Genomic DNA, 131,512 nt, shown 5'->3' with positions numbered 1-131,512 from the left:
ATAACTTCAAAACCTTATTAGGATGGTACCTTTTTTAAATCTCTCTTTATTTATACATTTTTCAACAATAAAGGTAATAAAAAACTTAAAAAGACTGTTATGATCATTTGAATGAAGTTATTTGTAGAACATCAGTAATTCCTAAATGCTAAATAAGGCATCCATTACAGATGGTATCTTGATATGTGCAGAACTAGGCACAATACTGTCTTTTTTGTACTCATCCCATTTTGCCCAAGTGTCGTTATGGGTATCTAGTGTGTCATCTAACCAAGCTGAAAGGTAAGACATATTTTGTATGTAGTTAAGTCTTTGATGCAGTTTTATAAGGGAAACAGCGGGGGCAAGCCAATGGAGAGCAATCACCCATCTAGAGAGAGTTACAATTTTGTGGCATCTTCTTATGAGGTAGGAAAAAGAGAGCTGATTCGAGGTTAAGTTTCACATGAGTATTAAAGGACAATGAAAGGTTAATATAAATAAAAAGTAAGTCTAAAGGCATTCTTTTTAAGTACTTACTGCATATCTAAATTCCCAGATCCCTGCTTGCTTCTCTGAGATATGGTGCTGGCAGCCTACAGCAGTGTGAAGACTACAGTGACATCACTGAAATCTCTCTCCCCTTCCTGTAGGTGCCAGCGGCAGCCTTCCTATTCTCTGAGCATGTGTGTAACTTGATCCTGTCTCCTGTTCTGAGCTACACATGCCCACCAGCCAATCAGAAGCCGATCTGCCAGAGGGGAGGGGGGGGAGGGAATGAAACACATGTGCAGTATGAAGCAAGGAGGGAAAGGAAGGGAGAATACCTTTTTAGAGATGGCTGCCTGTTCTAGAAAATGTGAAGTAAGTGTGACTGAGTAAATATTTGATTAGGTGAGCCAAAAGTGTGGTGTTTTTACTAAACAATAGGAGGACTATTGGGCAGTACGCTTTTTACATTTTGACTTGCATTCTCCTTTAAAGATATTTGTGGCTAATTGGAATACTTGAGACCAGAAGTTTTCCACGACGGGGCATTACCACCATGTATGTAAGTTCCTAAATTTCCACATCCTCTGAAGCATAAAGGAGAATCGGTTGAGGTAATAGCATGTTTGGGTTAAGGTGTAATATACCATCTGTACAGTACTTTGTAAACTGTCACTTTAATGCTGACATTATTATTATTAACATTTATTTATAAAGCGCCAACATATTCTGCAGCGCTGACATTAGGAGACAGTTTGCGTATAGCTGCCCAGACCTTGGGCCACATTTCTTGCTTATCAAGTTGTAGGTCTGTGGACCATTGAGTCATATATGAGCATTCAGATTTAGGTGGTTGTTCTATCAGTTGATTACAAATCCATGAAATGGAGCCAGACATATGTAGAGGATGTTGGAATGCCCATTCCATTGGTGGGTTCTCAAGTGTAGCCACTATAGGAGCTTGTGAATAGAAAACATGTGAGATTTGGTTACAGTGCAATCTTTCAGTTTCCAGAATCTGTGCCTCATCTCGTAGGTCCTGAAAAGATTTGAGCTGTGATGAGTTAAGAGTTTATTGAGGGTATGGTAGCCATTTGCTGTCAACCAAGAAAATTGAGATGCGGTGAGTCTGGGAATGAAGTCTGGGTTGCCCGCAATGCCTTGAATATTACTATTTGGTTTCTGTTGAAGCAATTTGGATTTTAATGCATACCAAAACCGCAGGTGAAATGAATTATTGAATTATATATTTTATTCTTTTGTAAATGTCTTTTTGGAGGCCTACATTAAAGCTAAGGTATGAAGGGGACTTATAGATGCAAAATCTATTGGGTGGTTGGTGCCACCATATCATTTGAGCAAGTCTGGGTGCGCCATTGTGGCACTTTGAGGCCTCCTTGGTTATAGGTACGATATATTGTGGCCTTACTAATATTATGCAGTTTATTGTGCCAGATAAAATGATGTCGTTTGTAGTATGTCTATGTCTTTTTTTTGTATTGCAATAGGTAAGGTGTGGCACAAATACAATACTTTGGGAAGTACTACCATACTTATAGCTGCAATACGGCAATATCAGAAGTTTGTCCCAGTCTGTAAGGAGACGGAACAACTGTTGATATTTTAATTTGTAATTCTGTCTATATAAAGTAGTGTTATAAGATTTAGAAAGCTTGATTCAGGGATAATCAACTGTCTCCTCTCTCCACTGAAAGGGAAATTCAGTTTAGCAGATTCCTGTGTGGTTGCGGGAGGTTTAAAGGAAGAGCTTCAGATTTATTTAAATTTACCTTCAGGCCCGAGATTCTGTGAAATTTATCTAGTATCTGAAACAAATTAGGGAGGCTCATGAAGGGGTTTGTGATGGTAAGGCAAAGGTCATCTGCTTATCAGACGATCTTATGTTCTTGATTTGCTTTTTTTATAGCCTGATACATCTGGGAAATTTGTTATCAAGTAAGCAAGTGATTCTCTCGCTAACACAAATAATAATGGGGAGAGTGGACACCCCTGATGAGTTCCCCTGTGATCTCGATACCCTAGGAAAGCATACTAGTCAGTGTAATATAGGCCATAGGGTTAGAATATAAAGTTCTTAATGCATCAAGGAATGCACCATCTATATTGTCTCTAGGTAATACATAATATAGGTATTTCCAGGACACCGTGTCAAATGCCTTTTGAATATCTAACATTAATGCCAGCAATGGAGACCTGAAGGTGTTTGCACCAGAGATAATATTGATAATTCTGCATATACAGTCAGTGGTTTGCCGGCTCAGAATAAAGCCGCATTGGTCAGGTTGTACCAAATGGCTGATGTTTTGACAAGCGGGTAGCTAAGATCTTGGAGAATAGTTTAATGTCCACATTAAGAACTGAAATTGTCCAGTAGTTTTGTACATTAGAGTGATCTTTGTTGGGTTTGGGAATTAGTGATAAATTTTTTAATAACATCTCAGGTGGAAGTGTCTGTCCTTGGAGTATATTGTTAAACATTACTACTAAATGGGGCAACAGGATGTCTTTATTTTTTTTTTAAATATGAAGGGGGTAACCAATCTGGGCTGGGAGCTGTATTGTTTATTGTTTGATAGCTAGCTTGATTGTTAGCCACTTCAACTTCCACAACTTCCGTAAACTGGGAGAGTTCAAAGAGGCTATGGGGCCGATTCACTAAAGTGCGATAAAACGTGCGCTATTTATAGCGTGCGGTAAAAATTTTGCGTCTAAATTTTCGCGACTTTTCGCACGATTCACTATAAGCATACTTGCACTATTTTACGCAAGGTATTTCATGCAATATTTTTGTTGCGATAAATAGCGTCCATGGTATTTTTCGCATGCACGCTATTTATCGCAAGCGCTAATTGTCGCAACATTGCGCACGCGACAATCGGCAACATAAAACTGGCGACATTTTGCCCTGGGAGAGCACAGAGTGCTAGAGAGGTGCTGTATAAACGTTTATTTGCAAAAAAAAACCCAAAAAAAGAAGTGCTAGAGATAATAAAATGGGGGGGGGGGCATTTAAGAATATTTAGCCAAATACTTAGGGGTCCGTTTGCTAAAGTGGCTTAAATTAAGTGGGAGATTTTAGACACAGAATAAATGGCAAATATTTTATGGGCACTTTATTAAACGGGGACAAATATAATATTGCAATTATTCTGGCAACAAAACATTGGATTGGCAGTTATCACACTCGCCAGAAAATACGCACTAATTAACGCAAGTTTTACTATTCAGCAAAATGGGCTAAAAATTGTTGGCAGAATATTTGCAAACATTTAACCCATATAGCATATTGATGCTGTTACTGATAAATGTAAGAGTGTAGGAGAAACTACATGAAAGTATAGAATACCACATCAAGGAAGGCAAAATAATTAGACATTACTCAGTTCAAAAGTAGAAAAATAAAAACTTTTATTTGAACAATTAAAGGGGAAGAAAATAGGGAAAGTAAAACTTAGGGCTTGCTGCCCTTGAGTTCTCTGATGTCCCTTCTTATTTCGTCCATTTCCCCCCGGAGCTGGGCCAGCTCGGCCTTGATGTTGGCCAGGTCCTCCTGCACTGATGGTCCCTCATGTGCAGGAGAACCTGGTGCCCAGCGCTTGGCCTGGGGGGAGTCCGGGGGGGGGGAAACTGGGGGAGGAATGAAGGGGGGGAGTGTCCGGGGCCTCTGGGGCTTCTGCTGGTGGGGCCTCTGGGGCCTGGGCGGGTGCTGCTGCCTGGCTGGGTGCTGGGGCCTCGGGGGCCACTTGAGCCTGGTGGGCCTCAGGGGCCACAGGAGCTACAAAATTGCTACAAAATGTCCGCGAGATTACAAATTCGCGACAAAGAAATCGCCAAAATACACCTAGTAATGTATTTTGTGCGACTAAATATTTACCGCTACAGTACTGTATATTATCGCGACTAAAGATTTACCCCTATAGTACTGTATATTATCGCGACTAAAGATTTACCCCTATAGTACTGTATATTATCGCGACTAAAGATTTACCCCTATAGTACTGTATATTATCGCGACTAAAGATTTACCCCTATAGTACTGTATATTATCGCGACTAAAGATTTACCGCTATAGTACTGTATATTATCACGACTAAAGATTTACCGCTACAGTACTGTATATTATGGCGACTAAAGATTTACCACTATAGTAGCGAAATTCCATACATGCCAAGACTTTAGTAAAATTGAGTAAAAAGACACATACTTGAATAAATAACACTGTAAGTCTATATTTTATTGCCAAAAACTCATTTACTGTACTTTTCTATAATTTTTCGCCTGCCTGTAGTAGGTGTTAATTTTCGCATAGACCAATGCGATTTTTAGCACGCCTAAGTGTTTGTGAATCATGCGATCCTATTATCTCCAGCGCAGAAATTAACGCATGCGGTAAAACTAGCGCATGCGGTTGCGTGAAAAATGCCGCATGCGATATGGCGACTTAACGCATGCGATAATACTATGGCGAATCGCGCGCTAATTATCGCGACTAATTGAACGCAAAAAAGCGTGCAATAAATTTTATCGCACTTTAGTGAATTAGGCCCAATATCTGAGGATTTTATTCTAGGTAATAAGGTAGAATCTACTAGTTGTTGTCTGGCAGTGGAGGAGGATAGGTTTTGTGAGGCATATGAGGTGGAGTATACATTTTTGAATTCTGTGAGTATATCTAGGGGATTGGAAAAAGTATTCCCTGGCTTAGATCTAATGGATGTAATAGGGCGATAGCTTGTGTCTTGGGCAAGCAAACAGTCTGGTTTGCCCTTTAATTTAAAGAGTCTTGCCTTAGACCATCCAAGAGCCTTATCTGTTTTTGTGGTCATGTTATGCTTCCATTAACCAAGAGGGTGTATTTGAGGTAGGTATGTAAATGTAATGCTTCCAGGTTTTTAATTTCTGTATCTAAAGGTTTCCCAGTGTCCAAAAATGCCTTCTTTTTGTGTGTAGCTAATTGAATCATTTCCCGCATATGGTGACCTTATACGCGGCTCATATTATTGCCATGGGAACCGGAGAGTCTAAGTTATGTACCCAATATTTCTCTGTATCAGCAGCTATACTGGTAGATATGGAGGGGGGAAATCTAGGCCTGCAGGGTGTAACTGTCACCAAATATCAATTCAAGTTATCATTGTATCATTAAATAGCTGTTTCACTAGTTTTGGGGTGGTATTAGTGATCAAAGTAGGTTGACCTTTATGGTCTAGGATAGAGTTTAGGAACATATTAAAGTCCCCCATAACTACAAATATGCCTTGGGCATGTTGATGTAGTAGTGGACATACTTTTGTAAAAAAACTGTCCGTGGTTGGTATGTGGCCCATAAATATTTAAAAAGGTATACGGTTTACCTTGTAGTTGATGTACTAAAAGGATATTATGGCTTCCTGGGTCCCTAAGGATTCGTTGCAGGTAGAACTGTGCGTGCGAGTGAAAAGCAATAGCTACTCCAAGCTTTTTTGTTGAATATGATGTGTCATATATCTGTGCATAGGATCTATGTAGATATGGGGGGGGGGGGGGGGCAGTAGGTTTCCTGTAATGCTCTGATATCTGCTCCACTTTCAAATAATATAAAGCTGCCAACTTACGTTTAATGGAGCTATTAAGGCCCTTTACATTAGGGGGCTGATTTACTTACCCACGAACGGGTCGAATGGAGTCCGATTGCGTTTTTTTCGTAATGATCGGTATTTTGCGATTTTTTCGTATGTTTTGCGATTTTTTCGGATTCTTTACGAATTTTTCGTTACCAATACGATTTTTGCGTAAAAACGCGAGTTTTCGTATCCATTACGAAAGTTGCGTAAAAAGTTGCGCATTTTTCGTAGCGTTAAAACTTATGCGAAAAGTTGCGCTACGAACAATAACGCTACGAACAATGCGCAACTTTTCGCGTAAGTTTTAACGCTACGAAAAATGCGCAACTTTTTACGCAACTTTCGTAATGGATACGAAAACTCGCGTTTTTACGCAAAAATCGTATTGGTAACGAAAAATTCGTAAAGAATCCGAAAAAATCGCAAAACATACGAAAAAATCGCAAAATACCGTAATGGATACGAAAAACTCGCGTTTTTACGCAAAAATCGTATTGGTAACGAAAAATTCGTAAAGAATCCGAAAAAATCGCAAAACATACGAAAAAGTCGCAAAATGTTCGTTTTCAAGTCGGAACTTTTCCAATTCGGGTCGGATTCGTGGGTTAGTAAATCAGCCCCTAGGTGTCACTATAATAACTGCCAACTGCAATAATGAGTATGGTTGTTGCTGATGTACTATATATCAAATATTTAAAGCATTTAGCAAGGTTAATGGAACCATCTGTATAAGTGTTTGTTGCTATCATCAAAACATTCAAATTCATAATCATAACAACTTATCATATAAACCATCATAAATAGAGAAGAAAAAAAAAAAACATGAGAACGGGTAAATATCACCAGTTCAAAGGAAAACGTTAGCAGTGCCTGAGGGAAAATCAGTCTCAGGCTGAAGTTGCAGGTAATGGCAACAGGCAGTGTTGGACCTGTGGTCGGGCAGGGAAGGCTCAGGTGTGAGTAAAGGGCATCCTCAGTGGTGCACAGGTAGAATGTATAATCAGTGGATTAAAAAAAAGATATTGCAAATGTGAGTGGGTAATTGTGTAGGTTTACCTCTTGATGATGTAATAAAGCAAGTGTCTGATGAGAAAGATGGTTTTGATGATGGTTTACACTTGTTGGCTTTCTTTTCCCACAGGGGCTGTAGTGGTGGTTCTTTATTGCGAGGCGGTTTCAGAGGATGAGTGTCGTCGTCAATGCCCAGATGAGAGAGGAGAGATTGGCCCTCCATCGGATCTGTAATTGTGTAAGACTCTTAGTTTAAAGGGGTAACCCCAGCGATATTTAAGTCCCACTTGTTGTAAGTGTTGGGTGAATGGGTGCAAGTCTCTGAGTTGATTGGGGTTGTATGGGGTTTTTATCTAATTCCTCCGCTTCATGGGTTCTGGGGCAGCGTAACAGGTCTTATTTAGTTTCGTAATAATGCAGTCGTGCTATTATGTCCCGTGGGGGGGTTCACCTGGTTTTGAGCTCGGAAAAAAAAAGTTCCAATAGCTTGGTGAGATTTATATATGATTCCAGAACATTCTGTATCCAGACATTATTCCTACGGAATCTGTTTTCCAAGTTTTCTGTATGCAGCACGAGAGCACAGGCCATTCTCTGTAATGTTTCAACCTGGTGCTGTCATTTGTTCTGGGTGTTAAGCATGTCATTGTATTTCATCTCTAGGGTGTCTGTGCGGGTCCCTAGTGCAGTCATATCTTTAGATAGGTCTGTTATTGCAGCTTTTATATCTGCTTGAAATGAGCCAATTAGTTTATGAAATAAATCATCAAGGCTTGCATCTAAGTCGCCTTTAGTAAGGCATGTTGTGTGTTCCGCAGCTTTCGCTCCAGGGTCCCTAGATGGAGCATTGGCTCCATTTTGGGATTTGCTGTTATCTTGCTGTGTACATTCAAAGTAGAAGGAAAGATAAAAACTACCGTATATACCGTATATACTCGAGTATAAGCCGATCCGAATATAAGCCGAGGTACCTAATTTTACCTAAGAAAACTGGAAAAACCTATTGACTCGAGTATAAGCCTAGGGTGGGAAATGCAGCCGCTACTGCTAAGTTTCAATAATCAAAATAAATACCAATAAAATTACATTAATTGAGGCATCAGTAGGGTATATGGTTTTCAATATTTATTTCAAAGAAAAACAGTAAACTAGCTCTGTAAGTGGAGAAGAGGGTCAACAAAAAAAACAGGCACTGGAGGGTCTGGTTGCGGGGGGCCTTTGCACAGAGGGACAGAGGGTGCTAGTCTGGAGGGACCCATGGCACCCAACTCGAGTATTAGCCGAGGGTGACTTTTTCAGTGCATTTTGAGTGCTGAAAAACTAGGCTTATACTCGAGTATATACAGTACTCGAGTATTAGCCGATTTTTTCAGCACCAAAAATGTGCTCGCACACCAGGATCTGCCATTTCTCCAGTCTGATTTCTATCCATCAACCTGGATAGGTTGCTTGTGTCCATTTGGGAGATTTAGATCAAGGTGAATATTAGGTGAATCGGGTAAAGATTAGGCCATGTAGTATTGAAGCTGACCTATGGACAGGGAGTACATGTGTGTATATTGAGCTTTGGCCATTTTATTCATCAAAAGTTTTATGGGGCCCTGGAGATTATATGAGAGACTGATTTAACATCCCATTCTCCATAAATAATCTTTGATTTTAGATGTCTGCCCCAAAGTTGTAGAACCTGGAATTTGCCTACATAAGACATTGAGAAGACAAAACATGTGGTGGTGAAGGCAGAAGCACCAGCCATATACGTTGAATTAATTCCTGGTTTTTTATAGCAGTGCGCTATAGGATGGGCCATGTAAGTGACATGTAAATGAGTATTTTCTGCATTTATTGCCTCTCATATTTCATATATTTTGACTTTATTTCTTTATACGATAATCTCATGTACAGAGCATGAGGTGTAAAGATATCTGCCTTGTGCTCCAGAGTGGCCTGGTATAGGCTTTATATATTGTCTTGAGACTTCATAGTGTATATGAACATGCTTAGTGATGTCATCATTTATAATTGGTGCTTAGTGATGTAATATCTATCACATGACTGACTGAAACCTGTGTATTATAATAAATAATGTAACCCCCTGTTTTGAGGGGGATATTAGAAATCACCTTGGAGTACCATGAGCTGTTTAAAAGCACTCGGCCTTCAGCCATGTGCTTTTATATGGTCATGGAATGCCTCAGTGACTAATAATATCCTTATGTACGTTGAAAAAAGGACATAAGGTGATCAAGTTCTATTTTTACTGACCTTCTGTATGCTGCCTGGGTACTAGAGCTCATTCAGTTGGGTTCCATTTATAATGAATGACCCCAGTTACAAATTTGTGCCCTGGCTCCTTTGAGAACCAAGCAATACCCCATCATTTACTTCTGACAATTATTTGAAGATTATTAATTTGAAGATTATTTGAAGGAAAATGATTTGAAGCCTTATACCAGTGATCCCCAAATAGTGGCTCGCGAACAACATGTTGCTCCACAATTCCTTGGATGTTGCTCCCAGTGGAGCAATTCCTGGCTTGGAGGCAAGTTTTGGTTGCATAAGAACCAGATATACTGCCAAACAGAGTCTCCTGTAGGCTGCCAGTCCACATAGGGGCTACCAAATAGCCAATCACAGCCCCTATTTGGTACCCTCAGGGTACATTTTTTATGCTTGTCTTGTTCCCCAACTCTTTTTACATTTGAATGTGGCTCATAAGTAAGAAATGTTTGGGGACCCCTGCCTTACACAAGCCTCCATAGTTTGTTATTATGGGGACTAGATTAGCATTTTCCTGAGTCCTATTTACTTTAGGTTTACAAATTTAAAATGCAAAGAGGGCCAACAAAAAGGAGTCTGTATATTTATCTACAGTGTAAAAATCAATCACTTTTACAGCCTCAATGAAGGAACCCACAACGGCAAACTGATAAATTATTGAAGGAGTGAGGGTAATTAGACGGAAAAGTAAAAAACGATGATGCTTTTAAACAGGCATTAGAGGTTATATTGATCAGGGCCTCGCATCTCCCTATGGGGTACTTTAAGTTTGGAAAGTGACATGATATTGATGGCAATATATATTAAAATGTTATCAATATTTAAAATTAAATTGGTTAACCAATGAAGAAAAGTGTTTCATGTGTGTGTGACACTGTAACCTACTGGCTGCTGTATTGTCATTCTTTGTTTTTAGTATTTAGCTGGTGACAGTTCTTGCTCCTCTTCCGACCTGCAGCCCACAGCATTCTCATACCTGAGCACAGAGCTAAAACATCCGGTTAGGGTCCCTGTTCAGGACTGCATACATACATACATACATACACACATACATACATACATACATACATACATACATACATACACACATACATACATACATACATACATACATACACACATACATACATACATACACACATACATACATACACACATACATACATACATACATACATACATACATACATACACACATACATACATACATACATACATACATACACACATACATACACACATACATACATACATACATACATACATACACACATACATACATACATACATACATACATACATACATACACACATACATACACACATACATACATACATACATACATACACACATACATACATACATACATACATACACACATACATACATACATACATACATACATACATACACACATACATACACACATGCATACATACACACATACATACATACACACATACATACATACATACACACATACATACATACATACATACATACATACATACACACATACATACATACATACATACACACATACATACACACATACATACATACACACATACATACACACATACATACACACATACATACATACATACATACATACATACACACATACATACATACATACACACATACATACACACATACATACATACATACACACATACATACATACATACATACATACATACATGCATACATACACGCATACATACACACATACATACATACACACATACATACATACATACACACATACATACATACATGCATACATACACACATACATACATACACACATACACACATACATGCATACATACACACATACATACATACATACACACATACATACATACATACATACATACACACATACATACATACACACATACATACATACATACATACATACATACACACATACATACATACATACATACATACATACATACATACACACATACATACATACATACATACATACATAGATGCATACATACATACATGCCTATTACAGATGGTAAGGGGCAGTGGGTGCAAATGCACATGTCTCAGTAATGGGCATGAGTGCAGTTGTGGGCAGGGAGTGCTTGCAGGACCTGACTGGCTGCCATGACACTGCTCTGGTATGAGGACTATGCAAGCTAGGGACACTTTTCAATTTCTGTATGAAAACTCTGATCAACTGGGAGAAGGTTACAAGAAAACACCCATATAGTCTTTGTGCTTTCCTTGTCCAATCTCTGTGTTATTCTTTTTTTTTTTAATTATTTGTATCCATTGCTCATTTGAATCCAAAGCCATCATACTAGCCTTGCCAATGGAGCCAAGACCTAACAGGCTGAACCTCTATGTAAAAAAATACCTCCAACATATCAGGTTTTCTGTACCACCCCCAAGCTCTATGTGCTTTGTAGGGAAATAGTCAGCCATTGAATTCATTCTTACTAGATTCACTCCAACAAGACCCAACTTTTTTATAAGTGAGCCACACAAGCATGAAAAAGGTTCTTAGGGGATGCCAAATAAGGGCTGTGATTGGCTATTTGGTAGCCCCATGTAGACTGCTAGTCTGCTGGAGGTTCTGCTCGGAGTAAGACTGTGTATCTGGGCACCTACTTTGAGGCCACTGGGAGCAACATCAAAGGGGGTTATGAGCATGATGTTGCCCCTGAGCCACTGGTTGGGGATCAGTAGGTTACATACTGTAAATGAATTGGAATGTATCCATTGTATCTAAAATGTATCTAAAACTCAAAGGATTCATGTATTAACTAATAACATGATATAATTGGTCATTTGGTCCATCAAACATCCGGTGGGATCTTGACTGCACAAGAAGCCTTTGATGCATGCATATCTGTATTACTATTGTGTTATTAGTTTCTTTTTAAAGGGTAAAAGCTGTAAATTCCTTTGGTCAACATTGTCTAATCAGCGGGTATTACACCAGAGCCGGGGGAAACGGAGTGAGAAACCATTAAAGTAATCGGACACCTTGCTTTATATGGAGCAGGATATGGTGAAGAGAGCAAAACTCAAGCTGAGTAGTTGTAAGTTTCAAAAAGCCCAGAGAAAAGAGAGGGAAGAGTCACTTGCAAGCATTGGGCCAGCAGCCTCGGAGAGCTGAGGAACGTTTTATTGAGCAGTTTTAGTTTAGAATTAGTAGAAAATGTTTTTAAAGGGCTTATGTAATAAAAGGTGCAGTAACCTATAGTGACAAATCTATAGGTAGAATTTACTGGTCACCTGATTAAAAGCATCATCATCATCATCATCATCAATACTCATCTTAATGGTTGCTATGGGTTACTGCTACTGGGCAAGCTTAGCTTTATAAATGGTTACTTTATAAAGCCGTGGCCTATTTCTGAGAACAGCATTGGGCATTAGATTTCTATTATGGGAATGTCCAAAGCTTTGTGTTGGCTTTATTCCAGCGCGTATGATCTTCACTAATCATATGTATGCCAAGCTTTCCCACTAAGGACATAAAAGTGAGTATTGATATCTAATTTGCTAATTAACAGCAACAGAACTGGTTCTGGGCTTATCATCTCAAGCATTCAATTAATCTAAACTGTCAAAGCAAGATAATAGCAGTTTGCAAAATACCTTGACTCAAAAAGCAGCTTGAGAACGGAACGGCCATGTGAACCGTCAGATTGCCCTTAATACTTCCGTAATGCTTTCATCTCTATCATGTGTCTTTACACAGTGACGGGGCTGCATCATGGGTAAGTCACAGCTCTGGGGTTAACCATGTAACAGCACCTGAAATGCAATAAACCCTCTCAACTACCTTGTCATGTAGCATAGAAACTGGGATATTTGGTTAAAGGAAAGGACAAAATAAGTAAGAAAACAAATACACACATTTTCATATTTATGATTCAATGAATGTGATATTGTTTTTTTTTAATAAATCCATCTTGCCTGTATTAGCATTAGGGATGCACCAAATTCAAAATTCGGTTTAGGATTTGGGCTTTTTCCACGAGATTCGGATTCAGCCAAATCCAAGTGCCTGGCTGAATCGAATCTGAATCCCTAAAATGACATGACTTTTCATCACACAAACAAGAAGACAAAAATGTTTTGCTGCACATGTAGCACATGGTTCTCTTTTGGCCTCCCTTGCATTAATTAAGGGGTTGGATTTAGTATAGTATACAACAGAAAGAGTCAGAAAGAAGTGAGACTTGGGATACATAGGAAAGATGTCCCGGTGCTACGCAGGTAAAATCTATGGACCATATGGGCCGGAGCACTGGGGGTGCCAAGCATATTGGTACTCCCAATGTATTACTCTTTTCTTGTTCTTTAAAACCAGATAAAGAAAATAGGAAGGAAGGATAAACTAAAATCAACTCAATGAGAGAAAGGGGAAATAGAAGAGAAAGGAAAGGGCCAGAAGCCCCCAACATATTATGGGCAATTTTTTTCATGGATTGGTGCTTCTGTCGGAAAAATACAACTATCTAGGGATCCTTCTCTCCCCGTCCCCTATCTTAGTTTCTCCTAAGGTTCCCTTGAGGCTTTCTATGCTTGAGCATGCACAGTACAGTAAAATCAGAACAAGAGTCAGAAAGAAGCTCCAAGGGAGCCTTGGGATATATAGAGAAGGTAGGTCTATGAAGAGGAGCACTGGTCTGGGAAAATTATAGGTTTAACACACTGGGGGTGCCAATAGGTTAGGTACCCCCCAGTGTATCACTCTTTCCTTGTTCATTAAAATCAGATCAAGAAGATAGGAAGAAAAATGAACAAAGGAGACGGAAAAGGGAAACAGAAGAGAAAGGAGAGGGGCCAAAAGCAATTTCTTAGAGAACTAGAGGAAGAAAAGTAATTCTGATGCAGAGAAGAGGGAGAAGAAACAAAAATAAAATAAGGGAAGCAGAAGGCAGAAGGATAGAGGTACGGGGGTACAAAGGACAATGGAAGATGGAATGTGGAATAAATTAAGTCTCCATGATCCCCAGAATACAGTGAACTTTTCTCATGCAATAGAAATTAGCCATTTGCAGGGTATACAGTATATTACAATTTTTTTGGGTACAAAAGCTTGTTCTTACTAGTTCTGACTATATTTGGGTGAGAAGAGAATCACTAGAACACTGGAAGGAAGAAGAATACATAAAATGACAAGAATGATGACTTATTAAGGAAATATTTTTTGGTAAATGGACACATAAGGGCACATTTACTTATGCGCGAACGCTCTGAGCGTTCGTTCGGTCCAATCATATTTTCCGAAACTCTTTCGTACCTTGCGCGACTTTTTTGGCGCTTTGGCGACTTTTTCAACATGTGCGAATTTTTCGTATTTCTAGCACGAAAAAATCGGATCGGTTTTGCCGCTGTTTACAATCATTTGGTACGAAAATTTCGAGACTTTCGGATCGCCAGTACGATATTATCGTGACTAATACAATTTTTTCGTAAGCATTTTTGTGATATTTGTGATCTTCAGGAATTTTCGAGTTTTGATAAATCTTGCCCCCTGGTCTCATTGTGGCCCCTAGCATTGAGTCTGACACTCCCAATAATCAGCCATAAAGCCTGGGTCAGACTGACATTAGGCCCATGGTGGGATGATTTCAGTCTGTTTGAGTGTTGAGGAAAAAGCACAAATTCCCAGTAGATGCAGGCACAGACACAGCCAGCTATTGGACCTTTGGTGCATCACATCCCAATGACAAACAAATGTGGGAAAGACCTGCTATGAAACATGAGCTTTGGGCATATGGCACTGTATTCTGCAAAAGTATTTATCAAATAAATGCATCCCTGCTATCAAATCCTTCATGGCAGCTCTGTGGGATTATGTCCATACGCCTGTATCTGCTGTCATAGTCTGTGTGAGTGTAAAAACATGATCAGGTTAAGTGAGCAGCGAGCGGAGGCTCTAATGGCTAGGAATGTAATACCCCTTATCATGCTGCAAGAAACACCAGCTCTGCAAGACTTCTTGCTTAAAAGCAGAAATGCGATTTACTAAAGGGAACATACATTTTCTTAAATATGACATTATTTTGCATGCCTGTAGCCATTCCAACCATAATTATAGATATAAGAATATTCTCCAATCAGAATAATGTCAACTGTTGCTATGTAATCAAGCACATTGATATTACTGCAGCTATATCCTTACTTTACTAATTATTCATTGAGCCTTTCTCATAGTACATACTGAGATGTGAAAGGCACTAAGGCACTATGCCTAAATGTGTCCATACCTTCCAAAATGTCATATCAGGGCTCTGTTTCAACCATATTTCCCGTGTCCTATCAAATTGCAGGTGATCTGTTCAGAATTGCATCTGTTTGTGCACCATAGCTGGTATCTCCTCTTCACTTGTTGGTCTGAATTCATTGAACAGTAGAATATGGCCATTAATGTGTACAAGGATTCATATTTAATACATTTGTTCAGCATGTAGTCTGATTTGTTGCATATTGTGGAAGATCGGTCAGTATAATGGCACCTTAAGCCAGTCCTTTAGTTGATCAATCCCAGTGGATCTTAGACCCTTGGGAATTCTTCCATTTATGCCATTGCTTCTCTTTCCAAATGACCTATATGCAGTTTTTACCTTAAAGCAACAGATAAAAGTTAGAATGCTTCATTGCTTACATGTGCCAATGCCACTAAAGTTTTGTTTATAGATCTTTGCAGATACCTCTAAGGCTGATGCCACACGTGGCGTTTTTATGCTGTGTTTTTTCTCAGCCTAAAAACGCCGCACAAGCCACACAGCCCCTGACTATGGCGTTTTTCAGCCTAGTACTGGTGACGTAGCAAATCCCGTTTCCATGGTGCTAATAGAGCGAAATAGTAAAAAACGCTGCGTATTTCCGCTAGGTGTGGCAGCTGCCTTTGTTTATACATAGGAATAGATTGCTGTATTTCAGCCAACGCTTGAAAAATCCATGCTAAGGCGTTTTCTAGCGTATTCACGTGTGGCATCAAGCCTAAGGCAGTGATCCCCAACCAGTGGCTTGGATGTTGCTCCCAGTGGCCTCAAAGCAGATGCTTATTTTTGAATTTCTTAGAGGCAAATTTTGGATACATAAAAACCAGTTGTACTACCAAACAGAGCCTTCTGTAGCCTGCCAGTCCACACAGGGGCTACCAAATAACCTATCACAGCCCCTATTAGGTACCCCCAGGTACATTTTTAATGTGTTGCAACGCTTTTTACATTTGAATGTGGCTCATGGGTAAAAAAAGTTTGAGGATCCCCCACTTTAAGACATTCCTTGGTTGCCATTATTAGGGTTCTTCAGGTATAATATACACTATACGGGCAAAATTCTTGTCTGTCCAATATATATTCCCTCTCTTTGCTTCATTGGAATCAAAGGGCCATACCATTAATCCTTTCTCCCCCAAGTGTTCTTGTGGCGTCTGTCAAACCCAGACTTTTCCTTCAGACTACCAGATGGAGCAATGACATTCATGACTGCGTTCCCATTGATCCATAGTTCAATGGTAGTAACCTTTACACGACTTCAGCTGATGCTTGGCCTTGTACTGGAGATAGTAATGTATAGATCACCTCTAAAGCCCCATGATTCCTACAAATATTTTCTGTGCTGACATTGTTTCTGGAGACAGTTTGAAATTCATCAGTGTTCAATATGTGCAAGTGCCAAACTATGGAAAAGTCTTCACTGAATCATGTTGGAGTAAGTAATTATCTGACCAGGAAACTGCACCTGATTTCAGATATGTTTTTTCTTGCAACAGTGATAAAGTCCAGAAGCATTTCTTCTGTTTTGTTATATTTATCACAACCCTTTTCTTGTTCAGAAGGTTCTTACACAGATGCAGCCAGAAACGTTTCATATGTTGTCTCACCATGTCCAGACACCATGTGGAGAGTGTGTCCTACCTCTAGATGGGGCCATAGTGTGTTGCCTGAAATGCTCTCTTGTGATGGACTTAAGGTGGCCATACACGGGGAGATGTAAGCTCACGATCTGAGTCAGAAAAACAGGTAGATATCGATTTTTTTAAGGCACAGTCCTTAGGGGATGAGTTAGTAAAGGATTAGTTCAGTGAAACTGGGTAAAATGATAGCCTGTGTACAATAAAAATGTTTCCAATATAGTTGATTAAGCAAAAATGTAACACAGGGTTGGGACCTGTTATCCAGAATGCTCAGGATAAGGAGTATTGTATGTATGTATGTATCTTTATTTATAAAGTGATACTTATGTACGCAGCGCTGTACAGTAGAACAATAAATTAATACAACAGAGGGTTATTTAAGTATAACAATTAATACATATATACAAGGCGGCTATTTTCCTTCTCACACATCTTCAGCAACATTTACATCTGCAAACAACACATGTGCACTGTAAGGTTCATCCAATAAGGAATGCAGGCTTACACAGGCAGAACTTACTTTGATAAGGAAAGGAGGTCAGAAGAAAAAACACGTTTCTCCAGCAGAATTCACAGCTAGAGCAAGGTTTCTATGGAAACCAACAGTGCCATATCTTCATTGGCTGCTAGACTGGAGGGCATGTTTTAACCTCAGTTGAGAAGAACTGAGCATGCTCCAATTCCAAGTGGGTTAGAGGAGAAAAAAATCTATGTGATTAAAGGAACAGTAACACTAAAAAATGAAAGAGCTTTAAAGTAATAAAAATATAATGTACTGTTGCCCTGCACTGGTAAAACTGGTGTGTTTGCTACAGTAACACTACTATAATTTATATAATAAGCTGCTGTGTAGCCCTGGGGGCAGCCATTCAAGCTAGAAAAAAGGAGAAAAGGCACAGGTTACATAGCAGATAACAGATAAGTTCTGTAGAATACAATAGTGTTTTATCTGTTATCTGCTTTGTGCCTGTGCCTTTTCTCCTTTGAATGGCTGCCCCCATGGCTACACAGCAGCTAATTTATATAAATTATAGTAGACTTTCTGAAGTAAACACACAACTTTTACCAGTGCAGGGCAGCAGCACATTATATTTTAGTTACTTTTATACACTTTCTTTTTTTTGTGTTACTGTTCCTTTAAGGGGATGCTGCAGCCTTACAATTAACATTTGAACAACCAGCATGGCAGGTATTTAAAGATTTCAAAGAGGTTGTTAACTGATTACATTTTTGCGGGGGGTTTACGCGTCCTTTAAAATGGACATATTATGTAAAAAAAACATATTGTGCCAATGAATTGTACTCATCAAATAGAGAAGGAATGCGTGTTTAAACCTGGTTTATTGAATTTTTTTTCCAAAAACCCCACTGGTCCTACCCATCTGCTCCATTTCCTGCTGCCTCCTTTCCCAGGCTGTGCAAAGTGAAACCAGCACCAGATATTATTCACAATTGCCTACAAGAGGAGAGGTTATTTGTTTATCCTATATGTCTCCTTTAAAGGACAAGGAAAGTCCCCAAACCCTCTCTTGCAAGCCACAAATCATGCAGCTTCATATATTCTTCACTGATCACCACTTGGATCTGGTGACATAATCCGTAGGACTGCCGAATATCTTTTGCATACAGATACAGCCAGCAAGTTTTCACATTTTGCCTCATCATGTCAAGACACCATTTTTTGAATGTTGAATCCTGCCTCTAGATGGGGCTAGAGTGCAAAGATTTGCCAGCAAAACACAACAAATAATGCCATAGACCATGTGTCACCTGGTAGTGCATTGTGGTATTCTTTTTCCCCCTTATTAACTGGAAGGGACATAATGTGACACATGGTAAGGGAACATAGCTGTATCTGTATATGCACCTAGCTGCTACCAGGAACCATGATCACTATTCTAAACAGCCAACAAATAAACTAACTTTCCCTTTACATATGGTCTACTATAGTTTTTTGGGGGGAGGAGACTGGGTTAAGGGGTGTGTGTGACATATTCAGCCAGGGTCGAACTGGTAAAAAACCCAGAGGGCCCAGATCTTGGGCCCTGACACCTGCCTGCATCCCACTCCTCCCCCAGCTGTTCCTGCTATGCTTATTAATTGTCGTGCAAAAATAAAGATGTGGATTCCAACATGGTGGCTTGGAGTGGAGCAGGGAATGGCGGTGGACCCTTGGGCCAGGTACTCAGTCGGCACTGGGTACCCCAGTCTGACTCTGTATCCAGCATGTTTTGGGATATTATGAGGGGTAGTTGCTCCTCTATCCAACACGACTATACCTTTTCAAATTTTTTTGCACAACCTCTATGAAAATATGTTAGTCGATACAAGGGGATTGAGTGGTTAACCAATTCAACCCATTGTCTTTTTAGGAGCGACTGAGCAGTCTTTCACTTGAATGCTATTAACTTTTTGGCTGAATAAAGAGGAAGCATAGTCTTATAATAATTCCCTCGCATCAAGATAGAAATTCTACAGGATGAAGGTGACGAGTCAGGCAATTATGTGTAGCTCTACTTGTAAATAGTTTATTGTCCTTAAACAAACATGTATAGACAATAACAAAATCAGTATTCTGTATTCAAGTTATTGATTCTTGCTGACAAACTCCAGAGGGAACCTAATGGCTTTAAAATAGATTGGTTCATTGATCTATGTCTTTTTAACTGTAATAACACTCTAAGCTTTTAATATGAAACCTAATACTAATGGCAAGCAAATGTCTATATTTCCCCAAAAGGTCAACAGTAACCAATCGGACATGCAGTATTTGTTCAGTAGATCTGAATGGCACACAACAGGCACTTGACAAACAATCTATTCCAACACTTTTGCATGAATGTCACTGCTCAGTACTAAAAGCAATACCTGGTAACAGAAGCAATCATTATCCATGACTGATCTGGTCCTTTTCTTAAGTTAATTTAGGCTCTTCCAGGCTTTAACCTTCTTAATTCACTTGCAAGCAGTGCAGTCGTTATTTAAAAACTTATTGTTTCATTGAACCTGTAACAAGACTCAGGGAAGCTTTGGGACTTTAGTCTCATCTTAGACCTGAGCAGGAACTCAGCAAAGTGACTGTTAGATGTTTTATGAAACTGAAATGGCCTGATGCTCTTAAAGGAGAAGAAAAGGATAATAAAGAGTTAATCTCAAGCTGCAGGCATACCTTCAGTTGTCTCAATAGTGCCCTTAAGTCTCCCCATATTTCTCCCTTTCAGATGATCAGAAGCCTCATAGGAAAAATAAAACACTGAGCTCTGTAAAGAAAGTTCCCATAATGCCTCACTCCTGCACCAAGATCCCCTGTACATGAGCAGTTAGTAAGACTATGAGGAAGCTTCCTGCTGATTGGCTCAGATCCACATTCCTAAGGGGGGAGGGAGTTCTTAACATTCTTGAGGAAGGGGGGAGCAGGAGAGGGGGGAGAGGAGAGAGCTGCCTGTCTCTGCCAGAGGAAAACAAAGAGTCAACAACACCTGTTTCTTTTGATAGAGAAGTCAGTGCAGCGTTTCTCGGAGTGCTTATGGCTGTATTTACACAGACCTTTCTGATAAAGCTTACTTAGTTTTTACCTTTCCTTCTCCTTTAAAGGGAAACTGTCACCCTAAGAAATAATTCCAAATTGTCTTCTATTGTGTTTGTCAAGCAAAATAAACTTCACTTACATTGTATAAATTATTTTGATCTTATTTTCTTCAGCCTTGGAATTTACAATTGCAGCAAGCAGGCAGGCACCATTTTGTGGACACTGTTATTAAGGCAAGGTTTGTATCATGCCAAAATCTTGTTTCTGTGCCAGTATGGGGGACCTGAGGCCCATGTCCATGCACTGGCTACATAATTAGATGGTAAGGAGGGAGGGGAAATGTGAGAAGCAGAAAGTAACTGCCTAAGCCCTAAGGCATAGAGGCGAGGCAGGCAATATATGATTGACAGCTGGGATATTTAAATGCTTTTTTAATGGGTTTGGATGTGTTAATATAAAAATGAGCTTGGATTTCATGTTTAATTTGAAAAGGCTTTTATTATACAGCTTTTTATGTGTGGGTAACAGGTCCCCTTTAAAAGTACCTACCATGGAATCCCAAGCTAAGGGCCCATTAGCTGCTGTTTAACTATAAAGCTGGCATCTATGGAGAGCTTGTGCAATTTAGTGCCAGGGGTGATCTGAAAACTATTTAATTCATCGTAAACTCAAAGCAATGTACAGAAATGTATCATTAGGGAACAGAAGTCACATCACAACCATATTAGGGAGCCCGTACAGAACATAACTGAATACAGATGGATCCCAAGCAGGAGGCTTTGAAACAGGTTCTCTCATGAGAATCTCTTCTTCTCCATCGTCAGGCTTTATGTTGTCTCCTTCATCTAGAAAGTGCCAAACATAAAATGAATAAAAATTAGAACTACATGATGTATGGTTTTAAGGACAAGGAAAGGCTCCCACAGTAAATTCAATCAATACATGTTTTCCTTGTGTGAGTGATACTTTTGGGAAAAAAGTGGACTGGCCCAAGCACAAAAGTAGCCAAGCACCATATTACTTAGGTTATAATGTGACTGAAATCCAACACAGCATAGCTTGGGGTCCTGATGGAATAAGTTGGCCGCATTGCTACCAAACACCCTTCAGCTGATTGCTCAGCTCTGCATTTGAAGACCCACAGGGGAGTATTTATCAACACTGGAGACAAACATCACCAGTGGTGTTGCCCATAGCAACCAATCAGATGGTTATTTGATTTTCTAACTTGTAGGTGACTGTTCATATCTAATTACTGTTTGGTTGCTATGGGCAAAAGTTAATAAATATGCCCCACAATGTACTCTAATAAGCAGATGAGCTAATTTACTCTTGCATGTTCTTATATTGCATCTTTAATTCCCATATTAACATCTTTGTGTTGATTTTTCTCTTTTACATTTATCACATAAAGGACTTCAGTTGCTCCTTGCACTTGCTGAACATATTTTGTTTGGAAACCTTATTCTGTTTTTTTCCCAAAACCTCTAGGCTTCATTACAAAAGCAGGGCTATCTCATCCAAAAGCTTTGATTTCCTAAGTCTGACCTATTCTGCATTCTTCTATACAGCCAACCCAGCTATCTCTAAGCAGCAGTTCCCCTTAAGACCTAATATTGGTCTGTTTTATTATAAAAAACTTCCTATAAGGTAACGTAAAAAATAAGGTTTCTTTTTAAACTTACAAATAAATAAGGTTGAGGAGACTGCCTCATACAGACAACAGCAAACAAAAGGAATTCTGGAAATTAATTCCAAACTCTTAAAAAAATCCCATTTACATGGGTTTATCCTATGGACTAATGCTTACCCACTGGGTTTAAAGCAGAAGCCAGGATAATAGCTGATCAGATTCCCAACTACAGACCGGTTTCGCCTTTCTTGAGGCTCATCAGTGTAGTGCAGGGTTTTCTGATCAGCTTAGGTAGAGTCAAGATAGGGTCCTTCATGTCCTTCAAGGATCAAAGAGAACAAGATTGTTTACAAAAACATGTTCTGAAAATGATCTGCTCCTAAATGTTCAATGGCTGAAGTCAATAACAAGATCCCTTTAATGCACTTCATTGCTCTTGAACAGGTTTCAATGTGTCAAGCTGGCTTTACAAGCATTAGCCCTAAATGCCGTTTTTCTGGTATTACTTGTTACACTATAATCTATTCCCAAACTGGTGGCAATGACCCCTCTAGGGGTGTGGTGTCCATATCCACTCAATACGATACAGATGGAGGCCGGTGTCCATATAGTTCATAAACTCAACCTTTTCACAGTATTTTCACATTTGCGTACTTTGAAACAAGAGGAATAACGATATCTACTACTTTATTGCTGTATTATACCATGCTCCTTAGCACCATGTCACATATGATATTTATGAATGCTTAGTCATCTAGTTAATGTGTTAAATATTTAATAATTTCAAACAAACTTCACATCAAAAGAGTCTTTTACTTAAGAGTATTTTACTGAACATGGGTGCAAGAGCAAGAGTACTTAGGGGTGCAAAAGCTCATGTACAAACCACGTGCATCCTGGCTCTAGAGTCCTGCGCAGAACCAATTCTTTGAGACCCAAAGCCAACCCGGACCTATGGCCCGCAACCCATATTTTTACTTTACTCGATCAGCAACTGCTTTATTTGCAACCTGATCTGCAACCTGCTGACCACCTTTAACAGGAAATGCTGTTGCTGCAAACTGGAAGTGATATCAACAGAAGTGGGCAGGGGTAGAAAAAAAAATTAAACTTTAACTTTATATAATATAAGAAATATGGATAAGACACGTGACCATAACCCGCATCTGAAAATCGTAAAAGCAACCTGCAGGGTACACGGGGCACCCGCTTTTCCTGTGGGTAAACAGTGGGTACCTGACCCGCTGCAGGACTATGCTTTACATTTGGAAGAACAGAGACCTACAGTGATTCTTCCAAGTGCATGGCATATTGGGCCCATTTCTTGCTCTTTGCACTTAGCAAATGTCCCCCACCATATTTAAGGACCAAAGGAAAGGTTAAGTAATTGTACTGAACATACCATCAAACTGTAAAGAATAATATACATACTACGGCCAAATCAAACAATATAATGGCCATAAGTCCAACAGACTACACATTTCCAGTTTTTATATATAATAAATAACAACCCTTTTGCCAATAAGAGCTGTATGTGTATGGGAGCTGTTTATAGGGAAGCAGAATAAATTGACATGTGTAGATTATAATTGTATCCTATTCTATATTCTAGGTTATAACCTACTGTTTATCTATAACTATCTCAAATAGGTGAAAAAGATCAGGCAAAGCAAAACAAAAAAAAAGTCTCAATTTTCTGTAATTTAAGCTCTGTACCAATTTAGGGGAAACCATTGCTAAAAGCACTTGTGTGAAACCCAGAGCAACAGCAAGCAGGTTCCAAATCTATAGCCGCGGGCAACCCGACACAGCTCTGAGTTATGTATCTTTAACAGATACAGCGCTTACATTTATATTCTACACCAAATCCCCTTAAAACAAGGACAGAATAAAGTGAGAAGGCAGGTTTAATATAACAGAGCTCTTTATAAAAATCAATCTGGTTAATTATTTTAATTATTAAATGGATGTTTATATTCTATTGATTAAATCTGTGTTTTCTTTCTGTAAAATAATAAGGTTTTTGTTGTACCATGAAACAATACAGACACATGCTAGAGGATCAATAAACAATGTGCATTTTACAAAAGCACTTCCTTTGTCATTTTACATTTATAGCAGCTATTGTATATTCCACATTGGCAAGTCCCTCAGACACATTTGTATGTGGAAGATTTGGGTATCTTCATATAGATCCATAATCCATTGGCCCTCACCTTCAGAATGCTGGGTAACAGGAAATGTACCAACCCCAATAATAATAATAATAATACCAATCCCTGACTAAACTCCATATCCCACTGACTAGGGACACAAGATACAGAAATTCAATATAGATTAAAAGAAGTATTTATTATATTTCTATTCCAGTTGCTACTAGGGTTGCTACCTTTAGGCTCTCTTCTTTCTGGCCAGGGCGGGTCCACGGGGAGGGGGGGGTTAGAGTTGTGACATAAATAGGGGCAGAGCATGACATTGTTGGGCCACATTCAAGGGGAAATAGTGAGTGGGCTAGAAAGGGAACTGGGAGTGTAGTTAGGAAGTGGGCAGGGGGCGGATCAGTGGTCAGCCGGGGGCGGAGAACAAGTAGTTACATATTTGCCGGTAAATTTGTAATACCGACTGGTATTTTACCAACTAGGCTGGTGAAATACTGGCCAGGTGGCAACCCTAGTTGCTGCCCAATACAGGAACTCTGCATGGCGTACTGTCTGAACAGATTTATCCAGAACGGACAAACATTTTTGACCTTTTTCACTTTTTCTTTGGGGGTATTTACTATTACTGGTAACTATTCCTATGTACGAACATTGCCATTGATGCTTTTGACTTTTTGACTTAACATGCAACAATTCTGAACATAGGTTAAAATGGTTCTCACAACCTCAAAGCTGCACAAGACTTCTAAGTCAATGAAAATTCTTTAGTAAATAGCACAATCATAAAAAAAACGTTGTTGCATGCAAAGTGATGCAACAAAAATATTAATAGTCATTAAAAAAAATGTGCATTTAGGGGAAATATGCCATTTCTACTTTGATCTGACTAGGATATAATGCCTCCTCTAACTACCTGTAGGTTGTGTGGGTGCAGGGTTGGACTGGGGCTGCAACCACATAGGCCCCCACACCCCCACAGAGGCCCCCAGCATTTTTTTCAAGAGCTGCACATACAGTAGCTGCTGTTGTGTTAATTGCATGCTGTGGGTTAGTATATCTTTAGGGTATAATTATTTATTTTGTTGCTTCAGTATTGGATATTATTTTACCCCTTCCATTATTAACCAAATTAAGTGGATGAAAAATATCACTAAGAATACAATCTTACCATTCAAAAGATTACTGTTCCATTGAAGCCTTCGTAGGCTGTGTACTGACTGTCCAGTTGTCTTCCCAGTGGCTAACAAATCTATTTGTTGAAAAAACATCCAGTCACTAAAGAATTATCATCATTATTTATATATCAGTATATAGCGCTAAGAAGTTACTCAGCACTTAACATTAACCACTGCGCCCTGAGACAGCACTGAGTATATAACTACCGATACCTGGGCTCCCCAACCCACCCTGCCACCAACACCCATTGCATGGAATGTTGTTTCATCGGTGGATCAGGTCTTGCTCTGGTTGGGTCTCCCTGGTTCCCATGGGGGATCATAAGGTCTGCTGCCCCTATTGTTAAGCCAGTGGCGTTGATGATTGGCATAGTCGGTGGGGCTAAGTCCAGACAGAATGGGGTACCGTTTAAATTTGTCCTGAGCCTATCAGGATTTAGCTTTGCATGCCACACCCACCATCAATTCCCGACACAACCAGGACAGGAACTCCAAATTTACTTTAGTAACTGGAGCTGTGTGTAGGCAGAAGGGAAGCTTGCAAAGTTACTTTAGCTCAGGATAAGGCATAGTGACAATTTCCTGCTAAATGTGGAAAGTGCTACTATACCTATAAGTGAAAGCTGATTCAGCCTTGAATGTACAGCCAATATAAATGATTTTACATTGATGAAACGTGAGTAAATCCGGACTTACTTTCAGCTAAACAGTCGAGCCTTTTAGCATTCTTTTCCAGAGTTGTATGCCACTGGTTTAGCATTACGGAGCGTATGCCTGTAGCACTTAGAAGCAGCGCTGTTTCCACAGGCCTTTCCAAAGTCAGGGAGGTTGCACTGAAATGGAAAATTGCATAGAAGCATTGTATTAAGTTAATACTTAATGGGTCTTTCCTTACTGGTTGTTTGTTTAATACTTGCCAGTCATGTGCAGACATACCCAGTTGGATAAGTTTACAACTTTTGGAAGATTTGGTTTTTAGCTAAGATTTTAGGTGAATCCATGCCAGTTTCAGCTGATGGGGGTGCTGGGAGTTATAGTTAAAAGCTTTTGGGCTGCTGTAGTCTGATAAACAGATTATTGGTTGTGAGTACAAAATATAGAGTGCATAGGTGGGGGAGAGTAAGAGCATACACAGAAGATGCTGATTACCATTGGCTAAAGAGAGTGACTGGCAGCACAAACACACAAAATCACAAACAAATCACCTGTGTTTAAAATATTGGCAAAGAGAAGTAAGGAACTCTGAGACTATGGGGCACATTTACTAATCCACAAATACGAATCCCGAATGGGAAAAATCGGATTGGAAACTTTTTCGTATTTTTTGCGATTTTTTTCGGGGCAAACCTTTTCGACTGCATGATTTTGGAAGCCTCCCATAGGACTCAATGGCACTCTATAGCTCCAACCTGGCCCAAGGAAAGTCACTGAAGCTTGAATGATACTGAAGCTTGAATGAATCCATAACTTTCGTACTCAGCGCGACAGTACGATTTTTTCGTGACGGCTGCGAAAAGTTCGCGACAATTCGCGAAAAAGTCGTGACGGCGGCGAAAAAGTTGCGATAATTCGCGAAAAAGTCACGACGGCGACTAAAAAAACGTGAAAATACCGATCATTACGGAAAAAGCGCATTCGGCCGCTTTTCGGACGTTCGTGGATTAGTAAATGTACCCCTATATGTTGACTATGAAACATTTAAGATGCTAGATATATTTTATTGTGCTCCACATTTTCCAGTCTGAATCAATACACAGAAATACAAGGAAATGGTGGAAATATAGACAATTATCTATTGGTCCAGTGATAAACATGACCTGAAAACAGGATAGAAGCAAATTTAAATGACACGCCATTTCCAGTGTTTTAGCCATGGCCGAAACACAATAGGAATTATGTGTCATTTAATGTGTTTCTAATAAAACATTGTTTACTATAATAAGTCTCAAAACATTGAAAGTGATATTTTTAATGAAAACATTCCTGTAACGGAGTGTAGAAACAGATGGGGAATTATGTGTCATTTAAATATTTTTGAAAGGATTTCAAAATAATAATATTTTATGTAAGGATTTGTATTTGCATTTATTATGGGCATTGCCTTGATATGTCCTTGGTTCTCCAATAAGAACCCATATAGATGTGACTTGAAGCTGATCTAGGTGTCTTACCGTTTCTGTACATCAACCTTGGATTGCCTTGCAAAACTCTCACTTGTACGGACCAAGTCTAGAAGAATCATTAGCTGACACTCTGCAGATATTAAAAGTGATAGTTGATGAACAGCATGGCATTGTACAACGGTAAAATTCCAAATTGAGCATAGTGATTTTCCAAGTTCAATTGGTAACAATTTTACATTTAGAGATATTAAAGTTCATGTACTTCATAGTCCAAGATGTGGCCAATTCCATTAAGTAGAGCCATAGTGAGAAGATGGACAATTTAATAAGAAGTTCTGCCCACATACTCCATGACAAGCAGTTCAGCCAAATGAACAGGTTTAACAAAATAAAATTATAATCATGCGTACTGATGCCTTTATGGGCATTTTCCTTTGGACTTTGTCTAACATGAACGTTTAGAATGATGGCACGCGCTTTAGTTTGGCAAAGTGGTCTGAAGTTGGCAAAGTTTATGCACCGTGTATGTTTTCCCACTGGTGATTTACATTTTTGCCATCGGAAAACATTTTTAGGAGATTAGTCCTGTCCTAGTCCTGTATTAACAGTAACACTTTATTTCATATGGGTGATTTAATGCTATATGTTACAGGATATACAGGGTTAAATTATAATGTAACTTAGATAGTAATCTTGTTGTAACCAATTCTGCCTGCTGAATCAAACACCGTTCAATATAGGAGCTCCACCCCCTACTGTGTTTCCTGCCCATAAATTGTCTGTTGCTTCCCCCTAGAGTCCAGAATGGGGGTTACAACAATGGGATAAAATACTATTCTTTTTCAGAGGTCAGGGCCTGAAAATACCTAGGATAAGTTAGGGAGTATGTATAGGTATGGAATCCATTATCCAGGAAGCTCCGAATTATGGGAAGTCCATCTCCTATAGACTCCATTTTAATCTAATAATTCCAATTTTAAAAAATGATTTTATTTTTCTCTGTAATAATAAAACAGTACCTGTACTTGATCCCAACTAAGATAGAATTACCCCTTATTGGGGCAGAACAGCCCTATTGGGTTTATTTAATGGTTAAATGATTCCCTTTTCTCTGTAATAATAAAACAGTACCTGTACTTGATCCTAACTAAGATATAATTACCCCTTATTGGGGGCAGAACAGCCCTATTGGGTTTATTTAATGGTTAAATGATTCCCTTTTCTCTGTAATAATAAAACAGTACCTGTACTTGATCCTAACTAAGATATAATTCATCCTTTTTGGAACCAGAAACAATCATTTTGGGTTTTTTAGTAAATTTATATATAAATATATAATATATATATTTATGTATAAGTATAGAGATTCAAATTACAGAAGGATCCCTTATCCGGAAAACCCCAGGTCCCGAGCATTGTGGATAACAGGTCCTATACCTGTAATAGGAAGCACTGGGACACAACTAGGGCAATAGCTCCTTATCCACATTATTGGAATTGGAGACCACCCTACGAAATAGTAACAGTCTTTCACTAGGAGAGGCCCAGAGACCAATATTCCTCCTAGCAGTGAAATTCGGACTCTTATGGAACCATCAGCCCCACTGGATCTGTGCAACCTGGAGGAGCAATAACATTAAGGAGTATACCAGCCTGTCTGTGGCTGGGCTACACATGGATTAGTTGGTGGCACTGTTATAAACTTATGTCTTAAAATGGCACCAATATATAGTGCTAATTACTAATTAAAATTACAAGAATACCATATCCTTGACGTTTACGTACTCTTGCCTGATAAATAGACCATGTTATGGTTTATGTGTCAAAAAGGCCTGTTGCTGTAAGGTATGTATATGTTACTATATTTAGGGAAAATTAGACATGAGGAGGGATTTAGGCTAGCGCCATATGGACAATTATCTATGTAATCTAAATCTAATACAAGCTTTGCATTACCTTCTGCATCAATCTCCATACATGGGACACACAAACACTCACATATATGAACGATACCGATACCTATACTAACTGTGGATTCTAATATCACTATGGCGTATTGTTGTTAACATATTTTAATCAATTTTACAAATCAAACTAACGTTAAATAATAATATCAAAATCAGTGTAGCTGCTGCCACCTTTGAATGTTTGCTTTGCTGGTATAAGGCCTTGTGGTACAAGGTAAATTGGTGCTGGTTTATTTGGTTTTCCCCCTTAGCCTTACCTTTCAAATTTAAAGCCAAAAATTTGTCAGAAAGAATATGAGCCAAGAACCGTTCCATCCCATAAAAAAGGAACGCACTGCAGTCGGTTGTTAATTTTTCCCATTCAGCATGGCTGGAATAAAGATAATTGTTTTCACATTAACATATTTTGTAAGCAATAATAAATACGCAGAAAAGCTAGTCACTTTATCATCTTAAAGGATGGCTAAGGCTAAACAAAGATATGGATTAGAAAAGCTACACAGGACTGCAAGCCCAACTGTATTCGTGCACATTTCCCTGCAGTCAGTTGTGTTTCAAATCCCATTCATCCAAGGCACTTTGTCTGAATGCGCTCTTTGTACTTCTGTATATAAGCACTAAGCATTGCCCATTTCTTCCTGTCTCTCCATTTCCCCCATTTGCACATATATGTACATTTAGTACAATTCCTTCTCTGGAGACTCATTATACAGAAAGCTCCGATTTACAGGAAGGCATCTCCTCAAGAGTCCATTTTTAACAATGATTCTAATGATTTCTTTTTAATTTGTACTAATAATACAGTACCTGGCAAAACAATCCTATTGGGTTTTATTTTTTAAAGCAGACAATATGTGGAGATCCACAAAAAATCCCTAGATTTCAAGCATTCCAGATAAAAATCCTATTCCTGTATATAAAATAGCACATTTCTAGCTATGCTGTATTTAAGGTTTAAATGGGTTATTCACCTATGAGTTAACTTTTAGTATGATGTAGAATATACTATTCTAAGACAATTTGCAACTGGTCTTGAATTGTTTTTATTTGTGTTTTAGCTTTTTGTTCAGCAGCTCTCCAGTATGGAATTTCATCAGCTATCTGGTTGCTAGGGTTCAAATAACCTTAGCAACTAGGTAGTGATTTGAGTGAGAGACAGAAATATGAAAAGGAGAGGGTCTGAATAGAAAAATAAGTTGTAAAAAGTAACATAAAGCAATAGTAAGAGTTAAAAAAAACTAAAACAAATGAAGTCCAATTGAAAAGTTGCTTAGAACTGACCATATTATAACATTATGACATCACCCCTTTAAGGAAATACTTAAAGAAATCTTTAAGCTTTAAGAGAACACCTTAAGAGTTTTGATTTTGAAAAGAAAAATCCCAGTTTCTGAAATATGACTTCCTAATGCAGAGGCAGATATTGGCTGCAGCCCAATTAGAATGCCATTATAACAATAAATAATATTGACCTGGTTTTATTGACATAAACATGTAATTGCAGAATTCAGAAATGGGAACACACCTTGGGATATGTGAGCTGCCTATTATTCCTTCCCAGTGAGGAGTAAATTGACCATATTTTGCAAAAATCTCATTCATTTTGAAGCTTGGGCTAAAAGCCTCTGAAAGAAAGGAAATAAAGCAACAAATTATATTTCTGAGACCTCAAAGATTATGAAATTAATTTTGTCTGATTCCGTCAAACATAACATACACGCTATGTTCAATAGACCATTTATTTGTTTTGTGTTAATTGTTGAAATAAACATATTTCTGTAAAGTAATTATCATAATAACAACAAAACCTAGGTAAATATCAGCTTTATTAAGTAGCGGAGAACCATTTTTCTGAAAGATGGCATTCACATTATGTCCCAGACAGTACTAACAGGGTCGGACTGGGGGGTAGAGGGCCACATGGGGCTTCTACCTCGGGGGCCCCGGTACCCTCCAATGGCCCCCACCGCAGTCTTTCAACCCCCCCAATGCCCACACAGCACCTAAATTATCATCGGGGGAGGTGGGAGGGAGACTAGCGGGTCGGCATATCGTTCTGCGGGAATCGGATCTGGGCCCAGTCAGACCTTGAGAACTAATCTCCCCATTACAGGACCCCCACCCTGGAAGGATAAAGAACAGCTTGTTGACTTACCTGGTTCTTGTGCTTCATTGTAAGGGTCCACAATATCTGACACATACTGTTAAGAAGCTGCAGCAGTGACACAGTGTCAGAGTTACAAGATGATGCATAGGCTGTCAGTGCTGGGCTGGGATACCTAGGCCCACCATAGAACGTCATGCCAAGGGCCCACCGAGACATAAGTGCACCCACTACACCCCTCCCAACAATGTACATGAACCAGAACATATATATATACTGTATATTATATATAAGTAAGGATACATTTAAAATTATGAGTGTCCACAGGTATGCATCCTGCTGGTAAAATGCGATTGATGGATGCCTGCAATAAAGAAGGAATCAAGAATATAATGTACTGTTCAGTTTACATCCTAAAACTGTATGCCAGATTGAATATTAATCTGTATAATAAAGCAGATACAGGAGCATAGAAAATGTTTTCATAAGTATGTTTGTTTCCATACAGTTCTAATATCCTCTCATTACCAGTTTAATTTTTTTTCTACTTCTATTAACCTTGAATTTAAAAAAAAAGAAAAAAAGAAAAGTGAATTATATATAGGACAGCTCCCACTCACTTCTACATGACCTTGCAAGCTTTTATATGCCAAAGTTTTATCCCCCTCCATGACATCAGAGATGGAAGGGTCTGCCACAGGTGTATAAATAGACATAGATCCCCGGGGTGGGTTGGGATCAGGTACGGGTCAGCTCTTGACCCGCACATCACATCATTTATCAGGCTGAGCAGACTCACTGGCTCTTGCTGCACAAGGAGAGTGTAAGGAATCAAGTACATTCACGAATAGTGTGAAAAATCGAATTTTAGTGGAAAAAAAATCAGGAATTGGGGAAAAAATATAAACGTTAGTAAATCTGCCCTTGGTGATTCAGTAACACTGAATAAAAAAAGAGTTGATATCATGCTGACCACAGGACTAATATCAGTGTTAGCCCAATTCTACGACTGAAGCAGAATGTTCTCACACAGTTTGTGCCCATTCTTCTGACAAGCAGCAATAAAATGTAAGATGGCTGGCCTAGAGCAGAACAGGAGCGGGCTCGGCAGTATCACCCAGGCACCGCTATGATCTTCAGCAAATGCAAAGTAGATATACAGTTTTGCACCAGTCAATGAAATAAATCAAACCTATTAAAAGAGCTATTATCTTTTCTCATTAAAATCTTAAAGGAACAGTAACACCAAAAAATGAAAGAGCTTTAAAGTAATGATAATATTATGCACTGTTGCCCTGCACTGGTAAAACTGGTGTGTTTGCTACAGTAACACTACTATAATTTATATAATAAGCTGCTGTGTAGCCCTGGGGGCAGCCATTCAAGCTGGATAAAAGGAGAAAAGGCACAGGTTACATAGCAGATAACAGATAAGCTCTGTAGAGTACAATAGTGTTTTATCTGTTATCTGCTATGTGCCTGTGCCTTTTCTCCTTTGAATGGCTGCCTCCATGGCTACATAGCAGCTTATTTATATAAATTATAGTAGACTTTATGAAGTAAACACACAACTTTTACCAGTGCAGGGCAGCAGCACATTATATTTTAGTTACTTTTATACACTTTCATTTTTTGGTGTTACTGTTCCTTTAAGCTCTGTGAGAATACTGAGCACTGAAGTCAATGCTGTCTCTAATGCTTTACACTGTGTGTATAGGGCAATTACATTAAAACAAGTTTTCCACCATCACGCGCTGAGTGAACATGATAATCAATATGATGTTAAAACTGGCAATTACAACTCATTATATAAGTCTATAGGAAACCATTTTACTCACAGTTTTAGTGTTCTTTTTTTGCTCCATTTTTTGCCTTGGTCCCTTTGAACTCCTTCCATCACGTTTCATTTCGCCTTCTGCTGTCAATTATTGAATGAGAGGAAATAGTTATATCCCTCTTTATATATATATCTTTATATATATATATATATATAAGTACTTCCATAACTCTATTCCAACATATGAGCAAGCATTGCAATGGGCATTTATATGAATATGAATCATGATTATAGCGAGTATTTTCCATTTTGATACAGTTTCTTTTAGCCTAAACAGAGAAGTGTGGCAAGTGGTACCTGTTTGTTCCCTGTGAAGCCTGTTGAACAGTAACTGAAGTGAAAAATCTCTTGAAATGGAACTTATTCCATCCTCCTTGAACACTCCGAGTGCTTCTAATGGGAACTCCATTAAGAATGTGTCTGCCAGTAGTACAATACACTCTCCAGTATCTACTGAAGCACCTATAAAAAATCACATTACACATACAGCAATTTCATACTCTGTGTGCTACATGCATGCACATATTTTGTTTCATATTTTAGCCCACAATGTAGGGCTACAGGTTTAGTCATCTAGAGCAACCAATGAACAGGCAGCAAACATCTAATATAATATGTTAGTGTAGTGCACTTGGCCATAATGTGTAGCTGATATATTATATGGGGGTAACTATCTGCCAGTACCACAAAGCTATTTCAGGTGGCCAGATGAATGTCTGTATATACAGTACGTACTTGATGTGGTTGTTGGTTTCTCCTCTTTGTCTCTTGACTTAGCCCTAACAGATCCAGCAGGGGAAAGCACTGGAGATGGCTGCCTAAAAATATGAAATAAAATATAAACTAAATACGCAACATACAGAGGTATGACAAATCACATTTATTATGAGCAAAATTAAATCTATAATAAGACATGGTCCTGTTGCCATGAGTGCAGGGTGAATTCAGCTACAGGTATGGGACCGATTATCCAGAATGCTCGGGACCTGGGGTTTTCCGGATAAGGGGTCTTTCGGTAATTCAGATCTCCTACCTTAAATCTACTAAGAAAATTATTTAAACAGTATTTAAACCCAATAGTATTGTTTTGGCTCTAATAAAGATTAATTATATCTTATTTGGGATCAAGAACAAGGTACTGTTTTATTATTACAGAGAAAAAGGAAATCAGTTTTAAAAATGTGAATTATTTGATTAAAATGGAGTCTATGGGAGATGGGCTTTCCGTAATTTGGAACTTTCTGGATAATGGGTTTCCAGATAAGAGGTCCGATACCTGTATTAAGGCATTCCACAATATTTTGCCTTTTTTATGGTTTTGAAATATAAAATGCCATTTGGTCATTAGGCTTACTGGCCAAAGCAACAGGCCTTTACTTACATGTTGGATTGACACATGAATAATACATTAAACAATAACAATTTGACTACAGTAACAAACTTGTCTCAAAATCATTCTGCCTATCAGATTTCTTGATTTATTGGATCTAGTAACTTTACTGATGGAAGTTATAAATTGAGAATAGTGCCGAGGGCACAAAGGAGACCGTAAAAACAAAACAAATGAAGATATAGTATAGTATAGTATAGTATAGTATAGTATAGTATAGTATAGTATAGTGTTTTATGTAAAACCAGACCTGCCAAGTCTCTCCAGGTGGAAAGGGATGTTACTTTTTAATAATAAGCCTAAACAAGCAGTGTATTTACAAAGGTAACATACTTCAGTGGGTAGCAGATTATATAGATATATAACACAGTTGAACAAAACGAGGACTTTTAAGACTCAGATCCATTTTATATAAAAAGATCAGAAATCATACCGAATACAAGTCAACTCCAGGCTGTGCAGGACAGGATTCAGGTAATCTTCCAATGCATTCACAATGTCATGAAACGCTGAAGCTGTTTCCTTTTCACAGTCATCCTCTGTGCTACACGCTTTTATCTGTAGGGGATTATCATTTTATAAGAACTGACAGTGGCGCTGCCTCCTAGAAGTATCACAACTCAAATGGAACTGACAAACAAAAAAGCTGTTTGTTCTCTAATCAAACGCTCCTTTGGCTGTATCAGATATGTGGCGTTCTACATTTTGGTCGGGTGCATCACTGGGCATTTTTTTGTAAGCTAACAGGATCTGCTTTTGCCTCCACTTCCCTCGCCTAAATAGAACACTTTTTACAGAAGCTGGTAGGACTGTGCGCTATATCTGCAGAAGCACACAGTCCTACTGTAAAGAGAGTTCCATGATAATGGATCTATGATAATTAACTCCCGTCCCCAGTCTTACATCATTTACGACATGAGCATGAAAGTGGTAGATAATATGGCTCATTTACAAGTGCACTGGGTGCAAATTCTGACACAAGTCTCCAAGTTTTTTACTCAGTGTTTTTCCCTTAATTCCAGTGCAATTGCAGGTGTAATAGTGACTTGTCTCCAACACAATTGTGGCCGATGCACAAAGAGATTCAATTCAGCATTTTGATAAATAAGCCTACTATATAGTAACTGTCTATGGCATCTTACAGCAGCCCCTCACAGATTGATAGCCTGGATCTGGGTACAAGTAAGCTGTGCATACTGATGATGTGTGGACCCTGCTACCTCTCCAGGGTTCCCCGGGATCAATGAGCACATTTGCCCATGATTCAGAACAGGAGGCGGGATGGATGCAACTATGTAGACATGCAGAGAAAAGCTTTGGACGTAAGTTTCTTTAATAAATTATCTCAATTCATGCATCCATTTTTGTACAATCAAAGCTGTGGTTGTAGCTGTAAATAAGCCTTAATGGTTTTTAAAGGATAAGTAAGCCTTTTATTTTATAATCATCCCCTAAAATTACTCTAAACAGTTCCCATAATAACATGACTCTCTTCCTACATTCAGATTTATTTTGTTTCTCTATTACAAGCAGCTCAACTGCAGCTATTTTACTGACTTCCTTGTCTAGCATGACGCCCTGCCCCCTTTAGCTTTGAGGGACTCCTCACTGCAACTATGAAGGTGCCTACTGGGCATGCTCATTGCCTCTGCTCCAATTAAAATCAATCAGGCATTTGCAACCTCTTTCAGGTCATTATAGTCAAAGAGAGAGAAGGAGGGCTCAGAAAGCAGAAGGGGACGGAGCTTTAAGCTAGACAAGGAAGTCAGTAAAAGAGCTGTAGTTCATCTGCATGCTGGGAGAAAGATATGTTATTCTGGGGACTGTTCAAAGTACTTTTAGGGGATTTTAAAATAAATGGCTTACACAAAATACATTTGGCTTAGACAGAGAGAATGATATGTTATGCTGGGAGCTGAATAGACTAATTTTATATATCTAAAAAAGGTTTACTTATCCTTTAATAGACACAGCATTAACAGAAACAACACTTTACAATTTCTTAACAGAAAGGCATGCTGAACTGCAATAGTTTTACGACTGGTCCCACTAAATCATTTTTTAAAAGGCCCCATAAAAAGAACAAAATGTTAAAACTGAGATTCTACTCCAAACTACACAAAGTTTTCAACAAAATGTTTTCCTTTTTAAGTCACAATATTTAAAAAAAAAATCCTGGAAAAGTAAAAAAAAAAAAATCTTTCTGCAACCTAAAAGGGTATACAAGAAAGCAACAACAGATATAAAATGCAGTGTCAACAGAACATTAACCAGAAGGAGAAATCAATATGTGTAAAGAGGAAATTACCATTTCTGGGTCCTTGTTGGCTCCTTTAATTTGTTCAAACAAGTCCCGTTGCCTGTGCGAGCTTTGCTGGTTTTCCTTTTTAAGGAGACTCTGCATCATATCTTGCTTAAACAGCTCCATTTTCGCGGCCAAGTTCAAGAACTTCTGAGAGCTGACAGCGCATCGAACAACTTTTGCTTGTACTGTACAAATTGTTCAGAAGGTACACATAAACAATTCCGATTTATGTTAGAGAACTGGATAATTAGTAAATACAGTTTAGGCTGGCAGAAATCACATAATAGATAACATTCTGGCCCTTTGTAGCGGTGACAGCGCAAGATGGAAACTTGCCTTTTTGCTGCGGTTGTTGGTTTGTTTTTCCTTTTGGCCCAGGGTTTGCTTTAGGTTTTTCAAGAACAGCACCATATAGAAAGGATCTGCTCAAAACATAAATCACATTAAAACAGAAGATCAAAATGCCGCACCATGTACAGTATATTACAAAATAACCAGACGTAGGCAGATTTTCCATCATGCTATGTATATACAGTAGTAACAGGCATGTTTCTCTCAAGCACATTGCTCCACTGCTAATGGAGAACTGCAATAGAATGCTGTTTATGTCCATCAGTGCCAGAGGTACAGGTCACAACAGGGCTGGCCTCCCTTTGACACTGTGCACCTCACGTGAGATCCACAGCCATTCCCCTCAGCCAAATTGCTGCGTGAATGAGCACTAAAGCACTTGCCTAGGGTAATCCCCTTCAGACGTCCATTCTATCCTCCTTCAAGTTTTCATGTGAACCTGATTCACTGGTCAATACCTATGAATCCAATCTATCCACTACTATTGACTCCAGTGCCCCCTTACAAACACAGAGCAGTGTGTTCATAGGCACTGCCCCTTACTAAACTCTCAAACATGATACTTGCACTCCTGTACAAGATCTGTAGGGCACACAATAAAAATCCAATTGTGCAAAGGATAACTCTCCACTACGAATGTTTCATGTCTTGCCTCAATTCTATCCTTTCCACAATACTTGTCGCTCACTAACAGAATCACCCATCTTTCTACATTATCTTTGGGACTTGCCAACATATCCAAAAACAAAGAAGGTTCCATCCAAATACAGATCACTGTTCCTAAAGCCATCCTTCTATGATTCCCTTTCCCTTGATCTTGTATGAGTCTGAATTCTCTCAGATGTTCCTGTCTTGCCACTTACAACTTGCTCCATTTATCATATGCTTTGTTTACTATTTAATCCTATATATATTTCAGCTCCTAAACATAAGAATTTAATTACTTTCTAGCTTTTGGAACTTTCCCATCTTCATTAAAAAAGGCCTATTAAAAAGTATCAATGGATCCATCCTATCCCTATTTTACTTCTATTGCTAGCTTTGAAAGGATAAGTAAGCCTTTTATTTTAAAGAATAAGTAAACATTTTTTTTCTATCAGTAAAATTACTCTAAACAGCCTCCAGAATTACCTACCTTTGTCCCAGCATTCTCTCTGACCTAGTTCCTCAGTTAGAAGTTAATCATTTTTCTTTGCTTCCTTGTGCAAAGTGAAGCCACGCCCCCACTTCCTCTTCAGTTCTCTCTTCAATTCGACTACCTGTAGTCGACCTGGAGAGCCTTCTGGGCATGCCTGGAGGCAGCAGGAGCCAGTCTGTGCATTAGCAGGGTTTGTTTTTTTTGATGAGAGACTTGAACAGGAAGTTGGGGCGGGGATTCACCAGCCCGGGGTCGCTGTAGCGAGCGCTTCCTCCTTCCTTCTGCCGGCAATTTCCCGGGACAGGTGCATGCGCAGTAGAGTGAAAAGCTGACTTTATAGTTTAAGTTCAGCTTTTTCACTCTACTGCGCATGCGCACGCAGGGAACCAGGAAGGAGGAAGCGCTACAGGTACCCCAGGCTGGTGCTGTTCTCTCTATACAGGGGCATCAGCCCGGGGTAAAAGGTAAGCGATTAAAGTCACTTGGGGGTGCCTAACATTTTGGCACCCCCAAGTGACTTAGCATTTCCTGCTCCTTTAAGCAGCAAAAGCACAAATAATATGTTCATAAATCCTTTAAATTGGGCAACCCTTGTAAAGCCACTTGTCTCTCCAACAGTTTTTCTAATCTTCCTCGATGCTTCCCTCAAGCCTTAGTAGCCTGCTGTGCTAAGCCTCTATGATTATACCTGTACCAAAGAACTCTAATATTACGGGCCTCAATGACTACAGACCCATTGCACGAACACCAATTACTATGAAGCGCCTGGAAAAATGTTTTTCAAAGGTATAAATCCCATTATTCCCAACTCTCTGAATCCACTCCAATTTCATTTCCTTAGAAGACTGAAGCGATGTGGAGTCTACAAGACGGAACAAATTACTTTTTATAAAGCATTTTAACTGGCAACATCTTATTGTAGTATGGCAGCATCACACAACAGGAAGAAATCTCTCTCCAAAGAGTGGTAAAAACTGCTGAACGGATCATAACTTCCACACTTCCATCGTTATCTGATCTAGACACTGCCAGATGTAAGAACAAAATCAAAGCCATTACTAGCGATCTGAGTCATCCAGGACATGAACTGTTCATCTGGTATAAGCGCAACTATTCTCTTGGGTACAAAAGGCCTGAAACATAAAAACTGGGAGTAATAGACTATTTAACAGCTTCTTCCCAAAGGCAATCGGACAAATTGCAAACGAGCCCAGGTGATAGGAAACAACCACTCATCTTACCTCATAAACTCTCTGCATTGTTCATATATTCTAATATATATGTACTCACTGCACTCTACTATTATTGTACTCTGGACTCACAGCACTTTATTGTTGTACTTTGTAACTGTGTATTACATTGTAAAAATCTAAATGTGTCTTACTGCACAAAAATTCCTATGAAGTTTTTAGTAAAAATGGCATTAAATTCCTACTTAATTTTGATAATAAACATTCTCTTTGCCTAACAACTGTGAAAATAATTCAAAGTTGCCATTATATATATATATATATTGCCAATATATTAACAATTTCTGGAAAATGCTCTATATGAATGCTATGTCCCACTGATTCATATAGGATATTTACAGATAGAGAAACGGGATCATTCATATGCAGGGGTTCAGAAGAATACAGGTGAATATGATAAATACTGACTCTCTCATGAGACCACCGGAGAGGTCACTGAATAGTTTATGATCTATCTTATGAAGTAAAGAAAATAGCAAGATGGAGGAAAAGTAATGCAAAATGATATTAATGCTTAAAGAAAGGAAAAGGAAAACGAGACTGTAGGATATTAGAGGTTGTGTATTTTAGAGATGTGGCAAAAATAGGGACACACAATAGATGAATAGTGTAGAGAATACATATATATTCACAGAGGCAAAGGAATGTAGTGTTATAAAATAGAGAGCGCATAATTTTGTCATTTATTCAGTTGGATATAAAAAAATTATAGGATTAGATATAATGATACTGAAAGACCAAACAGGTTGCAATATTTCAGTCTGGCAAGGATTAGGGTCTTGAGTTGGGAAGGAGGCCCATTTATCAACATTCTGGTTGTAGTACAGGTATAGGACCCGTTATCCAGAATGCTCGGGACCTGGGGTATTCCGGATAAGGGGTCTTTCCGTAATTTGGACCTCCTACCTTAAGTCTACTAAAAAAATTATTTAAACAGTAATTAAACCCAATAGGATTGTTTTGGCTCCAAGGATTAATGACAAGGTCCAAGGTACAGTTTAATTAATACAGAGAAAAAGGAAATCATTTTTAAAAATTAGAATTATTTGCTTATAATGGAGTCTATGGGAGATGGCCTTTCCGGAATTTGGAACTTTCTGGATAACGGGTTTCCGGATAAAAAACTAATTTCCATTAAAACCACGAATGTCTAGGACAGCTCCCATTGACTTTTACATGACCTACACAGCTTTTAGATGGCATGGTTTTGTCCTTTTTAGGACACCTTTTAGTGTGATTTTAAAATCCATGATTTTTAGCACTGAAAACCATGATTCGTGAAAACAAAAAAAAAAATACAAATGTTAGTAAATGGGCCCCTATGACTTGGAAAGATAAAGGTCTGTAAAAAAAAGTAACATGTTTCAAAGACTAATTCCGGCATATCATGCAAGAGTTTTAATTTCTTCTCATTTGATAAACACTGTTCTGACTTCCAGGCAATGCTTTCATGAATTGAGACATTTATTAATGCAGATGTACCTTTTTAGACTGCTTTGAGCAGTTATTATTATTATTAACATTTATTTATAAAGTGCCAACATATTCCGCAGCGCTGTACAATAAGTGGGTTACATACATTGGACGTACAGAGTAACATATAAAGCAATCAGTAACCGATACAAGAGTTGAAGAGAGCCCTGCCCAAAAGAGCTAGTTGGACACCATCCTATTCCAGTATTATGTTAGTGCTACAGTACATGCAAGTTGCAATGAGGATTAACACATTGGGAAACTCTTTCCATAAATCTATAAATCCGATCACCGCTTCTGCTCACTAAAATTTTTGATGTGTAGTAAACAACATATATGTTCAAAATACCCCCCTCAATTACATACCTGTCCTCTGAATGTTGCAGCACAATGACAGTGAAATTTGAAGGTAGCTCATTAAATATCTTAAAGAACTGCATGTTAATATGAAGATTTTCCCAAACCTGGAAAAAAAAAACAACAGTACAATTATAAATATAGCAAAGAAATGATAATACTCGGTTTTGTTTTGGATACACAGGTATGGGATCCGTAATTCGGAAATCCGTTACCCAGAAAGTTTAAAAATACATATACAATCCCATAGACTCAGCTTTTATGAAATAATTAAAATTTTGAAAACCTATTTCCCTTTTCTCTGTAATAATAAAACAGTACCTGTACTTGATCCCAACTAAGATATAATTACCCCTTATTGGGGGCAGAACAGCCCTATTGGGTTTATTTAATGGTTAAATGATTCCCTTTTCTCTGTAATAATAAAACAGTACCTGTACTTGATCCCAACTAAGATATAATTACCCCTTATTGGGGGCAGAACAGCCCTATTGGGTTTATTTAATGGTTAAATGATTCCTTTTTCTCTGTAATAATAAAACAGGACCTTGTACTTGATCCCAACTAAGATATAATTACCCCTTATTGGGGGCAGAACAGCCCTATTGGGTTTATTTAATGGTTAAATGATTCCTTTTTCTCTGTAATAATAAAACAGTACCTATACTTGATCCCAACTGAGATATAATTAATCCTTATTGGAGCCAAAACAATCCTATTGGGTTTTATTGAGTGTTGAAATAATATTTTTCGTTATAGAGATCCAAATCCAGAAAACCCCAGGTACTAAACATTCTGGATAACAGGTCCCATTCCTGTATCAGGTTTGGAAAAGTAATAGTGCTACGTATGTTTAACTCAGTGGGGATATTTACCAAAACTTGAACTGGTATATCCTGAAAGATTTCCAGCAAGTTATTTTCATTAATTACTTTTTCTCGGGAAACTGGAAATGTTTCCCTGACATTCAGGAGATTTATGAAAGCAGATAAATGTGTCAGTACATCAGTATATGTTAGAAGAGGTGAACCCCATTTTGCTCTATGGGAACTCTAACAACCCAATGAATTGATAATTCTGGAACACAATGCCTTGTTAACAGGATGATTATCAATTAAAAACATATGTAACAGAACCAAGGACTAGTCTTCAATAGGCAAAATGGATATGTTTGTTGCCTGTCAATATAAACTGTATATTTAACATTTAAAATATATTGATGGATGCACATCAGTCAGCTATAGCTTGCTTGCACTGTGACTCCCTAACTGCTTCCTTCTAACAATTCTCATCAAAGTGGAAACATTTTTCTGTGCAAGACATTCTTACAGCGGCAGATAAAGCAAAGACTTGAATCACTGCAGATATTCAGAACCAGATGCTACAGGGATCCCCTCTGAGTTTTAGAACCAGCGGCACATTCCATCTTGTTTTATGGCATATTTATACAAGAATGTTCCATTATCAACATGTTAAGAACCTAAGCACATAAATGGACTGGTTTAGGAAACAAAGGCTGTGAATTATTGAAATGAGGGGCATATTAATCAAACTGTGAAATGAAAGAGAAAAAGTTACATTTTCCTTTTACACACATTTTGCCAATTAATCAAACAGTAAAAAAAAAGGCAGAAAGTCATGTCTATTTCTTGGCATTTTTGTTAGCGCCATAAAATGCTGACATACTTCATTATATACGTATATATTTCAGCTATTAAGGAAGTTGTGAAATGTCAATGCAATAGAAATTAAGTGGACCTGTCAACAAAATGTCTTCATCACCTCTGAGCAGGTGTAAACCATCACTGTCTATGGCCTACTTCTGTTTTGTATAAGCAACATACTTTTTGGCCTGACATTTTGGACATTCCTACAGAGAAAAAAACTTTGCCTGCATTTCTCCTAAAAATGAAATAACATTTTGCAGACATATCACTGAAACATTTCATTCCGTTTCCATTACACCAAAGATGTTGGTAGATTGATAGAGAGGTCATTTCACCTCTGGGGGAACATGAGAAGAGATGCAAACCAAGAAAGTCCTTATCTTACATGTTCTTAAATGTTCATATTTGATTTAAGGTAAGAAAAGATATTTTGACAGGAATCTGAAGGCAAAGTTGGGTAATGTATAAGTGGAAATACTAACTGTAGAGGTAGCTGAAAGCCGGTTCTCGATACTTCTCTGCAAAGTACTCATGGTGTTGCCTCTCTTTTGAAGAAGTTGCTGTAGGTTCAGTAAAGCTGCAAACTGGGAGTTACTGGTATTATGAGTCGCCATAGACAACATGTTTTTCATAATTATAGAAGTTGCAGAACTCTGTGAAATTGAAAACAAACAGGAAGACAAGGTGTGTATAAAGGCATAGCAGCACAAAGAACAGATTCTCAAACACAAATCCAGGGGGGAGGGGGGGACCCTACTGTATTGCTTATAGATGCAATATTTTATTCAGTACAAATTACTTTCATGCTTCATGTTATCCAGGCAAATGAAAACAAAATCAGATATTAAAATGTATTTATTGATCAAGCCTATTTATCAAGATTCTTGGTTTTAGACCATTTATGGTTTTCGAGTTTTTTGAAACCACTACTAAATTAATTTCCACTAAAACCACAAAGTGATTTATTAAAACAGGCTTTAAAAAAAGCAGAAAAAATGGAAAAAAGATCCTCCAATAGTAAAGAGGACACCTGCCATTGACTTTTACATGACCACAACAACTTTCAGATGCTGTATTTTTCTTTCATATTTCTCTGTTTTAATGCATAATAAATGGCGGAAAAAAACATATTGTACATAAAAATGTTTATTTGTCACAAAAAAACACGAATCATGAAAAAAAGAAATACAAATGTTAGTTAATGCCCCCTATAGTTTTGAGAGGATTACAGCAATTCATATTTATATCCACAGGTATTTTGACTAAAGTGTAACAACTATTTAAAAAGACCTACAAATGGTTTTTAAAATATATTTTTATAAATAGAGCTTAGCAAAGTCATAAGTTATTTTTAGAGTTCAGTCTCAATCACAGTCATGGAGCAGAGGCAATCTTAGCGGCTGATTTTTTAGCATTCGAATTTGTACCTTTTCAGTGATTCTAATTTTTTGCACCCGCATTTGAATTATTTTTCTAGAACTTAAATGTTGGATATTTATAAAGTGCAAAGAAAATTAAAAAACTCAGATGTAAAACTTCGGCATCTAAAAGCTTGTGAGTTTATGTAGAAGTCGATGGGAGTTCACAAAATTTATGAGGTTTTTTTTAATTCAAGTTTTCAAGATCTTGGAATATTTTAGCACTTTTTGTGAGTTTGTATATTCATTGAAAATAAAGAGAAGAATACGAATTTGATGCATTTTTGTTCTTTTGAATGGTTTCGTTTGATTGAGTTCTATATTTTAATTTTTTAACAAAAATGGAAGCATTCAAGCTTGGTAAAATTATGGGTTTATTCGAATTGAAAGAAACCTCTAAAATCCACAAATTTGAAAACAGATAAATACAGGGAGTATTTTCAGTACAGCACTTTAAAGGTGAAGACACACAGAGCTACTTTTAGCAGCTACTTGTCACGGCTACTAAAATAGACAATGCTGATCATTTACTGATAACTGTCTCTACATGTGTTTTACCAGAGGCAATTCCCAGTATTGTCTATGGCAGGGTATTTTCTGAAGTTTAGTAGCCGTAAAAAAGTAGCTGCTACTAGTAGCCCAGTGTATCTTCACCCTAAAGCAGTGGCTCCCAAACTCTTTGGCTGGCTCCCCAGTGGGGCTTGGAGAAGTTGCATGGGGGCTCAACCTGAAGGCCAGTTAAGGTAAGGATTGCTTACCTAGATTACCTGAAAGCCTAGTTTGAAGGTCATTTACAGTGAGATTCAGTGGAAATATGTATTTGCTGTCCAAGATATTTTTGAAACTATGGTTAAATTAGTATTGTACCTGTATTTTCCTATTGCAGTTCCCATTTCATAAGATTAGGGGTGCACTGACCAACGGAGACCTTTAAAGGGGGCTCTGAATAAGGAGTGTACCTACAAATGGGCTTGAATGAAAAGACTGAACATCCACCGCTTCAGTGTATTCATTTGCAACTCCAAAATCTATTTTAAGAGTTCTACAACAATTGTTAATAGATGTTACACCTGATCCAGACAAATATGTAATACCTGGTGGAGAGCTAAGAACTGTCCAGCTGAAACCGGATCAAAGACCCCAAGGCATGAGCAAAGCTGAAGACTTGCTGCCGACAGTGTACTCAGGAGATTGTTATTCATTGAAACATTAAGAGATTGCAGCAATATTTCAGTAGCCTGGGTAAGGAACATCTGGGCAGCAGCCCTTTTTTGCTAAAAGTAAAAACAAACATTGCAAATTTACTGACAACATTCATGCCAACAGTTACATAGAACCGCAGCACACAGAGCCATCCTGTTAAAAAGGTTGTTTACAATGCTGCATACAAATTCATATAATAATAATGATCAGGAAATGTAGTAAGCCCCTGTTTAGTTTGTTTAGCTTTGATGAAATGTTTTAATTCATTATTCTTGACAGTCAGTAAAATATTGATATATTAGGAAAACAGCTTTTTTTAACCTGCTTCACCCCATGGTTTTATTCATTGGGGTCAAATATGTATAAGCTATGAGCCTTGAAGCAAAGGCATAGGAAGTCGGAAATGTACATTTTTCTAAGAAACTCGCCGAGCAGATGGGTGCATTGGATTTATGGTCAAGGGGCGCTTTGCTCCTCCCTGATTGTAGCGTAGGTCAAGTATAATATATTTATAACAGTAAGTCGATACTTCCCCCCTTCACCCCACCCTATCCATGTAGTTTAAATACATATCTTGAGAAATCATGGGCTTATACCTCTGTGGTCATTGGGTTAAGGAAAGAGAACAGTTCCATTGTATACCAACAAAAAACTTTCTTAAAGGGGACCTGTCACCCACACATTAAAGCCATATAATAAAAGTCCTTTGCAAATTAAATATGTAACCCAAACTCTTTTTTATTAAAACATTCAAATCTGTATTAAATGTATCTACAAATCTGAGCTGCCAATCATATACTGCCTGCCCTGCCTCTGTGCATCAGCCAATGACTATCTCAGATTTGTAATTACCATCACTTTCACTTTCCAGAATGCTTGGGACCTGTGGCTTTTCAGATCATTCCATAATTTGCATCCCCTTACCTTAAGCCTACTAAAAATTCATTTAAACATTAAATAAACCCAATAGGATTACTTTGCCTCCAGTAAGGATTCATTATATCTTAGTTGGAATTATGTACAAGGTACTGTTTTATTATTACGGAGAAAAAAGAAAAACATTTCTTAAAAGACTGAATTATTCGATTAAAATGGAGTCCAGAGGACATGGCCTTCCTGTAATTCAGAGAAACAGGTATCCAGATAACAGATCCTATGCCTGTACACATTAATTTTAGGTTGTCTTTCCATACAAGGCATATTATGCATGCACTCTTCTGAATATTAAAGAAAAGGATCACATTCAACAGATGAAATGTAACATTCACATAAAATAAGTTGTGTTTTTCTACATTCCGGACCTGTGCTATTTAAGTTGCTAAAAAAACAGCCATATAACTAAAATATGGCACAGTCCAGTTTGTGGAAGTGATATAAATTTAAAAACAGACATATTTACTACATACCTAACAATAAATGTTACATACAAAAATACCTTTAGCTCAGCAGCCTTTTTAACCTGTTGCTCCTCAGTAGGCTGCTTACAATCACTGCAGTCTTGCATTGCTGAATATATGTTACTAGCAGCCTGCAAACGAACACAATGTACAAAGGCTTACAATAAATTCATATGGCACTAGAATATTCTTCTTATGCACTTAAAAGATTAGCTTGCAGTCATATATTATCTGAACTAGCCGAGAAAGCCAATTGAACATTTATCAGTAGGCAGTTGATGTTAGGAACACAAAAATAATTTACAAATATGGTATGTGTATGGGATCTGTTATTCAAAGACTTTGTGTAATTTGGATATTTGTACTTTAGGTCTAATAAATCAGGATTAATTATATCTTAGTTGGGATCAAGTACAAGGTACTGTTTTATTATTACAGAGAAAAGGGAATCATTTAACCATTAAATAAACCCAATAGGGCTGTTCTGCCCCAATAAGGGGTAATTATATCTTAGTTGGGATCAAGTACAAGGTGCTGTTTTATTATTACAGAGAAAAGGGAATAATTTAACCATGAAATAAACCCAATAGGGCTGTTCTGCCCCCAATAAGGGGTAATTATATCTTAGTTGGGATCAAGTACAGGTACTGTTTTATTATTACAGAGAAAAAGAATTCACTCCCAGATTTCCTTTTGTTTGCTTTTGTCTGTATGAGGCAGTCTCCTCAACCTAATTTATTTGTTTGTAGAACCACATGGTGACTCTACCTAAGCTGATCAGAAAACCCTACACTACACTGATGAGCCCCCAAGAAGGGCAAAACCGGTCTGTAGTTGGGAATCTGATCAGCTATTGTCCTGGCTTCAGCTTCAAACCCAGTGGGTGAGCTGTAGCCTATAGGATAAACCCATGTAAATGGGATTTTTTTAAGAGTTTGGAATTCACTCCCAGAAATCCTTTTGTTTACAGAGAAAAAGGAAATCGTTTTTAAAGATCTAAATTATTTAATTAAAATGGAGTCTATGGTTTTCCCATAATTCAGAGCATTTTGCAAACTAGTTTCAAGGTAATGGATCCCATACCGGGACTATCAATGTAGGGCAGTAATGTGCTGATCGTTACATGCCAAAACCTATGGATAATAATAGCAAAATTAATTAAAACAGAAGCCAATAAATCTTCACAGCGTAGTAAGATCATAATACCAGGGGCTTTGTGGGACCACGAGCCCTGTGCCTATACCCCAGGTCATTTACTCACAGCCCCAAGTTTTGGAAGCTGCCAGCATTTACACTGGCCTTGTTGGCAGAGTGCATAATGTACTGTAGATAAGTTCCCTTTGTAACCATAGGGAGAATTGCTTGAGTCCTATCTTTATTATATACAGTATGTGAATATATTTTATACATATATGTAAATGTATTATAGATATGTATGTCACTGTATATTTTGAATGGACTGTTTTATTAATGAATCCTTCTAACCAAGAATACTTATGCACATATGAATATGAGAATAAATATGCATAATTACATAACTGTAACTCTGTGCAACACGTGGGGGATGAACACTAGCCTCATTACTAAAGCATAACGCATGTTAGGGGCCTGTGTCTGGGCCTTTTAAAAAGCAATCAACAGGACTGAATGATACCAACCACAAAGGTGCTCTAAACTTACCAAAATGTTTTCATTCCAGTACATGTTGGGGCCAAGTGGGTCGACTTTTACAGAAAGTAAATAGAGGCATTTTCCAGTGAGGTACAAGCACTTTGCTTTGAGCTCAGCACAGCCTGCTGCCAAGGCTAACATATTTGCCAACTGCGACAGGGCTGTGGATGCCACAGTACGTTCTAATGATTTCCATTCCTGTTAAAAAAAAAAAATGAAAAACACACACAATAAAGCAGAAACCTGGGGATGGCTCAATATTATATAAACAGCAAATATTTAAATTAGTTATGCAATTGTAGGAATGTAGGGCATGAAGGAACAGTTCAGTGTAAAAATGAAACTGGGTAAAATAGATAGACTGAGCAAAATTAAAGATATTTGTAATATAGTTGGTTGGGCAAAAATGTAATTTATAAATCTGGAGTGAGCAGATGTCAAACATAATAGCCAGAACACTACTTCCTGTTTTCAGCTCTATAACCTCTTAGGACAAGGAAACCCTTTCACCCAACCTTTTAGTGTGTGATAAAGCAGCCCTTCCTCTCGTTGATTGCTAATTTTGTAGGTCAAAACAATGCTTACTTTGATGCCTTTGTGCAAACACTACCCCACCAGATTCAAGTTCATGATTGAAAAGCTTGCTTAAAGCGATACTGACACCTTCCTATGAAAATCCACAGGAACGTGTCACTATTAGTAATAAATTGCAACACGCAAAATATTTGGGGCCTCCAAAGCTGCCCCCAGGCCAGCAATACTTACCGTGTCCGACACGGCTAAAGGCACTTCCATAGTTATTTCAGTCATGCTGGGCTGGGGGCGGCATAATTCTTTCATAGGCTAATTACAAATGAAAACAGTACTCCAGCCTGTGGAAGGATCCCGCTGCCCCCAGCCCAGCGTATCTGAAACAACTACGGAAATGCCTTTAGCCGTGTCGGACTGTCAGACACGGTAAATATTACTGGGCTGGTGGCAGCTTTGGGGGACTTTTGGCCCCAAACATTTTGCGTGTTGCAATTTATAACTAAGACTGATGCGTTCCTATGGATTTTCAGTATCGATTTAATATTCATTTTATTGCGCATGTGCTGCTTCCTGACCAAGGCTATTGCACATGATCGGGGTCTTGGACTCAGCAATTTTTAAAAAGTATTTCGTTGGCACAGCTAAACGCTTGCAAAATGAGGACTAGTGAACTTGGTGTTTATTTATAAGGTTTTTCAATAATTAGGCTTTTTCTTTTGTCTTTTTCCAACCTGCAACAGAAAATGTTATCAAGTTGCGGGGGTCACTGACCCCAGCAACGAAACAGATGTAAAGCTTCAGTGTTACTGTTATTCATATTCTGTACGGACTCTCTTTTTTGATCTTCTGTTGTGGCTTCCACTAGTGATGTGTGGGTCAGGAAAACCTTAATCCACAACCAACCCTAACCTGCAAAATGTTGCCATTGTAGAACCCGCACCCAACCTGTACCTGTGTCTTTCCACCCTGTATGCTCCTTCTGTGCGTGCCTTCATTTTCGAGACAGGGAAACTTCGGGAGCAGAGGAGGAGCGTACTTTAACCCCAGTCTGACCACACCCAACCCAAACCCGCAATGGGTTGAGGGGCACCCAAACGCCTGTGGGTTGTGGGGCAACGGACACATCACTACCTCAATGCCACCTTTAAAACTAGATATCCTGAGAGCTGCAGAACAACAACATGTAACTTGTCTTTGAATACTACTATCTACACATTACTAAAAGTTTTTTTTTAATTTTTTAAGATTGACTAGCCCTTTAATATTCAGTCACTGGAGATGAAAAAAATGGAATCAAATGCAAAATTGATGTGCAAAATAATGTTGAAGAGTGAATAGGTTGTCTCTTTTGTTTGCATGATTGTACTGAACTTAAAGTTGACATTCAATGTAGATTTAATGTAAATGCTATAATTTGGCCTTTTCTGTTCAGCAAATCTTTAATTATTTTATTATAAGGTCTTAGTCAGATCAGAGTTTTGCTTGCATTCAGCTATTGTGTTTCCCCAGCCATCCCTGAAATCTATGCATTCACCACTTGGCACTGTATTTTCAACACAGCATGTTCCAACTTTTCACTTACTTTAAAATCATTGTCATTACATTTTTCCCCCTTGTTAGTCATATAAAGCCCAGGAATACATAGTCACACATTTACGTGCGCAGGTGCACAAACCAAGCAGGGCTTAAAAGCCCTAAATCCACTTCTTTATCACATTAAAACTGTCTAACATTGAATTGCCATCAAGATGGAGCACACTGAATCCAGAGTATTACAGAAAGCCAGTTATTAAATCTAAATGCAGACGTCACTCCAGGTAATGAAATGTACTGCAACTGTATTATTCCATTAGTATTTAATCCCCAAACTGTCCAAATATTACTGATTTACACTTGTACTGGCTTGGCATCTTTGGTAATGCACTGAGAGATATACGTTTCTGGGAATCTACATAGTACTTTTACTTTTAATTCCATGAGAAGTGATGAGTGAATTTTTTTGTATGGCAAGCATACATTTGCACCAAATTTGCACTTGAGAGAGACTTGAAAGAGAGACGCCCATTGACTTCAATATATTTTGCATAAACAAATGATTGTCTTAAATGGGTTTTCTGTGAATTTTCCGTGTTTTCGCAAATGTTTTGGCTCGTTACTGTTACTAGACCCTGCCTGGATGTGAAGCATGTGAAACTTTGAATCCTGTAAAATCTGTTCTTCTATAAAAGCTTTGGACAAAAACTTTAAAAGCAAAATTATAAATAGCATGCAAAGACAATGTTATGATAGATGTAAAAAAGGTTTCATTTTTGGTGTCAGTGCCTCTTTAATGATTCAGGTAAATCCCAAAGGAGTGGATTTGGTGCATCTCTAGTTTTCATAGATTAGGATTAGTAACTCAGTTTAGCCTACATTACTAAGCGATAATTACCTGCTCGATGGAGTTATAGTCAGGAGTGGATCTTATAAATTCTTCGACAGCTACACAAAGCCTTCCTTTTCGTTTATCTTCCTGTAATTTCTTCCTCTGCTCTGTACTAAGGAGCTGTATTATTTCCAAAGAGAGCTCTGTAAAACGCAGCTTCATACTTGCTAGCTTTCTTGCAGCTGGCAAACTGATAGCCACTGTCTGGAATACAAATAGCTTCATGTTAACATTCAACAATCTTCTAGTTTTTTTTTTTATACAAACACTTTTGTAAAATCTAGATTCTAATCTAGATACAGTACATAACTTATAAATATAATTCTGTGTGTATTGTGGGGGTTCACTCGCTGGTAGGCTGCAAATGAGGCAACTGCACACACCAAGACCGGTGTAAGGGCTTCCTGCCCGCGTTTATTTTTCAGCGGTTGCAGAAGTTTCCCCTCGCAGGGGGTATAAAACAAGAATTGGAACAGAAATATCAAGCCTCCTGGCTAACACAAAAATAAATGCTTCTCCTTCTCCTGAAGCTGAGCAAATCCAGCAGCGTGTCTCTCTCTCACACACACAGGCTCATCAGCTCCCCTGCACAGCTTCAGGTGTACTACAAATAGGCCTAGGGCCTCCTGAAAACCTGGCCTATGGATTTGGGAATCCACCCACCCTGCTCTTGCGGATTCCCAGTAAGACCAGCCCCGGATCAACAATTTAAAAAACTGCAGAGAAACAAAGTGTTTCTATGCCCCAAAACACTGCTGGTCTCACCTCAGTAAAAATGTCTGAGAATCCGTGGCCCAACATACCTGTTGTCAATCACTTTTCCCCAGGAAACCGGGGACCATTTTGTCACCATACCACAGTATGCAATGAATGTGCATAGGATTTGGGCATGATGAAATCAGCCACAAGAATCACAGGCAGCAAGCATTATCCACATGTAGGAAAAACATAATACAACTGGAACAAAGAGGGTTCCCTGTCAAATAAAAGAAAGTTTAGACCACCGAGTTTTGAATAAAATATATATATAAGGGTTTGTAACCTGCTGCCAAACCCTAAAATGAAATGCATCCTGACCGTTATCAATCAGTAGTCGTTGGAAGGCCTCAAGCAGGATCGCACTCCAATGTAATTAGTAAAGTATCTTTCAATTACATAACATAATGAAAACCTATTTTCTTGCCAAAGTGCCTTGTGTACAGATCTGGACTTGGATTTAAAATTGTCCCTGACACAAAGGCCCAAACAGCCCCCCACCAGCCCAATAAATAGTGACTGTCTATGGCATCTTACAGCACGCCCTCTGGTATTTGCCAGAACCTATAGATTGCCAGTCCGGGCTTGCTCGTGTATAGCTGGAGGACCATGGCAAATGTCCTCACTGCCTTAAAATTCCACCCTCTTCCTGAGATTGTGTATCATGATTTAATATATGTAAACTCTACCTGTTTCCTTTAAAACTGTTGTGGCTGATTCAAGTATATAAAATAATCATTTTTGTGTGAATGTGGAGTGGCATTTAGAAGGGGTAATTGCATTTGCTGGATCATGCATAAAAACTAAATGGTATGCATTTTGGTGCTAAGATGGGGCTACAGCACACAGTGATGGACAGAGCTGATCTGGATTCCAATATGGTGGCTCTTTCTGTTCTACTCCTCAGAAGTACACCACTAGCACTGTAAAGGAAGGTGACATCATGGGGACAATAACACATGCTATAATAATATAACACACAAGAGCCATAAATAATATATGTAAGGAATAATGTACCCCCTATAGGATATTAGAAGTCACCAAGGAGTTCTGTGATCATATAAAGGCACAAGGCCATAGCCATGGAACTATTTGTTATAATATAATAATATAAGTTTTTTAATAATATAATAATACACAAATTTCCAGAGTCATGTGACACAAACTACATCACTAAACACCAATCATATCTGATGACATCAATAAGCACCATTTATAAGGATATAATTTATAGTAACTTACTGCAAGATATTTATCCTTATAATTGGCACTTATTAATGTTATCAGCTATAAATGGTTCTTAGTGATGTAATTTGAGTCACTTGACTCATTTGTGTGTATTATAAAAGATGCTGTTAACTCTTGTGAAATATTAGGGTATTAGAATTTGGAGTTCCATAACCTGTATAAAGGCACTCAGCTATTGGCATCAGACATGGAAATCCTTGTATGTTACAATATAGGGCAATATTCTTACTTTGAGAACGATAGTAGAGCTTATGTATGTCAGAAGTGGCGCACATTAAACTTTCCTTAGAGCTGCACTGGCTGCCATTCCCTTGATCTGCATATATATACTGTATATACAATTTTGTTCTGCTTTATGGTTTATTTTGAACTTTCCATGCAGTCACTGAACTGAATATGCGATGATAACGCTGCACACTAGGAGCCAATTATCTTACCTAATGAGCCAGAGCATATTAGTATCGCTGTCTCCATTTTCATGTTTGGCTTTAACTCTGTCAGCGCCTTCTACATAAGTGACGTGCATTTGCTTGGTCTTCTAATATTAGTGGAGTATTTGTTTGCTAAGTCTATGACATCAATTGATGCTTAATCATGATTATGTGATACATCAAAGTAACATGACCATTTTCTATCCACCTGACTTACAATTACAAAAATAAGTTTTAAACCCATAAAAAAAGATACCACATGGCAAAGAGAGGTTACCAATGCGATATGAACACTTATGTGAATCACACTCCCCCCGGTACAGTGCAGTTTACCTCATTTGGAAATAAACTTTGAATGTTGAATAGTATCTCTTCCTGCAGATTAATGGCTGATTCTGCAGTAAAGTAGGCATCTAGGAGGTAGCGGTGCTTATGTTCTTCATCCTTGACAGAGCTTGCAAGGATCCTTTGGAGAAAAAGCAAAAATGACAAGAATGGTGTTTCTTAGTTTCTTTTTTTTATTGGTGATATATATATATATATATATATACAGGTATCGGACCCCTTATCCGGAAACCCGTTATCCAGAAAGCTCCGAATTACGGAATGCCTGTCTCCCATAGACTCCATTTTAATCAAATAATTCAGAATTTTAAAACTGATTTCCTTTTTCTATGTAATAATAAAACAGAACCTTGTACTTGATTCCAAATAAGATATAATTAATCCTTATTGGATGCAAAACAATCCTATTGGGTTTAATTAATGTTTTATTGATTTTTTAGTAGATTTAAGGTATTAAGATCCAAATTACGGAAAGACCCCTTATCCGGAATACCCTTGGTCCCGAGCATTCTGGATAATGGGTCCTATACCTGTATATATATCAGCAGAAAGACCCACACACCTTTTAGAGCATGTAAAGTGAGTGGTGTGGGCATCTTTCTGTTGATAATAACCATTCTCTTCAAACGCCCTATGGAACTACCAAGTGGCTTTATAAAGTAACTATTAATTTGTTACTCTATCTGTCTGTCTGTCTGTCTATCTATCCATCCATCCATCCATCAGTTTAAATCTTTACCTGCCTCCAAGTGCCACAGCAGAGATAAAATCCATTCCAAAAGATAATGCACTCAGAGGTCTTTAGTATTAATTGATAATTTTATTTTAACTATAGGTCCTTGTGGGAGACCAAAGGTCGACTGGTTTCACTAAATCTATACAGTAAATGCCAGCAGTATATTTTATTTCCTAATATTGCTGTTCTCCATGGATCACTTGACAGTTGAGCATATTTTAACATATTTCCTTTTTTGAATGGTTTGAAATGTTGTAATAATTATAAGGAATGTTACCTGAGGACATCTGAATGTTCCATCATTACTTCAGCTCTTTTCTCCTTATGTCCATAGCGAAGAAGATCATTTTCTATTTGTCTCATTTCATCACATATTTCAAGCATCTTAACAGTTACATGAGAAAATGGTGCAGTGCCAGAATTCATCAAGTTTTCTGCTTCTTGTTGGTCAATTGAAAGTTTCCTTTAAAAAATAAAGAAGCATAAAATAGTAGAAGAGAGGATCATGTTTCTGAATAGCACATTAGGAGACAGTAAACAGGCTACTCAAAAATGCATACAGAAAAAACGAATTTGAGGTACAGGGTGGTCATAGCAGGTTCAAGGCTTCAGAGTACAGTATAAGGGATCACAGGCCAAGTTGCAATTTTTATTGGAGTGGCTCCTTTGTCATTTTATATAGCCTTATTTAATGGGACAGACCATATAATACTAGTAAGCAGTGAACACACTCATATACCCATCACAGCAATCTGTTCATGCATGATGAATGCCACCACACTGGCACAATAGCTTATAGTGAGGAGCATATTTTCTTCTCAGACTTAATTGCCCTTTAAGGACAGCTTAGGAGGAAGCTAACACTGCAGAACAGGCAAGAACGTAGTTGAAACCGAGGAAGAGGTATCTAAATGGTTAAGAAATTTGGAAGCCAAGATTCGGGAGATGGCCAGGGCAGGCAGTAAACTGGATGGAAAACAGAAGTAAAGAACTAGTGAATTCAGCAATAATAGACAATGTAGAGCACACACAGGAACTCAGAAAAATTTTGAATTTGGGGCCTTGCAGTAATTCCATGAGTCATTGTGTACATAGTTTAAACGAGCATACAGGGGCCCATATACCTTTATGATAGTTGTCAAGGTACAATCAGTTGTGTCCCTTTGTGCATAGAAATAGTTACTATTAATATGAAGAAAATTTTGTTACAACAGCGCTCCCTGCTGGTAAGTTTCCGACCCTGATCTAGTCAAGGAACTAGTCAGAAAAAGGAATGAGCTGTTGTGCTGTTTCCCAGCTTTGGGAAGACATGAGAAAAGTTATTAGCAGTTTCTGCTGTTTTTCCTTAACAGGACATCAGAACAGGCCCTTCTGGCCTGTTCTGCCTCAACAGGATCATGGTTGAACACTGAACAGCAGGTGGAGCTGTTGTAACATTCATATTTTCCTTAATATCATGGAATCTTGAAAAAAATAATAACCCCCATATGTAATAAAAATGTACTAAGTTTACCCAGGAGTTGTAAACAGGTGACCAGCAGCTTCCTGCTGATTGGTTGCTATGGGTTACTGCTCCTGGGCAAACATATTGCCTTTTATTACATAACCCACTAAATGTAAATGGCAAAAGTGCTTAGAATAGCGCTCTCATCAATTTTACATTCACTTATTTTAAAGGTTTACTTAACCTATAAGAACAATAAAATGAAATTTTCTCTACAACATTGCAAAGTATTTTTTGTAACAAAATGCAACGCACAATTATTTTACAGCACCTGGCAAATGGTGCATATGTCTAAACGTCTGTGAAAGCCCTCACCAAACTGAGCAGTTGCAAACCTACCTGACATGTAAAGATGCTATAATCAATCCATATTCTGCCTCTCTGTTACTCTGTTTTTGTAACATGGCGTTTAGAGCAGTCATAGCTGTTTCCAAAATTTTGCAAGCCTAAAAAAAGGATTACATTTTATAAAAAATGCACAAGTACAGCATGAACAGCATCACCGATTCCAGTTCTTACATCACAGTTACTGAGTATATGTGGCATAATGATGACTCTTTTTTTCCCAATTGTGCTCAAATTTCAATATGCACAATTAGGGTTTAGATTTGGCTTCACCCTTTGTGATGGATTCAGTAGGCAAATCCAAATCATACAGATTTAGTACATTATAGGTACAGTAGGTAGAACTGGCTATATGCATACTGGCTACCTTATAATGAATGGATCAAAAGGTGTTTCTGGTTTATACAAGTTGAGGGTTAATAGACTTTGGTCTGTACTAAAGACCAATTTAGAAGTATGTAATTGTATGGGGGTCCATTATCTGGAAACCCGTTATCCAGCTCTGAATTATTTGAAGGCCATAAATTCCAATTTAATCAGATTTTAAAAAATGATTTCCCTTTTCTCTGTAATAATAAAACAGTACCTGTACTTGATCCCAACTAAGATATAATTACCCCTTATTGGGGGCAGAACAGCCCTATTGGGTTTATTTCATGGTTAAATGATTCCCTTTTCTCTGTAATAATAAAACAGTACCTTGTACTTGATCCCAACTAAGATACTATGAATCCTTACTGGGGGCAAAACAATCCTTATGGGTTTTTTTAATGTTTAAATTATATTTTAGTATAATTAAGGTAAGGGGATCCAAAATATTGAAAGACACCTTATCTGGAAAGCCACAGGTCCCAAGCATTCTGGATACTGGGTCCTATACCTGTAGTATTATTTTTATTTATTATTAACAGCATACCGGAATTAAGGCAGATTAAGAAGAAGATTAGGACAAAAGTAGTTTGCAAAATGATCTTATTTACTACCACATAGTGTATAGGCTTTATATATATATTTATATATATTTAAAGCATGCCTTTAATGCACTAATCAATTATGCTAACATATTCAGCAGAGTTGAACAATAAGTGGCCTTCATAACTGGAGAGTATGTTGCATCAATCATCGCCTCCACTTACTGTACTGTATATACATTTGATATCCATTTTCATAAATATGTTCTGCAGCATACCTGCTTTTCTTTGCCATCTTTATTTTCACCTAAAACGGCCTCTGTCATGGAAATAGTGGTTCTGTACCACAACTCTGCTGTTCTTTCTATGTGCTGTATCTCCATAAGCAGTGCCTGCGCTTGGCCATGGTTTCTCTCACTATTGGCTAATACTGATAAAAGATACAGGCATTTTGATAGATCATGTTTATCCCCAGTCTCCTGTAAAGGAAAAAAGAAAGAAATCTGTTGGAGCTGGATGCATTCCTTTATCAAACAAGTCTGCAGCAAAACTGGGCAGCAAAATGGAAAATGAGGTTCAATGTTGACAAGTACAAAGTTATGCACTTTATAATATAAACACGAATTATATACCAAATGGTAGTGCATTGTTGCATTAGTGCAAGTTGTCTAATTCCAGGCAATGACATTCAGTGGCTACTAAAGCAAACAAAGTGCTGTCTTGTATAAAAAAGGGCATTCACTCAAGGTATGAAAATATAATTTTGCCTTTTATAGGTCCCTGGTAAGGCCTCACCTTGAGTATGCAGTGCAGTTTTGGGCTCCAGTCCCCTGGTTAAGGGGATGGAAGATTTAAACTATGAGGTTAGACTGTCGAGGTTGGGGTTGTTTTCTCTGGAAAAAATGTTCTTGCAAGGGGACATGATTACTCTGTACAAGTAAATTAGAGGGGATTATAGGCAGAAAACTGTAAGAAGTAAAAAACGAAGACCAATTGAAATGTTGCTAAGAATAAACTAGTTAACTTTAATTTAAGAAATCTTAAATTAGTAAAAAGGTCTAATTTGTCTCCAAGTAAAGCCAGGTGGTATTGCTCAACTTAAACTGATCCTTAGTATTTTAGCCTACCTGAAATGCTTTGTAAGCTTCTGATAGAAGAAGCCGTGCTGGTTGAAAATAACCAAGCTGAATGAGCACATCTGCTTTTTCCATCCACAAATATGGAAGGGACATTCCACTTATTTCTTTTCCATCTTGATGCAGTCTTAATATCTGAAAAAACATAATAAAATATATATACAGTATAATGAATACATATAAGCAGAAAAAAAGCTGAACACAGCTTTAAACAGCAAGCCTAGCAACAAGTAGAACTTTACTCTACAGGGCTTAAAATATGAAAATCACCTATTGTTACACAGGAGACAGTATTATGTAACTGGCACACATCACTGCTGGGGAGCGATTTTGAGGTGTGAGTAGTGTTAGATTTGTGTATCACATACTGCTATAAAGCTTGGTCTAAAAGCTCTCTCTCTTGGTCTCATCTGACCACAAAACCTTTTCCCCCATTGCTGTTGGGTCAGTCTTATGCAGATGTGATTTAACATGGTTTTCCTAAAAGAAAGGGAAAGCTACAATCACTGAGGGTTAAAAAAATGTTAGGCACCCCCAGTGATTGTAATCTCTTACCTGATTCCCCAGCCTGGTGCCCCTGGCAGAAAACTGCACCGGCTTGGGGTATCTGTGACCAAACGATCCTCTACCGCTTGCACAAGTGCGGTAGAGAGAAAAGCTGAAATTTAACAAGAAAGTCGGCATTTTCACCCTACTGCACGTGCCGGAAGAACGAACACAGATTGAAGTGAATCACCCCCTCGCAGCTACCCCAGGCTGATGCTCAACATTTTGGCACCCCCAGTGATTTTACCTTTTCTTTTCCTGAAGTTCTGAAGTTCTTTTACTACAAAAAAATTTTAATTATTTGATTGAAAATTGACTCTATGAGAGATGACTTTCCTGTAATTCGGAGCTTTCTGGATAAGGGGTTTGAGGATAATGGATCCCATATATGTACAGAAAATGCAGTTATTATTTTTAGCATTCGCTGGTGCAAGCCAAGTAATTGTGTCCTTAATAGGGCAACTATGTTTCAGATATTTTTTCTTCCACTTTCAGTGAATTGAAGTAAAATTGACACAAAGAACAAAATTCTGGGGTAGGATTTGTTCTTCAATAAAATGAGAATTAGTGACGGGTCTGAATATGAAGGCTCAGTATATACACATCAGTATATCTATACAAAATGAATATTAGCATATGCTCCATATCTCACATACATCTGAGAGACAAAGATTCACATACAGGACACAACAATTACCTTTTCCTTACCACCACTGCTCTGTTCCATCTGGTTTCCATTCATTTTTTTCTTCTTACTTTGTAACAGTTCTTGTCTGCAGCTGAAATGGCACAGTAGGTAGTAACTTAGAAATATGTGTAACTTACTCTATTGTCAATCCAAGCTACATACATGATATGGGCAAAAGTATTTGCACAAACTACTAAGCATCTACACACCCCATCAATATTGGAAAAACATTCTCTGGGATCATGAATAGTACCGTATTATCTGATGGCTGAGCCTGGGTTTGGTGGATGTCAGGAGAACACTACTTATTTAAATGCATTATGGTGACAGTAAAGTATGGTGAAGGAAGAACAATGGTCTGGGGATATTTTTCAGGGTTTGGTCTAGCAATCCTTTTCGCTATATTATACAATTACATATTCCATGCATCCTGATTTGTGGCTTGGGATTGCCTTCTCCCATTTTATTATGATAATGCCCCATGCACAAAGCAAGGTCTATACAGAATGGGCTTCCTCAGATGGGAGCACAAGAACTTGACTTATGTGCAGAGAACCCTTGACTGAAGACCTGTGGGATGAACTCAAAGACCAACTGCAAGCCAGACCTGACATCTCTTACATCAGTGCCCAACCTTACTAATGCTTTTGTGGCTGAACAGAAGAAATAGATGTTGGCAACTTACCTTATTTGTTCTTGTTCAGTAATAAATATATTTCCCACTGCCTTTTCATGGTAGGTAGCTGCTTGGCATAATCCTAAATCTGTACATATCTGAGAGATTCTTAAAACATACAAACAAACCTTGATTATTACATAATAAACGATAAGCATTAAGCAATACTAATACCATTTGTAGAAATAAATAACCACAATTGCAGGGATTCACAATGGCCATGGCCTTTTTTAAAGTTGATGAGAATTGATTTTCAAGATCTGGAAACCAGAATTTGAAAATCTGCTTTAAACTGCTTTAAAGAATGGACACATAATAACAGAGCAACAGAAAGGGACATTGAGTGATAACTTAAATGAGAGGTAGTGACTAAAAATGTATATTTAATACTTTATTATGACCCAATTCACCCCAAACTCCAACTATGTTGACCCTATGTACTTCTTTATCTGATTGGTAGGATCGTCCTCACAACTTTGGTACAGCTATGAAGTAACCTGTAGCATAATATTGGGTAGAGGAAAGGGAAGAGTGATCTATATTTGTATATATATAACTGACTGAGACTGAGATAGCCAAAGTATTATCTGTGGTTCAGTACATATAACTACACAACCCATGGTAAGATGGGAAAGTAGTGTTGCTAATAAGGCTATAAGGCTCAACAGCTCAGAAATCAGCAGGTTAATATATTACACACATAGGGGCTGATTTACTAAGACACGAATTCGAATTGGAAAAATTCCGATTGGAAAACGAACATTTTGCGACTTTTTCGTATTTTTTGCGATTTTTTCGGCGCCTTTACGACTTTTCGGAAATTATCACGACTTTTTCATACCAATACGATTTGCGCGAAAAAACGCGAGTTTTTCGTAGCCATTCCGAAAGTTGCGCAAAATCTGGCGATTTTTTCGTAGCGTTAAAACTTGCGCGAAAAGTCGCGCCTTTTTCGTAGCGTTAAAACTTAAAAGGCACGACGTTTCGCGCAAGTTTTAACTCTACGAAAAAATTGCGACTTTTCGCACAAGTTTTAACGCTACGAAAAAATCGGCAGATTTTGCGCAACTTTCGGAATGGCTACGAAAAACTCACGGTTTTTCGCAAAAATCGTATTGGTAACGAAAAAGTTGCGATCATTTCCGAAAAAATCGCAAAATACCGATCATTACGAAAAAAACGCAATCGGATGCATTCGCCCCATTCGTGGGTTAGTAAATGTGCCCCATAGTGATATAATTTAGATGGAGTGGATGGCATAGTCCTTTTTAGCTTTGTGTATACAGATACGGTACTTACCTCAAGTGGTACAGATCAGACAGACTGCTACTTTCAACTACATCATGAGCAATGACTTCAGCAAGCTGCAGTATAGGTAAAGTCAGGTGTGTAAATGAAATACTCAACAGCTCCTTTATTAATAAGTCCAAGTAGTAAAGGATGTATGTCTGAAAAATAAATACAACTTATTTGCAAATATAGTAACATACGTGTAGTTTGGTGGTATTCTAAGCCAATTTGCAATTGGACTTATTGCTTTTATTGCTTGTGGATTTTGAATTATTTATGTTTTTGTCCTGAAGCTCTCAATTGCTCTATTATTGTTAGGGTCTCATTTACCCTAGCAACCAGAAAACAGTTTGTTTGTTAGACTATAAGATGCATAAGGGAGGGTGGGCAAAGACAACCAAGTAATAAAAGACAAGACTAAAACTGAAGACTCAGTGGGGGGGATTCGCAAAAGTGTTGGTCACCAAAATGTAAAAAAATGTTGTCAGCACAACAAATTCACAAAAGGTATGTTATAATTTGATGGATTTGCTGTAATGCCCCCAGTTTTAAAAAGTGTCTTATACACGGTAAAAAATTAGATTATTGTCCTGTAAAAATGTGATTTGTGCCCCCAAAATTTTCTCCATACAAATTTAAGCCAAATTAACCTGTCAGCATTTTTTCCCTGACATCTTTGTTATGACGGAGACATTTTAGCTTAAAAAATGTTTGTAAAAATGTTGGGGGTATGACTAATTTTCAAAAAGGATGTACACAATAGCCACACCCAGTTTAACAACATTTTTTGAGAGTTGTCTTTAGAGGCAGAAAAATTGGTCTGTGCATAAGTCAGAGCACAAACAACATTTGTATACCACATTTAAACAACATTTGCCTTTACCACATTTTTGTGAATTCCCCCCAAAGTCAATTTGTTTTATGCTTATGGGTCATTAGAGCCACTCCAAGAAACAGAAGCCATTTTTCTTTGCATTCTGGAAACAGGAAGACTATTAATATTAAATAAATGGTTCCCAGATGGCTGACATCTTTGCAACTGGCACACAATCCACAAATCTAGCGACTTGACCCTGAAATTGCACTTTGCACACTGCACTTGTTCTCGTACATGTGCCCTTAACCTAGGGCAGTGATCCCTAACCAGTGGCTCATGAGCAACATGTTGCTCTCCAACCCATTGGATGTTGCTCCCCATGGCCTTAAAGCAGGGGATTATTTTTGAATTCTTGGCTTGGGGGCAAGTTTTGGTTGCATAAAAACCAGGTGTACTGCCAAACAGAGCCTCCTGTAGGCTGCCAGTCCATATAGGGGCTACCAAATAGCCAATAACAGTACTTATTTGGCTCCCCCAGGAAAATGTTATATGCTTGTGTTGCTTGTGTAAGTCTTCTTAAATTTGAATGTGGCTCACAGGTAAAAAAAGGTTGCATTTACTTTTCATTGCATCAGTGCAGCCCTTCTAGCTGGATTTTCTAGATTTTCTAACCTTTGTTATATAAGTAGTTAACAAATATGGTAACGAATAGCTAACAAGTTTCTTTATATTCATGCTTCCATATAAAATAGATCTTAGGGTTTTTTTTAAATTTGTAACCACATGAAAATTCTTCTAAAAAAACAAAAATTTAAGGTTTATGTGCTCTTTTAGTTTTTGTTCTGCATTTGAATTCATTTGTACCTTTTCACATCAGATCTTATAATAAATGATTAGACATTTGTGGTGTTAGTGGAAATTATTTTTGGTGTGGTGTGGTTTCAAAAACCTCTAAAACCATCCATTTGACTGGATGATTTGTCTGTGTGTATCTATGTCTAGGTATGCTTACTCTAAAATAGCTGGACTATTTACAAGAACAATCACAAGAAAAGAAACAATCTATTCCCAATAAGGTTGAGCTGACTGTAATAAAATACAGTACTTACTGGTTTTCCAATGGTGCTCCTGTTAATAACATGACAAGATGTGTCCTGTTTAAATGCATCTCTGATTTCGTCAGGACAGTCATAGCCAGCCCATTCCTCTGTGTTTGAAGGTAAAGCATCAACTGGTCCTTTCTTCTTTGTTTTTTCTTTGATCACTGCAGCCTGAAGAAGGCAGAAAATAAAAGCAATTTAGCAAAAGTTAGTGGGCCCAAAAGCAACATTTTTTAGGTTCCCCACCCATGCCCTGACATAGGGGATGAATCTGATTAACTGTTTCAACACATATGTTGAATTATTCATCATCAACTCCAATGTCTCCTCTTTACTCCAGGGACCTGACTACATCAACTCTTTGGGGCACATTTACTAACCCACGAACGGGCCGAATGCGTCCGATTGCATTTTTTTCGTAATGATCGGTAATTTTGCGATTTCTTCGTATCTTTTGCGATTTTTTCGTATCTTTTGCGATTTTTTCGGCGTCTTTACGATTTTTGCGTAAAAACAAGAGTTTTTCGTAGCCATTACGAAAGTTGCGCAAAGTCGCAATTTTTTCGTAGCGTTAAAACTTGCGCGAAACGTCGCGCCTTTTAAGTTTTAACGCTATGAAAAAGGCGCGACTTTGCGTGCAAGTGTTAACGCTACAAAAAAATCGCGACTTTGCGCAACTTTCGTAATGGCTACGAAAAACTCGCGTTTTTACGCAAAAATCGTAAAGACGCCGAAAAAAACGCAAAAAATACGAAAAAATCGCAAAATTACCGAAAAAGTCGCAAAATGTTCGTTTCCAATCAGAATTTTTCCAATTCGGATTCGAAATCGTGTCTTAGTAAATCAGCCCCTCAGTATTGTTATGCATCAGGATCTTACTGTTCCCAGGCATTTAGTGGGTACACTAGGAATTAGTTCATCTCACATTAGGAATATTTGTATGCATTTAAAAATAGTAGTATGTTTAGACTGCAGTCTAAAATATACTGGTCTCCCTATAATAAAGACCAAACAGAGAATTTAACAAAAAAATTGACATTCATATTTAATTTAAGGTATTTTGTAGCTTAGCTGATTTTTAAGACAACGCTATTTCAATATTGTGCAGCTGGGTGAAACAAAATAAAAATGCGCATGGTTTGTGTATCACAGATAGACTTCTGATTGGAAGCTACGGCGCCACTCATTGTCATATTACCTGCCACTATCTTCTATTAATTGTATGGCACCAATGAACAAATCACTGACTTCTGCTAATGTCTCTGCTACTGCCCTACCATCCTCTCATGCATTTGTCTTCATCATCCCCATGTGAACAGCTTTGTGGCCCCTAATGTTGTGTCCAAAAATCAGCTCCATGTAGTATTAGCCTTATAGTACAGTATTATACAATATAAAATCACTCTTTATCACTTACAACCATAACTGCAAGCCAAACTCTTGGCTACATATTTCACAGCATAGGGCACAGGGCACAAACAATATATAAATATGTATCACATTACCTCTGGTGCTTCCTTTTTGCTCTTTTCCTTTCGAGAAGAAGCTGACGGCTGTTTTTGAGATGGCGTGGTCAGTTTTGGTAGTGCTTTAATAAAAGTTGCAGCTGCTGGCAGTGACACCTACAGTAAAAACAGATAACTGATCGTATTTCAACTAATGAATAAAATTGCATTGTATATGCAGCAATTTGTGTGTCGCAACTAGAACTAAGGAGAAGGTCTCCCTACAGTGTCAAATGTCCTTAATACCTTTAAAAGAGCATTGTGCTTTATAAAATTTGTTCTACATACCCTTACCCCCAGCTGTTAGCTCATTCCATTCTGTGATTAAAGAAATCTTTCCCCTAAAAACTGTTTTCTTTTGCATTAAATATAACTCTAAGCAACTTTCCAATATGCATGAACGTATACATTTACAATGGTTTTAATGTTCTTATAAATAAAGCTGCATATGAAAGCAGTGTTTTTTAATCTATTTCTATTCTGTCTGACTCTTAAATAAATGTAACAGGAGTTAGTTTTCCTGAGCTATGGCTTGCAGCATTGTTTCAGGAGTCAGATCCAGGACTGCAGAGAAAGTAAACAGCCAGACAGATATAGCTTTCAATTGTAATGACATTTACCTTTTAATATATTGAAAATGCTTAATGACTGTATATTGGAAAGTTGTTTAGGAATACATTATCTTGTAATGTAATGGACAATTTTACACAGACAATTTTGGTCTCTTTTCTTTACCATTTCCTGCTGTGGCACTTGGAAACATGGACTACTGTATTTCCAGGTTTAGGGCAGGGCAGAAGCTTTAGAGGGCGCCAAAAGATCCTTTGTAAAATGAGTACTATGACTAGTACCTATTGGTTTAAGATATTTTTTGCATTCCTGTCAGGAATGTTGAACCTAATGCTTGTAAGGAACTGAAGAAAGAAGAATTCATCAAGAACTAGAGGGCTTTAGGCTGAATGTGCCAGTATTACCAGGGGCTCATTCTTCTCAGTTTACCAAGGGGCAGGAGATTTAAAAAATAAAGACTAAATTCACAAAGAAGTGTTGAATGCATATTTAGATCAATAGCTTACCTTCCAAATTCTCATTATATAAGTACAGGCCATCAAACAGTGTTGTTTATGAAGAGGAGAGCTGTGGCCACCGATTACTGCCATTATAATATGTGCCCGTGCCAAAGCCTCAAGTTGTCTCACATTTCTTAAGTCTTCAATTGATTTACATCTGCTTTCCTCGACCTCGCCATCTTCTGCTTTTGCCTCAACAACCTTCACATTTTCTGCACGTCTCTGGTCTTTAGCCCTGGCTGCATTTCGGCTGGGCCTGGTCTTTCCTTTATGACTCTTATCTGAGCATTAAAGTATAACAAATTCACAGATCTGACTGCTGTGCCCATGCACAAATATTATAAGCCACAGAGAACCTACCTTCCTCTGTGTTAGTGTTAAACCTCATCTGCAGTAAAATATCCACAGCCCAGTCCAGTAGGTTAAGGGCATGGCTCACAGGAAACTGCTTGCAATACATCCACTCTGCCAGTTCCAACAAGTACTCGACTTTTTGCCACTGAGTTTCTGCTTTCTGCGAATGGTAGAGAATTAGAGAATATTTATTGTGTATCAACACCAAATCAAAGGCATACTTTTTACAGATGGCACATAATATCCTTAAAATACAAGTATGTTGTAGGCCTATGCATGCTTAAAAAAGGCTACTGTACAATACAACATCCAGAAGCATTTTGCTTAGATAAAGCAATACTTTCTGGTACATTTGTATATTATCCCTCTGTTTATGAGCAAACTTTGTGGGTTGTTCTGCTGCTGCACTATGCCTATGAAAACAAAGTATTAGCTGTCTCTAATAGGCCTCAGCCTAATTAGTGCCATCTTGTCTCTAGACTGCTGGCATCTTGCAAGGAGATTATGGCAGTATTTTAAAAGTGGAAAAAATCTTAACACCAGCACACCCTTACCTCCTCCAAAAAGTTTTTCACTTGGTGCACGGCCTAGAGAGTTGGCACTCTCAAAATAGTCCAGTAAAAATTATTTCAGCCGGCACAACAAGTAAAGTGCACTTTATTTGTTGTGCCGGCTGAAATCATTTTTACTGGAGTATTTTAAAAGTGGCCATTCATGGGATGCTAAAAGCTGCCAATATGCCAAGTCAGCAGTTGACCGGCCATTCATGGGGCTCTCAGACAGTCCTACCTAACCAACATGTGACCAAAAATCAGGCAGATGTCGACTGGGCAAGTTTAAAAGTCCCATTAGGGCGAGAATTGCATCAGCTTGTTGATGTCATACTGATCCCCTCAAGGTGGGTATATCAGGGCAAGATCCCCCCGTTTAGCGACCTTGCCAAATGAGCGGATCTTTCCCCAATATGCCCACCTTGAGGGGCCACTGGATCAAAGAACTTATCAATGTGCAGATGCAGCTTTCAATCTGACTACAAAATCAAACCTGCCCAATCAACGTGGTAGATTTTCAGTCAGTATCAGCCAAGTAGGCCCATCAGAGAGCCCCATACACAGGCTGATAAGCTGCCATCTCAGTCCGTCAGCAGCTTTTATTGGCCCGTGTATGGCCACCCTTAGGCTTTGTGACTAACCAGGAACTCTATGACCAGCATCTGTGACCAGCAAGGCTGAAATGACAAGCAGCGTAACAAAACCCTTACAAATATAGAAAACAGCATAAGAGGAAATTAGTTTCACACTGATCTAATATTTTCTATATATATCAAAGAGTATAAAATGGGCCTTAAAGACAATTTTTTTTTGCTCTACCTGGGATAAGTTTCAGGAGCAGGCTATGCAACTTTGGGATAGGTTTATCCAGCGGGGTTATGATACTGCGGTTATCAAAATGGCCTATGAAAGGGCTGTGGCAACTGACAGGACGGATTTATTGAGTCCTGTGGGCAGCAATAGCGTACGTCGAGGGGGCTTCAATATGAAACCCAGGTTTTGTGCCACTTATGGGCGCGGTGTCTTTGATATGTTTCAAAAGATAAATGTTTCCTCATGGATTTCCACCTTCAAGTGTGGAAGGAATAGGTGCAAGGCTTGTGGTATTATTAACGTTTCCAGAACCTTTACCTGCACTGTCACAGGGCAAACCTTTGACATTCCCCAATATTTTAACTGTCAGTCAAAAGGGATCATCTATTTAGCTACATGTGTGTGTGGGGCCCAGTATGTCGGTAAGACAATTAGAAGGGCTGGGATTAGATTCTTGGAACACCTTTCAGCTGTAGAGAGACAGGATTACAAATCGGCAATTGCTAAGCACATAAGAGAGAGACATAGGGACGGTAGACATGTGAGTTTTCAAATAATTGATAAACCAAGGGTTAATGTGAGGAGAGGAGATTTGGACAACCGGTTACTGGAGAGTGAAGTATTGGATCTTTCCAGAACAATATGGGGGTCTTAACAGGGAATGGGAGATATCATGTTACTGTAAATGATAGTTATTATTGCATCTTTTTGGATTTATGCTATTAGCCTGTATTTATTAGAGTTTAGGGCTTTAGTAGGTTTGGCTCACCTCACCCTTAATACATTGTGACTCTGTTATCTATATGAAATTTATATATTTTTTCATATTTTTTCTTATTGTTTTGGCATGATCTACTATGTATTTATATGGGTTAGTGTTATAGTAATAGTTTTGGGGCTAGGGGGTGCGATGTGCTTCTTTGTACTTTCCCCTGTAATCCTTTGGATGTATATGTTTTTAAGTTATTATATTCTTTATCTTAAGCACTGATGGGGTTAAGGATAGATTAGTGGGTGGGTTTCCTTTGGGGTTAATTGGTTAAATACTGGTGGTGGTCTGAGTTGCAATTTAGCTTCTGAGGAAGTGGCATGCTAGCCACGAAACGCGTCAAGCTGTATGGGTGAGGACGCTCTTCTATGCCTTTTATGTTTTTAATCAAATGGAAATAAAAATTAGTTTTTACTAAATTGCTGCCCGGTGCTCCGCTTCTATTCCTACTTTTTGCCTTAAAGACAATGAAAGGGCCAATTCACTGAAGGTGCAAAATTGTCAAGAAGCCAATCTGTGAATTAAATTAATTTTCCAAGTTGCTGCTCCCTTTTGGGGAAAAAATGCAAGATCCAAGATTGTGGCTGCCTGTGGACATGGATCACAACTTTAATAGAGCTTATAGTCCAGTATATAAATTACAGCGTCTTAGTCATAATCATTTTTAGGTTGTAGTCTTCCTTTAAACAAAACACTAGGGGAAACTACTGCATTTTGGACCATCCTACATAAACAGTTTCTGGATAATAGATTGAACACACGCATATATACATATATATATACACAGTGAAAACGTTTAACAGACCTGCAACACATCAATTGCATTCAGATAACAGGCTAACTGTTCGCTGGTGTCTGTAGATGTTAAAGACACATGGTGCCAAATATAAGCCAAATAATCCTCATTCTCATCTTTGAACTTCTGAATATCCATAAAAAAGTTGTGACCAAGTCTTGCCTTTACCAGTAAACGATGCTTGAAAATTACTCTAGAAGTAAAAGACAGTTTTAGAAGTAGTTAAACGATGAATGTTTAAATCCACACTCACAGGTCTTATCTAGGGAATTATACGACTGTGACTGCAGTCCTTTAATACATGGGCATATGAAATATATATATATATTAGTATAAAGTGTTTGGACTATTGATAATAATGCAGAGCATCAATAATTGCATTACTGAGTGTTATACTAATGCCCTACTTTGCACTTACAGTCTATGCTTAGTACGTGGTAGAACTTGGATGGCTTCATCCAGCACCCTTAGACCTGCTTCCCATTCATCTTTATCCGCATACATGTTAAACAGCAATTCGTACAGAGACGCTCTTATCTTTTGCTCCTCATCTGAACTGTCTTCATGCCTGGAGGAATCTACAACAAATAACTTATTAGAGCAAAACAATAAGGTATGGTAGGGGCCCATAGGGTTAATAGTACCTATGGCTTTTAATCGCTACCTTTCCCTAGTTGCTGGGTGGATGCCCATCTAGCTAGTTATCTAATTTCCATATTTCTATTATTGGCCCTTAGGCTTATGACCACTCCATGCCACCTTTTCATACAGTGTTTGGTTGGGGGTGGATCTTTATCTTTGGCCTACATCTGTTGAACCAGGTGGATGTTCCACTAAGCCTGGGATCAACAAGGCTCAGTAAACTGTGCTGCCATAGAGGAGCCCTACCTCTAGTGAAGTTGGGAAGCAGGTACTCTGCAAATTAGGCTTTAGCCAGAGAAAGGTTACTTTATGTTTTAGCACTTTTTCTAGGAAAGTCAGGTAGAACTTAGTAAGAGCAAACTGTGCTCCAACAAGGATTGATAGCAGGGAGTAGCTCTCCCATAGGCTGCTTGCTTAAGTGGAGGAACCACTGTACTGATGAGGGACACAGTCTTCTTCCTGAGCCATGGCTGCTGTATAGGAACCGGACAGCTTGAAGCCTTAAAACCCTAGAAGATGAACCTTAAACTTCCCTACTCTCCTACTCCCCTACTTCTCCTTCGTGCTGTCTCTCTTTCCTTACTGTACTGACATCCTTTACCAATTGCTGCTACTTTGTCTTTATCTGTCTTGGTTGGGCCAGTGCAATGGCTCCAGGCACAGGCTGACAACAGCTTAGGGGCTGATTCTCGGCCTGCATTTTTCCACAGGCCGAGAATCAGCCCCTTGTGGCCCCATGGTATTAATGTCTGTATGCATTTATTTTGCAATCACCAAGGAAAGTGATTTTTCTACTGAGCCCATATATATTGATCCCTGCCACATCCTAAACTCAGCGGAACTGGGATCATTCTAATTACAAATTTAGAGGGAATACCAACATTTTTTTTTCACTGAACTCCTGATTATTTCTCATTTGGCACATTAAATAAAGGATGATGATCACTAGAAGTGGAAACTAAAGGCTGTACCTCCCAGAGGTTCCAAATCATCTGCTGAATGATCTGTAGCATCCATTGTGGGCCACATATAGGAACGTGTGATAGCTTCTGTTGGCTTTGAGAAGAAAAGAGAGATTTGTGACACAACAAAGACAGCTGCCCACCCCCACCAAACCCAGTCCCTCAGATAAAGGTCACTCTGCCGCTTAGTTCTAGAGCCCTAGGGCTATACAATAGCTAATGTACTCTGCCAAGAATGCATGTATAATGTACTAACAACGTCACTTAATTAACAAGTGCATATAAAGGGCTTTGTACACATATAAACATAATGCATTTTTGGTCTTCACTTATTAAAATGTTACTGTTGGTTCACTAGTGCTAATATTAAACTGCAGATGTAACGTAATGAGCTCCTTTGTAGATGCTGAGACTGACAGCCCTAACTCAGTTCAGTACATAAGCCAAGTAATAACCATTTCAAATGCAGTGCTTTTGTGCAGTAGCTTTGGGGCAGAGGTGGGCTAAATGCCATTCTGGGTTGAGAAGTTGAATATACATGGCATCTTTTTATATTTACTTACTGACGTAACCGGGCACTTTAAGGTGCCTCGCATCACCATCACACAAACCTCAATAGCTTTGACTTTGAAAACAGCACCCACATTAATTCTGAGAGGGAAGCCATGTGGCACTCTGTGACCAGTTCATAGTAGCAATGCTCAAGTGAATGTATCTGTTAAAGGGGAACTGTCATTGCAATACAGAAATCCATGAATTTGTTCAATCAATAAGATTGTCTTTTAATTTTCCCTTAAAGGAACAGTAACACACAAAATAAAATTGTTTTAAAGTATTTAAAATATAATGTAATGCTGCCCTGCACTGGTAAACGTTGTGTTTGCTTGAGAAACACTACTATAGTTTATATAAAAAGCTGATGTGTAGCCACGGGGGCAGCCATTGAAACTGGAGAAAAGGCACAGGTTACATAGCAGATAACAGATAAGCTCAGTAGAATACAATGGTGTATAAAGCTGGCCATATGTATATTCTTTCATTTAGCTAGGTAACCAAATGAACGTATCTTTTAACAATATGCCCACCTTGAGGTAGAAGAAAATGGGCTGATCCGATCGTTTGGCCAAAGGATGAGATCACAATGCAGTACAAGCAGGCCATTGGGGCAAGGACTACATCAATGAGCCGATTTTTAATTCCACAGCTCCCTGAATTTCAGCCAGATATCAGTCTGTGAGGCCCCTCAGAGGTCCCCATACACAAGCCAATAAGCTGTTGATACAGTCTGTTAGCAGCTTTTATCAGGCAGTGTATGGCCACCTTTACAGAGCTAATCTGTTATCTGCTATGTAACCTGTGCCATTTAGCCCTATTTCAATGTGAATGGCTGCCCCTGTGGCTACACAGCAGCTTTGTTTATATAAACTATAGTAGTCTTTCTGAAGCAAACACCCCAGTGTTCCCAGTGCAGGGCAACAGTACATTATATTGTTATTACTTTGACACATTTTCATTTTTTGGTGTTACTGTTCCTAATAATGGTTTATAAACAGGTTTGCTCAGCATAAAAATGTTTCTCTTGCTCCTGACAACTGATTTTTTTCACAACACCAACAACTGATGTGCAGGGTGACTTTTCCAGAGAAACTGAATTCTTCACTCAGCAGTATGGAAGCTTCTACAGCATGGCCATGATAAACACAAAAGAAAAAGAAATTTGGAGAGACTGCACCAATAATCCATTTAATATTTCAAAAGTGATAAGAAGAAAATACAGATGTGGGAGGTTTAAGTGTATATTTTGGCTGCCAGTTGCTCCTCACAAGTAGTTATATGTGCAGTTTGTGTGTAGCTACCTGTTTCTCTGTAATCATTTACATCTAAGATGTACCTGTTTCTTTCTCGACTCTGCATCTGTAAGGGCCTTAATAACGCACATGGTAGCTTCCTTTAGAGGTTCCCTTTCTTTCGATGACTTTGTAAGGGGGTAGCATGCGTTCCAGAAATGTCGAGCGGCTTGCAAGGCAAGAGGAAGGCTTCCAGCTTCACCTGCAAATCTAATGTAATAAATGAAAAAATGGATATGGTTACATCTTCCACAAGGAATCCAAATTTATATCAGGCAGTGGGTAAATCTGAATGAGTGGCCCAGGAAAGGCAGGATGACTGCAGCACAAAAGCATGTGAATCAGAAATGTTTCCCTTGGGACATCCAACTATCTCTTAACCAGGACTCCCAACAGACTTTGGATGTCAGAGGTGTGATGGGAGTTGCAGTTCAATACAACTGGAGCATCTGTAGCTCGATATTAATCAGGGGGTGTAACTACAGGGGGATCTAGGGTTGCCACCTTTCCAGCTTTCGCTAGGACAGCCCAGTTTTTGGTATGGCACTCAGCAATTCATAATCCTGCCCCCTGGCATCATAAGCCCACCTGCAAAACTTTACCCCCCAACTCCCTACATCGCTTCCCCCCCCCTGCCTAGAGTCTCCAGCCGCAAGAGGTGTCAACCCTAGGGGGATCAGGGGCTCTGAGTGCCCCTGAGTGATAAAGTTCATAAAAATTGTTCCCAAGGGACCTCACTTGAGAGCACCAGCATCTTGTATGGGGCAGGAAGGTTCCAATTCACTTGGAGGGGAGGTGGCTGTGGGCAGGGCAGCTTTCCTCCCAGTAAGTAATGTAATCTTCACAACACTCCATGTCATGATCATTAAAGGAACAGTAACACCAAAAAATGAAAGTGTATAAAAGTAACTAAAATATAATGTGCTGCTGCCCTGCACTGGTAAAAGTTGTGTGTATACTTCAGAAAGTCTGCTATAATTTATATAAATAAGCTGCTATGTAGCCATGGGGGCAGCCATTCAAAGGAGAAAAGGCACATAGCAGATAAAACACTATTGTATTCTACAGAACTTATCTGTTATCTGCTATGTAACCTGTGCCTTTTCAGTTTTACCAGTTTTACCAGTGCAGGGCAACAGTGCATTATATTTTTATTACTTCAAAGCTCTTTCATATTTTGGTGTTACTGCTCCTTTAAAGGAGCAGTATACTCCCTTAACATGAGCTAAGTGAATAGGGCTTGTGCTGAACATACTTTTTGCCTATTGTTTTATTTAGGAAATATGTAGGTTTATGTGTTATTTGTGACACTAAGGAAGAAAATAAAGCCAGTTTCAATTTAGCATTTCCTGTCACTTTCTGGTCCACTGAGAAGTCCCCGATAATGAGATGCTCAATGGCTGCAGCTTAAGGAAGGAAAAGATTTGTTTTTAGGTTTATAAGGAGCTCTGATCAAATCCCCTTGTCTATAAAGTGGAAGGGGCTTTATAATGACAAAAAAATGGAAAATATGGATTTTTTAAAACTAAAATAGTAGGTAGAATGTATTTTCAACCTAAGTCCTATTTATTTCACAAATTTTTAGCAAAGGTATTTCAGCATATACTGCATAGAAAAGTGATTTCAAACACCTGTGTGATTTATTAGTAACATGCAACATTTTGGGGACACGCTTCATCAAGGGTCTCACCCTGCTTTGATTATTTAACTTTCAGTAAAACCTACCTGGCACTTAACTGAAAGGCTTTAATTGCAGACATGCGCAGATGTTTTTTACCAGCCAGATTGTCCATTATACTTTGTCCCTGAACACATGCCGCCATGCTGAACATTTCATGTTCCAGAACAGAACTGTGCCTGTAAATACAAAAACACGTTCATAGTACCATCAGAGTCCCTTGCTTCTCATGAAAGGTCTGTGGCACAGCAGATACCCTGATTACTGCTATGTGGGCTGGTTTCCATTGAAGATGCAGAGACCAGCTGCCACTTTAATCTCTCTTGACTGAACTGGCAGCCAACTGGCCTGTGTATGAGACCAAAATCAATACCTTCCCATCAAATAACTTGTAAGATTTGTTCAGATCTCATCTGAGTAAGAAGGAAAATCACTGGTACCACACTGGGTTGTGCTTCAAGTTTACAACAGGCCACTTTTTACAGGGCCCTGCCTCCAGGTTATCTATTTATTCATTGAGTCAAATTGACCAAATTGTCTAATGAGATCATCTTCACACAACTGTAATTCCTTTCCTGTCAAGCAAGCTTTACACTTAAGCTACACTGGGCTTTAAGGAAAGGTTACCAGATTGTGTGTTGGCACTAAATAGGTCAGGTGAAAGCCTGCCCTTGGGTCTCTAACCTAAAGTGCGCATCCTAAATAATAAAATAAAAAATTGCAAAAAAAATACATGCAATACAAATTGGTAGCCAGTAGGTGTCAGTATAATCCTTCACAAATTTTTAAAATTCTCTTTAGGCTAGTGCAGGGGTAGAGAACCTATGGCTCGGGAGCCAGATGTGGCTCTTTTGATGGCTGTATCTGGCTCGCTGCCAAATCTTTAATAAAAAAAAAATAACGAGGGCCCTGCCGCACCCGAGGCCAAACATATTGTATGGCTCTCACGGAATTACATTTTAAAATATGTGGTGTTTATGGCTCTCTCAGCCAAAAAGGTTCCCGACCCCTGGGTTAGAGCATGTTGGGTTGTATTCTTAAAGCAAATGTGTTTAATAACAATTCAAGCTCAGCTCTCTAGTGCCCACAGCTGTATTAATGGACAATAAGGCTCCAATGAGAATCCCAGCTAATCTGTGTAAATCTGGCTCCATGTTCTTTGTTGCTGTATTTGTAGCATTAAGCGCAGCCTTCCCAACATTAAACAAGTCTGTCCTTTATCCCCAAGTCTAGTTACAGTGTAATATAATGTAGCTAATATTTGCCAAGTGAGGAAAGTTGCAGTCATGCAAAAAAATATTGCATGTGTTAAGAAAGTCACACACACACAAGTAGCCACATTTCACAATTTTTTTCGGCATTTCACGAAATTTTTCAGCATTTTCGCAAATTTATAGGCAAAGCGAAACAGGACAGATTCGCCCAATGTTAGTATTTACATATAAACCTACTGCATACTAATTAAAATGTACATTGTAAGAAGAACAGCATGTTTGATGCTTCATAGCTTTTTTCCACTTATTTGACGAGACTGTGACTTTTTGCCAGGCCAAATTTTTGCAGCAATGAAGGAGCTGCAGTTCAGCTCTTCCTATTGTTGAGAATGCCGATTCCGAACACTGTGTCAGGCATCTCTCTGCTACCTTACATACAGAGATTATTCTGGCATTTTGGCTCCATTATATGACACTGGAATCAGACATGGGGAGAAAAGACAGACTTGTTCAGGGCTGGGGAAACTGTGCTTAATGCTTCCATCAAATACAGATGAAAAGTGCATGGAGGCAGATTTATACAGGTCAGGTGGGATTCTCATTTTAGCATTTTATTGCAGCCGCTGGCTGTAGAGAGCTGGGGGCTGGGTTTTATTCAGAAATATTGCTTTAAGAAAACAGTCCTAATGGTGCTAGACTACAGCTCCCAGCATGCTTTACCCTTGAATATATGTTATATATAGAGAGAGAGAACAGAGAGGAGCACACCGTAACAAGTCCAAATGCCCTGGGTGCAGGTTAACTGGGAAAATATATAGAAAGGGTACCGCACACACAGGGGCTTGATGCATAAGAAAAATGTATTTATTGAAAAAATTCCAATGTTTCGAGCACGACCGTTGTTCTTCCTCAGGGACAAAAAAATCCTCCCTTGCCTGAGGAAGAGCACTGGTCATGCATCAAGCCCCTGTGTGTGTGGGTACCCTTTCAATAAAATGATACTTTTAGGTAGAGAATGCTCCCATGCTCCTTATTATTCATTCTTTTACACATACTGATCACTTTCTTTATTTTAACGAGAAGGAAAGGCTAGTAAAGAGTTAATCTCAAGCTGCAGGCATACCTTCAGTTCTCTCAATAGTGCCCTTAAGACTCCCCATATTTCTCCTGTTCAGAGTATCAGAAGCCTCATAGGAAAAAAACCACTAAGCTGTGTAAAGAAAGTTCCCATAATGCCTCACTCCTGCACCAAGACCCATGAACATGCTCAGTTGGTTAGACTATGGGGCTGATTTACTAAGACATGAATTCGAATCCAAATTGGAAAAATTCCGATTGGAAAACGAACATTTTGCAACTTTTTCCTATTTTTTGCGATGTTTTCGGCGCCTTTACGACTTTTCGGAAATTGTTGTGACTTTATCGTTACCAATACGATTTTCGCGAAAAAACGCAAGTTTTTCGTAGCCATTACGATTCGCTCGTATCTTTTCGCGACTTTTTCGTATTGAGCGCTCGTAAGCGGCGGGCGAAACTTTCAGACTTAGCATGATTTTGGAAGCCTCCCATAGGACTCAATGGCACTCTGCAGCTCCAACCTGGCCCAAGGAAAGTCTCCCATAGGGCTCAATGGCACTCTGCAGCTCCAACCTGGCCCAAGGAAAGTCTCCCATAGGGCTCAATGGCACTCTGTAGCTCCAACCTGGCCCAAGGAAAGTCTCCCATAGGGCTCAATGGCACTCTGCAGCTCCAACCTGGCCCAAGGAAAGTCTCCCATAGGGCTCAATGGCACTCTGCAGCTCCAACCCGGCCCAAGGAAAGTCTCCCATAGGGCTCAATGGCACTCTGCAGCTCCAACCCGGCCCAAGGAAAGCCTCCCATAGGGCTCAATGGCACTCTGCAGCTCCAACCTGGTCCAAGGAAAGTCTCCCATAGGGCTCAATGGCACTCTGCAGCTCCAAACTGGTCCAAGGAAAGTCTCCCATAGGACTCAATGGCACTCTGCAGCTCCAACCTGGTCCAAGGAAAGTCTCCCATAGGACTCAATGGCACTCTGCAGCTCCAACCCGGCCCAAGGAAAGTCTCCCATAGGACTCAATGGCACTCTGCAGCTCCAACCTGGTCCAAGGAAAGTCTCCCATAGGGCTCAATGGCACTCTGCAGCTCCAACCTGGCCCAAGGAAAGCCTCCCATAGGGCTCAATGGCACTCTGCAGCTCCAACCCGGCCCAAGGAAAGTCTCCCATAGGGCTCAATGGCACTCTGCAGCTCCAACCCGGCCCAAGGAAAGTCTCCCATAGGGCTCAATGGCACTCTGCAGCTCCAACCCGGCCCAAGGAAAGTCTCCCATAGGACTCAATGGCACCCTGCAGCTCCAACCCGGCCCAAGGAAAGTCTCCCATAGGGCTCAATGGCACCCTGCAGCTCCAACCTGGCCCAAGAAAAGTCACCATACTGAAGCTTGAATGAATCCGAACGCTACGAAAAAATCGCCAGATTTTGCGCAACATTCGGAATGGCGAAAAATATGCGAAAAAGTCGCAATAATTTTCCGAAAAATCACCAAATACCGATCATTACGAAAAAAACGCAATCGGATGCATTCGGCCCGTTCGTGGGTAAGTAAATGTGCCCCTATGAGTCAGCTTCCTGCTGATTGGCTCAGATCCACATTCCTAGGGGGGGAGGGAGTTCTTAGCATTCTTGAGGGAGGGGGGAGCAGGAGAGAGGAGAGTGCTGCATGTCTCTGGCACAGGGAAACAAAGAGGCAACAAATCCTGTTTCTTTTGACAGAGAAGTCAGTGCAGCGTTTCTGTGAGTGCTTATGGCTGTATTTACAGAGACCTTACTTGGTTTTTAAATTTCCTTCTCCTTTAAAGGGGTAGTTCACCTATAAATTAACTTTTAGTCTAAAAACGACATTTATATTCTAAGACAATTTGCAATTGACCTTCATTTTTTATGTTTTTTCAGCAATTTGGGGTTTTGTTCCCAGCTCTCCAGTTTGGTATCTTAGCAGCTATCTGGTTACTATGCTGCAATTTACCCTAGCAACAGGCAGTTTGAACAAGAGTTGGGAATATGAATAGAGGAGGACCTAAATAGAAAGATAAGTAATACAAAGTAACAATAACAATGAATGTAGCCTCACAGAGTAATAGTTTTAGCTGCTGGGGTAAATCCCCTATGTAAAAGCTGGAAAGATTTAGAAGAGAATGGCAAATAATTCAAAAACTATAAAAAAAAATAATTATCAAGGTAAAACTGGAGTTTAGTAAAGGTATTGCAGGTTTTGAGGTTTCTAAAATAAAAGACTAGCCAACCATACTACACAAGGGAACACTGCAAATGCTCTTCATGATACAAAATCTAGAGACATATACAGACTTTACCTATTGAATTCTTTTGGTTTAAATTTAAAATGCTGCCTTTCTCACACTATTTATGTCAGGGTTCCCAAACTATGTGTTGAAAATATACCCGCGCTAAAATAAATAATTTCCAAACAATTTTAAAGTGTGAATTAATTACTTAGTGATCACTGTGCAGCCATCCTCCAACTAATCCCTAGGGGCTGATTTACTAACCCACGAATCCGACCCGAATTGGAAAAGTTCCGACTTGAAAACGAACATTTTGCGACTTTTTCGTATGTTTTGCGATTTTTTCGGATTCTGTACGAATTTTTCGTTACCAATACGATTTTTGCGTAAAAACGCGAGTTTTCCTATCCATTACGAAAGTTGCGTAAAAAGTTGCGCATTTTTCATAGCGTTAAAACTTACGCGAAAAGTTGCGCATTTTTCGTAGCGTTAAGTTTTAAAGAATCCGAAAAAATCGCAAAACATACGAAAAAATCGCAAAATACCGATCATTATGAAAAAAACGCAATCGGACTCCATTCGACCCGTTCGTGGGTAAGTAAATCAGCCCCCTAGTGTTGTTAAACATTAAATACCCACAGAGTTGGCGCTCACAAAACATTCGTATGTGTTTAAAATGAATCAATCAATCTTTATTAAAAATATATAACCTTAATCCATATATCCAAATCAAAAAAGTGCATAAAATAACATTAGTTCATCCCCATATATGATTACACGTTGGTTAAAAAGTAGATGGGATTATACACAATAATTGGCAATATCTACAAAAAATTTTTTGTATTTGTGGAGCCACAACAGCCAATTACATTTCACCTATTTACTTTCCATTGTAAAGTGTAAAATGCTGAAGTGTTTATCCCTGAGTTCCCAAACTTTGCATAGTTGGTCACTAGGGGACTGCAGTTCAAAAATAGTAAAAGTGGGTGGAGCCACCAACTGCCAATCAGATGTCAATCTTTGACATTTAAATTGCTGCCATTCCGTCACTATCAAAACCAAGGTCCCCAAACTTTGCACAGTGGTTTTTACTGTATAACTGTTGTCCAAGGTTAGAAAATGTGGGCGGCATCAACAGCAGATCAGATTTAATTCAGTGACTTCACGTTTGTCAACCCAACATAAAGTTTGTTCTCAAACTTCCCTTTCTAGTTCAAGATTGCAGTCTCTAATTTACAAATTCAGCTTTGCCAAACTCAAATTTTCAAGATTTATCAGTAAAACATTCTTGAAAATTCGAATAAAGAAATGACTCATAACACATACATTTTTATTTTTTCAGTTTTTACAGATGTCTTGTAAATGAATGGAACAATATGATCTTTGGTTTTGGCTCAGGGTCAGATTGGCCCACCCGAAAACTAAGAAAAATCCCAGTGAATCCCGGTCCCAATGAACCCTTCTTACTACACAGAGCCCGTCTCCCTAACTTGAACATCATTTAGAAACCCAAGTTATGGTGGCAGACCCAGGCTGCAATAGATCCCTGTACTTACCACCTTATGGCTCTTACGCCCTTAGTGCTATTGCACTTTTATCTGGGTCTTTGTAAATGATCCTCGTGTTGTTGATCTGAACATACAGTTAATCAAGTGTTAAAGCATGTTCAGGACTAGAAGTCCACAAAATGATCAAAGCATATTCCTTGTTCCCAGGTTTTGTTAGCAATTTATTCTTTGCAGTTTACCCATAAGAGTTGCTTCTAGACCACAGTGACATACAGTATAAACAACTGAATGACAGGTAACTAGGTAAGCAGCAAAGGTAGAAAAGGTACAGGGAGTCAAAATTCTGTTGTATCTCTGGATTCATAAAGCAGCGCCATGTTCTCCCTAATATTAATTTTATATTAACTTGATCAAAAGATGAAGCGTTTTTACATTACAGCATTGGCTTGTCAGATTAGCCCCATGTAAAAATGTTTGTCTACTTGCTCTAAAACTCAAGTAACCTCTTATATACATATCTTTAAGTATATACACACAGTTATACAACTTACACTTAATGTTGAACTACACCTCTCTAAATTGAGCAGCTGTAGCTGGCAAGCATATATGAACTCCATATGTAGTCTCATATCACCCCTTCAGCCTTAGTCCAGACAGGTAAATGTGCTCACATCTGAATATGTTAAAAAAGGTTCTGGCTAAGTATGTAACACGCCTGCGCCTTTATATGTAAACTATATGGGCCTCAATGTTCTCACTTGGAGTGTGAAGCTGTATGCTGGGATGTAGATTGCACATGATGTGGTACAGATACATATAATGTACCAATGATAACTGAGATATGTTTAACCCTTTGTAAGGAACTATTTCACCTCCAATGTATTCTTAAATGTATTTGTTTGCCAATTATGGAGTAAAACATCAGCGGCCTGAATTGATATTGATTTAACCATCTGGATTCAAGTGCAGCCCATAACCATAGTGGGATGTACATCATTTTAAAAATGATCAGTTTGGGTAAAAACAAGGGGCCCCTCACCAATCTATGACCCCATGCTTTGTGTTTTTAGGTGAGGGCACATCTAATGTTTATTTGTTTATGAATAAAGATGTACATTTATGATTTTTAACTATTGCTACACATTTGTATCTAATCAGATTTAAGCACATCCAGCTGGCTGGATTAGGTCTGAGGGGGTGGTATGAAAGTATACACAATTACACTGCCTGGCAATACAGTGCATACAGGTGTACAAGTATATGGTCACAGTAAAATAAACACACACTTGGCAATATCTGAGTCAAAACTATGTTTTTAACTAATGGCTTTTAGTCTGCATCAATTAGATTTCATCATTTTATTATTTGGCACTGTAACAGTTATAAGATATTTATACACCCCAATAAATAAAGAATAACAAAGTATGGGTACTTCTGAATTAAAGGCTGTGTTAATGTATCAGAATCAGTCACTGCAGCTAAAAATACTTGACTGTTCTCAAACATGATTTTCTGTTACATTGTCTTGTTTTAATTAATATATTTAAATATAAATTTTATAACAAATTTGAAGAGCTGAAGTCCATATACAGTTTATATTTGTATCCATGGCAACTGTTGACACATTTTGCTTGAGTACTGGATACACTAGAGAGGTATGCTTGGTCATGTGACATGATACAGACATTGCAACATCACATTATGACATCACAATGCCCAAGAAGGGTTACACACATCCCAGGCGCAGTGTGATCAGTCTATACTCAGACTTGGTGACTGGCAGAGGTGAGTACAAGTTGGTCAAATATGTTTATGTTTAATTTATTAGAAAGTATGTTGTTCCTATATAAATGAGCAAGCCTATGTAAACTAACCTAAATTGTGTTAACAAAGATTATTCTAAAAGATGTGTATAAACATTATAAAAATATATATAAACCTCAAACAATGAATAATAACAAAAGCACTTTCAATGTGAATTAAAGTCTGTATTAACACATACAGTATCAGAATTAGTCGCTGCAGCTAAAATTACTTGATGCTTCCCAAACCTGCCATTGTTGTACAGTCTTGTTTTAATATACTTCAATACAGCAATCCATATACATTTTATATTTGTATCTATTGCAGTTGTTCAGTTGTTCAATACATTTCACTTGAGTATTAGTTACACTAGAGGTATTTATATATATATGTGCCTATTATATATGCAATTGCATGTAATTTAGTTAAACATCATAAAGAGTCTTATAATTGCTACGATGACAAAACTGAAATTTCAGTTTTAGATTTTAATACTGTAACATTTATATGACTCGTTATGATGTTTATCTCTAGTACCACAATGCTTGGTCATGTGACATGATACAGGCATTGTGACATCACAATGCCCAAGAAGGGTTACACACATCACAGGCACAGTGTGATCAGTCTTTACTCAGACTCAGTGACTGGCAGAGGTGAGTACAAATTGTGGCCAAATGTGTTTATTTTAATTTATTACAGTTTGCAAATCTGTATACACTGGCAGAGATGAACAAAAGTTTTAGAAAAGTTGTGTTTCAGAACTGATCGTTCTCTTTATTGCTTATTAGAAAGTATGTTATTTATACATAAATAAAGAAAGTCTACCATGAAATTACTATAAATAAATGTGTAATGACATAAGGGCTTACAATTTGCATTAAAAGCTGCATAAACACATATTAGAATTAGACACTTCTGCAACAAATACACAGGGATTGACAAGTTCCAGCTACAAGTTCTAATATGCTTAAATATAGAATTGAATGCAATTTAGTACAGGTATAGGACCTGTTATCCGTAGTGCTTAGGATTTGGGGGTTTTCTGAAAAAGGAGTCTTTCCCTAATTTGGATCTCCATACCTTAAGTCTACTAATAAATAACTTCAACATTAACTCAGCCCAATAGGATTGTTCTACTTCCAAGATAGATTAATGATATCTTAGTTGGGATTAAATACAAGGTACTGTTTTATTATTAGAGAAAAAAAAGGGAATCATTTTTAAATATTAGAATGATATGGTTAAAATTGAGTCTATAGAAGGTGGCTGGACTGTAATTTGGAGCTTTCTTGATAATGGGTTTCCATAACTGTAGTGTTACACTTCTTTTGCATTTTATATTTATATTCATAGGAATTGTTTAACACATTTCACTTATTATTCTTAAGTCCTGATTACACAAGAGATTTTTCTGTATGTGTGTGTGTGTGTGTACATAAACACGTACAAAAAATTATAAATGCATTTGTATGTAAAAGTTAAAGATCTTAAAGAATCTTATAAATATTATAACGACAAAATTTGCTTTAACCTGAACCTGATATTCCAATTGTAATTCTGATCTTTAATTCCAGTACCTAAATGCCTTGTCATGTGACATTATCATGACATGACTGTCTGTTTCTATAAAACCAGTATACACTAGCAGCATAAGGTTTTAGAAAAGTTGCGCTAAAGAACTTATATATAGTAATGAGCTAATTTTTTCAGCAGGCATGGATTCGCAGCAAATTTTGCCAATGGCAAATTGTTACGCAAAACTTCTGCTAAAATTAGGCGCAGTTGTGTCAAAATGGACATGACCGGGTCAAAATAGATAATTTACATCACAATTCTTTATATTTAGATTTGGTGACTGTCTAAGAGGAGCAGAGGGTCAGAAATCCCAAGTTACTGTCATTTTTGTTTGGGATTAATTGTGCACCAGCTGTGTATGAGTGCATGATAGTTATTGTTACATTACACTAGTGATCATGAGAATTAGTAGACTTTGTAAGAACTTGCTTTTATAACATAATTACTAATTATAATTTATCTTTTCCACTTTAGACTGTGGTTATACCATGGCCTCTGTTAGGCGCTTTGGCTGTATCAGACGACTTTTTAAACTTTTTCAACTGTGTTCTATAAAAAATATAAGCAAAAATTCAACAAAAAATGTATGTAGTGCAGAAGATAAAGCAAAGACAAAAAAGCGTTCTGGATGTTTTTCAAAGTTTTGTTTTTTTAAGAAAACAAACAAATTAGAAGAACCGCAAACCTGCACCGATAATGTTGAACTAAACACTGCCTTATGCACCTGCATAACAGTGAGAAACGAGCTCCCCGTCCCCTGCAAAGCAGAGCAAGAAAGAAGCACAGACTTCAGTGCCTGCGCAGATGAGGAACAGATATGTGAGCTTCCCACCCTCTGCTTAATAGAGGAAAGCACCAAAGAGGTAGCAATTGTGGAATCTGTAGAAACCACAGAATCCAAATGTGAAGATGAAAAGAATCTCTCAAATTTGGAACCTGAAGAAACAACAGAATCTGAATGCAAAGATGAAAAGGAACAGAATCTCTCAACCAACAGCCTAGAGGAAGAGAGACCCGAGACATGCAATGAAAATCAAGATGATTCCACCACTTGCAAAAAGGAGGAACAGAAACCTGAACCTGATTCCCCTCTTTGCAAAATAGAGGAACATCAAAGCAAAATGCAGAAAAAGACCAGAAAGGTTACAAAGAAAGGAAAGAAAAATAAGAAACAGACCATCAAGGTGGAATTAGAAGAAAAACCCTCCACTATCTGCCTAACGGAGGGAAATAGCAAAACGATGGCCAGAAAAGAGAGGAAAGCTAAGAAACGCCTTATCAAGGCAGAAATACAGAAACAACCAGAATGGGACTCTGTGGGCTTATACAGACCCCTGTATGCCTGCACAAATGAGCCATCCACTTACAAAACTGACAAATGGAAAACTGATCCGGATTTCACTCCTTGGATGAATAAGGAGCATGAAATCACACCCTTCTCACATGAGAGAAGGGACAAAAAGGAGGCAAGGAAAGGAAGAAAGTACAACAGACAGACTTTCAAGGCCGAGGAAAAGAATAAGAGAGAAAAGATAACGGATGAATACAAATCACGCTTAAGATTCTATGCAGATGAAGAGAATGAATTCTCTGATGATTCTTGCAAGTACATTGGAGTTCCAGGCCAGCCCTTCCCTGAGGGGACTGATGCCTGGATCCCTGAACTGAACCTGACACAAGAGCATAAAATGTCCCTGCGAGGCAGGGAATGTCTGGACGACAGAATCATTGATGCAGCTCAGTCCTTGCTGAAAATCCAGTTTGAGGCAGAGGGGCTTCAAAGCTGCCTCCTTTCTCAAATTGGATTTCATGCAGTTAAAGGACCATCAGTACAGATACATTATGACAGTGTAGAGAGACATTGGTTGACAAGCTGCTTTAAAATGGATCATGTGGAGATTGCAGACAGTGCTGTGACTAAACACCACGGTACCTTACTGAAGAAACAGATAAATGAATGCTATAGTGAACTAGTGAATGATCCTGAAGGAACTATGGAAATACTGGATGTTGATGAACAAGAAAACACTTATGACTGTGGGGTTTATGCTATTGCTAATGCATTTGAGTTCCTGTCCGGCGGAACCCCCATCTGCAAGTACGAGAGCAAGAAAATGAGAAGACATCTCATTGGTTGCTTTGAGAGAAGGAAGTTTACTGAATTTCCTAAAAAAGTAGATTCTTGTGTGGTTGAATTGGAACCCAAACTAAACATTACATGGCTGGATAGAAAATGAGCTGCAACGTAATGAGAGAATCAGCTTCTGAATCTAATCTGCCAAAAGATGGAGATACTGTAAGTTACTTCTACTCATTCAAAAAAGGAAGGCAATATCATGGGAAAGGCCAGCCAAACGATATATTCTCCCAGCAACGTTAATCCTGGGATAATGAAGAGGCCGGAGAAGAGACTGACAAAACCCGCTCTGTAGTTGGGAATCTGATTGTTCTAATAAATTCATAATAAAAAAAACACACAAATATTGTAGTATTGTATTAATAGAGTATTGTAGAAATGATAATTATATTGGCTAACAATAAAAATGCATTACAAGCTTTCGGAGCTCTAAGGCCCCTTCGTCAGGTAAAAGATTTTGTTCTTGGAAATACTTTTCCTTATGCGCCGGCTCCTATGAAAAATAACAGAATGCCCCATTTATTATTAAATACAGTTTTCGGAACGTATGGCAAAACAGGCTTTATATCTGTTATTTAAAGAAGTTCTAGTTATTTGCTAAATATGAGGTGCCGGAATGTGATCTGAATAATCAGGGGTGCATCTGAATCCTATGGGATAACATTGTTGGTAGTCAGACTCCCACCTATCAGAGTAGAATTTTAATACTGACAAACATTTTCTTTAACATGAATCTGCCAAGGTCCCATGGGTTATGGGATGTCCCATACACTATGAATTCAACCTATGGTTTCCTTTATGTATTACTTCTATGAAATAACATAGGCTTACAAATAGGGATGCACCAAATCTAGTATCCAATTTGGATCCTAACTATTTGGTTGCTAATATCAAAATTACCTTAGCAACCAGGGTGTGATTTGTATAAAAAACTGATTTTAGTAGAGAACTTTAATAGAATAATAAGTACTAAAAAGTAACAATAACAATAAAGCTGTAGCCTCACAAAGCTATCATTTTTTGTCAGTGTCCCCTGCTTGAAAGGCAAATTATTCAAAAGCTTGTAAAAATAAATAATGAAGACCAATTGAAAAGTTGCTTAGAACTGGCCATTCGATAACATACTAAAAGTTAAACCACCCTTTTAAAATCAAGTGACTTTTTGTCAGAAACTGGGAAGCTGTTCGGGAAGTTGGACTTTTTCTCTTTAACCCTTCACAAATTATTTGGGGGTCTGGCCGAATTCCAAAATTGGGTGCATCCCTACTTACAAAGCGTTTTCTCATTTCCATGTTAGAATTTACTGCTGTTTGTATCCCCAAATCTCCATGAAGACCAGTTACAAATTTGTTTGGAATGGGACATTCTATAACATACTGCTTAAAGGTGAACTGCCCTTAACACTCTCACAAATCTCACATATGATAAAGGGTTAGAGCAGGGGTAGGGAACCTATGGCTCGGGAGCCAGATGTGGCTCTTTTGATGGCTGTATCTGGCTCGCTGCCAAATCTTTAATAAAAAGAAAATAACGAGGGCGTGGCCTGCGCACGGAGTATAGAAGACGTGTTCTAAGCCTTAGAACACGTCTTCTATCCGCTGAGCGCAGGCCACGCCCTCCTCTGCATCGCATCCGCATCCGGCATCCTTGGGACCCACCCTAGCTTGCCCTGCCGCATCCGAGGCCAAACATATTGTATGGCTCTCACGGAATTATATTTTAAAATATGTGGTGTTTATGGCTCTCTCAGCCAAAAAGGTTCCCGACCCCTGGGCTAGTGAGTCAGCCTCACACTAATATATCTACTCCTTTACTATTTCAGCAATAATGTTTGGACCGATATTTTTATGTGACATTTTAACGCAACAATGTGCTCTAATTTTAACACCGACCCGTTTATTGAACCGAACGCATTTTATTTCAATGACTAGGTAGCTGGTAATAATACAATCCTTTGAATAGAAACATATGTGGCTGGCAATGCTAAGTGATCTTCCTGCGCAACACTGAACATATCCTACAAGCTTACTGTAGGAAGGCTGGAGAAGAGATTTCCCCAACACTTTTCTATAGTAAAATATTCTGTTACCCTTTGGTTCAGTTGGCACAACAAGTACAGAGATATAATCCTGTGGGCAAAGGGTACAGAATATGCATTGCGTGGTGCCCTGGTGCTGCAGCTGATCCCTGCAGGGAGTGCTTTTCCATAGGGAAGAGTTAAGGTGAGATGTGTGTCGCTCCTTTGTACCCCGGTAACCTAGTCACTGCTGCCATATAGATTGCCTCCACCTGATAACGATCCTAAGGGCTCCTTTACTTGCTTAGGCAAGGTGCAAAGTGGATAAAATGGCCATGAGTTTTGCACTTTGCACCATGCCCTGTGAGGGTGAAGATCTTTGTACATAGAGCAAAGATCTGCCAGACATGGCAAGCAGGTTTATCCTTGTACATCCCCCAGTTTTTGCATCATTCAGACACACAAGCCAGGGAACAAATAAGAGGCAAGTGGGGCCCCGTACTTACTGTCTGCCCATGGAAGGCACACAAGAGCGAGGCACTCTGCACCTTGTGCTGGAATAAAGATCCAGTAGCTTAGTAAATGAGCCCTTTATTGTAAATTACTAACTATTCCAGTGACTGATCACTGGAACTGCAGCTTTCTCAACAATATAGCCCTTTGCATGAAGCTAATAGTTCTGTTCACTCACAATATCATACAGGCACAATTAAAAGGAACGCCACTTCTGCCTTCTGCCTCAAAATCCCACAATTCCCTGCATACATGACGTCAATAAGAAAAGGGAAATCACAGTGCAATGCATTGTGAGTAATGTAGTAATGCATGCTTTCTGTTTACTGTGGAAAAGTTGTTACAATCAGTGTTTTAGTCCCTCCTCCCTTGCCAGGATTTTAAATGATGCAGAAAGAGAAGAACTGTTTTGCAGCTGGATTTCAGCATATACAAATGGTATTTATTCCTACTATACTTTTTGAAGCAAACGATTACAGTGATATGTATATTAGGGGCTTCTGTGTTGGGTGGGCCTCTTTAACAAACGTTGGTCCCTTTTAATTTTAAGGACATATTGTTCATTATCTAGGTAAAGCAACTGTAAATAATAATTCACAATGATAATATACAAATATCATTTCCCTATAGCATTCTCTGACTATTATTATTATTATTATTAACATTTATTTATAAAGCGCCAACATATTCTGCAGCGCTGTACAATAAGTGGGTTTCATACATTGGACATACAGAGTAACATATAAAGCAATCAATAATGAGCCCTGCCCAAAAGAGCTTACAATCTACAAGGAGAAAAGGTTGAGACACAAGGTGTGGGAATGGGCATGACCAGAGTTGTGAGAGGTGGGGCACAGGGTATTGCTAAACTAGATTAGGGTAAGCCTCTCTGAATAAATGTGTTTTTAGATCTCTTGAAGGCAGAGAAATTGGGAGAAAGTCTGACAGTTTGTGGGAGCGAAGGAGAAGGGGGGCAGCCCTTGCAAAGGCTTGAATGCGAGCGTGTGAGGAGGGAATGAGAGAGGAGTTGAGGAGCAGGTCAGTAGAGGAGTGTAACAAGCGGGTTGGATGGTACCTGATGGGGGTTGGATGGGGCAGAGTCATGAACTGCTTTGAATATATTTGACTATAGCTGTATAAAAAAATAGATTTACTCACATTCCCCGTTTTTGTATTTTCGTCTCTAGTTCCAGAGCCCGCTGAGTACTTCTCAGTGCCAGATCCGGTTCCCGGGCCTTGTATGCAAAGTGCGCTAATCTCGTAAGCAGCTGCAGTTCCACAAATGGGTCTGCCCAGTGGCACAGGCAAGTCATGTCAAACACCTGTGGTTGGAAATATAGGAATTTCTTGAGATCCATTTGCACTCCCTTTGTGTCCCCCTGCTCACATATGATTAAATTCCCTTTTTCCTACCTGAGAGCCAGCATGGAGAGGGGATTTATATGCAACAATAGAGAAACCAGACCCTGTGGTCCAGGGGCCCATGACCCCCCTGCATTTGTGGGGTCTGCTTCCTCTATCGGTACACCACTGCACCGGCCATCACAACTTATGGTGGCCATATAGATCTGCTTGTCTGGTAAGGTTTTGCCACATGAGAACTGGGCCAAATTGGGCTGATCCAACCACTGCCCTGAAGGCCAACAATCAGATTATACAGGGGGGCCCACACTTCCATTGTGCTGAGATGGATTCTGGGAGATGATGTCCTAGAGAATCTGGACACTATGGGAATCTCAGGTATTTATTTTGTTTAGTCCTACGGGTGTACATATATTTATAGTTTCCCTTCAAAAATGGTCACTTGAGAAAATAATTTGTGAATCGATGTAAGTAATATTAACATTGGCCACTAGAGGGTAGTACAGATCAACAAAAAAAAATCTTTCAGTACAGCTCTTGTCTCCTAAATGCATATATGAATGGTTCACCACAGTGCAGGCCATTAGCTGTTGCTGAATCACTATGTAAAAAAACATCACCATAAAAAATATAAAAGATCAAAATCACGAAATACTTATACAAGCAGGGTCCTATAGTGTGATTACCCAGATTGGCAAGATGGAATCTGGTAGGAGCATGAATACAGATTTAAATGTATATATATATATAATGTTGTACAACATTGTGCATTTAGACTTAATTCTTCTAGATCCTGTATATCATGACCTGGATGAATGAGAATCTTCATAGACATTTAGATTTGGGTTTTTTAGAAGTGGATTTTTTTAGTAGATGCTACACATGGTTTTCTAAATTATGGAAATGGAAATAAAAAAAAAACATTCTAGATGACTAAATATTGGTTTGAAACCCTTCTTGAAAATGTGAAGTGTGCCTAAAAATATACAGGCTTTTTGTGTTCATTAAAGACCATGGTTCATTTTTGCTTTAATGTGATTGCCCATAGCAACCAAACAAAAATTTTTAACTGCACAAGATCTGTCAAAGTTAATTGATATTTTCTGGGGATATTGAACTGTAGCAATTTTGCACCATATATATTACACAATTTAATCCAGATGCCCCAGTCAGTCAAACCACAGATCCATGGCACGTTGTCAAACCACTGATCCATAGCAAATCAAATCTTAGATCCACAGAAAGGTAAACCACAGATCCATGGCAAGTTAAAACAAAACCATACACCCACGGCAAGTCAAACTATAGATCCATGGCAAGTTAAACATCTGATCCATGGCAAGTCATGAAATCACAGATCTTTGGCAATTGATCAAATCAAAGAACCATGGGAATCGTCGACCCACAGATCCATGGAAGCTAAACATCTGATCCATGGTAAGTCATCATATCAGAGATCATTGGCAAGTTGTCAAGCCCCAGATCCATAAAGTCGCCAACCACACCTCACTGGCAAGTTGTGAAGCCACAGATTCATAGTGTCATCAAACCACAGACCTATGGCTAGTCATCAAATCAAATATTCATGGGAATTGTCAAGCTACAGATCCACGGCAAGTCGTCAAACCACAGATCCATGGTAAGTCATCAAAATACAGACCCACAGCAAGTCATCAAAATACAGACCCACAGCAAGTCATCAAAATACAGACCCACAGCAAGTCATCAAACCACAGATCCATGGTAAGTCATCAAAGCACAGATTGATCATTAAACCATGGCAAGTTACACTTCAGATCCATGGCAACTCAAACTACAGCTCTATGGCAACAGCAACTAACCTGATAACAATATAGTTAAAGACGCAGGAAATGTATTTGCAGCAATCAAGTCTTTACACTGATCATAAACAGCCAGATATCCCCATGATCTGCTTGCCATAATGTAGACACACGCATGGAAAAGTAAATTCCATAAGTTACCAAAAACATCTATTAGTTCAGTCCTTATGCCAAACAAGCTAAAAAACCTAAAGCTATTTGAATTGAAGGGGATATTGTTTAGGAAAATGTTTTGTTGTCAAATGCAAAAATGTTTAAATGTGTTATAAAGACATCTACTATATATCTGACATATACCAGATTCCCGTGGCATGATTTATTTCTTAAGAACCTATCACCCCTTGTCTTATACCCATGACAATCCTTAGACACACACTATCTGCAGGTACTTTGGAAAGATAATCTCTGTATTAATTCATTAGCAGCAGTAACAGGGGCATACCTGGGACAGGCTGGGAACACTGAAGTCCATTAGTCCCAACCCATTGCATGAATGCATTTCTATAGCAATCACAACTCTTGTCATTAAATTCTGTCCTTCATTACTCTCCTGGAAAAAAAAACATAATAATAATAATCAGTGTAACAATTAGAAAGGGATCCCATCTTCCGTGCAAACTGATTCTATGGCTTTTAAGTACTGTACTCGCATATGTATAATGTGGGCTGCAATTATGTAGCTATACAGTATCTGCAGATCTTAAGCTAATGGTGCCCAAACTGTAGGGCTAGCTACCTGGTGTGCCTTGAAGCATTGGTAGGGGAAGCTCAGCCCAGCCCAGCCCAGCTCCCTTCCACAATTGCTCCTAAAATAAGTATAATGTACACACTATTAGGGGGGAGGGGGTTTCAGGGGCTGGTGGGGGCCACTGGGTGTGTGTGAGTGCAGAAGCAGGAGCCCGTGGGGGGTGTGGGGGGTCCCTGGCGGGCCCTGCACCCCCCAGTCCGACCCTGCCATTTGCCCTTCTACACTTCAAAGTCCATCTTCACTGTGATCTAGGGTCAATATGTAGAGGTGACACTTTTCCCCCCCTAGTTTACCAGCCTGTGTTGAGGGAGGGGTGGTGGTGATGCCATGGGGGTGGGAAAAAGGCATTTTGACTTGCAGGTCCATATTTGACCTGTGGAGCTTGAACTGAAGTCAAATTCAAAACAATCACCGCCTTAAGGCCACCTGTAATTGTCTAAGTCTGTGGAATCCTAGCATTTGCACTGATTCTGTATACTAGCCAGACAACCCCATGTGAGAGTGGCCTTTTTACTGTTTCCCCAGTACCAAGCACAGTTGAGCAGAACCCAGTATTATGCATTATACAATATACATATATGATATATGTTTATTTAATAAACATCCAGACAGATAACAGCCATTACATTTAGTAATACATGTAAAATTATTGAACATTTTTATTTAAATGATTCAATGAATCAGTGGTTCAATGTTCAATCGTATTTTCTTTTCATTTTGCAAAAGCACGGTTTATGGGTGGATTTCCCCTTTAGTTATCTGATTTGGCATCTTTATTGTGCCATCTTTCATACTTCATAGACACATCATGTGCTTTGCTGATAAGGTGTTTGCATACAGACTACAGATACAGAGTTAAAAATGTACCTCTTCTTCAGTTCCCAGTTTGGGCCCAATTTGTTGTTGGAGCAACTGTTTGGACTTTACCCAAGTAGCCAAGATTTGTTGCTGTACAGAAATGGGTACCATCTCCTCTGGCATTCTCCCATTTGTTAAATCCAATACATATTCGCAAACCTAAAGTCAAAGAAAGCAATAACTGAATTAAATATTTGAGCCAAGAAAATCCTGTGAGTTTGCCATTGAATGCCTGAGAGAATAAAAGTTGACATTCACTTTGTGTTAACCAGCATGTTATAGATGAACTGACTCTAAGCAACTTTTCAGTTGGTCTTCATTATCTATTTTACATTGCTTTGATATAATAATTAGTGTTTCTATTCTGCTTATTTTAAACCTCAGGTCAAAGTCTGATCAAAATTCAGATTTATTGGGAGGGTTTAATTTTATTATTGTTTTTAACTTTTCCAATGCATAAAAGAAAAACTGTGTGTAACCTATATCCACCTAATTAAGTTCCTAAATATATATATATACTGCCTCACCTTCACATGTAATCAGCACCAAAAGAATGTTGAAACTGTAAACCACAAGGCTGAAGCTTAGAACTTTTCCTCCAAAATAATGTAGATGCAAAATTTAAAACATATACATTTTATTCTTAAGGCATTATGCCAACTGGTTATATCCAACAAAAACAAAATAAAGCAAAAAATAGTTACTAAGCTGTGGAAAAGCTGTGGAGTACAATTTGTAACATCAGTGTATTAGTCCCTCCTCCCCTGCCAGGATTTAAAATGAATATAGCAAAATGTAAGAATGCACACCTTTTATTATAATAAACAATGGAAGTGCAAGAACACTGGAGAAAACCCATATAGTGACTCCAAAGAAAATCCAAGAAAGCAAAACGTATCTGCCCTGGGCTATCTTTGTTATGGTGTATTTTTGTGTTGAATAATACATGGATTTTAGCATATAAAATGGTATTTATTCATACTGTTTAAAGGAACAGATTTCAATAATAGGTATATTAGGGGTTTCTGGGTTGTGTGTGTCTCTTTAACAAATTTTGGTTCAGAAGCCAGAGTTACCCTTTAAAGGTTGTGGTTCATTGGTTCAACATTTGTTTGGTGCTGTTTTTATTCTATATTTCTTATCTTTCTATATTCTCTTTCCTAGTCAGATAGCAGTTGATCTTTGAAGTCTGAGAATGGAAGCACAAAAACTGCAAATATTTAAAAAACAAAAATAAAGACAAATTACCAATTGCCTTTAATGATCATGTAGACTCTTCAGGGTAAATACTTTTGTTTAGTGCCTTTTGTACAACCAATTTAAAATAAAATGGAAAAACATGTTTTATTTCAGAGAGAGCTGTACCTATAAATGGAAGGATGAAAGTGCACTGTGTGAACCTCCTCTTTAATCCCATTAAAGCTGCCATTGTTGTGTTAGCTTCACAGCTACCATGCTAACAAATTCTGCGCCTGTATCTGGAGCTTTTTGATGCACTGAATGTGATGCCTACATCAACAGGGATTTAAATTTAAACTTTGGTATAGTTTGGTGCACATGTTTTTTTAGAGCCCTTTTGCGTTGGGATATAATGGGCATTTGTGTTCCACCCAACAATGCAATTTAGAATCCCACTGCATCACCTAGACTGCTGGACCTAGAGAACTAGACTACATTTCTCAATATGGTTAAACATTTTGGGAGTTGTACTCCTGCAACATGTGGGCAACACTACTATAGAAGGTATATGTCCTTCCCAGATCTACAAATCCCATCCTCACCACCACCCACCACCACCAGTCCATGTTTATTATCCCATTGTGGAACAAAAGACTTTTCAGTGCTTTACTGTGCATGCAGCTATAATGATTATAACGATACAGGTATGGGACCTGTTATCCAGAATGCTCGGGACCTGGGGTTTTCCGGAAAAGGGATCTTTCCGTAATTTGAATCTTCATACTTAAGTCTACTAATAAATCATTTAAATATTAAATAAACCCAATAGGCTTGTTTTGCCTCCAATAAGGATAAATTACATCTTAGTTGGGATCAAGTACAAGGTACGGGTTTTATTATTACAGAGAAAAAGGAAATAACTTTTAAAATTTTTAAAAAATTTTAAAATTATTTGCTTATAATGGAGTCTATGGGAGATGGCCTTTCCATAATTCTGGATATTTCTGGATATCAGGTTTCCGAATAAGGGATCCCATACCTGTGATACATGATAAACATCATTGTAAAAAATCACTGTTGAACAAATAAACATTTTGGACATTTTTAGACAAATATGTTCTGCCTTGATATATCAAACATTATGTTAGCTGACAAACCATCGTTTTGTCATTTATATACCTTTTACAATTTAAAATGAGTTATTACCTCCAAGGCAAGTTTTATGTCTGGAAGACCAATTGGATCAATGGACATAACATGGACAGATTTTTCAGATCCTTTCCCTGGAGCCTTCTTGACCTTTGCTGAATGTATACTTGCATCCTTTGGGCTAGCTGCTGAACCAGGTATCCAACGAAGAATAAGGCCTTTGGCTAGGGCATTGGACAACATTGCAAGCAGCACAGTATTCCTGTATATGATAAATGTTTCAATTTTTAATTTGCAATTGTATGATAAACATTTGTATGATTAGGCATGACACAGACCAGCTATGGATATATAATAAACAATTGGGCATGACACGGACTAGTTCTGGATACAGAAAACACAAATTGACATGACATGGACCAGTTATGGCTATAGAATACACAAATATTCTCTATTATGCGTTTCTCTTTTAATAAACCATGAATGATTCAGAGTCTCTGAGACTGTTATAGCCAGCATAATTGCATGATAAAGTCAACCAAGCATTGGACATAAACCACTTAAAGCCACAATATGTAGATGGCATTGTCACTTGTCATTGGTATGGTAGCCCAAAACTCATAGGACTTTAAACTATTTTGTAGAGAGTAACACAATATCATATCAAAATGTTGGGCCTATCATATATTTACTATCCCTAAAACATTGAAGGCAGATGCGCTTATGAATACTGTATTTACATCTCTGCTTTGAAACAGCACAAAATATCTAAATAGCCTTAGTAGGTTTGCCAAGGCTCTGTGTCAAGGATATAAACTACTCTGTATATGACTGAAAGAGTGGCATGTGTTTTTGACCAGAGGCATGGAAATTAACAGTGTATATGATTTATAATTATGGTGCTGGAGCACAAATTCTCAGTGTGCAGTTGCACAGCACGAATAGAATTACAAAAATTACAAAATAATACAATTTGACAGGCTGACCCTAATAATGCTGAAAACATAAAGGGATACTTTTATGATTTTTACGGTGCTATAGTTATAAAAAGTAACTACAAAATAGTAATATTGGTGTGTAGGCGCCATCTCAGTGCATTGTGCCTGAGTCTGAGTTTTCAGAAGGAGCCAGCGCTACACATTAGAACTGCTTTCAGGTAACCTATTGTTTCACTTACTTAATATCCAGTGAAACTGAAATACCGGACTTGGATATTTACTATAGAGTGCTTTTCTCACAAGCCACAAATCTGTTTGCAATTTTGGAAATGGATATCTATGCAGGATTCTGCTGGAGGAACTCTATTAACTGATGCATTGTTTAAAAAACATATTTTCCCATGACAAAATTCCTTTAAAACTCACCCATTGTGTCCTGTTTTCTTGAGAGCAGTCAGCAGTTTATGAAGTGCGTCAGTAAGCTCCGACAGCCTCTCAGTAGATATCAGATGCTTGTTGTAGTTTAAGATGTATACTGCTGCATTGTGAGTTATCCAGCCTTCATGCAACTCTACCCCCAATTCAGCAGCTTGTAGGAAATTTTCTGTTGCATATCTGGAAAGTTCAGAAATCCAGTCTCTGCAATAATTGAAAAAGAAATCAACAGCCATTGATGTTACTCAGGATACTTCTGAAAACCTCCAATTTTTTCATTTTCGTAAGAATTTTCATGCACTTACAAAAAATAAAGAACGTTGCAATTTGCCTAGGACAGTTCCATTGACTTCTACATGACCCCAACAGCTTTTAGATGTTGTTGTTGCTTTAGATGGTTTTTTTCGCTTAATAAATCACAATTTTTTTGAAAGTTTCCACGTAATTAATATGAAAGATTTTTAGTGCTAAAAACCACGATTCGTAAAAACGAAAAAAAATTGACGTAAGTAAATGGTCCTAAGTGTCGCTTCAGCTTTCTAAAGCCTTGCTGCGCAACTTCGGGTGACTTCGAAAAGCCGAAACGACACATATATTTTCTATTCAGAGGAGATTATCCCCACCGCTAGAGGAGATTAATCGCCGGGCGACAAATACGAGTGTTGAATCCTTATGTAATTCTCATGTAAATGGTGGCATATTTGGCATAGGATATTTAGGACATGTCTACAGAGATGGGCAAGAAAGGATCAGAGGGGAGCTCCAATAAAGATGTTAATGATCCCTTTTAGCTCAAATTAAATCAGGCACCATTGTTATTATTAATATTTTCCATATGATGAAGTTGATGTTTAAAAATTCTACATGGCCCCTTTAAAGACCTCCTCTGTACATACTTTTTAGATTTTGATTTAAATTATTCCAATATTTACCATTTATACACATGTTAATTATACCTATAAACAATCCAGTCTGGATTATCTTCCGGATTTACTGCAGTATATCCCACTGGGTGCATCCTTGTGTCTTCTGGGGGGATAGGAGGTTCGTTTAACTTACAGTTTTCAGACTTCAATAGATGAATGGTTGCCTGGGGAAAAAAAAATAACCTCATAAGATGCTTAGTGATGTCATCACATTAGGGCAACACAGTAAAACTGAGCACTGTCCATGTGTTTATATATATATATATAAAATAGTAATTATAATTGTACTATGAAAAAATTAAGCTTTATTTTAATTGTTATAGCAAAGAGAATTTTTTTTGCTAATAAATTGCCTTTACTTCATTCTTTTGCTAGAATAATTTCAACTTGTTTTCCTTCCGTCTGCTGGCTTAGGTTGGCAGTAATTCCCTGCAAAGCCAGTCCCTACGCTCACAGTTTTGCAACAGTAACTTACAGGCACTCTGTGCCTTTCCTTTGCACTTCATATTGATTTTAAAGCTGACAGGTGCCAAACTTTCCTTTAGCCTCCCCTACTCTGTGCTAGTGTGATTTTTAATGAAATGTGTTCTCACATAGAAAAGAAAGCCAAAAAAGAATTTGGCTCATGGCACTGCATATGTTGCTGCTTTTGTGGAAAACAAAACACTTTAACACAAATGTCTCTCTCTCTCTATCTATCTACCTAGGCAACTCAACACGAATACCATCAACTTTCATGACACAGCAGTAATACTAACCTCAGCATTAATAAACCTTATTTCAGCCAGAGTTCTTAGTAAGGCTCTTTCATTGGTGAATGCAGCCTTTGCATTGGATAGTTCCCCTTCTAACCCCAAGCCTTTTCCTTCATCCATGCTATTAGCGGTAGATGCATTTTTCCGCACTGACAAAAAGACAAAGTTCAATTTAATTTCTCTGGTTCATCTTGATACAGCATATATTCAAAGGGCCATGCTTTTATTATGTCTACTGTTTTACTATGTCTTTTTTTACAGCAGCAATTCATTTTATTTTTCCCTAAAGAAAAGGAAAACACAAGGGCTCATTAACAAGTACAAGTGCAGTTTTGGGCACCACGTTTTTTTACCCACAGTTCAACATTTTTCCAATAATTCCAACATAATTGCAGCTACAAATTAGTGGTGTACCTAATGCAATTGGGGCTGATGCATTAAAATGTGGAACTGGACAAAAAACTTTCAATATTAGGATTATGATTTGCACCCAACCCTCACTGACAAAATCTTAGCCAGCACCTGACTCCAATGCACAAAATGTTGACACTGTAGGACCCGCACCCAACCTGTGCCTGCATTTTTCCACTCTGTGTGCTACTTCTCTGTGTGCCTTACAATCCAAAACAGGGAAACTTCAGGAGCAGAGAAAGAGCGTTTGACCTGCACCCAACTTGAACCTGCAATAGTCACCCAAGTTTCAACCCTAACCAGGCTGACCTAAGGGGAAACCCGGGGTTCCAAGGGATGTCATCAGTTCCATCTCTCTGCATTGATATGACATCTGCACATGATTCTTTAGGTGCAAGTAAACAGCGTCTATTAATGCAGGCCACTGTGGGTCCCTAGAGCTATCACCTGCTTTGAGTTAATGAATAGAATATATTCTCACAATGACTGTGGCAAAATGTGTAGGTCCGTACACCCACTTGTGCTTTATAAATGAGCCCTATAATGTTCCACCTTTTAAATGATCAGTTGAATGGCTCACTTTGCGTTACTTACAAGTGTCCTTTTTTTGGATGTTCCAACGGCCGTCATCATACAATAGGCAGAACCTGCATGCGGCCCTGCATACATCCCAGACCTCTTGCTTTCGTGCAACTTTGGCTAAATCTGCCCACAGTCTGACCCTAGGTAGCCCAAAGAAAATTTCAGTAAATGAAAATCAATGGAGATATAAGGGATAATATAACCATAAACTTATAACCATAAACTTATGGTGACTTATGGTTTTTATTGTAAATACATCAATGTAATGCACATTATAAGGAAGGGATCGTAGAAAGTCTACCCACGGGGTCAAATCAGTATTCTTTTTATGTGCAGCATTTTTATAGGTCCCTAACCAAAAGAAGGCAAACCCAAGGCATTCCAATATCTGCCACCCTCATTTAGATAATAGCTGGCTGAGAGGGAGTCTACATCTGGTTCTGATATATATTTCTGAGAGATCTTCCATATCCATATCAAAATTGTGATAACAGTCTCTCCCTGTAAATGACATGACTGTATTATGTCACCATCACTGAAAAAACATGGATATATTGCTTATATTTAGAGTATAGTAATAGTATAGTATAGCATATAGTATAGCTTATATGTATAGTATAGCATATATATAGTATAGCATAGCGTATAGTATAGCAATAGTATTCCAAGCAGGACAATATCTGCATTCAGTTTGAATGATTTACCCATGCTTGTGAGGATTTCCTTCCACAATCCAAAAACATAGAACATATAGCTCCATATGTAATGGTAGCAGTAACTCATAGCAACCAATAAGAAGTTTGCTTTTAAAGAGGTGACCATAAAATTCTAACTGTTGATTGGTTGCTATGGGTCACTGCTCCTGGGCAAACTTAGTGCCTTTTTTTTACATAACCCCCTTAGATTGTAAGCTTCACTGGGGGATGGAACTGATGTTAATAAATGAACAGTGTCTATAAAGCTCTATGTACTGTGTAAAAATTAATGATAATACAAATAAAAGAAACTGCAAAAAATGTTTACAAAATACCCCACCTTTCAGCAGCATTTTTATCTTCAATTCGCTTTAAATGGCCTTCAGTCTTCTGCACACATTTTGCATGGTGCTGAGCCTTCATGCACAAGTAAGAGATTTGTCCTTTGTTGCCTTTACCTGTGGAGACTAATACATGGAAATGCCCCTCTGTTATAATTAGCTTGCTACATGTGTTTACAAACTGCAAGCTGTGTACAACCCAGGGCCATAATTAGCGCAATGATAAGTTGGTAGTACCTTCGACGCTAACCCTTAATTTATGCCATTATTACCTGCACTTGAACTTTTGTTCTTTAATTAAAATTAAATGCACACAAAGCCATTTCAGGTTCTATTCACTTTAAACAAAGTATATCCATTTTTAGGATATTTTGCCTTTTCTACTGCACAAGTCTTTAATGTGTTTCTCTATATAATGTGACTCAAAAAAAAAGAGGCTTTAATCTCCTTTTCTGAAATAACCATTGAAATGCATCTCCGTGAGACATATATACGGTTCAGCGATTCAGCATCTTTGTGATAAATGGATTAAATTGGGCAGCAATGTACGAAAATAAGTTCATCCTGACAGCGCTGAAATACCCATACATACAGGTCGTTTGGCAAGGTTAAGGGGGTCACTGAAAACGCTAATAAGAAGAGGATTTTTCTCTAAATAGTGGAGAATACATTGAGTGCATGAAAAAAAGGCCAAGAACAAATTTGAAATAAAAACCCAAAATTTAAAGTGAGGTGCAGGTTGACATTCATTTTCAGACAGAATGCAGCTCTTAAAATAAGTAGCACATGCAATGGGCAATGCATGTTATGTTATGCTGAGTTTTTGTTATAGAACCTTCCACTTTATGGAAGTAAGAGAAAGGGAGAAAGCCAGGATTCCTATCAGGATTGTATAAAGCCAGCTAATCTCTAAAACCAGGAATGCTATACTATTAAGGCAGGGTGGGGAGCTGCTACTAAGTAGCTCCGTGTGTCTTCAACCTTAGTATGCTACAGAACGGCCAATTCTGAACAACATTGTCATTTGGTTTTCATTATTTATTTTGTAATAGTTTTAGAATTATTTGCCTTCTTCTTCTGATTCTTTCCAATTTTCAAATGGGGGGTCACTAATCCCCATATATTGTTATCCCCATTTTATTGTTATTGCTACTTTTTATTACTATTTAGGTACTCCGCATATAAATACCAGTCTCTTGTTTAAACCACTCCCTAGTTTCTAAGGTCATTTGAACCCTAGCAACTAGAGAGCTGCTGAAATTCCAAACTGGAGAGCTGTTGAACAAAAAGTTAAATAATTGAAGACCAATTGCAAATTTTCTCCAAATATTACTCACTGCATCATACTAATAGTTAACTCAAAGGTTAACACCCCCGTTAATATGAGTTTTTAAACAATCCCCTTTATGTCAATTTTTGTTTAACTTTGTTAGTTACTCATGAACCAAGATCTTAAATTCTCAGCCCCTTTCTCAACTAAGAGTCTAGAGTGTGACCCAAAACTCTTAATTACCACTTTAATTACTTTACTTTAACTTTAATGATAAGAGATAATTCTGTCATTTGGATCACCATATCTTAAGTCTGCTAAACATCAATTAAACATTAAGGCAACCCAATAGGATTGAATTACAATCACTGGGGGATGCCTAACATTTGGCAACCCCCGTAATTTTTACCTTTTCTTATGCTTTAAAAATAATTTCCCTTTTCTCTGAGATAATAAAACAGCACCTTGTACTTGATCACAACTAAAATAAGATTAATCCTTCTTGGTCTTAAAACAAGGCTATTGGGTTTATTTAATGTTTTAAATGATTGTTTAGTTGACATAAGGTATGGTAATTCAAGTTATGAAAAGACCCTTTACGTGGAAACCTTAGGTCCTAAGCATTCTGGATAACAAGTCCCCTACCTGTACAAGGTATTGTTTTATTATTATACGTAAAAAGGATATGTTTTTAAATGAGGGATGACTTTTCTGTAATTCTAAACTTTCTGGACACTTGGTTTCTTCATAAGGTATCCTATACCTGTACCAAATAAAATGGACAACCCTATGTGTCAACAAAAATGTTCTAACAATATAAAATAAAATATCTGAAAATCTAGTTGAAAATTTTACAGAAAAAAGATGAAAGGTGTTTGATCACGGGGCACTACGCAGACCTGGAAACAGATATCTAGACAGAAAAAAGCATTTAAAGCAAAATAAAATAACATCCTTCAGGCTTTGGGCACAGGAATCATCTCCGCGATGTGAACTTGCTGAACCCATAGAATGTACAGTAAGCCGCAAAATCCTAAGGCAAAAGGAACTGAAAAAAATGATGTGAGAGATTTCACATGGAATTTACTTTTGCGAATGTCACTCCTTCAAATGTTAGTTAATGAGCCATGGACTGACCCTCCAGCTAACTCAGATGGAATAAATACAAAAGTAAATCAGAATTTTTGTTTCATTTTCCAGCATCGCACAGACTAACAGTAATATAATATTCAGAAACTATAGAGTAGGGCGGCCACCATTAACAGTATTATCACCACACGTTATTCATGCTCAAACATAATTCTAAGGTACCAAAATCATTGTTGTACTGTACAAGGAGAAGGTAAGGAAGGTAAGGTAAGGGAGAAGGTAAGGTTACCAATGTGCATATTTTTAAATAGAGCAAGGTGTATTGAGGGTGCGACAACATTATCATTTGTTTATTGATAGCTAATTTGCAGTGAGATTGATGCACTAAACAGGTATGGGATCCTTTATCCAGAAACTTGCTAACCGGAAAGCTTCGAATTACAGGAAGGCCATCTCCCATAGACTCCATTTTAATCAAATAATTACAATTTTTTAAAATGATTTTAGTTATCTCTGTAATAATAAAACAGTACCATGTACTTGATCCCAACTAAGATATAATTACCCCTTATTGGGGGCAGAACAGCCCTATTGGGTTTATTTAATGGTTAAATGATTCCCTTTTCTCTGTAATAATAAAACAGTACCTGTACTTGATCCCAACTAAGATATAATTACCCCTTATTGGGGGCAGAACAGCCCTATTGGGTTTATTTAATGGTTAAATGATTCCCTTTTCTCTGTAATAATAAAACAGTACCTGTACTTGATCCCAACTAAGATATAATTACCCCTTATTGGGGGCAGAACAGCCCTATTGGGTTTATTTAATGATTAAATGATTCCCTTTTCTCTGTAATAATAAAACAGTACCTGTACTTGATCCCAACTAAGATATAATTAATTCTTATTAGCATACACCCAAACTTTTAATTTACCATTAAAAAAGTATACCACTCAATGGGAAAACCAAATAAAAAAGAACAATGGTTTTGTTTGTGTTATTGCACTAACACTGGAGGATCAGTCAGTGGGGCTCATTTACTAATACAGGTATGGGAACCCTTATCCAGAAACCTGATATCCAGAAAGATCCGAATTACGGAAAGCCTGTCTCCCATAGACTCTATTTTAAACAAATAATTCAGATTTTTAAAATTGATTTCCTTTTTCTCTGTGCTTTGTATTTGATCCCAACTAAGATATAATTAATCCTTACAGGATGTAAAATAATCCTATTGGGTTTAATTAATGTTTTATTAATTTCTTAGTAGACTTAAGGTATGAAGATCCAAATTATGGAAAGACCCCTTATCCGGAATACCCTTGGTCCCGAGCATTTTGGATAACAGGTCCTATACCTGGTGGGAAAATTGCACCTGAGCAGTATGTAGTAATGGGAACGAATCACTGTTTAGATTTGTTTTGCCAGCTGGTAAAACAACAAACGTGAACATTTTATTTTGCCCTGGGTCTATCAATCTATCTAGTGTCATGAAGAACTGGGAACTGACAGGACAGGAACTTAATGAGCTTAATGAGGGTTTTCCTGAAAAAAAGGTCTCTTGACTCATTTTTGAAAATACAAGTTTGCAGCATTTCATCTGTCATCCACCCAACTATCTCTTCAAAGCTGCCTCTTTTTTTATTTTTTTTGCTCCTAATGAGGCCCCTTTTGGGATGAAACATGTTGGGCTTTATTTTCTATGATTTTGTAATTAATACATTTTTCTTTTGTATTTACTTTTTTTGAGTGAGCAGATACTTCTTTGCTTTTGTGATTATTTTTGGAGTTGCTGAATGGGCTTTCTCCAGTTTTCTGTACCTCTACTACTATGATTATTTTTGATGAGGTGTGCACTCTGATACTTTGCAATGCTTCAAAGCTCACAGTCTACCCCAAATTTGAATTTCTGTTTCCATATGTCTATGAAGATTTTCATTCATCCAGGTCATGGTATATCTAGTATAAATAAATTTGAAGCAACTGGACTTGTTTGGTTATCATTGAAGACGTTCAAACATAGTATGTTTCCATACTATTTCAAATGTGCACAGATGGATGTCTTTTATACTATGTATCAAGTCACAAGTGAAAAGAGACTGTTTGATAACCTTGCTGTAAGGTTATGTCCTTTTAGTGGTTCCAGAGCTAAGCCTAATGAAAGAATGAGTATACTTGTAATTTTATGGGGAAAACAATTTGATATGACCTGGGAATGTGCATCAAGTCCCCTATTTTGGTGCATATGCAAGTTTTTGGGGTGATACAAAGCTTGCCTTAATAACAGTGTCCACAAAATGGCACCTGCCTTCTTGCTGTGATTATGAATTTAAAGACTAAAGGAAACAAGATTTATATTATTTATATAGTATAAGTGATTCAAATACAATGGAGTCTAACAAAGAACTATAAAATTTAGTATTGCCCTTAGTATTGCCCCTTAAAGAAATTATTTTCAGTTAAATACTTACCCTTTGCTTCATTTTCACTATCAAGGACCATCTGAAAAACATCTGGAGCTAAACATAGACCAGCATTCACAAGCAAGGAGCGTTTTTTCCTTACAGAGTCCATTGGGCTGACTTGTTTTGCCTAGAATTGACAAAGGCAACTAATGAAAATCTATTAAATGATTATTGTAGCCATTTATATCGGTATTTTTAGTTTTTTACCTGAATTTTAGTGAATATTAATTATTCTTAAGAATAACATTATACAAAACTATATAACATTTTTGAAGAAAAAATATAGTAAAAAAGGATAAGCTAATGAGGCTGTGACCACAAAATTCATACAGAAAAAAACAAGAAGACTTCTGCACTCTCCCATTATCAATATATATATAGGACATTAAGACATGCTGTGCATTAAGTTACTAAGATATGCCCTCCCCTTTAAGCAAAACTGGGATTGGTTGTCCATATACTGTAATGCAATATACTTGAAGCTGGTCAACTATGTCAAAGTCATTCCCTCTGGCCAGTCCCACACTCACTTTCTTCATTAAGAATTCTACATTCTTTATTATACATTTAACAAAGGGACTGAGTGTACCTGCAACTTGCTAGCTTTCAAGGTTAAAACCCCCAAATGGTTGCTCTTTTATTGGCTCCACTGGGATCACCTGACTGTACCTGGAAATGGTGGGAGCTACAACATGGAGCTGACCACTGCTCCTGTATAAACTATAGCACTACTGCTACAGCTGTTGATGACATACAAGGTGCTCCGATTGTTCCTGTGATGTACAGAACCAACAACATACAATGACCCAGTGGGTGGAAGCATCACCTGTTCAATGATCATAGTTGCTCGATCTTCCAACCCCTCAGGTGTGCTGTACAGCATAGCTCTCAATTGAAGCCGGTGAAGATACGACTTCAGATAGTTTTGATATGCAGCACCATCATCAAAAATCAAAGCCTTTTCTACATGCTTTATGGCACTTTCAATGCGATCTTCATCTTCTTCTATCTGAGCAACTTCCAGGTGAATTTGACAACGTAGAACAGTTAGCAAACTATAAAAAAAGCAAGTAAACAAATGACACAAAATGCAAAAAGCTGACGCAAGATAACTGGGTTTATTTATGACCTCAAAGGCAAAAACAAGCCCACCATGTCCCTGTTGCACAACTGGCAGGGGTCTCTGCTCTCCACTTTAAAATGCAGAGACAAGTGGCTACTCCCACTAATACAATACTGCCTGCATTTTGCAGCACTGTATTTTTAAAGAAAGAGAGGGGGAGGCATGTAGGAGAGTCCCCCCACTCCTACCCCCTAACTTATGCGTTGTTAGAGAGCGACAGAGGACGCTGGCTAAAATGGTGCCCTCACGGATAGCACTGGCCTGTGTCATTTGATACTGCAGTGTGCACCTAAAGTCAGATTTTTTTTTATCTGGAGTGAGGTGAAGGCCTTGGCCAGACTGGGAATAAAGTGTTTGCTCAATGAGCACTAAAGGGCTCTGCACTCGCAATGCACCATGCCTTATTTATTTACAGAATAAAACTCAACAATAATAAAACAATTGAAGGCTCACAGATCAATTGATTTTGGCTGCCAGGGTCAGTGGCCCCCATTTGAAATCTGGAAAGATGTTAAAGAGAAATGCAAATAATCCAAAAACTATAGAAAATAAATAATACAGACCAATTGTAAACTTGCTAGCAATAGGACATTCTATAACATACTAAAAGATAACTTAAAGCTGAACCACCATTTAAAAAAACAATAACTTTGAACAAATAGCCTCCGAAACACAATTTCTCGTATTTTGCTGAAAATGAAAAGCCATACAGTTTATAATGTGTTGCCTGATGGGAGTTTTTATTACAAAATAAAACATATCTTAAAAAAGCATGTACTTGCCTATCAATTTCTTCAAGTGACTCAGAAATAGATACTAAGGGTTTCCGTACATGCTTGCGCAAATTATGTTGCAGTAGCGGCAAACAGAGGTTCCACAGAGTTGTGCATACGGTCTGAATGGTGCTTGGATTTGCTAAACGATTGGCATCCAATAAGGAGGTTTCAAGCCTTCTTATAAGTTTTAGCTGAGTCTGGGAAAATATCAAATGCTGATTAGGTGCATATGTGCAAGGCAAAAAGAAGATGAATATAAATCCACCATTACATACCCAGCTTTAAAACTTGTTTGCTTTGCAAAGCATCAAATCATTTGTACTGTAGTTCCCCATTGCTTTACAATTTTTAGCTTATACAATATTTTTAGCTATACAGTTGAAACACATGGTAGCATTCTTCTAAAGCTGCTAAAAGAGATAGTTTTTGTTACAAAGCTTTTCATTTTCTAGAGGAATGTATACATGAGGTAAGCAAAAACTGTGCAATATTAATATTTGAAAATGTATTCATTAAAGAAAAAATGTGTCATTATCTAAATTTAGAACATCTGAAATTATTTTGTAGTTACTGTAATGTAATGGGGGGACATTTTCACACTAAACTATTCCTTTGTTCCATATGTTGCATTGTCTTACACAATGTAGGACCCCATGTAGGACCTGCTATTTAGTTTGTACAATACCTACTGTTGCTAAACTGCACCATACAAGAGCACTGTTTGTGAAAACATCTAGGGTCATATTTTTATTGTTTCTCATTCAACATCACAGGTGATGTTGCCCTTAGCAACCAATCTTTGCTTTTGTTTTCTAACTTGTAGGTGACCGTTCAAATTAAATTGCTGATTGGTTTCTATGGGCAACATTACCAGTGATGTTGGCTTACACTCTATAATAAATATGCCCTTAAATCTACAGATGAAGCATAAGGTTTTGCAAATATTACTGTACCATAAAAGTGCAGAACTCTCATGCGATACAGTACTGCATTGCCACAACATACTGTAGTAATGATGGAATGTCTGTATAAGTGGAATTATCACAGGGAAATTACACAATACTTGTATTGGAAAATAGTTTGACATACCTAACATTTCATCGGTTCCATTTTCACGAAAAAATTAACTAATTTGACATTTCTAATTAATATGATTTGTATGGATTAAACACCAGCGTTTAGAAAGGGCACTGCAACACTTGACTGGACTGAACATATTTAAAAATTTAGAACAAATATTGTTTGGATACTAGTCAAAAAACATTGATCATAATGAAGGTCTGTCGATACCTCAACAACCCCTTTTTTGTATAAAGCAATCTTGGTGCCAAGATTATGAGCTTCAAGTTCACACTGTAGACATTCAAGGACAATTTGCATCCCTGGTTCCTGAAACACAGAGGGAGAAAGGCTAAATGTCTGAATAATATGTGCACTACTCAGCATATCAACAACAAACAAATAAAAACATGCACATAATGAGCCACAAATTTGCTTGAGTTAATATAGTCAACTCTCCATAATCAAATGCCTTTTAATATCAAGAGAAAACAAACTGTAATGTGGTGCAATTTGTTTTCGTTATATGTCATATATAATGATGGTATTTACATAATTGTCAACTATATTGGATAGAGATGATAAAGTGCACTCATGGAAGATGTGACTTTAGTGTATTTCACCCAAGGCATGCTGCTATGTAGAAGTGGTAAACCAATGAAGAGCCATTAATAACCAGCGTATAAAATGGAAAATATGGAAAAATTAAGCTGTGACTCACATAAACATATTGGAAATTATAGAAAATGATGTATATGCATGGAGAATTAATCTCTGATATAAACAAAACAGCTTCCACTTTTCATTATGTAAGTCATTATATGTGTTTCTATATATATATATATATATATATATATATATATATATATATAAAATCTTGTCAGTTGCACTCTTAACCAGTCTTTGATTTAATATAATAGGCTAAACCCAACTTTCTCCTTTACATCTCTCTAACCTGTCAGTGATTTGAAGGGGGCCACATGGGACTTAACTGTTCAGTTAGTTTGCTTTTGATCCTTATCAGGCAGGTCAGATTCAAAAGCTCTGTACTTAGCACCTTAGATCCACGTGCTTTAGGACAAGACTTAAGGTGGCCATACACGAGGCGATTTCGCTCGTTGTGCGATGAACGATTATATCGACAAACGATCGTATGGCGATCGAGTTCCCATACGATATGCCATCCACGGGCAACGATAATTCGGGAAAGATTTCGTCGCATCATTATCGTAAAATACGTACGATCGTACATCTACGTACGATCGAATGTCGTTGACTTCCGCTGCTGGCAATCGTGACATGCGCAGAGAACAATCGTTGAAAGACAAATGTCTGACACTCACACCAACTGGCAGATTTTATCGTTAAACGACCAAAATTTTTAAACCTGGCCGATCGATTTTGGGGACGATAATGTCGGCTCGTTTAGTGGGCCGACGATCGTTCGTACACCACCAACTATACGATAACTTAACGATAGCATCGGATTGTTCGGGAATCGTCGTTTGTAAGTAAAAAATCGGTCCGTGTATGGCCACCTTTAGAAAAGGTAGCATGTGCATATATATAACAATATAACAATCTTTATAATTGCACACTATGGTTCATGCATTTTAGCACTTTCCACAAATGTTTGCATTCATAAATGAGCCCTATAATGTTTCCTTTGCCAAGATTCAACAGCGCTATGAGATTTGATGCAAATTTTATGTAAAAACACAGTATCTTGGGTCTTACACCAATGTCTGATTTCTGTAAATTCTTAATGCAAGAGGTAGCAAGTTGAGTGCATTTTAACTCCAATGACAAATGGGCCAGTTCAACCAGCAGACAGGATCTGTAAAGATGCAAAATGTATTAACTAAATACAAACAATATAATCTCATTTTAATATACATGAATCACTATAATTCAATACCAATGAAGGAAAGATTAAGAAATGCACCTTAAAGGGGGCCTGTCATTCGGACATAAAAAGCTGTATAATTAAGGTCCTTTGCAAATTAAACATGAAACCCAAAAATCTTTTTTTTATCAAAACTTCCATAGCTGGTATTTAAAAGTTTCATCCATCAATCATATATAGCCTGCCATACCTGCCTATGCATCAGGCATAGAGGTGGGGCAGGAAATGACTTTCATTTTCCATTATGCACTTCCTAGATGTCACTGCACTCCTCACATTCCTTCCTCCTCACTATCCTTACCATCACCTTACCTCCTCACCATCTATAACTGTGCAGCCAGTACATCAGGTCCCTCATTCTGGCGCAAACACAAGGTTTTAGGGTGATACAAAACTTGCCTAAGAAACAGTGTGCACAAAATGGTGCCAGCCTGCTAGCTATGACTGTGAATTATTAGTCTGAAGGAAATGACATTTATATCATTGATTTAGTTTATGTAAAGTTTATTTTGCTTGCCTAACCCAATAAGAAAGGATTTGGAATTATTTTTTAGGGTAACAGGTCCCCTTTAAAGGCATAGCACATGATACAATTCCAGGCATTTAGTCCCCTTATTGATTAATACCTCTGCAGACAGGTGACATAACAGTGGGATCGCTTCCTACTGATTTTAGCATTAATAGTTGGACTCTCGAGTGTACTTGGGGGTCAGACTGCTGCTCCCACTGACCGCTCTAATAAGACACAGGAAGCTAGCTATGGAGGATTTGGTGGCCACAGCTCAAAAGGGAAATCAGGCAATTTTCTGGGAGAGGTTTGGCCTTTGAGAGGATTGTCTTTCATTTTGCATAATAATAGTATAGTGCAGGTATGGGATCCATTATCTGGAAACTCGTTATCCAGAAAGATCCGAATTACGGAAAGCCTGTCTCCCATATACTCCATTTTAATCAAATAATTCAGATTTTTAAAATTGATTTCCCTTTTCTCTGTAATAATAAAACAGTACCTGTACTTGATCCCAACTAAGATATAATTACCCCTTATTGGGGGCAGAACAGCCCTATTGGGTTTATTTAATGGTTAAATGATTCCCTTTTCTCTGTAATAATAAAACAGTACCTGTACTTGATCCCAACTAAGATATAATTCATTCTTATTGGATGCAAAATAATCCTATTGGGTTTAATTAATGTTTTATTTCTTTTATAGTAGACTTAAGATATGGAGATACAAATTACTGAAAGACCCCTTATCCGGAATACCCTTGGTCCTGACCATTTTGGAAAACGGGTCCTATACCTGTACTGTGAACATACAACTTTTTTTCCAAAATATCTAGTTATATAACTATAATACAAACACAACAAAAAAAATAAAAACTGTAATACTTACTTCTTAGGTATGGACATATTTTTTTCAGCAGATGTCAGAAGATTATAAATCTCTTCAAGGCTTGCTAAAATGTCTTTTGTTGTTGTACTCTCTGTTTGCCTAATTGATTTCAGAAGCAAATAAAATAAAATAAATCTGCAGAATAGGAAACTATAAAATATTTTATAACATGTTCACCAAATACAAATAGATAGGCCAAAGCCATGGAACATGTTTTGAGCTTTTATGATGATTATAAAGCAGACATATTATAGATGAAGTAGGTTTCTTTTGTTGCAATGCTGTACATTGTTTTTCATACAGTGCAATATTCTGTTGAGGGAAAAAAGCTATTATAAAAAAAAAGCTATGATGTGCTTCATTATTCAGAGCCAGCAAGTCAAGCAAGATCAATTAGTAGCTACCATTAGTGATGAGCGAATCTGTCCCTTTTCGCTTCGCCATAACATTCGCAAAATGGCAAGAAAATTAGCAAAATGGCAAAATATTCTCGAAAAGCGTTTGTCTCGTGATTTTTTGGTCGCCCGTGTCTATTTTTTTGTCACCTGCATCTATTTTTGTCACCGACTATTTTTTTGTTGCCCAAGCTTTTTTTGATGTGACAGCGCCTGATTTTGACACGACCGTACCCAATTTGATGCGACCACACCCTTTTTAAATGCGGCCGCACCCTTTTTTACATGAAAACGCTCTTTTTAGATGCGACCGCACCCTTTTTTGACACGACCACGACCAATTTGTCGCGTGACAAAGAAAAGTTCTGCATAACAAATTTTTCTGCAGTGAATTTTCACAAAACAATTCAATGACGAAATGCAGAAATTTGCTGAGAATCCATGCCTGGCGAAAAAATTCGCTCATCACTAGCTACCATATAATGCAATGATTACCCCAATACTGTATCATCAGAATAGAATCACATATTGAAGAGGGTGTTTCATCTCATTTAGCTGATTAAAGGGGTAGTTCATCCCATTCAACTTAACTTTTAGTATGTTATAGGATGGCCTATTATTAGCAACTTTTCAATTGGTCTTTATTTTTTTTTATTTCTTATAGTTTTTAAATTATTCACATTCTTCTTATGACTCTTTTCAGCCTTCAAATGAGGTAGTCACTGACCTCAGCATCCACAAAACTAAACAGTCTTATTGTTATTGCTACTTGTTTTCTTTCGGTCCAGGTCCTCTACTTTTTATATTCGAGTCTCTCAATCAAACCACTGGCTAGTTTCTAGGGTAAGTTGGACTTACCAGCAAACCAGATAGCTGCTGAACAACTGCTGAACAACAAGTTAGATAATAAAAACACAGAAAACAAAAAGGGAAGGCTAATTACAAATTGTCTCAGAATATCAGGCTCAAAATCATACTACAAGTTAATATTTCATTTCAAATCTTAGGGGCTGATTTACTAACCCACGAATCCGACCCGAATTGGAAAAGTTCCGACTTGAAAACGAACATTGTGCGACTTTTTCGTATGTTTTTACGCAACTTTCGTAATGGATACGAAAAACTCGCATTTTTACGCAAAAATCGTATTGGTAACGAAAAATTCGTAAAGAATCCGAAAAAATCGCAAAACATACGAAAAAATCGCAAAATACCGATCATTACGAAAAAAACGCAATCGGACTCATTTCAACCCGTTCGTGGGTAAGTAAATCAGCCCCATAGGGTTGTCCATTTTATTTGGTACAGGTATAGGATACCTTATGAAGAAACCAAGTGTCCAGAAAGTTTAGAATTACAGAAAAGTCATCCCTCATTTAAAAACATATCCTTTTTACGTATAATAATAAAACAATACCTTGTACAGGTAGGGGACTTGTTATCCAGAATGCTTAGGACCTAAGGTTTCCACATAAAGGGTCTTTCCATAACTTGAATTACCATACCTTATGTCAACTAAACAATCATTTAAAACATTAAATAAACCCAATAGCCTTGTTTTAAGACCAAGAAGGATTAATCTTATTTTAGTTGTGATCAAGTACAAGGTGCTGTTTTATTATCTCAGAGAAAAGGGAAATTATTTTTAAAGCATAAGAAAAGGTAAAAATTACGGGGGTTGCCAAATGTTAGGCATCCCCCAGTGATTGTTGCCTTAACGCCTTAAACTCGCGTTTTTACGCAAAAATCGTATTGGTAACGAAAAATTCGTAAAGAATCCGAAAAAATCGCAAAACATACGAAAAAAATCGCAAAATACCGATCATTACGAAAAAAACGCAATCGGACTCATTTCGACCCGTTCGTGGGTAAGTAAATCAGCCCCTTAGTTTCTCTTCTACGAAATCTTTGGCAATGATGCTTTTCATGTCTTGTGACAGGCTTAATTTTGTCATTTAAGAAAGCTCTATAATATATAGTGTTAGACACAATTATATTTTTTGATAGAAACCCTATAAACAATGTTGTTGTCTATTGTTGAGCATGCCAAAACAAGTAAGCACTACAGCAGCTCACACCCATTTAAAGATTTAGAGGGCGTATTGTGTACCTATAATACATTTTGTGCTTGTAAATTACTAATAAAATTAATGGAAAAAAAGCCGTCATAAATTATGCACTGAACAGAAAATGCATCGTAAGAATAAAAATGATTCTACTTACAATGACTTCAGCTTCTGAATTTTAAGGATGACTGCCAAAGTCGCACAGCCCTTTGTCTCCTTAGCTGCTTTAGCAGAATCAATTAATTTGTGTTGTACCTTAATGTAAAATAATGGATTGTGAAATAAGGGAAACAAAGCACAAATGCAAATAAAATGTATTTCCGACATATAGACTGAAACCAAGGACACACAGGGAGTGTTATACATAAAAGTGGTAATAACAGCAAGGAACATTGTGACCTTTATTGTGAGGATTTATTGTGTAAATTCAGAGAAAAGGGCCATTATATGCTTAATGACGTTCATATTGACTGTCTTTATGCTTATACCTGTATACATATATATATATTTCTGCATAGATCAAACTAGTGTACAAAACAGCTGTAATTACCTTTCTTTTAAGGATGAACTTGTTAAGGGAAATGGGGGAGACTTAGTAATTAAGAAAGGTCAGATTGGTTTGTTTTCATTAAAAAAAAATCATTGAAAGATGACATGACTGACAAGTCTAAATACACGCAGTGTCAGGATGGGTAATATCCTGGGGATCTCAGACTTATTCCCAGAAATGGCACAAGGCTATCCCTTACAGCTGGAAGAAACAGAATTTGTCAATTAGCAAAGGAAGTTTATAGAATTCCTTTACTATGGCGTTAGCAATGGTTGAAAAATGCAAGAATTGTTAAGCTTCTCTTACGATACAAGGCCTCATTTATTAAGTACAAGCTGCAAAGTGTAACTTGTGCTCAATGCACCAAAGTGCTGGTAAATTGTAGTACACACTATTTCCCCTGTATTTTTGTTAGAATAGCATCACTTCTGGTACCAATAAGAGCATTACCATCCGATTCACTCGATGCAACTCGACTACTGGAGCAACCTGCTACGTGAACACTCGATTTACAAACATGTCCAGGCTAGAAGTCATTTGATACATTTCTAGCAACCATGTGTGAAACTTGCACAGTATTTATCAGTTTAAGTTGGGCAGGCACATTTGTGCTCCCTGGAAGTATTGAGTCACAAGTAGCTATGTGCATGGATGGGCAAAATATTTTTTCAGAATAGTGTCAATGCTCACATTAGTGATTTGTGGGCCCTATGGTGTTCGTGTTTCTTATAAATGTGTAGATGCATGTATACACAGGCGCATATTTACTAAAACTAGAATTTTTCTGGCCTTGAAACTCATATAAACTCGACTTGGTATTTTTTTGAACAAAACATGATCATTCTTGAATTTATTAAACGTTACAATAATATTGATAGGGTCGAACGAAAATATTGAGTTTATTTCCGAAAATAAACTCGAATGTTCGTGGTTTTTAAACCAAAAAAACAAAACAAAAAATCGAATGTTCCAGGTTTTTAAACAAAAAAAAAAAAACAATCATATACTGCCAAAAAAATATATGTAAAAAAAAACAACAAAAAAATTAAACATTAAAAAAAAGAACTTTTCTCAGAAAACCTTAGTAAATGGGCCCCACAGTGTAAGCTAGTGTAACGAAGATTATTGATCTAACAAACATTTAGACCAGGGGTTGGGAACCTTTTTGGCTGAGAGAGCCATAAACACCACATATTTTAAAATGTAATTCCGTCAGAGCCATACAATATGTTTGCTGTGGGGCAAGGTAGGGTGGGTGCCAAGGATGCCGGATGCGATGTGGAGGAGGGTGTGGCCTGCTCTTGGCAGATAGAAGACGTGTTCTAAGGCTTAGAAGACGTCTTCTATCCACCGAGTGCAGGCTACGTCCCCGTTATTTTTTTTTTTTAAAGATTTGGCAGCGAGCCAGATGCAGCCATCAAAAGAGCCACATCTGGCTCCTGAGCCATAGGTTCCCTACCCCTGATTTAGACTGACTGTGGGGATCAAAAAGATTTATAAATTCTCCCCTCTCTTTTCTGTCTCTATTTGCTCTGAATGTTTGAGGTTTGGCTACCTACATCAAATAAACAAGATCTGTTTTAAGAAGAAACAGATAGATGGTTTTCTTTTTTTTTAATTTAGCAATGTACAATGTACTTTATGTTGTGTGTATTGTACAACAGTACGGACATTCTGGACATTCCTGTACTCACCATTTTAGCAAAGAGATCAGGATATTTGCTTGGAACATTCTTTTTGATATATTCTGCTGCCCCTGAAGCAAAGTCAGCAGCCTCTTTCATTTTTTGAGCATCCAACAAACACTCTAGGAGTTCGCTGAAAAAAAAAACCAATAAAAAAAATACAAATTACATTTCCCCCCACAAAATAATTTTATTCATTAAAAAATGTCAAATAAGTAATATCACTATTGTAATTGTATCAAGTAATGGAGACACACCCAATCTGCAGCTCTGTAACTTACTGCTGTTGCCCAAATGCATTCAACATAAATGAGAAAAGTTAGATGTGAAGTTGTTGACAAAAGAATGTCTTGGTTATGCCAACTAAAGTCATGTTCATTAATATCCTATGCAGGTGCTAACAAAGGGATTTACTGTTTTAAATGATTATTTAATAATTATTATTATTCATATTTAATAATCATTATTTCCACCATTTGAATTTGTATTAGCATTTCAACATTTGTATTCCCCTTGAGATGCATCTGCTACCTTTCTTCTACCCACAAAACTAAAGGGGCTGTTCACCTTTAAATTGTGACAAAAAGAAAAATACAGCTGGTGTGCCACAAATTGTACGTAGGGCAAACCAAACGGGCGGTACGAATAAGAATTGGGGAACATAAGAGATCTATCACCGCGTATGATCCTAATAAGAAAAAGACACACACACCGGTGGGCAGACATTTTTTTAATGAAAGACATAATGTAACCACTCTAAGGTGGATGGTCCTCCAGCAGGTTGCTATGCCTACAAGAGGGGGGGACAGGAAAGCCATGCTATTGAGACTTGAAGCAAAATGGATTGAGTTTCTTAATACTATTGAACCAAGGGGAATGAATGAGGCTTGGAGTCTCAAATGTTTTCTGTAAACCACAGGACTATACATTGTCAAGCTAATAAACCCTTAAAAATATTTTTGCAGATTGAGGCCGATACTGCTTCCTACCTTTACAATGGACTGAACTACCAGATGGTATGAGTAACGTTTTGGATACATAAAGATACTATATATTTTTGTGGTGTTATGTGGATAGACCCTGTGGTAATTTCCATTAATTGCTCTGTTTATGTAATTGTTATACCTGGCCACTAGATGGAGCTGGTATCCTTATCACATGACTTAATTGGTGGAGTGGGGGTTTAAAAAAGGTGTTCACCTAGGGGCTGATTTACTAACCCACGAATCCGACCCGAATTGGAAAAGTTCCGACTTGAAAACGAACATTTTGCGACTTTTTCGTATGTTTTGCGATTTTTTCGGATTCTTTACGAATTTTTCGTTACCAATAAGATTTTTGCGTAAAAACGCGAGTTTTTCGTATCCATTACGAAAGTTGCGTAAAAAGTTGCGCATTTTTCGTAGCGTTAAAACTTACGCGAAAAGTTGTGCATTTTTCGCGTAAGTTTTAACGCTACGAAAAATGCGCAACTTTTTACGCAACTTTCGGAATGGATACGAAAACTCGCGTTTTTACGCAAAAATCGTATTGGTAACGAAAAATTCGTAAAGAATCCGAAAAAATCGCAAAACATACGAAAAAATCGCAAAATACCGATCATTACGAAAAAAACGCAATCGGACTCCATTCGACCCGTTCGTGGGTAAGTAAATCAGCCCCCTACTGTTCTTTATACTGCACCAAAGGAAGGACCCCAGAGGTCCGAAACATGTAGTGTGTGCTATGCATCTCTAAACTAATAAACAACACAGAACGCATTTGGCTCACCTTTAAATTGGCTTTTAGTATAATGTAGAGAGTGCTATTCTAAACCAATCTGCAATTGGCAGAGGCGGCCAAGGCGAAATAGGTAACCCGGTCGGCCACTTCGCCCCTGCACCTTCCACAAGCATGCGCAATTCCGGGGGATGGCGGTCATTGCCCCCGCCGCTAATGACAAGCGGCGGGGGCAATGACAAAGAAGCGTGGACTAGGGGTAGGCAGGAGAGGCTCCTGCCTGGCGCCCCCCCCAATCGTTGCGTCCTAGGCAGCTGCCTCTTCTGCCTACCCCTAATTCCGACCCTGGAAATTGGTCTTCATTTTTTATTATTTGCAGTTTTTAAATTATATAGATTTTGGTTTAGAAGCTCTCCAGTTGGGAGTTAGCAGCTATCTGGTTGAAAAGGGACCAATGTAACACAGCAACCAGGCAGTGATTTGAAAGAGAGACAGAAATATGAACAGAGAAGGATCTAAGTAGAAAGATAAATAATAAAAAGTAACAATGCCAATACAACTGTAGCCTCACAGAGAAATAGTTTTTGCCTGCTGGGGTCAGTGACCCCCATTTGAAAGCTGAAAAGAGTAAGAAGAAGAAGAAAGCAAATAATTCAAAAACTACAAAAAATGAAGAGCAAATGAAAAATTGCCATTTGCAAGTATAGGCCATTCAATAAAAATACTATAAAATGCAGTCAATCCTAGAGAATATCAAAAAAGCCTCCATCAACACCATAATCAAAGAAAACGCCTACAAAATACTATATGACTGGTACCTCACGCCACAGAAGTTGCATAAAATATACAAGTCAGACCCCACCTGCTACAGAGGATGCGGTGAAATAGGAGATGAGCTACACATCTGGTGGACATGCCCTCAAATTACAACACTCTGGAAAGAAGTCTTCAGCTTCATAAGCCAACTACTACAAAAAGAAATTCAACCGGACCCCCAACTAGCCCTTCTACTTAACAAACCACACCATCTGACCAGGACCGAATTTAAACTATGCTCCCAAATATGCCTAGCAACCAGATGCGGAATAGCAAAACAATGGAAGTCAACACCACCACCATTCTCTGAAATTATAACAAAAATCTGGTGGACATCTACAATGGAGAAACTGACTGCACTCATCCACCACAAAATAGACACATACGAAAAAACTTGGGCACCCTGGATCACATGGACCGATAACCAAAACAACCAATCATCGAACTAAACTTAAACACAGATAAAATCAAGGAAAAACTCCAGAAGCCAATCTAAAGCCCAAATTACAAGAAAGGACTACCCAAATAAAACGGCTAAGCGAGAGCCCAACCCCCCTCCCTACCCCATACCCTCAACCCCCTATCTAACCCCCCCTCTTCTTCTTTCTTCCCCTTTGTTCTATATATTGTATATGTACTTTACCTTGCTGTAAAACAACCAATAAAAACAAAGTTAAAAAAAAAAAAAAAATACTATAAAACATAATAAAAGTTGCCGCTTTTCATCATTTTTCTATTTCACCTGGTAGATTCTAAATGATACATGATTTTCTTGCAAATATGTTAAATTATTCTGTATAAATTCTTTGTTTAATTGCTGTTGCCATTCAACATTTCAAATTCCCAGCATCATAGGGAAGCTGTGTTTCAGTGAAGGATTCCAAAGCTCTTGTCTCTAGAAAATTATTTATCCAAAATAACAGTCATATTGTTAACCTTACATCATAAGTTGTGCTCGCCAGGTGTGGTCTCTTTCATCGATTTCATCCAAGGCCTTCACAACACTGGAGAGACTAGGAATAAGAAGATGGCGACTCCCAGACTTTAAAAATGGTTGAACCATTTGCCAGTAGATAACCGATGCATTGAAGACCAGAAAATAGTATCTACAAAAGAAATAAATATATTTGTTCCTATATGATTAAGCCTACAAATTGATGAATAATGGTATTTAGTTAAAAGTTGGAAATGTTACAAATTTGTACAAATTTTTACAAGTTACAAATGTTTAATAACAATAAAAAAATGGTGCTTTGTGATTTAGCCTACATTGGCTAAAATTGATAAATAATTGTTTTTATGCAGTAATGGGACTAGAGTTAGCAATAGGTTAAATTATCTATGTTATTTAAGGTAACAATGCTCGTCCATAAAGCTACAAATGTTTAATCAGTAATTAGCAGGACATAATAATAAAAATTGCCCATTTATAACAGCATTGCTGTTGTTTTTTTATGATTATCCATGAGCTACATAAATTTAAAAGAGAAGGTTTTACCCTTGCCAAAGGGGCTTTTGTGCTCCGAAACGTTGCACATTCACAATAAACTTACTAGTGCCAGTGCTTATTCTTGTTTAAAGCAATTTCAAAATGAATGCTATAACTTTGGATGAGATAGGAGACTTTCTAATTTCATTTAGGCTGAGCCACAATGGCCACCACTAGACCAAACAGACTGAACAGTTATAGTTATGGGTACAGCCTATTACAGGTACAATGAACCTAGCTTAATTTGCAGAATGTATAGTAGCTTTCCCCTCACTGGAGCAAGTTTCTTTAGATAAGGTAGTAGATTACTGGTAGATGACTATTGGGGTTGAGCCCCACCAGGAGAATACAGAACAGCAAAAAATGATTCCCTTCAAAAGTCATCCAAACTAGCTTTGCACTGGCCCACTGGTTTGGGACCCAATTGGGCCTGCGCCCCAATTTGGGAAACTCTAGGACAGGGCAACATCTCTCGGCTTTTTCACCCTAGTAAATAAGCTAGAATGGAGTATGTTTAGTAACTATAAAACAAGAAAAAATCTTATCAACATAAAAAATATTCTCAATTTGCCAAGCTCACAAAAATGTCATAGGATTCATACCTTTGTTGCTGTTTTCCAAAACCAATAGCTTTTAGGTAATAAACCACAGATTTTTCCAGCTGATCCTAGAAAAAAATGAACATTTTTAACATGCAACAGAACAATAGCAATATAAGTTCTGTGTACAAGCCTGGGAAAAAGAGCCGCCTTTAAAGGGGTTGTTCACCTTTTAAATTAACTTTTAGTATGATGTAGAGAGTGTTGTTCTGTGACAATTTGCAACTGGTCTTGATTGTTTTTTATTGAGCTTATTGTTCAACAAGTTTAGAATTTCAGCAGCTATTTGGTTGCTAGGGTCCAATTTAACCTAGCAACCAGGCAGTGATATGAAAGAAAAACACGAATACAGTAAAATTGTAGCTTCACAGAGGAATAGGTTTTTGGCTGCTGGGGTCAAAAACAATTAAAAAAAAAAAACTCAAGGTGAATCACCCCTAACTTTAAAGGCTAACAAAAATAAATATGATACAAAGGTTTCATAAAGATAGAGAAAAGGACTAAACAAGAAAACAAGACACTAAAGCTTGTTAATTAAAAACAAGAACATGATATAAGTAAACAGGATTGAATTTGGGCCTATGTTTTACATTCTACTATGAAGAAAGAGCAAAGCCCTTAAAGGGGTTGTTCACCTTTCGGTTAACTTTTAGTATGATGTAGAGCAGGGGTGGCCAGACTCAGTCTGTCGTGATCCGCAGGAATCCTCAGGGGATCGACTGGTGGACCGCAATCGACGTATTGGCCACCCCTAAGCTCTACGGGGCAGGGACCTCCTTCCTACTGTATCTCATACCACATGGCACTTATTCCCTGTGCATTTATATATATTTATTGTATTTATTTATTATAACACATGTCCTCCGTGTGTGTAATTTTGTATTTATAAGATTGTACAGTGCTGCGTACCCTTGTGGCTATTTATAAATAAAGTTATACATACATATATACCCCTGATGTAGAGAGTGATATTCTGAGACAATTTGCAATTGGTTTTCATTTTTTATTATTACTGTTTTTTTTTTAGTTATTTCATTTTCAGTTCAGGAGCTCTCCTATATGGAGTTTCAGCAGCTATTTGGTTGCTAGGGTCTAAGTTACCTTAGCAAACATGACGTGGTTTGGATGAGAGACTGGAATATGAATAGTAGGGGGACTGAATAGAAACATAGGTAATAGAATGTAGCAATTACAATACAATTGTAGCCTCACAGAGCAACAGTTTTTGGCTCCCATTTAAAAACTGCAAAGAGTTGTAAAAAGAAGGCAAATAATTAAAAAACTATAACAAATAAATAATGAAGACCAATTGAAACGTTGCTTAGAATTGGTCATTCTATAACATGCTAAACGTTAACTTTAAGGTGAACCACCCATTTAACTGGAATGTAACACAAATAAGTTCTGAACAGCAGCACAGCAGTCTTCCTGAAAATGGTTACAGTGAGAACATCAAGATGCATACATTCTCTTTAGATGTTGAATCAATGATATGATTTACAAACACAGACACTTGATGCACAAGTGCAATTGCCTATGGCAATTTTTTTAGTTTGTAGTAGAATGTTTAAAGCTAATTGCTGATTGATTGCTATTGGCTACTGCAACTGTGCAATTAGCACCTGCTGTATGTTCCATCTGCCATTCCTTGTTGTACCATATAACAACAGGAACAATATCACTGTATCTTACATATAAAAAAAACTTGCCATTTGCGCTTCATTTGTTTGCCTGAGAGTCCCCAAAGTGCTACAAATGCTGGTTCTACCTTACTCTAAAGCACACCATAGTTCTATTCAACCCAGTAGTAATAACCTAAGTCTATAACTCAGATTTATTATAATAAAGATGGAAATGTGAACTATGTTTTTCCCTCTTGGCACCTTAAGTAAAATGCATGGCAAGCAACTTGGCAGAAAGCATTAATTTACAGTGATGTAATTCTAAATAATATGCAAAATACATTTCTCCTGCAAAAATCTTTATTTTAGCTGCATACAAATTCAGTGGTTGTAACTCCAATTTACTGGGTTCCACAGCTATTTACCACCCCCTTCCAACAAAACTTTGTGAATGTGACCTGTTTTGCACTCATTTAATGAAACTGCACAAGTCACTAGCCTCACCAGGCCCACTATACCACTGAGACCTCGAAAACCACTGGGTCTGCTTAGACTGAGCAAAACTGTTATGCACCTCAGCATACACAGGCAAATGGGAACTTCTGTAACCCATGTACCTATTACTAATGGACTGGTTAATAACATACATCAAGGGTCTAATTAAAGGAATTTGTAAAATTTTATTAGCCATCATTTTCTAAATGTTTATTCTAACGACAATGAATGTTTCTGAAACAGTGTGACATGGAGAACAAATACACAGATATCTGTAATAGACTGCAGTGGTACAGGTTCATACCAAATCCTTTGCAGACTGAGGGATGTGTAATTGGGCTTTACACAAATAAGCCCTTCCAAAAAACTGGTTTTGAGGTGGATTATTCCTGAAATAGAGCTGCAAACAGTCTTTACTTTCGGCTAGACATCCAAGCTGCAGAAAAAAGAAAAAAGTTTATTTCAGCTATATAATAGGCAAATGAACTCACAAATATATATTAGGCAAATAAACCTGACCCAGTTATTTTATTGTGTGGAATATTTACTGGGCTCCACTAACAATTAGGAAATTAGGATTCATTGCATAGGCACAGGCAGATATTTAATAATATCCAATTTGCTAACATCAAGTTACTATAACATTCAGTGGCCCATGCCTTTGTCACAATAAAGACAAAGTTTGTATAAAATTGAAACTCAAAGAAACCTATGGCTGAAAGAGGCCAATGTAAAAGTTAGAGCACCAGAGTTGTTTATCGCTGTTGTAAACTGTATTTGTGAAAATGAGACTTACTTGAAGGGCTTGTTCTGCACACAGAACGTACAAATCAGGGCTGAAGCTTTCCCGTGCATCTGTTGCCTTGGCGGCACTAGCAGATTTAATTAATCTGTAAGCTTTGAGCAAAGCTTTAGTATCTTAAAAATGACAGAAAAAGATAGAAAGGATCAGAGGGCACCATCATTGTTTACACCAGAGTGGGAAAAACTGCAGCCCTCCAGCTACTGAACTGCAACTTCCAGCATGATCTGACAGTTGCAGCAGTTTAAAGTCTAGAGTGCTTCTGATCCCCCCAACTAATACAAATAGGATGCAAGCAAGAAACCTAAAACAGCAAAAAGAAATTGGGCTAAAAGGTGCATAGTAAAACAAATGGTTAAACAAAATGCTAAGCTGTTTGTTAATAAGCAGTCTTACATGAAAAATGTCTAAATTCATGCAAACTGGATTAAATAGTCTCTTGGTATTAAGGCAAATATTAAACACAAGCGCTATAGCAATATAGAGCAGTCTACAGTATATATGCAGTATAACGTAGTTAGTAGTAGACTAATCAAAGTAAATAGCTGACTGAAATATTTTGGTGCACTGGAGACACCTTATAATCTCTGCCTATTACACATGCAAGCAGTGTCATTTTCAATGGGCAACTTGACCATCAGTCTCTTCTATATGATCCTTCTTTCTTGCATATTTGATTTAATTTCTATAACTCAATACATACACTGCCCTCTAGCACTATGAACATTATCAAAGAATAATTTTCACAAGGCTCAGCCTTCACATTGAAAAACTCACTTACTACTGCTGTTTATAGGATTTGCAAAAGTCAACATGCAGCTTTAAAAAGTTGTTCTAAAATGACAGCTACCTTTACCACAAAAACTTTTTACAAAAGGTGCCACCTTTTCTTAAAAAAATAAATGAAATATGGTTCCTCATGTATTTTTAGCTTTCCTCCCTGTTAATAACATTATCAAGAAGCATCAAGTTTGAAAGGCTGGTAAAATACTGCTCAGCAAACCTTAAAAGAAACCAGGGGTATTATTGTGCTCTTCAAACTTATATATTGATTAAACCATTTTAAAATCGTTTTGCAGTAGGGCTTTATAAAACATCATTAAAATTAGTTGGGAATCTAGTAGGGAACTACCAACACAACCAACACATTCATTTCTGTTTTCGGAATGCTTTCTGTCATTTTGTTTTAATCATTATATTGCTCTAAGCAACGTGCTGATGCACATTTAGATCAGACTATGTAACTGCAAGCCCACCTAATTTAATTCAACAGCACATAAACAGTACAGACAGTTAATGACAGTACCTTGCTGATTCTCTGCTGCAGTGAGGTGCTCTCTTATAATGAAATCCATAATGGCTTTTGTACTTGAAGCTTTAATGTACTGAAAAAGGGAAAAGAAAACAGTTTCTATCGAACGTGTCTGCAAATTAGTAATCCTTTCCAGATAATTTCATTGGACTCAGAGGTACAACATTCTTGCAACAATGATTTGGCTTCTACACCGAGGTCTGCTGTCTTTAATGCAGGATGACAACCAAACTTAGCCTCCAGCAGTCTGGAGCACCAAACCAATGGGGGACCTTGATAAAGTGATACCGCACATATTGCTACCATAAATAAATAAGAGTTAAATTGCAACAATACAAGGGCATTTTTGAGTTCTTTACTGTTGTCAAAATGGTACTTGCGCCTATACACACTCCCAACACTAACCTGCTGGCTGGACCTGTTTTGAACCATTGGAACAATGGGCAAAATACAGTGCCACCAATATGGGTTTATGCAGGTTAGTTACCATCGAATACAAGGTAATGTTTTATTATTACAGAGAAAAAGGAAATCATTTTTTTAAAATTAGAATTATTTGCTTAAAATGGACTCTATTGTAATTTGGACTTTTTTCAATAACTGGTTCCTGGATAAAGGATCCCATTCATCAAAACTCTTGTGTGCTACCAGCCTAATGGTTACAATTTTGGAGATCTAAACTGAGTCAACACAGTTTAGAAGTTCCCAGATTTGCCAAAAAGCACACATCAAATTGCCTTCAGTCAAGCTATATATATATATATATATATATATTGTGTGAGAGAGAGAATGAATGGGTACCACACTCACAGGGACACTTTTTGCAAAAAAAGAAACATCTCAACGTCTCAAGCACCGTAAAGTGTTTTTGTCCCTGTTCTGCTCCTCCGCTAGATATATATAAATGCTACATACCCCACCTCGGGTGCCTGGTAAATGGTTCCATTACTCTCTAAAAGGTCCCAGCATGGACCGAAATGTTACATTGGCTATTCATGCTGTTTTATATATACATTTTGTTTTTTCACATGTCTCGGTGGTGCTGATTTTTTTTTGTAGTAAATACAGGTATAGGACCCATTATCCAGAATGCTCAGGACCAAGGGTATTCCGGATAAGGGGTATTTCCGTAATTTGGATCTCAATACCTTAAGTCTACTAAAAAATCAATAAAACATTAATTAAGCCCAATAGGATCGTTTTGCATGCAATAAGGATTAATTATATCTTAGTTGGAATCAATTACAAGGTTCTGTTTTATTTCTACATAGAAAAAGGAAATCAAACTTAAAAATATGAATTATTTGATTAAAATGGAGTCTATGGGAGACGGGCATTCCGTAATTCGGAGCTTTCTGGATAACGGGTTTCCGGATAAGGGGTCCGATACCTAAATATATATATATATATATATATATATATACAGGTATAGGATCCATTATCCAGAATGCTCGGGACCAAGGGTATTCTGGATAAGGGGTCTTTTCATAATTTGGATCTCCATACCTTAAGTCTAATAAAAAATCAACACAACGTTAATTAAACCTAACAGGATTGTTTTGCATCCAATAAGGATTAATTATATATTAGTTGGGATCAAGTACAAGGTACTGTTTTATTATTACAGAGAAAAAGGTAACCAGTTTTAAAATTTTGAATTTTTTGGTTAAAATGGAGTCTATGGGAGACAGGCTTTCCGTAATTTGGAGCTTTCTGGATAACGGGTTTCCGGATAAGGGATCCCATACCTGTATGTGTATATATATATATATATGATATTAAAAAGGAGCACAACAGGGACAAAAACACTTTTTTGTCCCAGAGGAAGAGCATATTTCTTAAAATGACTGTAATGAATGAGCTCAGTGGTAGAACAAATAAGCAGCTGGGGTCTCCCTGTGGAAGTTATGCAGCATCAGAAAGTATTTCGGAAAGTGAAAATAGTATAACTGTGCAGCACACAGAAGAATATAGTATGTGGAATTAAAATACATGATACAAAAATCGCACTCACCACATTAAACTCGTCCCAGCAGCGACAACTAGCACGGTTACCTAGCAACGAGACGCACAGACGGGTGCCGCGTCAGACAAAATAAGGGAAATGCGTTCTAGGATTCCTGCTTCGCTCTATCGCGAGTTATATTTTATGTTCAACTATTTCTTGAGAGAGACTCAGTATCAGTGACACCTTTCCAGCTTTAACCCGTATAATAGGCAAATTAGTTATCAATAAATAGGGGCCCTGACGATCTTCGACGTCGTAGAACATTTAGGGGAATGCTGGGAAATGTAGTTTACGAGGCACTGAGTAGCCACAGGCTAGAGATAGTAAAGTATTTCAACTAGAGTCCGATTAAAACGGATAGTAAAGAGCGTGATATAGTGAAATACAAGAAGAGAGTTTGATTATTAGCTGTCTCCTCCCTGCTAAAGAACCAAAATGAAAATTATTAGTTTGACCTTGCATTTATATATAAAAATCTATTATTTGCAGTAGAAATTATGTTTTAATTGCAGCATTTCTGTTTAGCCCCTTCTTTGTTGTGTTTCACATACCGCCCAACATTTGAAATAGAAACAGGGACAAAAAAATGTGACACACTGTAAGGGACAAACATACTTTCTGGGACAGGGACAAATAGATGCTGATCTTGTAGATTGTAAGCTCTTTTGGGCAGAGCTCTCTTTACCTCTTGTATCGGTTATTGATTGCTTTATATGTTACTCTGTATGTCCAATGTATGTAACCCACTTATTGTACAGCGCTGTGGAATATGTTGGCGCTTTATAAATAAATGTTAATAATAATAATTCCAGTAGTAGCAATTACATTTACAAATAACGTTTTACGAATGATGATTGTGCATGCGTCACTGGAAGTGGCGTCCTGTCCCCAGTGCTCCCTATGTGAGTAAATTTTAGGGGCCCTTAATTTATGTGCCCCAGACCTGGGTCTTTGTGGCTTTGCTGCAAATTTGGGCCTGTGGGAGGCTCTGTTGAAATTGTGGAATCAAAGAAAATTGGAAAGTTGCTTAGAAGCACATTTTGTTTCTGGGTGTTCATTTCCTTTAAATGTACTTTTCCACCTTCTCTTGTTTCCTAGGACTTGGAGCTAGTGATGACTTACCCACAGAGGAGGAGTCAGCACTATTACATCACCAAAAGGAAGGGGCCCTGCTTTATGTCTGAAACCCACACCTGGGACTCATATTCTTAAAGGAGAAGGAAAGGTAAAAACTAAGTAAGCTTTATCAGAAAGGTCTATGTAAATACAGCCATAAGCAATTACAGTAATGCTGCACTGAGTCCTCTATCCAAAGAAACAGGATTTCTTGCCTCTTTTTTTGTAAACATGATGTTCCAGTGTCTGACTTCCTCTCTCAGAAACAGTTCTCTCCTCTCTCCCCTCTCCTGCTCCCCCTCCCACCAGAATGCTAAGAACTCCCTCCCCCCTCCCTTAGGAATATGTGATCTTAGCTATAACAGCTAGAGCTGGAGAAGGAAGGAAGCGACTTAAAATGGCAGCTGCTATCTTAGGCAAACAGAGCAAGTTCTAAAACTGTGTACTCAGGTATGGTAATGGTTTCGGCAGAATAAATATAGTGTTCTAGGTGGCACTAATGTGGCAAATCTATTGGCAGTAAAATGCCAAAATTACTTTCCTTTTCCTTTAAGGACAAACCCATAGGTTTTGGGTCAAGCTGCTCATCACTCACCCCCTAGTTTTCAGCTTTTCTTATTTCAGCTGGTTCAACTGATACTCAAAGTGAGGTAATTGCAAGTAAGTGACACCATCAGGAGTGAGAGGGAGTAAAGGAGTCAGGTTTGTGATTCTGTCAATTTCTACTCATGACATGATTAAGAGATACTGATATCAAGACCCCACAACCCAACCCGATGACCCACACCCAAACCCGCATCCACAGGTCTTTAAAATCGTGGGGTGACATTGGGGTACCCGACCCAATGCAGGACTGTCTAAGACTGAAAAATGAGAAATGTGTCAAGGAAGGAAGGTTACACTTTAAATTTACAAAATAGAAAATGTATTTATTTCTGGTTGTTAAATCACAGCCATGAACTCAAAAATGAATATGGAAGGCAATACTTTCTTTTTTACAGCCCTCAGAACTTGCAACAATCCAAAAGTTCTTTGCTTGTGACAGTGATATGTACAAATCATTCATGCATTGCTAGAAATAGTCTTCTTAAAGTCATTGTGAGAGTGAACTCACGTTTCATTTCACCGTTTAACATTCTTGACAGTTTAGGCTCACACTGTGTTATTTTTGGTATAAACTGTGTGCCATATTGTGCAACATCAGCCCCAGAGCCAATTATTTCAAGCCAAGAGGTGGCAACATCATCAGAAAATTTAAAATAATAAAACAGACGAGTTCCTTATTGTATTTTTGTTCCTCGTTCCAGTAAATAACAATGGACATTTTATACATGCTGTATAATGGAAAGACACACAGGAAATGAAATACTGACATTTATTTATTGCTAGGGTAATTTGGACCATAGAAATCATATGCTAAAACTCCAAATTGGAGACTTAATGAATATAAAGCTAAAAAATTCAAAAACAACAAATAAGAAAAAATGAAGACCAAATGCAAATTTCAGAATAGCCCTTTCTAC

At 38.0% G+C, this 131,512-nt stretch overlaps 1 protein-coding gene across 2 annotated transcripts; it reads right to left on the bottom strand.

The window, feature by feature from the left end:
- Positions 1–21,296: 21,296 nt before the first annotated feature.
- On the bottom strand, positions 21,297–128,971 carry cfap46 (cilia and flagella associated protein 46). 2 transcript variants are annotated; one of them, XM_031905960.1, is made up of 60 exons: positions 128,880–128,971; positions 126,860–126,938; positions 125,548–125,669; positions 125,056–125,187; positions 122,638–122,702; positions 121,488–121,652; positions 118,021–118,144; positions 115,934–116,031; positions 113,316–113,414; positions 111,751–111,850; positions 110,245–110,343; positions 108,961–109,151; positions 107,882–108,110; positions 107,062–107,182; positions 102,227–102,353; positions 101,204–101,331; positions 100,202–100,347; positions 99,474–99,607; positions 98,509–98,721; positions 97,202–97,406; positions 94,826–94,975; positions 93,653–93,760; positions 91,166–91,329; positions 75,963–76,094; positions 74,282–74,447; positions 72,400–72,484; positions 71,205–71,364; positions 70,796–70,979; positions 67,864–68,017; positions 67,510–67,784; positions 66,434–66,550; positions 64,938–65,099; positions 63,021–63,169; positions 61,731–61,829; positions 61,055–61,136; positions 59,803–59,946; positions 58,954–59,154; positions 57,759–57,865; positions 56,193–56,378; positions 55,168–55,300; positions 52,406–52,603; positions 49,453–49,641; positions 47,811–47,903; positions 46,267–46,446; positions 44,237–44,407; positions 42,097–42,194; positions 37,855–37,940; positions 37,522–37,703; positions 35,647–35,771; positions 34,559–34,641; positions 34,121–34,285; positions 33,825–33,904; positions 32,290–32,350; positions 32,038–32,073; positions 31,408–31,507; positions 30,140–30,252; positions 27,964–28,045; positions 26,489–26,625; positions 25,786–25,866; positions 21,297–21,670 (listed from the first exon to the last, which is right to left on the bottom strand). In XM_031905960.1, the coding sequence occupies exons 2-60, from the start codon at positions 126,906–126,908 to the stop codon at positions 21,534–21,536; spliced, it is 7,902 nt and encodes a 2,633-aa protein (XP_031761820.1). In that variant the 5' UTR covers positions 126,909–126,938; positions 128,880–128,971; the 3' UTR covers positions 21,297–21,533. The 2 variants fall into 2 exon arrangements, with proteins under 2 accessions (XP_031761820.1, XP_031761821.1); XM_031905961.1 differs by having other exon boundaries at positions 33,825–33,901.
- Between the last annotated feature and the right edge of the window lie 2,541 nt (positions 128,972–131,512).

This window comes from Xenopus tropicalis, chromosome 7 (genome assembly GCF_000004195.4).
Source record: "Xenopus tropicalis strain Nigerian chromosome 7, UCB_Xtro_10.0, whole genome shotgun sequence".
In the NCBI taxonomy this organism is placed as follows: domain Eukaryota; kingdom Metazoa; phylum Chordata; class Amphibia; order Anura; family Pipidae; genus Xenopus; species Xenopus tropicalis.
Note: the sequence above shows the minus strand (reverse complement) of the source record. Positions and strands in the feature narration are given on the sequence as shown.

Excerpts from the sequence above, each read along its gene's own strand:
- cfap46 (XM_031905960.1), bottom strand. The coding sequence starts at position 126,908 with ATGGATTTCATTATAAGAGAGCACCTCACTGCAGCAGAGAATCAGCAA. Across the intron at positions 61,830-63,020 it reads TCTGATCTGTACCACTTGAG|AATCTCTCAGATATGTACAG; the intron begins GTAAGTACCGTA and ends GTATGTTTTAAG. Across the intron at positions 56,379-57,758 it reads ATAGCATCTTTACATGTCAG|GAAACTTTCAATTGACCAAC; the intron begins GTAGGTTTGCAA and ends TATTTTTTAAAG.